At 39.7% G+C, this 143,666-nt stretch overlaps 2 protein-coding genes across 2 annotated transcripts; both read left to right on the top strand.

Moving 5' to 3' along the window:
• The first annotated feature begins 1,546 nt into the window (after window positions 1-1,546).
• LOC139727017 (stAR-related lipid transfer protein 5-like) lies at window positions 1,547-85,709 on the top strand. The gene is made up of 6 exons (XM_071637999.1): window positions 1,547-1,840; window positions 47,452-47,478; window positions 48,388-48,437; window positions 65,998-66,130; window positions 74,452-74,666; window positions 81,133-85,709. The coding sequence occupies exons 1-6, from the start codon at window positions 1,547-1,549 to the stop codon at window positions 81,296-81,298; spliced, it is 885 nt and encodes a 294-aa protein (XP_071494100.1). The 3' UTR covers window positions 81,299-85,709.
• An 11,487-nt stretch (window positions 85,710-97,196) lies between these two features.
• LOC139727016 (transient receptor potential cation channel subfamily M member-like 2) lies at window positions 97,197-137,203 on the top strand. The gene is made up of 24 exons (XM_071637998.1): window positions 97,197-97,470; window positions 101,132-101,258; window positions 103,127-103,307; window positions 104,066-104,226; window positions 106,024-106,228; window positions 106,691-106,835; window positions 107,872-108,062; window positions 119,384-119,484; window positions 119,926-120,060; window positions 120,384-120,440; window positions 121,340-121,517; window positions 122,052-122,277; window positions 122,724-122,949; window positions 123,595-123,693; window positions 124,442-124,566; window positions 125,586-125,736; window positions 126,449-126,577; window positions 128,574-128,819; window positions 131,251-131,425; window positions 132,230-132,377; window positions 132,846-133,030; window positions 133,922-134,063; window positions 135,044-135,116; window positions 136,090-137,203. The coding sequence occupies exons 1-24, from the start codon at window positions 97,289-97,291 to the stop codon at window positions 136,174-136,176; spliced, it is 3,675 nt and encodes a 1,224-aa protein (XP_071494099.1). The 5' UTR covers window positions 97,197-97,288; the 3' UTR covers window positions 136,177-137,203.
• The last annotated feature ends 6,463 nt before the right edge of the window (window positions 137,204-143,666 follow it).

A 143,666-nucleotide genomic window follows, 5' to 3' on the forward strand; every position in this document is an offset into this window, starting at 1 on the left:
CATATCATTTTCACTGAAAATTTGCTTGGAAACCTTTGAAAATTGCAAATTTCGACCCGCCTGAGACTATATGACAGCAGCAACAACGGAAGCAGACAAAGCGTTAACATGAAACAAAAAAAAAAATAGCATCAACATCATTTTCGTGATGAGCACCTTTTCTTGCGTCCATGCCAAGCGATGAAATCCCGCGCCAAATACGAGATAATTGAATGCCCAAAGAATGTCCTCGCCTTTTCGAGGAATCTCGAAATTTTGAAAGTGAAGTTTCAACGACATGATATAAGGAAGAAAATACAGTGACGTTGTTTCGCATGTTATACCTACGATGTTGCTACCAAGACTATAGGATACAATCCCCCCGAAGTTCGCGTGAACTGAACTAGACCAAACAAACCGCATTAATCACGTTGATGGGTAAATGTTATTTTGTCATTAGCGCATTCATAGAATCCCGTGGAGGATTCGTGACTATCTAAAACTTCTTCGTAGTATAATCATTGCATCATGTCATCTAATGAAAAGGATCCTGCGATGGCGTGACTGTTCGTGACATGTATATAACGCAATTACAGACTGATCTGATTATGCTCATCAGAGCCAATGCCGTTGCAAATAATGATTGTTTGGGAGCATTGGACAAGTCAGTGGTTCGCGATCCTCCAATGCATTCTGATATTCTGCCTTTCTTCCATTGATTTTGTCGTACAGGGTAATGCATCTTTTTCCTTTCTCTTTTTAAATCTTTTTATGACTTTGGAAAAATCACTGTGAAACTGCTTCTGGTTAATTAATTGAGTGATAAGATTTCAGGGGACTAGATTAAACTCCTGCTGTCTTTGTAAGACAAAAATCAAGGCAATATTTTCCTACACCGATCTCTGATAAAATCAGTGACATTTCTCATTCCAGCACGAGATCCGAGAGCCGTCAAAACAATACGCCCCGTCCTTAGCTGACCCCAGATCGAGCCGCAAAAATGTGACATTTGTCCCGAAGGACCCAGGTCGCCATGGCGACCGCTAACTCGATTAGCTTCCGTTTGTCCATGAGAGACGTCTGGTATTCATTCAGGGGTAAAACGCAAAGAGGGAGCTCTCAGGATATGTGCCAAAAATCTCGGGTCTCCTTTATCCTTAGCGGCCTGCGCTTTGTATAGTTCGAAGCTTATAGCTGCGGCCAGTTGTAGCGGGCATTTGACTGGCTCTCTCACGCCTTTCTCCAAAAGTTGTCCCGCCCCAGAGACATTGTACTTTCATTGGCGATATTCACGATTCACTGCGCGCGTGTAGGTAATCAAAAGCGTCTCTCTAATCTCTCCCTCTCTTTACACCAGCACCCAACGTAGGACTTCGGAATGTCCGCACTTTATTGAATCTCATCAGCGTCATCATTCCATGTTTACGTGATTACCACATACACCCACCTCGTGTGCGACAACTCCGCGCTCGCTACCTGCCGCTCTGTGATCCAACATTACGGCCAACCCACCCAAGGCGTTCCCAAATCGCGCTCGTATTAATCTTCATAAATTATGCTCGCCCGTATGTCTGCAGGAGCGCTGACTGGTCTGTGCCTCGCCGCAACGGGTATAGTACAACATCAGCGCCGTGAAAGCGACCAGACGAACAACCCGCAGCGCGCGACTCATAACTCTCAGTCAACACCTCGCTGCTCTGGAGAGAAGGCGCGTGGTAGTGATATCTCCGCGGCTCCATCGGGCGAAGGGAAGGGGACATCGGCAGGCCCAGCCATGGACTTCAACGAACAGGCCGACGAGGTCGCTAAAAGGGCGCTAGAGATTTATAACGACACCGACTGGAAAGTTGCACGCTCCACGGTAAGTTGAACCGACTCCTCGTTCCATCATAGGATTTCTCCGTTTAGATGTCATACTCCTTCACCCTTCTCCTGAAGTATAAACTATGTTACTGAGATAAGAGCTTGTACGGCCTTTTTAACTTCTCTCATCCATGAAACTTTGTTGACAACATGTGCGAGGCTATCAACACCGGATGATGGTGTTACGAATGGTATCAGGTTAGGTTGCCCTCTGAACTAACTTTGATACGCGTCGGTTTAGGTTACTATGCGATGAGGTATAGTCGTTTGAAGATCGTTCATGATGATGGTAATGCTGATGATGATGATATTGATGATAATGGGTGATGCTGTATGTGATCAAACGATAATTCTGCAATCACTCATCGCAATAATGATGATTATGACAATGATGAAGATGAGGAGCATGATGGTAACATAACGTCACGTTTTCAATTTTACCTTCATTATCATGATAAAACGATATTCAACAAACGAGAATACTGATAACGACTTAATCTGACTACTAAAGTAGTCGTCACGATCGCTGTTCCAATAATCAAGTCAAGCTATTTGCGTGCTGTATTGACATGTGGATGTTCGCGCTCTCGCACATGAGTATGATGTCTAGAGATGGCAGACCAGTGAAACGATAACAGAGCGACAACGTGACAAGTTAGTAATCTGGTGTCGTCTGCAAAATGTATTACCTTGTGATAAGGGCTTACTTTATATCAGGGGGTATCTCAGTTAGGAGACAGCAAGACGGTGTGGGAGTGTATTGGAGAGAGTAAGCGTTTCTTCGTGATGTGGGTGCATGTGCTGATTATTGCGACGTTGCAAAGGAATACTTTAGTCAAGGGCTATAAAGGTAAGAGTTCTCCACTTGTGATTATACACAAACGAATGTGAGAAAGTTGTTGTCCGTGTATAGGCCTAATGAAATGGTGTGATTTAACGCGTTGTGAATATTTAGTCAGTATTGGTGATAAAGCAAGAAAAGAGCTTTGTTACTGTTCATTGAGGTAAATGTGAGTGCAATTTTTCTCGTCTGTGGTGGTTCCATAATAAACTTTGAACAAAGTCTTTGAGCTGCCGAAAAAGATTCGCCGATTTGTTGGTTTTCCAACGACAGCATGTTCATTTCTTCCTCATCATCTCGCTCTATGTCTGTCTGTTTGTCTATCTGCCTATCTCTATCTATCTATCCATCCATCTATCTATCTATCCCATCTATCTATCTATCTATCTATCTATCTATTATTTATTATCTATCTATCTATCTATTTATCTATCTATCTATCTATCTATCAATCTATATATCTATCTATCCATCTATTTATCTATATATCTATCTCTCCATCTATCTATTATCGATCTATCTATCTATTTATCTGTCTGTCTATCTGTCTGTCTATCTGTCTATCTATCTATTTATCTATATCTATCTATCCATCTATCTATATATCTATCTATCTATCCTTCTATTTATCTATCTATATGTCTATCTAGCTATTATCTATCTATCTATCTATCTATCTATCTATCTATCTATCTATCTATCTATCTATCTTTCTCTGATCACTCTGTCTCTACTTTCTCTATCTCGGCCCTCCCTTATCAACCTTGTTGGATGTCATTTACGATGTCACTCTCATCTCGTTTCTAAATTATGTCTGCGCATGTCCTTCAATTTCTCGCGCGCCTTTTCCGTGCGTTCTTCGTGATCGTGTTAATCGACGACAGAGGCTGATGAGCGTGACAAATGAGGGAATCACACCTTATCGTACAGGTCCTCTCGTGTGTGCCACAAGGTCGCATCTTGCGGATGATCCACTATAATTCTATAAGACGACGCGTGACTTTGTTCTTGTAAAGTGTCAAAAGAATTGTGTTACGTTGTTCCGGTTTGAAAAAATCAAAGCTTCATGCATGTTGTATTCCTACATTCTACCGGTGTCTATGAGTATGACATTATGTAAAGACTAAGCTATGAATAAAAGCTGCATAATAATGAAATTGACCATCAAATGCTTCAAAAGTGAAAATATATAACTTACTGCATTTACGATATTCTCAAAAGCAGTAGTGTTGCAATGAACCCATATCCGGTTTCAGCATAGGGATACTTTTTTTTTCTCATAGTTTAGCTTTATAGTTTGCCAGCAAGACTTTCAAAACATTTGTGTGCTGGAAAGTAGGCCTATCTGTAAAGACATGATTGTAGGCCTACATGTCAGTTTGCACTGCTCGACAGTAATTACCATGAGAATATTAAAACTTAAAGACAGTACTAGACGGCGTCTCTAATTATATTTTGCTTGTCTAAGGCTAGAATTCCATTTCCACAAATATTGTGTCCACAAAATAACAATCTTGGATCTAGCATTCACAGATGTGGTTCTGAATAGCAAGCCTTGCTCTCTTAGTATTATTTATCTTTTTTTTTTTGTTTACAGATTTGCGACATCTGCGCGGACTTGTTTCATTTTATGGTGTTTAAAAATACGACCCATTTATAACTGTCAATATTCTGATTCATCGCAAAACATAAAAACAACCTCTGTCACCAACAGATCTTGTCTGTCACTCAGAAACCGTTTCGATGCTAATTCGAACGAACTTTTAGAAAGGTTAGAACGACTGTCACGATACGAAACTGCTCGAAAGAGCTATCTTTGTTGACGTTCTGCAAACGTAAAAGAGTCACGTGAAAATAATTTGATTTGTTTACATCACTTTCCCTTCTGTAGTGCTGCATGGAATACTGCGGAGTATCGCGGGAGGGAGGGAGGGAGGAAGGGAGGTGGAGTGTGGAGGCAAGGGGGTACGAGAGAGAGACGAGAATTATAGGCCTAGAGATTACATTGATACAAGATGAGGCGTACAAATCACATAATTGCGTGATCTAGGAGAAAATGACTCACTTCAAATTCTCGTCGAGCGAGGGTTTGAGGTCTCCCCTTTGAAGGCCGGTGTAATTATGCTCTTTCAGATTAGTTGACACAGAGAGCAGCGCGGGGTTGGATTTCATTTTGGTCGGCATTAATTGTCGCATTAGTGAGAACAAACTCATCGTTAATGACTGTGATTGATAATAAATTATAATCCTCTTTACATCGTTTGCCAGGGAAAAAAAAAACTTAACAGGTAAATTAAGTGCAGAAATTATATCTAGCTCGGGTCGCTGATAAAAGTACATTGTAGAAATGCAATTTTTAAAACTGATTTTGCTTTTAACAAGACTGCACACCGCGGAAAAACTAAAAACTTTTGTAATCGCCTAACTTAAATTAGCTACATATAATACACTGGCATGACTCATAATATCAATTTAGTTGGAGACTTACAGACAAACAAACAAACAAACAAACAAACAGACGTATCGAGGCATCAGAAAGGTATTAAAGCCAGCAAATACCTGAATCATGACGTATCCTGTCGGCCAGACATCTTTAATCTTGTGGAGAGATTATTCACATCTCAAAATATATCGGTTATATATTTCTACCATTTGCAATGCTGTGAATATGATAATTTATGCATGCACAAGCATTTTGCGGGAGAGCATCGAAAATGTTCTAAAAAAAAAAAACAGAGGCTAGGTTAATCGTCGCTCGCATCGCACTAGAGATGAAGGCTACACGGGAGAATACATGGGAAGGGTGTTATGATTATCCTCCAGGGGTGTTCTATTCCAACAAACACGGGTATAGTTATGATAATCAATTGACGTCTGCAGGCGCTATATGGATGTGTCAATTTGTGAGGGGAGCAATTCCAAACGAGCTGTGAAAATCGTTTTCCACAACCATCGTCTCGCTGATAACATCGGGATGAATACGGGCTATTTTTTGCGCAGACGTTTATAAAGGAGTTAGCCAAGAACAAACAAGTAATGAAATCAATCTTCCTGGAAGTACAAATTGCATTGCCAACGCTAATGCGTGTTTCCTATCAAGCTGAAATTAAAGAGGGAAAAAAAGAATGAAACAATAGGAGCATGAAGAATGACGTTTCTTGCAGCAGTCCATGGACAGATACATTCGAAATTATTGGAACATGACACAATCTAGTCTGCACAAAATTTGGCCGTGGTTTCGCAGGAATCAGAGAACTGGCAGTATACGTCATCAAATACATTATTCCTCATATCCCTGCATTGTACCTCTGAGATAGGAGATCGCAGCTATAATATGACGAGTTTAGCTTGCTTCAGATCTGCGCGCATCGTGGTCGTTTGACCCAGAGCAAGTTTGCTCAGATGCTAACAACACACACACAGCCATCGCATTGTCCGGGGAAGCCCCTATTATCAATTGGCAACGACCGGCGATCACGTGTTTCCGAACAATAAAGAAAAGAATAATATAAGAAACAAAAAACAACAACAAAAACGACAAGGCGGAGAACAGGCAGGGTTAGAGAACTCGACGGGTTTTGTTCTCCTGAAATATACGCCTCTTACAAATCATCTGGCTTTTCACGGTTGAACTTCTCATTTATCAGAGAAGTCCCTTCCATGGATGTATGTCCAGGTTCTAGGCCGCAATTAAAGCGCAATCCTCACTTATAATTTATGGGATGACTGAATCTATTGATGAGAAAGGCACAATGGAGCTTTTCATAGAGGCAACTAGGGCCGAAGTGTTCACGAGAGAGCGCGCGACGCCTCGTGGCAGATTTGGCGGCATTTTGCCAGAGTGGCACGCGCGTTTGTCAGCAGACAATCAAACACTCATCGCCTTGGGTTCGTGCCGGAGTGATTTCACTCGTTGTATACAAATAATGATATTGAAAAAGAGATAATTAATTTCCAGGTTTCTGCTGATGGGATGAAGCGAGTAAAAGCAGTCCGTGGATAAAAGGACAAACATCCTTTCAAACCTGTGGTACGCACTGCAGCAGATACCAGCTGGCTAGATAAGGATGAGTGGATGACAGGCGTAACCAAAAATGTTGGGGTGCGCGGTTTTCCCTCCCACAATGATTAGTATTAACCCTTAATTAGGTCACTACTTGTTTAGATAAGACATTTCTTTTTACCCAAAATGACATGATTTAGAAGGGAAAGAAAACGGGTCTCTGTCTCAACGTGTATCATGGGTATCACGGGTATCATGGGTATCATGGGTATCACGTGTATCATGGGTTTCGACTACAATTGTATGTTCATCGAGGTTTTCTGTCTGTGTACCATATCGGGCAGCTCCTTTGTTGCTGTTTTTTTTTTACTTGTAATCATTATTGGATGTAAGTGTGTGTGTGTGTGTGTGTGTGTGTGTGTGTGTGTGTGTGTGTGTTTTTAGTGTGTGTGAATGTCAAACTTAAGGATGACGTCCCGGAAATTAGTTTATCGATGTTGCAAGTCTATCGATGTCTTGGTGCCGAAGTCAACCGCTTTGTTAAAAAAAAAATCTGATATTGTATCTTCGCTCATAATGTCGTAAGCATTCACATATACTGTATATATACACAGAATCTTGATCGAAAATTTTAAGTTTCTACTGTTTAACCCGTTAGCAGTTTGAATCGCAAATTGATACTGACTATTGTCTAGCGAAAATGCATCTTTAGATGAATATCAGCATGATTTCTAACTCCATAAATTCTACTTCTTTTCTGAAGTATGGCATACAACTGTGACACTTTAGTAGTTTATAAGTATCGTTTATTTTATCCATTATGATGAATCTCCAATTTATAACTTCGTAGCAGGTTTCGCAAAACCTAGAAGTTTGTACCATAATTATTATTCAATCAAGATATATAGTAAAGCTAAACGAATTTTATTCAAGGCTCTCTGCGTGGAAATATTTCATCTCCAAGGTCATGTATTATTGCATGAAAAATGCAAGTAAACACATAAGTCATAAAATCAAACATAAGTCAGGTATTAGCCAATCAGAATTGAGTATTCAGAGACGAATGTTTGATTTTCTGGCTTACGTTCGATCTCAACTGTTATACAACAGGGACCAAGTGCTACTCAGGAAAATGAAATTCTTCTACCATCGATTAAAGACATGCATCATGGATGTAATAATTTGGTCACATAAAAATATTCATACGGAAAGAGAATCCTTCCCGTATACGTAGCGCTACTGCTTGTTTCATTTCCATCCAAGAAGATGGCTGGATAGCCCATATTCAGCTGCAATAGCTGGTCTTCCATGGGATCTAGTTGGATGTCGGGTTAGACCACCCTGCACTTTGCGATGAAAATGAAGTGGGATCTTTTGCGTGCATGAGTTGTGACTCTCTCACACACGGGACCTCCACTTTATGTCATATCTGAGGGACAGAGTGTTTTGCCTCATACTATATAGGGGACGGTATGATTACACATAACATTGCTCAGTGAGACCCGGGAATCGAACCTGGGTCCTTTGGATCGTGAGGCAGACGGCCGTCGCGCTATCGACTGAGCGAACTCACCGCCCTTGTACGTATACGTCACGCTGTTGCAAGTTCTGTCAAAATCAGATATCTGCATGTGTTTACTTATCCCATTGTCTCATTTCCCACTGTAATGGGAAGTGTGGCGGCTTGCTTTGTAAGTGATAGCCGTGCGGAAAAGTGAGTAAGCGCATCACATATGATATGGCAAAATATGAGTTGGTCGGCTGACCGCGAAAGACGTCTTTGGGTAATCGTCCAGGATATGACGTATTTCGTGACGTCGTGACGAGAAACGATCGCGTCACATGTCACGTTGATTTTCAAGTGATGCAAGAAGGTTTGTCAGTATAACAAGTTTTTGTCTGTATGTGTGTGTGTATGTTGTTGACTGCTACATAATTAGGTCTACATAATATACGGGAATTGACACCAAGGTCCATAGGGCAACGTCCTCAGAATACACGAGGATAGTCCTCGGTGTTCTTACATTGAGTTTTCTTTATCATAATACAAGATGCATGCGATGAGCACATTAGGTTATTATATAGAGGGACGGAATACTTTCGTACTCAGGAGTGCAAAAGTATGAATGGATATGTTTCGTAATGCAGTGATTCTATGACATCATGGTGTATACTCTTAGCCGTTGTCCTGTGCAATAACAATACAATAGTTAGCATAGGGGGGGGGGGGGGCTTCTCTCAATATCTTGTGATGCACCTGACCACAGTATCAGATCACTAAACGCAGACCAGAGTACATACCAAGTCACAGAACACTGGGGTTGTGGTGGATTGGTTTCGAAGCGATGATGTGGAAAATGATCTTACTTGCCAACGGCTGTCGGGGTATTCAACCCCCAACTTCGCCCTCATTCTCCGGCTTGCTGACGTTTACAGCCACGTCCAAGAGTTCCCAGAGCAGTTAAGTGATTTGACATGAAATATAAAAAATGCCCGCCATCTTAATCATTATAAATGTTGGTCGTGCGATTTCCATCATCTCCAGCCGAGTAGTCATTTGCTTCTTCCTCCCATGAAATTACATCAATCGCGCGTTAAAATGTTTCAGAATTCTTGCTAGTCTTAGGTGTTCGCCACATTTACGCAAAACGTACCAGTTTCGTCACAAACAGGAACCTCTCGTTTGTTGTAACGTCGTTAGCAGGGAGAGACATCATTTGAATGGATACTCCGAAGTGCGGTCTCGAAGTCAAGACTAGTTCGGTCTTCTTCGATAATGAATGATATCTCCATAAACGCGTGTAATCTTGTAATTGGTCTGGTAGATCTTTGCGGAACGATTTGCTTGTTCCTTTGCATCTGTCTGGAGCGTCGCTTCATCAAAGGCGTCTGCAAAAGCCATCCATCTCCCCGGATCGCGAAAGAGTGCAGCGCTCTCGTCCATCCGTACGAACCTCCCGGAGCAAGCCAAGACGGATGGCATGGATTCTGGGCTGGGAGTGCGACGCTCCAAACACGTCGATGGTTTCCCAGGGATGACAAGATGCAAGTCTAGAAAGAAAAAAAGTACGAAAACCCCGCTTGGCAAAGACAGCATTGTATGCATTTTTAAAGAAACCGGTCTTATTTCTGAAAATCTTTAAGAAGCCATTAAAACACATCTGCAAAATGCGAGCACGGTATAACCAAATCTATGCTCGTATTTTAAGAATCAAATAAGTACGATGTTCTCATGAATGGCTTATTCGGCTTATTGCTCATCGTGGTTTTAAAAAGTACGAAGACATCACTTAGCACAAACAGCATAATGTTTATGAAGTTTTTAAGAAACCGCTATTATTCGTCTTTGAAATTATCCAAAAACACATTTGCAAAATATGAACACGGTAATAACCAAATCTCAAACGGAAGAACTTATACTGATCATAATATTTCAAGAGCCAAATAAGTGAGATATTCTCGTGATTGCCTTATTTGGCTTACTCGTCATGGTTTTTCCACGGGAGTTAGTTATCTGGCTAAAAGTTCACGGTCAATAAGACATGATTCAGATGGTTTTGTCGTTGGTGGGCAATTACGTCATGTATCTTCGTTGCCAAATAGAAATCTGCTGTGCAAAATGATGATGATGATGATGACGATAATAATGATAATGATAATAATCATAATCATAATCATAGTGATAATAATGATAATGATGATGATGATGATGATAATAATAATAATGATAATAATAATAATAATAATGATAATAATAATAATAATGATAATAAAGTGAATCAAATATATACCATAAGTGTAGAATGTAGCGGTGATTTATCTTGTGTTTGTAATAGTAGATCCCCTTTCGGGGTTGTGTTTTGTAAAAAGACATAAATGTGTATGTGTGTTTGTGGGGGGGGGGGGGGGAGCCGGGGGAAGATTATGGCAGGCCCCAGTCCCCCTGGCCCTTGCAGTAAAAGACCAATAACACAATTTGCCTCTTCTCATCATGGTGAGGGTGGATTGAAAAAAACTTATGAATCAAAGAATTAAAAAAAAAATTGATGAAGTATCGGATTTTACTTGAACATTTTACATGAATGCCGGTTGAATAAGAGCACTACTAATGTAAATACATGTCTTGATAAGTAAATCATACTTTTAGGTTACTGGAAGAGAACTGTTTCCCCTATTTTACTTGATGATTATAAATTCCAGTGACTTGCTTTTTTATAATGCCCTGTTTGTTTTGAAGTGATATCGAAGGACCGGGTGTCCGAGAATGTTCCGCAATTGGGAGCTGCACGTGTTCTGACCAGGGAAATGGACGGAGTACCACAATGAACCATGAATGCCCGCCTACCTTACATCGACGCCGTTTGAAATGAAAACATGTTATGCCGTTATACGCATTCAGATTGTGCCAATGAACCAACATAAATATTAATCATTAATGCTTATCATTAATTTACCCTTATTAAAGTTATAATCGCATTTCGTGCACTGTCTTTGAAATGATTAATGTTATGGCAGTGTAGAAGGAGATCATCATCCTCAAACAATTCGGTGATATCAGACTTATTCAACTTTATTGTGACTTGATTTGCCGCATTAACGTCTATTTTCGGCTCTCGGGATGTCGAAATCTATAGAAAATAAACGTAAAAAACTAGACCACAGCATACGATTTCTCATCCGCTCATCCGCTCTAAGCAGAGAAGCGACATTGTGGATTTGATGGCAGAATTTCCTTTGGTTTGGAAGAACATTCAAACGTGTGTTGTTGGTCGTCTGCCTTGACCTAAAGTATAAAATGTCGCTGCTAAGTTTATTTGTGTTTTTCAGTCGCGGAACAGAACACAATGGATTAATTTAAGACGAGGGCCTTCGCCCAATCTCCGTCAGAACCCATCTGTGGCTGAAAATTGATATCAAAACAAAAAATGTCAAATTGCAACTTCACCTATATACTTGTGCGTTTTGCAGAAATGATGAGAACATAGTTCGAATCGACTCCCCTCCCTTACTCTTCATTCTTGGGCCTCCTTGTCGCCGTAATGTCTAAACTCGATCTTGCGCTGTCCGAGAAAGGAAGCCACTGTTCTGACATATTTTGCCTCCCAAGTCCATGGAAATCGTCGTTTTGAGCCACAAAATGCCATCTATCACCCACCCCAGCGGTATTTTGTTTACAACGGAATTCTGCTGCTTCTAATTTACGTCCAGCTTGCTGCAAACAAAATCGACATTACAAAAACAACAACAAAAACAACAAACAAACAAACAAGCAAATAAAATCGATAGAAGACGCCACCTTCTTGTCATGCTTGTCTTCTCACTTCAATCCTTTCGAGACCCATCTCTGCCCATCACTGCCCATGATTTTGTTTCTTTTTTTTAACAGTTTGTGAATATCTCCGCTTGGTCTTTACTTGTTGCTCCTGTTGTTGTTATATGGTCGCTTACCTCTCTTCAGTAATCTCCTATAACGAAATGCGATTCATCTGGCGATCCGACAATCGCAGATGCTGACTCCTGCCATCCGGCATCGCCCTGTTCGGCCGTGCGTCAAACGCGGCGGTCTGTCTCGTCCACGGCACAACCGGGTCAGTGCCACCGACATCGATCTTTGGCGTCGCCTTGAAGGAAGGGTCAGCAGTGGAAGACTGGACAACGCATTTCTTTTTTTTTTTTCGCGAACAAAAGAACGGATTGCATGTAGTGTCATTAAAGGTGTACATGGAACTGTAGCGAATAATTGTGGATTATAAAACTATCTAGATTACTAGTAGGCCCTAATAAATTATTTAGCAAGATGCTTTCATCGTGGAAGAACTGCAGCAGTAAAAGTAGCCATATCAAGATGCCACTATGAAATCGCAGAAGCGAGTAAGACAAAGACGGATTTTTTGTTCCATGAATGTACTCCACATAGGCCTGAATATCTATACAGCTTTTTTCCCCGATCATAATGATGATGTCACGAGCTTGAAAACAATTTTAGTACAAGTGGTTTTAGGTAAATTTAGTGAGATAGGGGAGAATCCATCTTTTAATGTGTCATAATTTATGTCAGTGGTTCGGCATGAATAGGTAATCATGAAGACATAGAGACAAACGAATATTATTTTATGCATATTCTCTCTCTCTCTCTATTTATACATAATGATTGAAATGAATTATAATCACTATATAAATTTGTATATATATATATATATATATATATATATACAATGTATATATATATACATGCATAGATAGATATAATTATTCATTATATATCAGAGAGGGAGAGACAGAAAGAATTAGGAGGCATTATTATACGCGCGCGTGTATGAAGACAGGTGTGGTGACGAGAATCCGAATATGTCACAAACAGCCTATGTGATATGTTGCTCTGAATCTCTTTTTTCCCCCGGAAATGATCGAAATTAAAGAGAAGACGCAATCAAGACACATGCTACAAGCAGGCGTTGTCTTAATGATTTCAAAAGATGCCGCGAAGTTTGGCTTACATACACAAACCAAAAAAAAAAAAAAAACTGCAACAAAAACAGAAAAGAAGCGATGATTGTAACGTGATTCCTCTCCTCTATTACCGAGATGCAATCACGACGAATGGATTGTGAAGTGAGACTGCCTGCAGGTATAATTTTAGCAGGGAAACATCCTCAGAACATAATTTCGCTACATAATCAGATCAAGCCCTTCTCTCTTACATCCGGCCTTGAAAATCGGCGCTGACATTTCTAACGTTTCACGACGTTTTCCGTAACGCAAAATAATGAAGCGTTTATACTTAGTAGTTCTGTGCTGCATCGTAATCAAATCACTCGTGCCTGTTTCCGTGTCTCAGAGGTTTAGGGCGCGATGATTCGTAAGTCTCCCGTATATTAGTGGAGGCTGTGTTTTGCAAAATGTCTATGTTTTAATCTTCCTCGAAATTATGATATAAATATGCGCATTTTAAATCAAATTCATATCCGGGAGAATAATGACGAGGAATTGCTTCTCCATCGTATTATTTTGGAGTTTGACAATTACCTCTTAATTCACTTCTTACAGCTTGTATAAAATGATGATTGACAATGATGTAGGCCTACATAATTATCCTCTAAGCAATGTGATAAAATATTGATGCAGGGAGTTAGATAGGATAAAAACGCGTTCATTCTTCCGAAGGAACAATTTAGCCCTCCAGTTCATGTGTCGCCTAATAATAAATTATGATGAATAATCGTATTATATTTCATTAGTTATATCATATCATGTGACATAAAATGGGTTTCACATTTGAATTAATTTTCCGGTAAACACTTTTTGTCTGATGAAACAGTTTAAATCACGAAGATAGTGCGTTCTAAAAACTCTGTCTGCTTTTAAATCACTTAGATAACAATGACATTTACAGAGAACGATTTTATTTTCCCTTCTTCATTTTCTGAGCACGGGGTCCTGTGTACTCTGCAGCCCGACAGCGCTGTACTGTAGGTTTGTTCAGTGAGTGGTGTAGTGAGTCATCGCTTTACAGTAAGATGCCAAACTTACTGACAATTCCATTCCCCGGGCCCCAAATTCGGTTCGAAACGATTCTCGGTTGGTTTCACGCCTCTTGACAGGTGTTTGCTGTATGTCTTTAGCGTTTTGGTCCTGCCGTAAATTTATTGTTCGCTCAAAGTTTTGACTGTCATTATGTTACACTTGACAAGCCTAACTATACACATGATGTACGTGCTATCGCATCGATTTCAGCGAAGTTGATGCTATTTTTCTCATATATAATATACCCTCCAGGACCCTGTTTTATCAAAAGATATAATTGATTTTGAATTTCCCTAACACACAGGCTGCCATAGACTTAATGATAGAAATCAACTTTTTAATCAATTTTAACTCTTCATAAAACAGGGTCCAGGAGTAGTATTTTTCATTGATGTAGTGTGTTTTTCTGTGTATCCGTGTTATTTTGGGGAACAGGCAATATCCGTCACAATCTCACAAACAGATGATGTCGTAGCCTTACAACTCTACCGGTGGTCTGAATTGAGAATATTATGACACCGTACTTTTTTCATTTATTTTTTTATATGACGCGTATATCCATGCAACTTTCCTTTTCTTTCTTTCTTGTTTATGCCGGAGAATTACAACCGTGGAATTGATTAGCAAAAAGACGTATTTTTAAATATTTTTCTTAATTCTTTTATTTTTTCTTTATTTTTTTTTCATAATATTTCTTCATGCTTAGCTTGTTGGGAAAAAGAAATATTTTTGAGAACATCTGAAAATGTAAGCCAGGTAGATTGGTACGGTGACGACGTCGCCAAAATGTCAATAACGTGATCGGGGGTGAGAGATTTTGAAATGCATATCTATCTATCTATCTATCTATCTATCTATCTATCTATCTATCTCTCTTTCTCTCTCTCTCTCTCTATCTAACTATCTATCCAACTATCCATGCATCCATATATATATATATATATATATAGTTATCCATCTATCTGTTAAGCTCTATCTATCTATCTATCTATCTATCTATCTATCTATCCATCTAATTTGGAGGGGGTTACATTTGATTACAATTTTTCTGTTTATGTGATGTGGTTCTACCACGTAAGGCCAACGACTTGAAGATGGAGTTTGGTTCTTCTTTAAGGCAGGGCTCGACACTAACTGTGGCCCGGTGGCCCGGGGCCACCAAACAAAATTTCAGAAACGAAGAATTTGGTGGCCTGTTCGGGCCACCAAAAAAGGTCGGATGTTTGCCTTTGGGCCACCAAAAATAAAAGTTAGTGTGGAGCCCTGTTTAAGGTATTGTGGTGGAGTTTGGTTCCTCTTTAAGGGACAGCGGGGGAGGTGAGGGGGATGACGTGATGTGGGCAAACGTCTTCCTCAAATTCACGTCACAGACCACGATTCAGCCCTCATGTATAGGGGCTACTTTCTGAGCTTTTTTTTTTCAGTTGGAGCATGCTGTGTCCTTGCAGACTGATGGTTCCAAATCTGCGACTCTTTTCGTTTAAGACCACAAATCCTCAATCCTGGGGTCCTTGATTCGATTCCCCGCTGCAGCAGCAGTCGGGTGACCCAGGGCGAATCCCGAGGAGGAAGCTTAAAGGGATAGTATAGTTTTGATCGAGATGGGGCTTCAGGTATTTAACTTTTTTTTTGTGAGACATTGAGAAATCTCTTCTGAAATATGAAAGAGCATACAATATTCTAAGAGCAATTCAAAGTTTATTTCATGAAAATTGGGTTTGAAATGGCTGAGATTTCCAAAAACAAAGAAATCTTAATTAAAGGTGACACCCACCATTTATTAGGACAACTTTGTTTTACGTTACTGTATGATGAGTGTTTTGTGAAAATTAACTTACTTCACAATTTCATAACTGATGTGCTTAAAAAAATTACTCTTCTAGGCTAAAATTGGTCAAAAATTATCCTTTAATACTGTCGTCTTCAGACATCACTATTGAGTTTATTTAAAAATTGCTACTCAACTTTGCTGAATCACAGCTCGGTTCAAAGATTGAATTTGATAACCACATTTCAAAACAGTTGTGATTCGTTTTAATGTATGAATACCCGCAACTTGTGATTGTTCATATTACTCAGTAAAGGCCTACACGTAAAAGGAGAGTTGTAAATCGTGCTGACTTCTGAGCGTGTCCCAGAGCGCACTTTCACATCACATGTAATTCTTGGACACAACAATACAGCGGTGTGGCAAAGCCATGCCTGTCAGAACCATGCAATGCGACCTCATTAAAGCTCACACTACAGGTGGAAGCCGGTGGTAATTCTTCGACATGTACGAGGACAGTTTGTTTCGTCTATGAACGTTGTCGCATTATGTAACTCTGTCTGTCTGCCTGTCTGTCTGTCTCCCTTTCTCTTTCTTTCTCACACACACTGCAGCTGAAGGGTATTGGCAATGAGCCACAGACATCGGAAACATGCACTTCCGGGCTCTATGTTCACGACTAGTGAAGAGACGTGAATGTTATGTCGCTGGGTCGTGTGCATATTATGGCGGTATGGAGAAGCAGACCCCCCCCCCCCCCCCCCCCCAGCATGCGCGCGTACACACACACACACACACACACACACACGAACTCAAATGGCACACGCACACACATGCACATACAACGTACATTTTCATTTTAGCATGAAATTCCCTCGGGTGGAAGTGGAATCGATGTGGACCTTGTTAGCTTTAGAACACAATAGCTGATGGTGGCGTGACAAGTTTACACGAGAGTTCTAAACCCACGTCCCAGGTGTTTATGCTTTCTGAAATGTCTCCTGCCCCGTAATATTTGGGAAATGATTTTTGCCGTTTCTCCTCCCTTGCGGATATAGAGCATGAGACACACTGGTCCGTTGCACCCCGATGAAACGGAGGACTATTTTCTTCAAGGCACTCGTTCTGTCATACTGCAAATAGGATCTTTCCGAGGGGAGCCTCCCCGACGGGGCGAGTGCCATTGTAGGGTTCAAAGGTCAAAGACGGGAGGACCTCGATAGAAAGCAAGCGCGGGGGAAAGGTCGCTGCAAAGATATGCAGTCCAAGGTACGGTCACAACTCCAGATAAACAGTCACACAGGTTCGAGTCTAAAGGTCTTGCCAAGAGACTTCGGTGTCCCCAAAGATAAACGTACAGTCAAAGTGCATGCAATGAATAGAATTTTCATATTTACAGCAAGATAGATTCTCATATAAAAGTCCTACGTCCGGCCACAAGATATTGTGGACGGGCTTTCAGCAGATAACTTGATAAGTTACTGCAAATACGTGAATGAAGATGAAGAGTTTAATCGTGACATTGTGAATATCCAGCCACGATAAATTTGTGGTCCTGGCTTCAGTAATTCATTGACCTTCATTATGCCTTGATTGACAATGAACGAGGTCATTCATTAGGCCTATATCTTCAGAAATACGCGATAAAAAAAAACATGACACTTCGAGGCAAAAAGTTGATTTCCATCAGCATTTTCTCATCAGTGCCATCGGTCATCGGTAGAGTTACTAGAAAATAACAATAGAGAACTAATCGGAGGAACATAAAATATTGGCATATTTCTGCATCAAGAGAAGATGTAGGCCTACTGATTGGAAGGTTTGAGAGTTGCTTAATTGTGTCTTTGGATGTATATTAAGCGGTAGTTGCACCCAGAAAGCATTTATCCCTTTTCGTAGTGTGCTTTGAGTGCAGATTGACAAACTGAAAGAAAACCCAATAATAAAGGTCTTACGAATCTGTCACAGAGAGGGTTAATAATATTCATGAGCAGGCTACCACGAAACGGACAGCTTAACGCGTTCCTGTCGGAGAACGGGGCAATGCCGAGAAGTATTACGAGAGCATAATCACAGTTGCCCGTGGACTCGATCCAAGGGCCTGAGAATGGAGAGTCCGTGATCTTATTCACTGAGCTACGGACAAATGACATAACCTCAAATGCAAAATAATAATGTAACGATAGGGCCTACATCATTACAACGGAAAGCCCCATGCCAGTGTTAGCTTGTTCCTTGCCTTCCTGAAAACTGTACTCATAACAATGATGACGGTGCTCGAAAGTGACTAATATATGCCCCGTCTTAAGGCCATAAAACGCAGGTTAGTCTCCGAATAGTCTCCGGGTAGCCTCCGAGTTACTTAGGCCTAATTGTTACTTTGGATGGATGTTACGCGGCAGTTGCACCCGGGTAAAGATTGTATGCCATTGTGTGCTGCGTAAGAGTCAAGACGTTAAGCAATATCCAGATGGAATGGAGGCAGCCACAGACAAATAATCACACTGAAACAAGTCGTGAAGGTGTGGCCTATGTACATAATGAGGAATAGATGCGAAATGAATAATGTTTTCGGGAACTTCGAAAAGTGTTCTACTGCGAGTACTTGTGCTTGAAAGACAATCCTTGTAAAGGACATCCATTTTAAGAATGACACTCTGCATTGTAAAAGCGCACTCTCCTTGGAATTTTGTGTTACATTTTAGAACAGGAACAAAACCTTCGAAGTTTCGCCAGTCAGCATCCTACGCTTGAGAGATATTCTCATTTTCTCCCCGGTCCACAAGTCGCCCGAGTTTCCCATCCCCCCCCCCCCCATCTCCTCCCGAAAGTTTTCGACCGTGCATCTTGTCTAGAAATGGATTCGGTTCCTGAACCTTGCCCTGTCGAGCCAGTGCCGGACCGGAGGTTTATATTCCATTAACCTCTCAACCCACACACATTCATGTCTGTCCCCCGAGGTTGAATACATCTGTGCACCTTTGTCACTTCCAGGAGAAATCCACGTATTTTGAGTTATCCCATAAGTTAGCCAACCCAAGTTTGACCGTGTGTTATTCTTCCTTCCTTCCTTCCTCTCATTCTTCATTTTTTTTTTTTCATTCACAGACAAGAGACGGTGAAGTGACTTCTGTTGTTGTAAAGTCGTGAGGATTGCTTGTTTGAGAGAAAGAAAGAGAGAGATATATAAATATACATATATTTGTGTCTAATTTCTCGCCTCGGGAACATCCTCGGTTTTTGCCTTGGTTCACATGCATGGTCAGGCTGGCGGAAAATACAGAAGCTTGTCGAAATAGAGAAAGAGATGGAAATTTAACACCTGATTGTACCCTTGAGATAAACACATAAACAATTAGATAAATACACACACACACACACACAGAAATATAATGTCTGTATGTATTTATATATCCATATATTTATGTATATTTATGTATATATTTGTATATCTATATAATCATATGTTCATATATTTATACATTTTTATATAGGTAAATAAAAAATGCGTATGAGTGTGTTTGTGTATGTGTGTGTGTATGTGTATGTGTTTTTAAGCTGTTACACTTTGTGCCGTGATCAAGCGACAAGCGCACACAGGAAATTCAGCTGCGGGTAAAACACTTGTCTGGTGTATTATGTCACTTAGACACTTCCTAGACATATGCTCAACACTTGTGACGATGTCGCTATTTTTTTCTCTTGCTTGCCACAAGAAGGATGCACCGCTCATCCTTTTACTTGTTGGCATATGATATTTTTTTTCTGCCTTATGAACAATGTTTTCTAAGAAACAGCTGGTTTGTGAGCCGTGATTACTGTCTGCGGTATATCATTTGTCCGACTGCTAATAAAACAAGCAAGGTGGAACAATGCTCCCAGTAAAATTGTGGTGTATGGAGCGACATCGTTTGCGCGCCAAGCAAGGCTGCATGTCTCAGACGATTTTGTGGTGTAGTGAAAGACAAGATAACTTAACTCGCCAATCTTATTCAGAGATAAAATAATCAAATCTACGAGAGTCAAATTCGTTTTGCGGAACATTTGAATAAGATTTTATGTATGCTTGAAACGATATTCATCTGTTAAGGCGCTGCCAAAACTTTCACGACAACGCAATGTGAGCGTGACGTAAAACATCTTGAAGTGGATTGTATACAAGAATCAAAGCGAATGTATGCGGTTATGTTTCTTTCGATTGTGTATAAAATGCTTGATGATTGTATGTGCAAGTCCTTTAGAAATGTCAGTGTGCAAAAGAAGTAACACAATTAAGAGGTTGCTTTGTGACATTCACTTTCACGTCTATAGAAAATAACAACAACAACAACAAAGCTTCCCATCGGCATGTGACGTGGAGAGAATAAAAAGTATTATCTCTTGTACAGTATTTAAGATCAACGATCAGCGTAAAATTGTCCTCAGAAGATGTCATGGGGATTGAAAGTTTGATACACTGTTGTACCAGTCTCACGTGGTCGCATCTTGACTCGCTAATGATACCGCACTTACTAATTAGCGTTCTCCAAATCCGAGCGTTTGAAAGCTTAGTCACGTGACCTCGCGTCTGGTTTCCGTCTGGCGTTTTAATGACGGTATAACAGTTTAATTATGGCGTCATAGTCTGGCCACTTAAACCAACTTAATGACTTGGGGGGGGGGTGGATCAAGGTCAATAAGTATGTAACGACTTACATATTGGAAGTTACAAGGGATGTATTTTTAATTCCAGTGTTGTTGGGGTTTTTTTTTCAATCTGCTGAGTCAACAGTAGTCATCTGCATGCTAATATGTTATATTGATTACTAAAGTACAATGAAACCAATCCAGTTTAGAAGTCGATCATCAAGGGAACGTCTGGGCCATTCCAGGTGAGGTGCCGGATTGTGCATGGATGGTAAAGGATATTCTCATTATATGTATATAGGTGGATAATTGACTGATTGGATTTCGAACGCATTTACCTAAAGGATACGAGTCCCATGTTAACGGTCCATACAGTGTCTGATTTTATTGCAAACTATCGCGCTATTTCGTAATCTCAATTCGACTCCGACAGATATCTCGATATATCTCGATCAATTAGCTCATAGTTGTGTCTTTACTTGCAAAAAAAAAGGGGAAAAGTTATTTTGGTACTACAGATTAGGATGATTTGCCGTGTAAGAAATTAGCGGCTGTTTGGATAAGATAAAACGCACCTACTCGATACCGAAGGCACAGTATTATGTCACAAGCTCAAGCGCGTATAGTTTGAACGGAAAATAAATGCGGCTCATGCATTTAGTGAACCGAAACTCAACATCACAAGAAATTCGATACAAATTGAGCTTGATTTTTGTAAAAATAGCTGCTGTCTTTGCACGCCTTTTCGTGAACGCTGATTGATTGTCGTCTGCAGATGGCAGAATGGACTCGATGAATGTGTCTCATCTGTTGGAACACCTATAGCCTCTCACTCTGATATTTTCTTTCGTTCGTTCGATCTCAGCTGCTCCAAAAACTTACTTCTGACTTGAACAGTTTAACATAGACTATGGCAACATCTCGGATATTTTGAAATGCACAATATATCGAACGAACCGTCACATCAAGCTTCAGAGGTCTGTTTGACCATGTGCTTGAAACTGTCGTAACTCTAGACTTGGGTTTGCTGGCGTCAAAGCGGGTATCCAGAGCCAGTGACCCCAGCGAGCGACTCCCAATGCGCAAGATGACCCAAGGACGTTCTCGTATAGGTGACGTCTTCACTCGTCCTGGGGCTGGAATGTAGGGTGGTCGGAATACCAATACCCTTGACCGCGGGATCGAAATATCTGATGGTCCTAGGCCAGAGACGAATAGATGATAACAAAGTCATAAATCCAGTCAGTGTGATCTGCTCTGCTAAAGATCCGGGCAGTATTTACTTCTACCTGACCAGCGTATGCCACATGACTCTTGTTTTCTGTTTATATAATAATTGTGTTGTGTACACAACTATACACACACGCATATGTAGGGCCTACGTACGTATATATATATATATATATATATATATATATATATATATATACATATATATATATATATATATATATATATATATATATATATATATATATATAAACTGTAGATTTGTTTCGTGTAGGTCTTATGTCGGTACCTATAGATAGGCCTATGCATATTTGTGTTCGTGTCGAATCAGACAACAAGGCTATCCTGACTATCTTCCTTGGCACAAATTGTGATGATTATTACCATATGACAAGGTGACGTCTGCTTAACGTTACACACTCACATATAATGCAAAATAAACAAGAATTCCTTTACAATACTACTGTAAAACCATATGTCATGCCTTCACATAACAAAGGCGACAAAAAATGGAGAGAGTTTATTTGAATGAACCATTGATCTCATCTATCTGTTTCGAAGTAAAGTATACAATACTACGCGTTTCGTATATGAACAGTTTAGATTCAGGAATTTTGACATACGCAGAGAATATCTACATAATTATGCCGACCATTTGACTTCATTTCACCAGTTGGCGTCAATTAACTGTACTTGTCAAAAAAAGGTTCCAGTTTTACTGCCAGGAAAGTAAATCTGCCTTGCCCCGTTGTTACCAGGGCGTTGACACTTCCATAAACCTAGCAAAGTGTAGGATTACAGGTGACTCCGGGCCGCTACAAAGGGGACACCAACAAAGCGCGTTGGACCACGTTCAAATGGTGGAATGTCGCCTTTTGTATGCCGGCGGATGCGATTGCTGTTGACCATATGTAACTTGGGAATGAGGTTCCAAACGCCAAAAGCTCAAATCGAGAGAGAGAGAGAGAAAAAAAAGTAGTGTATTTTAAAGGGTATATCGCGTTCAAGTTTATCAAAAGTGTGTTCTCTTAGAAATAGCCATGAAAGACGTCTGTCAAAGTTTAATATGGTTTTGAATAAGAAATAGCTTGATTAATGCTCTGAAACGTTCAATCTATAGGGTATACATGAGAACCCCCCCCCCCCCCCCAGAAAAAAAGAGAGAAAACGGAACAAAAGAAAACGGAACAAAACGAAAGTCCTTCCGGAGGAGCTATCCAAAAGAATGTGTTCAAATAGGTTGAACCGCGCGCTTATGGTAATTTCATCTTCACCTCCACCATAACGTGCGTGATTTGGGCCATTTCATCAAGCGTTTTATCAGATACCTTTTCTGACAACCTGCTTTAAGCGCCTTAAATTCTTGCATCTGATTGGCTGAGAGCATATTTGTCAGAGGAAAAAATCTGACAAGACGCTTAAAATGCCCCCTGAGCGATAATCATAATATATGCAATTGTAAAATGTATGCATGTAGTGGTTAAAATGTGTGTGAAATTGCATCCTTAGGGGAACTTGGTATACCAAGTCAGTGATCCTAAAACGCATTAAAGATGGTCTCGCGTAAAATTAGCAAAGCGTAACTGAATTTACTTACTCCATTAAAGTCCGGAATGACCTTGAACCGAAAATATTTACTTATTCTAAATAATCAGATGACAGTTTCACCTGCAATCAATATCGATATTGATTATAAGTACGAGTACATAAAAAGTATGCAATAAGTATAACAACTGAGAATTTTGCACGTACTGTAGCAAGTGTAGTTTGCAGTCCAATGTTGAATGGAATGAAGAGTGATGTCTAAGAATTTGCGTTTCATCAGAAGCTTTAAAATGATACTGTTCAGTAAATCATCAAGGATCGATGAAAACCATTCAGATTACCACTTCTTCTAAAATACTAAGTATAGCTCCTCATTGTAAATCTTCTCAAACACAAAGTTTTGTACGTTTATTTAGTGCAAATATTAAGCATGGGTCTCAATCTTTCTTGTCATTGTTCGTCTTCACTCCTCAACCTTTACTCACGTTTATCACACATAGGCCCTGTTGCATAAAAATAGGCGATCTTAAAAGCATAAAAAGGAGAAAAATCAAACGTAAGTCCGGTATCAACCAATCATGATTGAGCATTTACAGACTTATGTTTGGTATTCTGCCTAATGTTTGATCTCAACTTCCATGCAACATAGGCCCTTGAGAAGTTTCACGAAATGTTGTTTGCCGCGTGTCTCCATGAATATTACGTGAACGCAAGTCTTATGAGGTCTTTGATATTACATGCTAAATATACGATATAGACAAGTAAAAGCGAAAATTATAGTTTAAAAAAAAGTTTCCAAAAATATTCACAAACATGATATTATGTTGAATTATTATGTTTAATGCATGAGGTATATTTTAACTGTCAAACGTACGCAACGATAACTGTTTCTTTCCGTCTCTCTCTTTTTCTCTGTCTCTCTCGCTCCCGTTTCTTTCCCCCTTACCTCTGTAAGTGCAATGCCTAATAGAAGGGAACACAATCTGAACTCACTTATGCGATTCCATTCGAATTTGCCAGTTTGATTAATTTCTTCATGTGGAGCAGACAGGATGTTTCGAATACTATCAAGGTTGGTCATTACGTAACCATACTTCCGTGACGATTTTCCAACTCGTAACAGGCAAAGGATGATTGAAGGGGCTTTTGCACTTTTTCCTCACCAATGAAGAAAGTGATAATGTTTGTAAGTGTGTGAGCGTGTGTGTGTGTGTGTGTGTGTGTGTGTGTGTGTGTGAGTGTGGGTGTTCAAACTGTATGGGCGTGATTGGGAAGCGATTGCAAATAATGCGAGGAGTATAGAATGAACTATCTATCAGCAATATATTATGATACGTCCTTGCACATAGTGGAAGTTGATTTAGAACTCATTTTAATCTATTGTCGACTGTATTAAATCGACATTCCTCTTCAAAGTTATGTCATGATCAGAAATATTCAACAGCTCATAATTACGTCAGATTGTGTGGGCCTTTCCAGGTACTCTCAGTAGAGGGAGACGTACGCTGTTTCACTTTTTCTCTCTTTCTTTCTTTTTGCAACGAAAAAGTGAGTCATCGGATTGTCAGCCTCAGGCTCAAGCAAGCCTAAATGTACTTTTTATACTCTCTAGCGTGACTCCTGTGTCATAAAAGTGAAACAAGATTGTCCATTTCAACACAAACAAAATAGGTAAACTTGACTGGAGAGATTTTCTGAAATACCAACATATTCCCATGCAATATCTTTTAACTTGATCGAGTCGGATATACTTGTACCTGTCGTAACGATAGGAAGTATTATCGCTCCTTGATAGGTTCGAACGGAAGTTATTTATCGTCTGTTGTGGAAGCGCCCTGCGTGGGAGGCGAAAGTTTACCCATGAATTTCGCGGTAAGTCTCACCTCCCTGGCGGTACATGTACCATGTAGTTCGTCTGGATGATTATGAAAACACAAAGTACATACTCGAACTGACCAATCCTGACCATTAGTCAGCTGGTATTTTTGGACCATCCATACGGTGGCGTTATGTCCATCAGACAGGAACACGAAAGTTTACAGTCATACGGGGAGCAGATAAAAATTCCACGAACAGTAATATTTATCGGTGATCGCCGCTCGCATGGCATTGCTTCACCGCCAGAAGGCCAGCTCTGTCATTGCCATGTGCTTATGCGTGTAATTCATTGCACTGCCCGTCCTACTTTATCTCACCTTTGTTTGTTGATGTCTGTCGTATGTGATCTGTCCTTCTATCCCGCTCCCATCACAACCATCTTCTTTCTTTAAAGGTCGAAATCCGGGACAAAATAAACGTTAATATTAAAAAAAAGAAGAAGTGAGATCTTACAGCACACCAATGAAAGTTTGATAAAAGTCGGACGAAAATTAAGGAAGGTATGAAATTGTGAAACGTCGCTAGTTTTCAACAGACAGGCCTTGAACAGTCAATATGAATATGCAAATAGTGAATTGATAATGTCATCCCCTCATAATTTGCCATACAGTATGTGTATGAAATCATGAAATTTGTAGTGATATTTTGATTGAACACAGTTATGCCCCGGTCTCAAATCCTGACATATTTGACTGCTCATTATTTTGAAATTATTCAACCAGGTTTTAGACCAGAAATGGAATTTTCGCCAGTATTTGGTACATTATCAATGGAAAATCTTGAGGTGATAACATCATCAGCTCACCAATTTACATAATTATATTGATATCAACTGCTCAAAATTTATTGTACAAAAATTAGCAAATCCTTGAAATTTTCATGACTTCCTTACTTTCAATTCGATTTTTATCAAATTTTCACTATAATTGCGCTTGCTGTATTTTATTGTTTCTTTTCAGACTCACTTTTAACTGGCCTGGAATTGTCATTCCTGTTTGTTAATGCTTTTTCCTGCTTCCATTAGTATGTGCATTCTCAGTCGTCTCGCCTCCAATTGATATGCGTGACAAAAGTCTGTTGCCTGAAGCGCAATAGGAAAGGCAACATCACTTGGTAAGACACCTTCAAATAAAAATGCCGCTGTTCTATTCTCTACCTTTATAAGTTTGTGCTTCCAGCAACGGCTTCATTTTACGATGATATGTTGTAGGATGGCTTTATGGCGCTTCTACAGAGTTCTGCTCACTATCATTCATTTGTAAACCGCGTGCCGCTGAAGATAGTTATGCAAAAAAAAAAAGAAGAAAAGAAAGACTGACGGTATATTTTGGTATATATGAAACATAGCCAGTTCATATGAAAGGTCACCATAATGAATGTACTCTAGTATATTAAAAGACATCAAGTAATAATATATACCGCCATTCATATAACCCCTACTATCACTTCTAGTTTTTGATGATTTAAAGGTGATTTAAGAATTTGTAAGGATAGTAATAATTATGTCTAATTTCTCAAGTTTTTTTTTATTAGTGCTGCAAAGTGAAATAAATGGATTGTAGTCAGAGTATACCTTCGTGTAAGCTCATGTGCCTCATACCAACAAGGTATTCACTGAGTTAGAAAATAGCTCAATGAATCTTTAAGAAAAAGGACAGCTTGCAACGACCATAGTACATCAGCAGTACGCGATCACTTTCATCTCAAATACATCACCCGAGGTGAAGAGCGAAATAGAACATAAATATGGCGATGATTTCAGACTTTTCAAGGCTCTGTACCATTCTCATATAAATTAGAAAGCATCGTTGCAATAATCACATTTGATTCGACTTTCGCAATAATCATGACACTTGACTTGCATTACTATCTTCTCTTCCAAAAATATTTATTCAGCATTTAAAATTCCCATACACGGAGCCAAAGAGTTACCACAACTCAACTCGTAGGGGCGGCGCTACATTTTTCAAAGTGAAGGGCCGACCTTATGGGAGCAGGGACTTCGACTTTGATGATGGGGGGGGGGGGGGGGCATTTTGCTTCCACTTGCTTACCAAAATTGGCTGACACGCAAATTAAAAAAGAAATGGTCTCACCCTATACTTTCTGCTAAAAAGTGGGGGCCCAAAAATGTAAGACCCTATGTCTTCTGCAAAAAAAAAAAAAGTGTGTGTGTGTGTGTGTGTGGGGGGGGGGGGGGGGCGCCCCCACCCCCACCCCTTGCACCGACCCTGATTCGTAGCGATGAAAAGAACGATACTATGGTGATTTTAGTAATAATGAATATTGACAACAACAACGACAACAACGATGATGGTGACGATAATCAAATGTAAAAATGTAAAAACAATGGTAGCATTTACAATGATATGATAATAGAAATAGTGACCAGTGACAAGGATACGAATGATTACAGTCCTGATACATGACAATGATGATAATAACAACAATTCCTAAAGAGGCTGCTGATGTATTCAGTCAGTCGCTGGTGTCAGGAACCCACTCATGCACTTGGGTGTACACGGACAAATTAAACTATTAGGACTAGCATGACTAGTGCCATGATAATAAAAGCACAGGGCAGGATTCGAACTCGGGACCTGCAGTTTGAAGGGCGAAAGCATTATCCAGTTTTCCAAAGGGCTAGGAAATATTTTGAAGAAGGACTGATGCTTTTATCAGACCACAAGGACTAGTATCCGTATGGCGCCTTCGCAAGACGTCATCACTATCTAAGGTAGATAGCGACTTACCGGTAATACTCTAAAGGAATTATGCAATGCAAATGTATGTTGACTTATGTTCATCCATGATACTAGTACGGTTAGCTAAATGTAGTGAAGGGAAACATGCAAGTTATGCTCGGACTCCACAAGGGAAGGGGCATTCCAATGTCTTGTTTAAATCATGATATTAGGCCTACTTTACCACTGATTGACAGTTACTGGCAGAATCTTGGTTTGGACGATTTTTTTTTTTGGGGGGGGGGAGGAGGGGGGGGGGGGGGGGGGGGGCGCAGTCAAGGTCTCTGAAGACAAACAGTTGGAAATGTCATAAAACATATGGCTCATGTTTAGATTGCATTTTGGCCGCATCAGTGATGATCTGGATATTCAGAATCGACACTACCATAGTCAACATGCATTTGCATTGCATAATTCTTAAAAGTCTTACCATATCTGTGTTGCGTTTCTTCCACGGGGAATAGAAAATTTACCGTTCTACATCACCTGTCCAAGAGGGATACGTTTAACTTACTCTCAAATTCACCCAGTCGAAGTATTTGAAATGTCTGTGGTTCAGTTTAAAGAAAGATAGAATCTTAAAATCTTGTCCTCTAGATCCCTTTATCGTGTTTATCAGTTGCTTAGTAGGTAAATAAAGATAAGACTATCACTATGTTTTCCTATAGGTACCTACTTACCTGAAGATACAGGTCGGTAAGCCTTTTGATAGAAACGAGACAGCATCGAGCTAGAATATCAGGGAATTGGAATGATGATCCAATGTACACCAGTATATTATTATTCTATGGCTAATGTATTTGTCGATAAACCGAAGTCAAATTATCAATCAATGCAGATGTAAGAGTCTTCAGTATTCAGTATTCAGAGAGAATGCATCTTAATCAATGTTAATGGCACGAAAGCATGGCGAGAGACAAAGTGGTCTTCGCATGCATTCATAATTGTGTCGGAAATCACATGACCTGCAGAGCAAGTGGGGCATGTATAAGAAGGGTCGTGGAAGAGATGGGGCATGTGTAATTGAGCGCAGCATTACCAGCAGTGGCGAGTCAAAAAGGATTATCCCTCAGCTCTCAAACTTTGCTCTTGAAAGCACGTTTGTTTATCTGTTTGTTCATTTTCCATCTGAGAAGATGGCTGGATAGCCCATATTCAGCTGCAATAGCTGGTCTTTCATGGGGTCCAGGTGGATGTGAGGCGGGACCACTTCACCGGGTTAAACACCCTGCTCTTTGCGATGAATGAATGAAGCGGGATCTTTTACGTGCATGAGTTGTGACTCTCTCACACACGGGACCCCATTTATGTCCTATCAAAAAAAAAAAAAAAAAAAAAAAAAAAAAAAAAAAAAAAAAAACCTAGAGTGTTTTGCCTCTTGCTAGAGGGGACGGTATGATTGCACACAACATTGGAGATGGAGTTAAAGATAAAAAGATATACAAGGCAGCATTCCATTCCGATTACCACATAGAGCACCTAGTAACTGATTTGAAAGTTCCACGAACTGTTTGTCATACTTATCGGTCTGTAGGATTTCATGTCGTGTGCTTTAGATGGTATTGTTTGAATAGGACATTCTTTCAGAGCGTTCAACTTCCCTTAAAATGTATGTTGATAGAACATCAGGCGCATACCAGGACTGGACGAGAATGAGGGCGGACTATTACGCTAAGCCGTCCCTCAGGCGTGCAATCTTGTGACGCACCCAGGACAAACAAGGCTTGCCTGTAGTACGTAGGTTTAGTAGAAAAGGGAAAGTATGTTTGGACACTTATCTTGAACATCTGATGTGAGAAGAATAAACATCATGATTTGTTTTTTAACCCAGCTGACGTGCTAAAACATGTGCTGTCTGCGTATGTTCGTAATGACATGTTGTTCGATGTTGAGGGGAAAAACCCACGAGGGCGTGAAAACCTTATCGTCCCACGTGAAGCAAGGTCAGGGGTTGGTCGCCTCTTGGTATGCCGACTTCATGTGCTCTGAACGGCTGCCGGGCGCCGCTGTCTTGTTGCGCTCCACAGTGGCGAAATTGCGTTCATGCAAATGCCAGTCTTGGCCGCAAATGATCTCCCGCCGAGCCGCAGCTCAGACGAGATTATGTAAACGTTGGGAAAGCCTGGCTGGTAACACGATCGCTTGCAGACTGCTACATCTGTCTGCTCTGGAGTGGGATGTTAAGCAAGGCTCCGGTATCGACCCGCCGCGTGGTGTGCGGACATGCACCGCTGCGCGCGCGATGTCAAGAGCTCGACATAATTCTTGGTGTGTCTGTCGTCTGCTCAGGAAACAAGCTCATATCCAGCCAGGCTGGTTGTGCAACGGTGAGACAATTGGCGGAGTCGCTGAGCGACACGCCTGCTTGGGTTGTCCACTACTCTTGGGTTACCACTCCATAACGACGAATATCGAATGAATTCACTCAGGGAGATGTGGAAGATTTTTTTGTCTGTGGTTAAAATTTCGACTTTTCTTCTTCTAGTTGCTTTTATCCTGCCTAATTTGTATAGAATCACGTATGTAGCTTGTATGGCAAGTGTTGAAAATTCAGATTAGGTCACCTCGCAGTTCATCACAGAAAAGCAAAGTGGAAACAAGATTGTGGATTACTTTCACTTGTCAGTACTTTTGAGGGTAGTTCCGAGCTTCCTTTGGGTAAATATAGATGCTCTTAAAGAAGGCTAACTCTGTCAGTCGTTTAACTGTGGCTTCACAGGCTGATCCTGCAAAAGATTATCAATACTAATGATATGACAATTTCCTGTCAAGATATTAAAAAGAGGAATTATGGCAATCCCATTCTTGCTGATATTTTGTGGCTGCGGAATATTGAATAGTGTATGTCATTTATAGGATTCCTAACAGCACATCTTCACCAACATTTCGTAGATATGAGGGAAGCTCCCTGAAAGGAAGTGATTTAATGACAAACGGGTTCATCCCACGAGGCCGACGCCCACGAGTCATATGGCCCGCGAGTTCGACATTGAAAAAAGGTCCATGAGTCATACAGTCCATGAGCTCGACACTGCTATAGGCAAATAAGGTCCATGAGTCCGACACTAGGCAAACAAGGCCCACGAGTGCGATAGTAGGAAAAAAAAAGGCCCAAGAGACTGACATTACATCACGTGGTTTAGTGTGTCGGTCTCGTGGGCTTTTTTTGCCTATAAAGTGTCGGACGCATGGGCCATAATTGCTTAGTGTCGAGCTCACTGGCTGTATGACTTGTGGGTGTAGAACTCGTGACGTGTACCCCATACACTCATCTCGATAAAGGTTGTAATCTATGTCTCAGCGAAATGATAAGAATAAAAACGCAAAAAAGTGTTTGAGATCAATCTTTTCAGGAGTATGTTCCACCACAAATTAGAATTTACGTTTTCGATACCATGGAGAGAAAGAATGCCTTAATTGTTGTTTTTTTTCTGAAGAGATTGTTCAGAAACTTTGATATGAGCGGTCATGAGATGAGGTCACGTGCTCCAGCAAAGTTGCTTGTCGACTTGGAGCAATGATTGAATATTATTGCGTTGTCAGTCCTGCAACCGTCACTTTCGATGCTACTTTTATCAGCATCGCAGACAATATAGATCAGAGACATTTGCCATCTTTTCTCTAGAGACAGTCGAAACTTTTTTTTCATCATTTTTCCCTATTCTAGAATGATTTACGAAGAAAAGAATGAGATGAGCTGGGTGAATTATACCTATAATACGCTTTATTCGCACTTATCAAAATGAAACATTAGGCTTCTCGGGTGCATCATAGGCCAGACTGTGACAGATATGTTGCATTTTTATAAGCTTTCAGTTACGGCTTGGTCGAAATTGTCTCGTCGTCTGCTCGCATTGTCGAGACTGAATACTTGATACAAAATCCTTCGGACGTTCCACTTCCACAAATGCCTGATGTTTGACTTTTCCATCGGCAGAGACTAAACACATCAAAATCAGCCGTACACAAAATCGGTCAGTAGACGCGAGTATCTCAGACTCCGGCGTTTGGAGGGGGGGGGGGGAGGGGAGGGGGGGGGATGCTGTGGCGGGAAAAGGGATGAGTGATGCGACTTTATTGATTTCGCGGGAGTTAACACGCCTTAATAGGAAACTGGCATTCTCCATCTTCCTTCTGCTCCTCCCCACCCTCTCCTATTGTGTTTGCTTTTTGTGATGAAGGAAGTTCGAAACTTACTCAAGATGATACGCTTCGGCAGGGAGATGCGTTTCCCCCCGCCTGGTCGCCGTCTGTTTTGGAAGCATCCCCAAGGATATGTGTTGTGTGACGTGGTTGGTCGACCTCGTAAGGGACGGTGTCGTGGAGCAGACGAAGGATCAATGTCAGACTCGCGGCGGGGCGCGAGACTCGGCGTGGCGGGCGGCGCAGACAATCGGCGCGGCGCGCAGGCGCGATCGAAGATATCGGCTGATAGGTGATCTCATGACGATCAACCCACTTTTTTTGTTCCTTTCAAGCTTTGTTTTACTTTGTTTGGTTTTACCGCCGTTTCATCCCCGACTAGTATGTATAGAGTCTTGAGAGGACATCCGCCCTCCAAAGCGGCATCTCGGGATACGGTCACTTACAGGAGGTTGGTTAAAACGTAAAGTATACCAACCAACCATGCCCAATGTTGCAGTTTCGAAAATGCTGCAGTTTTTTTGTACCCTTCCTGGAGTACATTAAGAAATCCGTCATTTTGACGAATCGTTCAACTTTTTCTCTTTTTTTACCGCTGTGTCCTGGTTTAAAAAAAGTAAGAAAAAATGGGTGAAAATAATTTCTAATGCTTTATGGAAGATTTTTTTTTTTTTTTTTTTGCAACAATGGGCTCAACAGTCCAGTAGCATCATAACATCAGCGCTCATCACACATTACGCAGATGATCTCAATGTCACATGCAGACAGCTGCACCGTGCTTTGCATTACCAGTCCACGGAAGACGTAAAATAAGTAATCATGGGACAAGTTAGTGGGGTCGAACTCCCTCCTGCTCTTCTCTTGGAACCATTCTGTCTTCAAACTTCCTCCATAATTATCGAATACGTCACGTAGGCCCTATACAAATTTGCACAAAAGAAAAACCACTCACAGAATAATACAATTGCCTGCACAAGAGTGACGTAATACCAGTTTCTCCGCGCGTTATGAAAAGTGCATTGAGACTATAATCCGAATTGGACATCCCGTCATAACATTGTCATAATATTCTCAACTGTCTGACATGGGACATTCATACATGCATGCGCGTGCGCTAATTTCATCTTGGATGAAACAAGCAATACGATTAGTTTTTTTTTTCCACATGTCCACTTTAAGTGGATTTGTGTATGTTTGCGCACGTCTTTTGTATGTCTTCGACATCCCATCGTTAATAAGCTCACGACTAAGCTCACCAAAGGAATGATTGCCAGGGATTCCTGGCATGTTTATTCATTTATTTTGTTCATTGATACATTTTCCTTACAGTGAAAGTCAAGATTGTGTTCCAGACATTTGAACCACAATAGTGTGTGGATGTCGCTAGCTTAGTCATGTCTTCATCGCACATCTCTGTGGCTGCATCTCTCATTGAACAGTCGATTATAGCGCTACTTCAGAACGCACAGATCTAGGATGTCAGTTAAATGGTTGACATATCGCAAAATCGTAAATTCTAAGTGGTTGCTCACACTTGGTAAAGCGTGCGAGCACGTTTAAGGAGGATGTAATGGAGATAGACAGGTTGATGACTAAAAAGCGAATGAGAAAGAGAGAGGGAGAGGGGGATGGCAAACAAGGGGAAAATCCTTGCGGGGGATAACCACAGATGTACTTAAGGGCCACGTGAACATAAGGGTGTGAGAAGAGGAGGGGGAGGGGGAGGAGGGGGAGGTGATGACAGTGAAGATTTGTTCAAAGCAGTCCCTAAGCATAGATCGTTACCTGTATAATCCCAAATCCCATCTTCCCTGAGATTTAATCATTAATTCAGTGACGTATAATTGCTTTTTACCCAGAGGGAATCGGACATGTTCGCGACTCGACCATCTTACACACCTTACAGATGTCCTTGAGATATTTTCGTGGGGTGTACGATCTTTTTCTTCTTTTTCTTCTACTTCTTCTTCTTCTTCTTCTACTTCTTCTTCTTCTTCTTCTTCTTCTTCTTCTTCTTCTTCCTCTTCTTCTTCTTCTTCCCATTCTTCTTCTTCTTCATTCTTATTTCCACCTTCCTTCCTGCCTCTTCCTCTACATTGATTTTCCTTGTTAAAAGTGAATGAAGACTGTCACAGTTGTATCATTGTCGCTAAGGCATAAAGACACAAGCGTAGTACAAGAGTATAATAAATCAGGCTCGCCCTGATGTGTCTCCATATCAAAGTTGCCGGGCGGGAAAAAATCACACCCAGGAATGAAACAGGGCCCAGGAATGTGCATTGAAGATCTTGATGCTGATTCTGACATAAACTCCCGTCGTTGCGTTTTAGGATGTACACTGAATATCGCCTTTGATTTAACATCACATACCAGAAAGTGTAGGGTACCTACGTGTTGCCAACAAGATCTTTTTGCTAATCAAATCATATATAAAATAATGAGATATTTCCGACCAGAAACAGACGAACATTACCAACAAGCACGAAATTGATCAGTACCTCATAATGTATTTCCTAGCGCGGCAACCAGGCTACCACTGGTTGCCCATCAGAAAATTCTGAAGTGAAATTTGTAGTCTTTCTTTTTGCCAGTTTACCCTCTTACGCCATATTTTATAAAAGCATACATTTGGCGTCACATTGTGAATGATTAATATCTCCTTCAAAAAAGTTTGATGAAAAAAAAATACACCTCGATCCTCCTCCGGGTTTAGCCCCTAGAGGGCGTCGCTTGATTGTTACTGTGATCCTTCTTGTTAAATGGCGAATATTCGCGCATGTTAATGTTGCATACTCATGTCAGAGGAGCTACATCGCCTTCCGCAATTATCTCTCACTCTGGTCTCTTAACCACACGAAACAATGTTCACATACATCCTGTTCGGGGACATTGTTAAAAAAAGAAAGAAACAACAACAAATCACACAAACTCCTCAGGGCAGAAATGCGGTCGTGGGCATACCGGTACTCAATAAATTGATTAAAAGTCGGGCCCTCGCCGATGCCTAATTACACTTTACTTAGCGTTCATCTCCGCCCAAAGTCGTCCTGAAAAGAGAACCAGAGAGACGAGAAGCATAGATAGATAAATAGATAGATAGATAGATAGATAGATAGATAGATAGATAGATAGAAAGATGGATAGATTAATAGTTGGATATATTATGTTTGTGCGTCTGTGTGCGTTTGTAGGTGTGTTGGAGAAAAAAGAAACAAAGACAGAAGAGGTAATGTGTGTCTTTGTGTCTGTCTGTCTGTCTGTGGCTGTGAAATAGACAGCAAGAGAGAGACGAGAAAGTTCTATTGAGGAGAGAAAGAGAAAGAGAGAGAGGCGGGGGGGGGGGGAGATAGCCGAGGCATCTTTCCTTCCGTTTCCTTTCCTGAACCGGAGATTCATCCTCGAGTTCGTTGCCCTTCAAAATGTTCTAATGTGCAGCGATCGGACTCAGATTATCGCGATGCATGTGCATAAGTCGATGACTGAATGTTCCCGGTGTGTATTTAAAAAAAAAAGATATTCTGAATGGATTGCCTTCCATGAAATTTCAAATCCATTGCTTTTAGATCGCCGAAGGGGGCATTTTGTTGAGGTGAACATTCGGAAATTTACCTATGTTTCCCCTTATTTGATTTGTAGTATTATCATTTTTATCATTTTTATGGGAAAACCACATTTGCAGATAAGCAAGTTTCCTTGTAACATAATGCAATTCCTTTAGAGTAGATGAAAGGATAATCAGAGCATGCTGCGCTTCACTTTTACTTATTGACCATTTTTAAAGAGGCAGGAAATTAGCTTCGAATGTGTTGAGTTTTGTAAGTTATCTTCGTGAAATCAACTCTCAAACGCACGTTCACTATGACGTTAATCTTCGTGAAATCGACTCTCAAACACACGTTAGAATCAAAACTTTCTCAGATATCACCGCTTGTATCTATTTGAATCAGTGGTTAACAGTTGATATGATAGCAAGGTATAATGTAACCGCTTCGATTGGCTCCTACACGATTGACCATCAGTCTCCCATAATTCCTTTCGGTTTACAGAACATTTGTCGCAGTTCCTTAAAATGTATTACAGTTTTGTTGAAATTTCTTAAACTTTGTTGAGTGGCATTGGAAAATCAAATCTAAACGAACCATCGCTTCTGCACAAGTGCGAGTTACTCTACCACTCGGCTTCTTTCGACTATGTTCTCCCCAAACCAAAACTTCCTTACAAGTTTTCACTTTGTCTGTCTGTGGTAGGCCATCGGAAGTATTTCGTATATTTTTATACTGCGTAGTTTGTTTTTGTATTTTTTTTTCTTCGGGAAGGGAGGAAAACGCGAGAGCATTGAACCTTCCCCGATGTGCCTGCCCCGCTGGCGGCTTGTTTTCCGCCATTCCCGCAGGTTGAGCAGGTTGACGGAGATCACTGACTGCTTTCAAGTGCACTGCGTTCAAAAGAGTGAAAGTGGTATAGGTGGGAGTATGCCCGAAGCGTAAAGCCACACGAAAGTGTTCCCGAAGTGCGGAGCGCCAAGCCTCGGAGAACAGTAAGCGGGCGTTGAACTTCGTGGGGAAGAAAAATGTCCATATTTTAAGTGACGTAACATCGCATTCATATATTTCTGCTCTTTTCTCTCGGCGACCCTTGTGATTTTTTTTTAGGAGGTCGTTCACTTTGGGTTAACTTCATGTCTGACTCTTATCCGATAAGAGGTAAATCGTGCCGCACGCACCAACGATTCCGGTGTGGCGATGGCCGCATGCATATATCGACTCCCGACGCCAATTTTGGAGCGATTTATTTTCGCTCTACCTGCACTTCCACACGAGCGCCCCAGGAAGGAAAAATACCTGACATAGTCAAAGCCACACCACAGCACGTCATGAAACCTTCTCAATCATGTTTAGCTTTGGCATATTTTGTGACTGCGCATGCGCGATAGTTAATGGTCGGTCATCCACCCAATGCGAGTAATGTGTTCATGTTACTTGCCGGTCTTATGTTACCTTGCGTGTGCTCTCAAATTGTTTACCGGTTTCTTCCTCAATATAAACGATTTCAGTAAAGGAAAATCATTTTTTTTTGGAATTCTGATAATACTGGATAAAAAGTCACGTCCAGGAGATGTTCAAAATTCCAAGGACGCTGAGAGATCTTTTAGTTAGTAATCATCCTTTATTATATCCTGTCTTATCAATCAATATCATTCATAATCATTCGTGTTGTTAACCTCAGTGCTGTAATAACGGTTATGAGATTATGATATGAAGTTATGATAGTGTTTCACAGAAAGAAAAAAAATATAGACAAAATGAGTGAGAGAGAGAGAGAGAGGGGGGGGGGGGGAGAGAGGGAGAGAGAGGTGGGGGAGAGGGAGGTCGGAAATCACCAACATTGTCTACAGCAAAGCACGCTTTAATTCCCACTCAGCCCGAACTACGACCACTACTACTGATCGTTGGTCGCCGCGCGGTGTCCGAAGGGTTTAATTGAATCTTGAATCATTGTGGTCTGTGTGTGTGTGTGTGTGTGTGTGTGTGTGTGTGTGTGTGTGTGTGTGTGTGTGTGTGTGTGTGTATGTATGTGTGCCGGAATTACAGCACAGGCAGGATTGACCACGGTTGATTGAAGGTTTCCTGATCGAACCCGACAGCGAACGCGCCAACTCCAGAGTGGGAGTCGTCTAAAATCTCACCACGGTGCCAGGGGGGCACACGACACCGATTACAGGTGTGTAACGCGAGAGATTTTCCCCGCTACCCGATCTCACATTACAAAAGCGCCGATGTTACTGACCTAAAGTCCTTGATTTTATACCAATCAAAAGCCGTTTTTTGTGGGAACAGAGTCAAATAGTGCCTTATGCTGGCGTATGAACAAATATCATGAGTGAGAGTATGTAGACGTATTGAAAAAAAAGCAAAGTAGCAAATATTGCAACCCCTCCTTCCCCCCCCCCCAAAAAAAAAAAAAAACAACAAGACACAACAAAACATGTAGGAATGAACTGATGATGTAGCAGCTCCTTTTCACAATATAAATTAATTAGGTCTAGTCCCTTGAAAACTTTTAGTTGAAAAAAAAAGTTTTGCCCTTGATCCATTCATTCAATTTCTTATCACTCATTCGGAATATCTCAAATGTGATCATTATTGTCAATATCATTTCACTGCTAAAGCAGAGATAGATGTAAAATTAAAAACCTGTTTTCAGTATTCGGGCGTTATTGATATCCCAGGAGTAACAACAAATTGACGGGCCGACACAATCTCCATATCTGTATCTTCTTCTTAAAAGCCTCGTCGATACATTTTAATCATCCAGAATACAGGACGTACTATTTTCTGCACATCATCGATTACATGATTTTGTTTTCCTTAATATCAGAACACTTAGAACATTAGAAATACATGCACCATTCTTCCCCACCAGAATGTGAGATGTTAATTTCTCTGGATTTTTTTTTTTTCTTGACATCATGAAGGTGTGTCATCTTCACTCTTTTGGATAAAGTTACTTTCTTTTTAAATCAACCTTAGCATAGAGCTTTCGTTTGCCCATTTTACTATATATGTCTGAAGGAATCACGATTGTATGAATTTTGTCAAACACACAACTTTTTACTCTCACGATGCGTTACAATCAATTGATTAAAGACTGAATGCACAACGAAGTGACACCAAGTTTCTACAACGCGACGAGTTGTGGTGTCGCTCTCAGTCTACAATACTCGGAAAATGTTACTTCAAGACTAAGATGTGATATGAGAGAATCAGTACAGTCCGTTTCCTGGAAGTTGGACTGTTCCATTGCATCAAGAGGAGATGACACGCTATCTGGGTGTGTTGCCTTCTTTTAGTCAAAGAATTAAAAATCCATCTTTTTCGTGTAAAACTTAATTATTTTTTTTTAACGAAAGGGTTCAGGTATGACATTAAACGAAATTCGGTGCATGCCGAATATATATTTTACCATCATTATCGATTGGAAGTTTCTAGAGATTTTGGGCTTGTAGCAGTCATGGCAGTATAGGGACTTTTACTCTTAACATCGGAATTTTCGAAGGAACACCTTGCAGAACAGAATGGGGATTATGAAATACCCCTCCTCCAGGAAATGCGGCTTGAAGGTATCAGCATCTAAACAAATATTATTGCCAAATATATATATATAAATATATATATATATATATATATATATATATATATATATAAGTATTGGAACAAGTTCACTCGGTTGACAGTAGGTTCATCCGTATTTATTGCTACTCGGAGTTTCATGCCACCTCCATGAGGCGCAATCATCAGGCCTGAGGATATCGAGCACTCCTCATAGAAGGATAGAATCACCAAGTGTATATATATATATATATATATATATATATATATATATATATATATATATGCCGTTTTCAGATTTGTGAAAATAGATGATGTCAAGGGCTCGACTGCGACTTCACTGAGCCAAAGTGAAGCAGAAACAACTGATGTCCGGTAGAACGAAGTTTTGGTATGGGGAGACAAAACACGCCTTAATATAGATTTTCAAGAAGACACGTCTTTAATTAAATTTGCAAACTGGACAGGAGCATCGTCTGCATTAACAGCACACATACACACACACACACACGTCATGCACACACACTACATGCGGACACAAATTGGCGCCAATCAATGCTCGTTTCTCCCATTCCAATCATATATTGCCATGGTAACTGAAGACGGCGGTTGACACAAGTAGGTCGTCTCCCGCGCGACCGCGACGCTGGACATTTCCGTCTCCATCCCCCTCTCTTTCTGTGTTAGTCAACCCCCCCCCCCCCCCCCCCCGGTCACTGGCCACTTCATTCTACACACAAGGGTCGACCTTGTTCCCGCCACCCATCATTCTAAGCTTCTCCTCAATCGTTCGGTCCCTGGAGGTCTAGCCAAAGACTTTAGTTTCAAGCCAATGTCTGGGATGTGGTGTGGTATAGAGAATGAATCTGGACTCTTTTTTGGGAAATCTCGTATTCGAGTCATGCTTTAGGGCTTGCAATCTAAATAGACAGGGTGTTTTAGCCATGGTGCCTCCATTCAACTGGCTGTAAAGATCAATTTCTGGCAATTATTAGCTTAAAAGCGACACATAGTTCTCAGAAGGACTCAAAATTCATCTTCCATGCACAATTTGAAATTTGCTTGCGATTTGTAAAAAAAGGATCTACCAAGAAATTTGTCTGTCTGACGCAAGTTGCCAGGGTAATAAGTTGTGTTGAAGTATTTTGAGATTAAAAGTGTAAAATGATAAACATTGGTGCACCATCTTTCCTTCCAGAAGAGCCCTCTCAGTTCGGTAGTGGGTATAGGCAGAACGCTAGGTAATGATCGCTCGTGCCCTTTCATCTCGAAAACAGAACCCAACATATTTATATAAGTCTTCTGTGTATAACTTACAGGTTCACGTAGCTGGCCATCTTTTAAGCTTAAGCTTTAACGAAATTATGAACACACCTTTTAATGTAACTGATGTACTACTCAACGTACCTATTCAACTTTTTGAACATTAAACTTTCTTTGTTACTTCATGTGTTAAAAAAAAGTAATGAAACTTCAGCGTTCAATACATTTACCCGATCTTGTATTATGGGTTTATCTTTGCTTTTTTTCCTTCGGTTTTTTTATTGCTCCGCCACGAAGTGTCGCCGGAGGCATTATTCTCTTTTAATTCAACATTTGTTTTTGCATGAAAAGTTATGGTGGTGTTAACATGGTATTATCACGGATCTTGCGGTGCAAACACGGAGGATGCCGTTCTTTACGCGGTGAACGGCGTTTTGAACACGGTCCATTTCAGACCGCCAAGACCGCAACAAAAATTAAACATGTTTAATTTTTCTGGCGGTTCCCCGCGGTTCTCTGGGTTTATGGCGGATGAGTGACGTATGACCAGGGTTTGTGTACGGTGTGAACACGGTCTTTGGCGGAGCACGGCGAATTGCCGAACCGCCATCTAAACCGGCGATGTGTGATCGCTCCTTTAGCAATCGTATTTCCCACCAAGCTGCGTGCTATTCTTTCTCGTGCGGAAGATCGCGGGATACTGCGATTTGTCGATTGCCGATAATCGATTACAGAAACATTACGTAGCAACCACGGTCGGATAATGTTCTCAGATTGCGATACTACCCATATACCTTTTTGACTAATATTTTGTAGTTGCCCAACTGTAATCGTGTTATCACAGCGTTATTTTACACATTTCTTAAGCACATGTGTGTCCATTTTAGAGCAAAAATCGACAGTTTCTGCAGGAAACTCTGTGGAATCTCTATTTTGCCTTTGATAATAATACCAGGGCCATCGGAGAGCGGTGCAGACACTCTATAGTGTTACTATACAGAGGCTGGCCTCTGTATCGTAAGACCGTTGTTATCGTATTTTCCTTAAATTAACAATTTAGGGATCCAGTAAAATATCATGAAGTCGGGACAATTACATCGTCAGGGCAACAATTTCCAATGTTTCTCTATTAGCCTGTACCATGTCATTTCACGTGAGTGTGAGTGCTGTCGCTGTGCATGTAAAGCCAATCACCAATGGCAGTCAAGTCGGATGGAACTAAACACAGAAGGCTCGACTGAAGTATCTCGGCATGGGACAATCCAGTGCTTTCAAAGCCCTGGAATTGGTTGAACTCTTTCTCTTTCCTATACACATGCACCGACGCGCCAAACTCCGTGTATATTCACACGTGAAAAGACCATTAAACCAGGAGGAGTTTAAATGGGTCAAGGTTAAGGAGAGAGACGAGCATGCTGCGGAGACTGTTTTTATACTGAGTACGCCTGGCGCTGTTTTTGTGCTACACACGCTCCTTTCCACACACAGGACTGCAGGATGTCAAAGAACGTCTCAGTGACACAGCCTTGTCAGGAGACTACTGGAAGACTCTTAAAGTTCGAATCATTCGTTAACTGTAGTGACATTCAACTCATTCCTCAAAGACACGATATTGATATGATATCATATACTTATACCGATGTCACTGTTATTAAGGTGTAATTTCGTGTACTGGAGTAAAATATCAGAGTTAAACAATAACTACAATAAACTGAAACTACCGACAAATAGGAGAAAACTTTATTCTTACGTTGCTCTTTCTGCCGTTAGCTCTTGTAGAATTGCTTCCCGAGCTTTCTCACATTTATTATGAAGGTATCAAGCGTCATTGCAGTATTGTTTCTCGGATCAATTTTATTCACTTCCTTGTTTAATTACCATGTAATGTACCAATCTACCACTTTAAAATCGATCAGTCAGCCGACCAATATGTCAGTCAGTCATACGTTCATGAGATGGATACTAAATGGGCACTCGCTCACTCTTGTCCCACTGACTGTATTCCTATCTAACGGAGATCGCTCTGTAACTACCCCAGACGTTTGGATATAATATGGAGGATTGGGGTAGGGGTGCGCTGTCACCCTTCTCCAACAAACATTACAACTTAAATGGTACTGAAGTACCTTCTTAAAGTACGAGTGCCCACTTAGTATCCATCTCATAAACGTATGCTTTCCACTGTTCGCCTCAAGACGCCAAGATACCATGCGTACCATGTTCAGACTTTGGTTCGTGGTTAGGAAAACTGAATAATGCTTTGCAGTAGCATTACATGGCACAGAAGAAAAAAAGAATACTTTTTACCGAAAAGAACTTATTATGGAATAGTTATATGAACTTAATAAGTGTGAGTATTGATACTGGTGGCAGTAGTGACAAAATTATTTTCATCATCACCAATTCCCTAGTGTGTATCTCTGTCTGTATCTGTACAGGTCTATGATGTCATGGATGTATCGGGGGGGGGGGGGAAACTTTGACAAAGTTTATTTAACGGAAGAGAAAAGTTCAGGACATTTGAAGTCTTATTTTTTTTCCCATTTTCCATCTGACAAGATGGCTTGATAATCCATAATATTGAGCTGTACTAGCTGATCTTCCATGGAGTCCAGTTGAGAGTACTTGGGGCGGACGACTTCACCGGGTTATGCATCCTATAATCTTCGTGATGATTGAATGTCCATTGAAGCGGGATCTTTTGCGTACGTGGGATGTGACTTTCTCGCACAAGGGATCTGCATTTTATGTCCTATCCGAGTGTTTTATCGCTGCCATAAAGACTATATTTTATCAGTACAAGTGAATTAATGTCAAAAGAAACAAACAGCGGCATCCACAACCATTGTCATGATTGAGAAACATTACTGAGAACAAAAATTTGCGCTCCCGCTGTCCCATGCTTAATTTTGAATGTAAGATTCTCGTTTACAGAGCTATACTGATGAAAAAAAAAATTCGATTAAAAAAAACTCAAGGTTATAAAGCCGCATCGCCATTTTGCTTACCATATCATAATTTTGCATACCATATCATAATTTTGCATACCATATCATAATTTTGCTTACCATAGCAGCAATAAACTCGCTTGTGTGCATGCAGTCAATGACACGTGGAAGGCAAACGGACACGGGAGCTCATGAAAGACTTCCGGGAGTGTATAGCAAGCGTTTCCGGTTTACGTGATTTAGTGACATGTTTGCCAACGAGAGAATTTCCTTCACGGCCTGTCAAATGGGGAATAAATCAAATGAAAACGTCATGTGTGATAAAAAAGGGGGAGGCTACGGGTTCGCTATACGTTTCTTTATTGATGGAATCTAATCAGGTTCGGATATTATGACTCGCGGCATTATGATAAGTGATATGTGTAACAGTATCAGTATATTACAATACTGAGCTATCGCTGTATATAAAGCCCTTTATAAAACTTTATCAACAATTGTTTTGTTATCGTATATAGAGCAATCATGGGACGGAACCAACTTTTTGCTTCGATTATTTTTGCGGATAATTTCAAAACAATTGAAGATATCGCATTTGATAAGGAATGGAGATCACCAGGAAAGAAGAGCCGTGATTGTTGGTGTTATCCTTCAAAAGTCAGTTGCGCTGCACTGTTACCAGGACCAAGATAAAAACAATATTGACAAAGAGTTTATGAAAATCATCAAATTCAGCAAAATGAAATATGACAACATTGAGCGGGAAGAGCTGAACATTCGCTTTGAAAAAGGATATTCTTTTCGTACGTGTATATATAGTTTCGATTTATTTTATAATCATCCAGATAATGGCTTGTATAAGCACAAAATTCATTGAGTGTTACATAACAACAGATTTAAAAAAAAAAAACTTTTACCTTAACTACTTTGTGTTCGATTTTGAACAGTAAACCTTGAAAATGTATTGGGAGTATAAAAAAATAATCCCAAATGCAATTTTATTTGTCTTCTTGTTTTTACCCCCTTGATGGCAAGTGTGAATTTTGATCTCCCTAATGCTTTGATGAATAACCCCCCAAAAACTTTTGAAAATCAATATCATCACCATGTGGCATGTGGCAACAGTAAATGAGAGCCGCAGGTCGTGTTCCTCCCCCCCCCCCACCCCCTCCCCCTCCTCGTTTCTCCGATAATGCATTCCTTCATCGCGTTGTCGTCTGCTCCGCTAAGGGATCTTCGCGCCACTGGCCCCAATTTGCGTGACTTTTCTCCGTCTCCACGGACGACTGGCCGTGCACCGCTGAACGGCGAAAGAACTTTCTCCACCGCCTACAGACAATCTACACGCTCAGAGTCAGTAAATGTGATCCATGGCTGCGCAGCCGACGACGAATATCTCCGCTGTCAGTCATCATGTTAAGGTGCATGCTTACCGTACTCCTACACTTCGATGCCTATTAGGCTTAAAGGTCCGTGTTAACCGAACAATATCAACATTGCCGGCTGCCTTCTATAACCAGTACACCGTAACACTCGCACAGTTTTCAGTGTTCCTTCGCGACAATACCCCTCATTGTAGATCGCGTAAAAAGGCAACACGGCCGAACTTTCGAGTATGGTATGCACTCTTGCTATTAGGCAAATGCTTTTTTATGGTATGGCGATGTAATGTTATACAAAAATTCAATGCGACTACTTTATCGAACCCAGACCTTCAAGCTAAACTAGCAACTGAAGTTACATTCCAAACTGAAGAGAGACATAAAAACAACCAAGCAAACATAACAATACACAAAACTTTTTTCATGTCTTCCTCCATTTCAGGTTTACTTCCGTTCATGAAATCGAATCATAGACATAAAGTAACAAGTTGGCATAGAGTCGTTATTTGGCTTTTAGCAAAAAAAACCATGTCAATATAAGCCCCAACTCGAAATATTCGACCTCCATTTTCACAGCAATTTCGTGTTAAGTGTGGCTTAAATCTACACTTAACACGAAAGTCAAGTGATGTAATTATAGCAAAGCACATTGTAACCAACGTGCGCACGTACACACGCATCATGTAACACATACTTAAGACACGCACACACACACACACACACACACACACATACACACGCACGCACACACACACACACACGCACACGCACACATACACACGCACGCACACACACACACACACACGCACACGCACACACGAACACAAACACATCAAAATGATAATCATAGAGCAATATTTTCCTACTTATGTTGGAAGTATTATGTATTCGTTTATGTGAGAGTGCATTGCGTGTGAGGTGTGTGCAGTATGTATTTGTAATGCGTTTATATGCATGTGTATGTGTGTGTGATGTGTACCGTTGATAAAAATTATAATAATGTGTGATGTGATGATAACTCTGTGTACATGAAAATTCGTGAAACGTGGACGTTTGGGGTTCTTAACTTCTGATTTATAGGGGTAAAAAACAATTTGTTTTCCTCAGTATTAATGTCCATTATGTATCTGTTGCCGCGGCGCCCATTTAGTGGCTTGGCACAATGACCTGTAAACAAATCATTGTGCAAACCATTCACCACCTTCGGTAGTTATACCTCGCCGAATGAAAGGTTCTTCTCACGATGAATACATACGCCAACACAGTGGTATTGGCTACACTACTTATTTACGTATATGGTAGACATAAATTCAGCTACAGTGACATTTGCTATAGCAAAGAATGGTTTATCTTCCTTAACCTTGCAAATCATGCAAATTGTCAAAGATAATTAAGACAAAATCAAGATATGTTGTCTGTCTGCTTATTATATCCTGCTGGCGCCAAAGTTGCTGACCTGCCTTTGTCATTAAATTTCATTACGCAAATCGTCTACTATCTGGCGATTGGCGCGGGAATATTTACTGAAAGAACACAACTAGTATAGCATTAAGCACGAACCTCGTGAAGTGGAGAATGCTCCTTTAAAAGGCGCACCTCCAGCCCACGAGCGACCGTGACCAGAACGAAACCTTGAGGCTCTGAAATTAGCCGTAACCCGCGGAAGCAAACACTGCTCGTTGTACCCTGATTAGTGACAAGTGTATTAGCAATGCTGACCTACAAATCTGACGCAACCACACCGACAGGATACACGTGTTTCTCTCTATGTCTCTCGGTTTTTGTTTCTTTTTTTTTATGTGTGTGTGTGTCCCCATGGAAAACTTTTGGCAAATATGATTCTAATCACTCGCCTTTACGATATAACCAACAAGCGTTGCTGTTAGGAATGCTGAGATTGTGAATCGAAGGGGCGCTTTCTTTGATGCTATCTATACAGCGGTGTGAATTATGCACAACGTTTCTGAAATAGCAACATGTTAATCCACCAACTTGTTTTGTTCACGTCACATGTTATTCTCGCCGTCGTTAACGGAGAACATATATATTGTGTTGGTAATGAATATGATGATCCAAGTCGCATTTGTGATTTTCTCGTCACTTTTTGAGATCTCCATTCCTATAACATGCGACGATAACAGAATAATAATAGTACTATATCATTTCATATAGTTGAATTCTAATCGCAGTCGATTGGTATCATTCCAACACACATTTAGTACTTTTAGTGCACATAGACCACAGCACTAATTTACTGGAGACAAGTTGTATTACAGATGATAAAACAATGATCAATGTCGCTGATTTGCATCCTAAATGACGGTCTTTATTATTAGTGCTGTTATACTGCTGCTATTACTTTGAATGGCGCCATTTTCATCAAGTGAATATTTCTAAGTGGCATTGGTCCAACTGTATTTATGAAGATCACAATGCATTTTAATCGTTCTCGTAAACTAGTGCGATCTGTGATTGTGCAGTGCCACTTCGTCGCCGTTTCGATAATAAATATGCGTGAAAGAATGAATTGTACGAACACGAATTTCCAAAATGAAAGAATATTCACTCGACGATTTTTCTTCACTTTCATTTTAATTTGCCTTTCAAGGAGGAAATCGCTATAGAGAATTTCCAGGTAACAGTTTTTACATCTGCCTGACACCACGCTATCATTTACTCCCAAATCAAAATCCGTTGAAGTATTTCGTTTATCTTTCAATCCTCTCCGTGTCGCATGTCTGTACTGGCGTGTGTTTAATGATTTTTGTTTTGTTTCTTTCCTTCCTTTAAAAAGATATCCCCGCTGAATGTATAATCATTTTCTGAACTATGATATCTGTCAGTGTAATGCACCCGGATTGACATGGATTATTTTGTCGTCTGCAATTTTGATTGTTGGCATCATCCGTGTGGATGTGTACAGTGTGTGACGCTTCGTTGGTTTCTCACTTCTCACTGTTTGTGTGGCTACAATAAACATTTCTTTTACGTTTTTGTGTAAAGACAGCGGGAAAATTAATAAAAAGATGAATAAAAGAAGAAGATGAAAAGGGCAGAAGAAAAAGATGTAGAAGAAACATGTAATGAAGAGAAAAGAGACAGAGAATTCGATTATGTTTACTCACTTATAATCTTTTCTTATGTATCCTATGTTGCGTTTTCTATCGTGTGAAGTTAAATGCACCTGTATTCGAGTCTTTTTACACAATCCATCCAATAGCCATAAAATGTTGTGTGTGTATACCTTCGTATTTCTGTATATATGAGTGAGAAAGCATGTTAATTACTTTATTGCATTTAACAGGCTTTCTGTACGTGTATACGTTTTAATGCGACTTTGCTACGAAACTTAATGTGCCACGCACAAAATGACACCACTGTGTTTCTGTGCTTTGCTCGTTTTCTGTTCTCACGTACTTTCAAAAACATGATTTGTTTTAACCTATTCGTATTTGCCCTTTACCCATTATGCTCATTTGATCTAAATTTATCGACATCGATCTATGTATACCTAACGTTCCTTTTTTGTATGATTTTCTTGCAGAAAGAAATCAAAGTGATGTACAAGAAGTCTTCCGAGTTTGATGGGCACATGTGAGTATTCTGCGAAACTTAGTAATTCAGAAGTATTCAAATTGACTATTCATAAGAGAATCATTCATGGATATTCATTACCAATGGAGCAGAGCTGCAAAGTCTCCCTAATTCTGCAGGAGTCTCCCTGAAAATGTCGAAATCTGTTCATGTCTGAATAAGAGAATATTAAAATCTCCCTGATTTGGGAATTATTTTCGCCCACTGAAATGCATGTAACACACAGATATCTCCCTGATTGCTGTGTGGAATCTCCCAATTCAATTCAATTCAATTCAATTTTATTTCCATTTCCATTGAATAAACAGAAAAAATATATACAATACATTTACAGAACAAATTTATAACAATTTTAAAGAAAACGTACAAGTGGTCACGAGTAACAACAGAATTTCGTTTCTAAGGTATATACCTAATACAAAGATTAGAATGGAAATGGAGGGTCCCACTTAAAAAGCAAAGCTTGTAGGGTATGGGACCCTCAAAAAATACGTACACAAAGTCAAAGAAACCAATGTCAACTGACATGAAATTAACGTAGGAAGGGGGAAAAAAAGAAGAAAAAGAAAAAAAAAGAAAGAAAAAGAACAAAAAAGGGGGAAATGAGACTATGGTACAACACACGCCATCGTGGACTCCCTGATTTGGATGTGGGAATGTTGGCAGGCCTGAATGGAGTTTCAAAGCAGCTATACTCGCTGCACATCTCGACTTTGATAGAATTGACTAACATCGACTTGAATTGAAAACGTAGTTTTCATGTGCATGCAAAACTGTCCATATTTGCTCTAAAATGTAGGCCTACCTACACATAAAAGCAATATGTGAAATAGCGATTTCAGTAACGTCATCAGGAAAAGGCGATCATGCGACATTTATTAGCCAAAAAGGTTCGCAGGAAGTACAACAGTACAACCCGAGGCCCGTTTCATAAAACTTGTCATCAGTGACAACTGCCACATTTCTATGACAAATTTGCTCTCAGCCAATCAGATGCAAGGATTTCAGTAGCTTGTCACATCTATGACAACTTGTCACTGATGACAAGTCTTATGAAACGGGCCCCCAGACTGTATTTGGTGCGTACTTAAAAAAAAAAAAAAAAAAAAAAAAATCAATTATCTATATTTGACAAATCAGGCAACAGCAGTACTCACTGATCTTTCGCGCTAGAGCTAGATGCATGGAGCTTGTTGGAAAACACGATTGCTAGGGCATGATCGATTGTCACGTAACGTTATACCTTACCGTCTACGTTAAATAAAAGTTCTACCTACCCTCAATGCGGAACTGGGAGGGCTCTTTTGGATTGGAAGTCGTGTGCCATGAACGAAATTATTCTACTTTCTCGCTCTCAAAACACGCCAAAAACAACTCATCATACTGGCAAATCGCATCAGGCTGGCAAGTTTCTCGGTAGACCTTTTTGATGTAATTGCAAGCGAATTTCGAATGATGCAAAATTAATTTTGAGCCCTTCTGAGAGCAAAGTTCGTTTTAGCTCAAAACGTTGTCTGCGGCCCCGAAAGTCACCAGTGCACGATTTCTTCCCCTAACCTCCCCTCCCCACCTCGACTATCCCCATAATATTTTGATAAATACTTACTCTGTTCGCGAATGTGCAATGCATCGCTCCTTCCTCGTCGTTGAGACAAATCATTCAACGGCAGTGAGCTAGACAATTGGCCACTTGCCCGACCCGTTTATGTGAAAAATGAAGACAAACATCAAGGTCATGAAAGTCATTTTAGGTCTCCTCGTTTGTCATCTAAATTGGCGAATTCCTCCAAATAACGGCGCGTGTGCGCTCTATGATATAATGGTTTTCATAAACATCCTGAAAGTGCTATCACCTCTGCTGATTAGAGCTGAGAGCCCTATGTTGGTCTTTCAGTTATATACAGAGTGTTTGTAACATTATTTGCATTGTATATGTATATTTATCTATCTATCTACATAAGTTATATAATACATAGACATATGTGAGTGTGTGTATGTGTGTCATAAAACAAAAAAGTGTGTGTGTGTGTGTGTGTGTGATAATTATGTGCGTGCGTGCGTGTGATGCGCACTTAGCTCCAATCAATGTACTTGTCGTGAGAAAACTCATGGTTTCTGTCAGAGCCATCAAATACTACATTTTCGACTGACGTCAAAAAAGCAGACGTTCTCTCACAACAATGTGGCGCCGCGGATAGGCCTACTTGTTTTCTTTTCATTCAAATGTTTGTATTCTTTTTTGTCAATGCCCAACGTCTCCGGCGCCGTCATCTGCCCGGGCTGCGCGATGATGGACGCATTTTGGACGCATCTGCGCAGTAAGAGAAACGCGTCGCATTTTGAGCCAAATTTCGTCCCCGTTCGCAGCCTCCTCGCCGTAACGGAGCTCATTTACCACATGACAGCAGCACAATAAAGCTGCGATTGATAACTAATTAATCTTGTAGACGCTGCAGACGGAATGCATCCGCCGTAAATGAGAGAGATTAATGTACCAGTGCGCGACCCAGACTGCAATTTATACCGAGCACTTGTAGGCACACATTATAGTGCAAACGTGCTTGTTTACCTGAGCGACACGGAGATTCAGCGGTTCGCGAGAGGGGGAAAGAAATAGAAAATGCGTCTCATTATTTCTAACCTTGAGACAAAACAGGGCTGCTTATGCATTGAATGGATGACAATTTCTCCGCAGACAGTAATTTTTTTTTCCGCTCATATTGAAAAGGAAAAATCAAAAGCGAAAGTCTCGTAAGCCTGATAATGAAAGTGTCAAGTTAAAATAGCTTTCATTTCGGCTATTAAATTTTATGCATTTGTCTATTTCTTTTTTTTTACTCCGATGAATCATGACGACGCAGTCTGGATTTTTTTTCCATCACGCGAGATGCTTTTACCCCCCCCCCCCAACATGTTTAAGTGTGTATCATGAATAATAGACGAACAGACCAAGTACAAAACAAAATCAAACAAAAAAGCATACAAAGAAACTCAAACATTATCATTAAAAACACATCCAGCAACCGTCAAAATGATATTTTCCGTGAGGCTTTGTGGCTGAATAACAAAACAGATCCATGATGTCCCGTTCATTGCTTTGTAACTGTATACTCAGTCGTGGCAAAAATATATATATATATATATCAAGAATTGTATGTACCAAAACCATGATGCCCATTTTTCTTTTTTCTTTTTTTTTTGTCTTTTAGACAGAACCAGTACAATATCAGATGATCAAAAATGTTCCGTTCAAATTGCCATTATCTTGGTGGACAGTGACTGCGCTGCTGGCGGAGCCTTCGTGCTAAGAACAGAAAAAAAGTATCCTCCCAGCGGCCTACACGTGTTACACGCATAGGCACACACACGTATGCGGCGCCATGCATGTATATAGGCACACACACACGTTTGTGGCGCCACTTCATACGTGTAAGGTGCAATGGGGCCGGCATTGCAGGACACCGGTTCCTTGACCTTGAAAGCTCTGGTCTCCCGCGGCTAGCGCGGCCAAGCGTGAGGCGATTTTGCGTATTGACCAGATTTGATTGCCTGCCTTGGAGCGAGCAGGAGAGCAGCTCAGCGTTTGCAATGTCTCTACAATGCTCCCAACGTATATACAGCTCCCGGCCCGTCTTCCTGAGAGGCACCAAATTGACCCTCATACATTACCAAATCTATTATTAGGAGATAGTATAACAATTTGATGTTTCACAGCACTTATTTACGCACGTCAGTCTACGTGGATGAATGAATGATTTGACAAATTCTACCGACTTAATCAAAGGATGAACAAAAAAAGACATGCCTTTCCCGTAAGTGATATTATACGACATCTTGCAAGAAATTGCACTATAGTTTGTACCGGGTATGTGGGTTTGACGGGAGCACATTATTTCATTTCATTTCATTTCTTTTATCCCCCCCCCCCCCCCCCCCACAGAAAAAGAAAGAAATAAGAATACACAGTCATGAGGCAAATGTTCTTGTATGAAACACAAAATATTTCAAATAATGTACTTCAGGTTACAAACTTCTAACACAGTCGTACAGAAATGATTAATGTTGTATCAAATAATAGTTGGTTGTATGCTGTTGGAAATCATAATAATAAATGATGAAGAACCTTCGAAAATATAAAACTCATTTCATCTTCGTGTCAACGAACCTTTACTCTGCTATGCGAGCTAATTACGTAATATGATCTCTTGTCTTCTTACTGCCGCCATATTTTTCAGTCTTTTGGTAGAGCTTGCGCGCTTCAACGTGCCGAGGAGCACCGCGCTTCAGCGCTGCCCTCCTCAGCCATTTCTCTTTCCATCGACACGCTCGTGAATAAACCAACTTTGTTTTTCGCGTGCTCGGCTCCTGATTCGATGCGGTTCGATGTATACGTCTGATGCGGCAGACTTCTTAGGTATGACTCAACCGTGGGTGTAATCAACAGTGAAATCTACCATCCCCCCCCCCCCCGACTCCAAGAGCTGGTAGGAACATTGACGGAGGTGATGAATGATGAGTATGATGAAAGAGCGTGATGAGTTGTTGCCAAGGAGATGAAGGAAAGAGAGGGAAAGATTCAAGAACCATAAGAAAATGTGCATAACGGCTTCGTGGGAGATATTTTCTAAGAGATTTCACACTTAAAGCTTGCTAGTGGAAAATTAAAACACGTAGACGAAAATGGCAGGTGGTTTGGAATTGGAAGCCCTTTAAGTGTCCCTTTGCGGCGCCTCTCAGCTCCTTTGAAGAATTAATTTGTCTTCTTTGCCTTGGTCCTCTTCCCCCCCCCCCCCCCCCCCGTGCCTCCAGTCCCCCTCTCTCTCTTTGTTTCATATTCTACATTTGTTATTGTCTGTTCGAAATTATGACGCTTCGAAGAATCATTAGCTGGCACAAGCCTGACAGATAGATAATCATGCACCTGTGTAAATATTCAACACTGGATGATAAACGCCACGAAACCCGAACCAAGAGCAATACAACCTGCTTTGCTGCTTTGTAAGATCGAATGAGCCAATAGTAGTGAAGTGGCACATCTAGGGATTATGTCAAAGCTCTGGTTATTCCATATTCATGCATTTATCGCAAAGGCGTGCTTTCATAGTATTAAATATAGAGAGACAAGAAACATTATTTTCTCCCAGTGAACAATGCTTTGCTGCACCAAGGCAGTAGCGAACGAATAAGGTTCGAGTCTTGTTAAGAAGGTAACCGTAAATTCTTCAGCCAAAAGTAAAGAGGAAATCCATCCCTGCAGAACGTTTCAAAAATGACAAAAATCGAATAAGAAATAAGGAATATAGTTATGACATTTTGAAATTCACATTTCTTCCGAAAACGTTTCTTGACCACGCAGTCCTTATGAATATTCAAATAGGCGATTTGATGATGTCATGCCCTCACAATTTTTCATGATTGTTATATTGTATGAAATTCGGAAAAGTTGGGATTTTTTAAAGCTAATTTAGGTAAAAGTATATTCCCATACCAAAATTAAACAGAGTTAACATTACTTGTTCTTTTTTATTTTTAGTGGCTTTAAGGCAAATTTTACATTTATACAGCGCAAATATGAATTTTTTACCATTTCTGTATATGAAATGATTAAGAAATTGTGAGAGCATGGAACCATCAACTTGCTCATTTGAATATTCATATTTTTTCCGAAAATTTTTAAAATTTCAAAACGTTCTAACTTCCTTATTTCTTATCTGATTTTGATCATTTTTGCACTGTTCTTCAGGGAACTTTTTTTCTGTTTTTATGAAATTGATAAAATTTTGAAGTGGATTTCTTCTCTAAAAGAGATATGCATTTTGGCGTCCTTATATGTGTGTGTGGCATCCATTAGAATTGACTTGTTTAACCTGTCCCCAAATTGCATGGATATTTTGATCAGAAAGAGAAGCAGTTGTTCCATAAAATACATGTATGTAAAGTTATGACGGGGGACTCGATCTCTTATAACACTTTCGGAATGGTAGCTGCATTTTAAAGGAGGTGGGAGAGTTGGAAGCTGCGTTATGCACATTTGATGCGAAATCCGTCGTCTATCATGTCTATGTGGAATTCAGATCCTGACTTTAAAGGAGACCTCCGGATGATTTTCAGCCTTTTAGATTTGAACAATTACTATAAATTATACGGAGTACAGAATTTCAAAATTCATAGTGATTGGGATGAGGAATAAATATGTTTTCAAAATTCATAACAAATTGCAATGAACAAGGATGATGACATGGGCAGCCTCATCATAAGGATGCGTGAGTTGGGGCTCAAGGAAGCAGAACAAAAGAAGAAGGCATGCATAGATTCTACACTAACTTGTTAAGCAAGCGGTATTGTAATTGAATTACACTGCTGCATTTTTTAAATATGTGAGGCTCCTATGTCATCAGCTTCGTTCAGTGTAATTTGTTTACAATATTTCAGAGTATTGGTTTCTCTGCTCAATGACCACAATAAATTCCACATATTTATACATGGAGCTGTCGATTTATGTACTATACATGATGTGAAATTATGAAAATCGTCTGGAATGCCCCTTTAAATGGCGACATTCAATGACATTGTTGGCACTCTAAGTCACAGCAGGACAGTGTCCAAGCCGGAACAGCTCTGCCTGTAGAGCAAATGATTGCTTTTATTAGCAGCTTACTATTATTACGACAGAGAATTACATCAAATGCAGCTTTAATGAAGACGAGTTCTCGTGCAATAAAAATCTCATTCTGGCCAAGAGCTGCTGGATCGACGGATTAAAGGTATCATCCCGGCCCAAGGACAGCTGGTCAGGACACTGGCACGCTGTAATTGCAATTAAAACAACATAACAAAAAAAATCTGTAGCTACCTGATGCAATGACTTGCGCGCTTCATAGTAATGCCATGCAGAACTTGAGTTGAGCGTCGCTTTATGTATGAGAATATCAGTATGTAGGCCTATATGTGTCCGTATCTCTCTCCTTATGCCGGTATAACGTAAAGTGTGAAGTTGCCTTGGCCACACACGTGATGGGCGCTGCATTGTGACGAAAGGATGAGCATTAGTTACATTAGTTCAATTTGAATGTTTCGACCTTTGACCGGTCTTCTTCAGGGATTTTGGAAATCAACATAACGAAAAGCAACCAATCGCAACAAAACTTGCTTTTTACACTTGTAAATTTTTGCTTAGTCCCGTACTAACGGTGGGGCTAGGGGGGGGGGGGGGCTTAGCCCCACCGTTGGTACGGGGCTATCCTTAGCCCACTTTCTGTTTACACTCGTATTTGCCAAAGTGGGCTAGCCCCACCGATAGTCCGGTACTATCTGGCCCTGCAAAATAGCAGGGTTAGCACCGCAATTGCGGTGCCAAGCAAGTGAGTGTAAACAGAACGAAAAAATAATCCTGGGCTAAGCGATGGAGACGAAGTCCGACCCTCACTGACCAATCAGAAACGAGGTAATCAAGTGCTGCCGGTGCGTGCGTGTACGTGTACAGTACACAGCGTAATCATGAATATTCATGTGGTTTGGAAAGTCCGGGGCTAAGAAATACGAGTGTAAAAAGGTCAGTTTTCTCCTTAGCCCCGGACAAGAGATAGTACGGGACTAATTGGCAAGTGTAAAAAGGTGAAAAATTTGGTACGGGACTAACGATAGTCCTGGGTCAGAGAAAGTCCGGGGTTAAGAAACACAAGTGTAAAAAGGGCTTTTGTCTACCAATAACTCAAGAACGGATGAAAAGATTTTCCACCAAACTTGTAGGGTGTGCTTATGATAAAGTAGGAAAAAAAACCCGATAAAATTTAGGGGTCATAAGGTCAGAGGTCAAAGGTCATAAGGTTCCTAAAGGACATGAAATAAGTTAATCTCCCAAAATACCTCTAGAACGGATGATCTGATTTTCATCAAACTTGCGGGGTGTGTTCATAATGAAGTAAGAAAAAGAAACGATAAAATTCGGGACCATGAGGTCAAAGGTGAAAGGTCATAGGGGTCATAAAGTTCATAGAATAAGCTCAGTCTCCCAATAACTCAAGAAAGGATGATTGGGTTTTTCACTAAGTTTGCAGGGTGTGTTCATAATGAAGTAAGGGCACAATTAAATTTGGGGTCATGAGGTCAAAGTCATAGGGTCACGTAGGACATGAATTAAGCGTAATCTCTCAAGAGTCCAACAATAGAAGATCAGATTTACACCAAACTTGCCTATACGAAATGTATTGTGTCTATAATCGTGTTGAAGATACTGCCTACAAAATGGCGATAATTTAATCATGGCTGCTTGGCGGAGGTTTGCTCTCTCTGAGTGTTCCTCTAGTTGTGTATACGTGTCCATATTTCTGTTTGTGAGTGCGTGAGGGTGTGTGTGTGTGTGTGTGTGTCAGTCTGTCTGTCTGCCTCTCTGTAGTGTCTGTCGGCGCACGTACATGCGTAAGTGTTTGTCATTAGTATGTACTTGTCTCCGTTTGGAGTTAATGCATTTCTTCTTTACGGGGTGATTTCAGCATGACAGTGCTGATGAATGTGCCCTCAAATATGTTTACCCCTCTCTCTAAGATAATGAAATAAAAACCAACTTAAAACAGATCCCCTTAATTACGTCGGGTTTAGCCGATTAGTGTACTTTTGCAGTGACAGTCAATAAACGCCCATGAACCGCAATGAACTAGTCCGATGGTACGAGAGGGACCTTGGAATATTCCCAAAAATATCGCTGCAGTATTAGGCAAGGTCGTTCAGTATAACCACGATGAAAGTTACAACGTTGGCTGCTTTTCAGATGCACAGATATCGCAAATAACGGAGGAATTAATCGGCAGGTATATACTGAAGTGAATAAGTATAATATAGAGACCTTCGCTGCTATAATTATCCCTCCCCTGTGCAGCAATAAGTTCATTTTGAAAGCCCGTTTGTCGTATTTCACACTCCAGTGATGACAAAAGGAAGTAAATAACACAATTACTAGAAATCTGAGTCACTAATGGCTAGTTGACTTGACAGACCAGTGGACGTCGTTTCTTATACTTGGGTGACATGTTTTGTGCAGAAACATACATTCTTCAGTGAGATATGTATGTAAGGCAAGATGTCCTTATATTGCACTGATAACCATGCACATAGTAGAAAAATCTCATTCATGAGAAATGGCACTCTAGTCACTTACCTTCTTCTGTCACGATTTTTTTAGGTATCCTGATATCATATTCCATGACATGCTGTAGAATACTCGGCAGCATGCCTATTTTTAATTTTGTTTTTGATCGAAGCGTACTACGGGGCATGAAACTATTGATGTTAAGTCAATCCTTATTACAAGATATGATAGTAATTATTCGTAAAACATGAAGATTTAGATGGGCATCAATGCATTGTGATCTCAATAATGAAACAATTGTTACGACCAAAATCACTCCGAGAATGATCGCACAAAAGAAACAATCAACTGATGTTCAGGCGGTTTATTAACAGTGATATTGTGGGTACAGACTCGTAATCGGTTTTCACATCAGTACAATAATGATCACTAGAAACAAATATAAGTCAGTAATGGAATCACTTACTCACTAAATCACGAAATCCCTACAGTTTCCTGGTAGTGTCCAAATACGATGCTTGATGCACAAATGAATGATCCGTGATGCACCGATGAATGATTCCTTCGACGTAAATCCAGAGGCACAGGTTACAATAGTCCGCGTTATAAATCCAGGGTATATGTCCACAATAGATCCACCGTATAATGTTCCCAGCGAAATGTGCAGAATCCAACGACCACGTCCAGTCGATGCGTTGAATGATGATTCACTTTATATTGTCCAGCTAGGAATCCAGCCCGTCACAGCTTTGCCGTAGCAATGTCCGTTGACATTAAAATATGGAGTCCAATGAAGGCACATTAATTCTCTGCAGGCAAAATGTCTCCCAGGCCAAGTATCTCCACAAACATAACAGGTCAGCAGGTAACACAGGACTGACTATAACAAGTCGCTTCAGAGCCAGAAGTGACGTAACTCTCAGAGCAGAGGTGTTGGGTACTCTGCCTACTGCAGAATTCCTCTGGCTTATATACTATCCATTCACCCCCTTCTAGCACATTCTATAACTCTCTCCAACCTACTAGCGAGTCCAAGTTCCAGGAAACCTGGATGACTCACTGCCTAACTATGTACAAAACATCATTACCAAGAATAACTACCAATCACATTGGGCTACAGAGACAGTGCCTCACTCAGCCAAATATGTTAGCACTTCCCAGAACATTCTGGAAATGGGTGAAATCATTCTAGACTGAGTGAGCTATAATGTTTTTCCTATTCCATGCATGTACTGTATAGCTACATTGTATACCACCTAAAAATTCTCCACTGATCTGGTCAGCCTGTATGTACTATATGTATACCACATAGAATGTTCTCCATTAATCTGGTCCACCTGTGTACATACACATTAAAACAACCATGCATACAGTACATCATACATGTACATAACTACTAGTGTGTACATTTGTGACACCATCCCCCATGGGAAAAAGAAAGCCTTGCCGTAGCAAGGGTTTCTTTTACCTTCACAATTTCTCATTATTATTTATAGTGAATGTGAGGTAAAATCCAAGTCAAGCTACAATAATCACATACTATCACATGTCTTTTGGATAGCTGTATTCATTCCACGTTCTCTTTTCATGGATACCATTTACAATGATATTGCTTGGATTCTCAGAGCTTATACAATCATATCGAACTGTTTTGCACACATTAATGAATATGCTAAACACATACACTGAAAATGATATGCGGTGAAAACTTTTCATCTTTGATACTCCCTTCATGTTACACTCTTGACAGAGCGTCGGCAATTACATTGTTTTTGCCTGCCACATGTTTGATTTTGAGTGCATATGGCTGCGTCATCATGCTCCATCTGAACAACCTGTTGTTCTTCATTTTGAACGGGTCTAAAAAGACCAAGGGGTTGTGGTCAGTATAGACCGTGATCTCCCCTTTGCTATTTGTCAAGTACACTTCGTATTGCTGGAGGGCAAGGATGAGACTGAGAGCCTCCTTCTCAATTGTGGAGTACTTCTTCTGGTATGTGTTCAATTTTTTGGAGAAGTAGCTAACTGGTCGTTCAGTGCCTTCTTCATCTTCTTGGAGCAAAACCGCTCCCACTCCTACATCGCTAGCATCTATTGCCACCTTGAATGGCTTTGCGAAGTCAGGAGCTGCCAAAACAGGCTCATTAGCAAGGACTGCGTTTAGTTTCTCGAAGGCTCTTTGACACTCAGCAGTCCAGGTGTACTTTGCCTTGCCCTTCAGCAGGTTTGTTAGGGGGGTGACTACAGTGCTGAAATTCGGTACAAATTTCCTGTAGAAACCAGCCATGCCCAGAAATCTGAGCAACTCCTTCTTGGATTGGGGGATGGGAAAGCCTAGTATAGCCTCTACCTTGGCTTCTCTTGGCAATACTTGTCCCTGACCGACTACATGCCCGAGATACACCACTTTGGCCTTCGCAAATTCACTCTTTGCCAGATTAATCACCAATCCGGCCTCCTTGAGTCGATCAAAAAGTTGCCGCAAGTGTGTAATGTGCTCCTCCCACGTGTCACTGTACACTAGGATGTCATCAATGTATACTACACAGTTGTCAAGTCCGGCAATGATTTGGTTTGTCAGCCGTTGGAAGGTGGCCGGAGCATTTTTCATGCCGAATGGCATTACTTTGCATTGGAACAAGCCATCTGGTGTAGCAAAGGCAGAAATCTCTCTGGCTTTGTCGGTCAAGGGCACTTGCCAGTATCCCTTTAGAAGGTCTATTTTACTGACATATGCAGAATTGCCGACCCTGTCAATGCAGTCTTCAAGTCTGGGAATGGGGAAAGAATCTGTTTTCGTCACGGCATTCACCTTTCGGTAATCTATACAGAATCTTTGAGACCCATCCAGTTTGGGCACCATGACGATTGGGGAGCTCCAACTGCTTTTACTAGGTTCTATTATGTCATTGTCTAGCATGTATTGAACCTCTTCCCTTACTTTTTGCAGTTTGCTTGGGTTTAGTCTGTAAGGGTTTTGCTTGATAGGGTCAACATCTCCTACATCAACATCATGTACAGCCAGAGGGGTGCAGCCTGGTTTGTCTTTACACAGTTCTTTGTACTCATGTAACAGACTAGTCACATCTTTCCTCTGATTTTCAGGTAGGTAGTTCAGTGCCTCATCTACTTTCCCTAACATCTCTGAGTTAGACAGCCTGGCACTAGAGGGCTCACTTCCATTCTCATCTTGAGCTTCTCCCTCTTCATCTACTTCTTCTACTACCACCTGAGCTACGCCTACCGGCTGACTAGCCTTTCTCTCATAGTACTCTTTCAGCATGTTTATGTGACACACCCTCTGATCTTTTCGTCTGTCTGGCGTACTGATCACATAGTTCACATCATTGAGTTTCTTTTTGACATAGTATGGGCCACTGAACTTGGCTTTCAGTGGTTCACCTTGTATGGGCAGCAGTACAAGAACTTTGTCACCTGGGTTGAAAGTTCGGGCTTTGGCATTTTTGTCTGCCTTTCTCTTCATAGAGTCTTGTGACACTTTCAAGTGTTCCCTAGCTACCTCACAAGCCTTTGAAAGCCTTTCACGAAATTTTGACACGTAGTCAAGTAGGTGGACCTCATCATCCTCCGTCATGAATTTCTCTTTGATGAGCTTCAGTGGGCCCCTGACTTCATGACCGTACACCAGCTCAAATGGGCTGAAACCCGTCGACTCATTTGGGGAGTCTCTCGTTGCAAACAGGAGGAAAGGGATGCCTTTATCCCAATCCTCGGGATACTCCTCACAGAATGCCCTAATCATTGTCTTTAGGGTCTGGTGGTAGCGCTCCAACGCACCTTGGGATTGGGGATGATAAGCTGACGACTTCAGCTGCTTCACACCCAAACGATACATCACCTCTTGAAATATGCCTGACATGAAATTTGACCCTTGGTCAGACTGCACTTCCTTGGGCAACCCATACCTAGTGAAAAACTGCACTAGAGCATCTACCACAGTCTTAGCGGTGATATTTCGCAATGGGATAGCCTCTGGAAACCGTGTAGACATATCCATGATTGTCAAGAGGTACTTATGACCCGACCTAGTCCTAGGCAAAGGTCCAACACAGTCAACTAGAACCCGACTGAATGGTTCTTCAAACGCAGGTATCGGAATCAATGGCGCCGGCTTCACTGAATGCTGCGGTTTACCAGCCACCTGACATGTGTGACAAGTCTTGCAAAACTCAGCCACATCCACATTCAACCCTGGCCAATAGAAATGCCTCATGATCCGATCCTTTGTCTTTCTGACGCCTAAATGGCCGCCAACAGGTAACTCGTGAGCAATCCTCAAGATCTCACCGCGGTAACTAGGAGGGACAACAACTTGACGGACCACCGTCCAATCCTCATCAGCTGGCCTATGGGGAGGTCTCCACTTCCTCATCAAAATGCCATCTTTGACATAATAGCACTCAGGGACCTTTTCAGCCTCAGCCTCAGAACACGCCGTCTGAGACAAGCCTTTCAACTCAGAGTCTGCCTGCTGTGCTTCAACCAAGGAAGACTTGCTAAACAGTCCATCACTGTTAGCCTCGGAGCCTAATACAGCAACCCCATCATTCAAATCCTTGAAAAAGGTTTCTGCCAACCAAACACCGGAATTCTCCTCCACATCAACGGAATCCGCATCATCTTGAACAGCTCTACGAGCCTGAGACCTAGTCACAACACAATCTGGGAAAATCCCAGGAAACTCCTCCTGCAACTGCTCAGTTTCAGCAACCACCACTGGTTTCTCCGAAACAACTGGAGACGCAACCACCTTGTCCCCAGCCAAGTCATTCCCCAACAGGAAATCAATGCCTGCCATGGGCAACTCGGGAACAACTCCAACAGTCACAGGACCAGAAACTAGGTCACACTTCAAATCCACTCTATACAGTGGCACTGACATATAACTGCCATCAACAGTCTGAATCAAGACTTTTGCATTCACTGCACTATCTGGTGGAAAAGTCATACCACCATCCACCATCAACGACTGAGAGGCCCCCGTATCCCGCAGGATGACTACTGGCTTACCTGCCTCACCAGAAGTACATGGGGTCACCTCACCATCAAACAAAAAGCTACGATAGCTCTCATCCACCTGCTTCAGCCTATCTTTGAATTTGGGAGACTGACTTTCAATGGCCTGTGTTTCACTGAACGGGACACTGTTTTCGGGTAGGACACTTTTTGACATGACAAATCCCAAGTCCTTCTTTGTTTTGTTTTGCAACTTCCAACACTGTGACTTTACATGCCCTGTCTTGTTACAGTGAAAACATTTGATGACATTTGCACTTGTACTGGACCCTTTGTCAGATTGAGGCTTTGGTGCCGATGAAGTTTCAGAACTCGGGCCTTTTTCAGGACCAGCATTCTTTGGATTGCTCGACTGATTTTTGTCTCTCTTATTTCCAGAGAAATTCCTGAAATGTGGTCTGTTGTCATTTCTGTGGGTCAGCTCATACTCATCAGCCATCAAGGCTGCTTTATGCAAATTTGTCACTTTGTGATCATCCAAATGTGACCTCACACTGAAAGCAACACTCTTTTTGAATTCTTCCAAGAGAACAACCTCACGTAGGTTATCAAAGTCCTGATCCACTATCAGGGATCTGTACCACCTATCAAACGTCATTTCTTTTTCACGAGCAAACTCAACATGTGTCTGGCCTGGTTTGCGGTACGAATTTCTGAACTTGTGTCTGTACGCCTCTGGCACCAACTCATAAGCATTCAACACTGCTTTCTTGACTGTAGCATAGTCACGTGATTGCTCTTCAGAGAGAGATGAGTACACATCAGCTGCTTTGCCGACAAACACACTTTGAAGGAGCAAGGGCCAAAATTCCTGTGGCCAGTTCAAACTGTTAGCCACCTTCTCAAATGACACAAAATATGCATCAACTCTGTTTTCTTCAAACTTTGGCACCAATCGAATGTTCTTGGCCAAATCAAATTCAGAGGGAGCCCTTTCACGATTTCCAACAGTCTGTGCATGAGTCAATTCCATCTCACGCAATTTCATTTGCTGCTCCATTTCGAATTTCTTCATTTCCATTTCTCTTTGTTTTTCCCTTTCCTTCATTTCCAGTTCTAGTCTCATCTTCTCTTTCTCCAGTTCTAATTCCCTTGCTCTTTCTCTCTCCTTTATTTCCAATTTAGCAAGCTCAAGCCGTGTCTGATCAGAAATTTGAGCTTGATCTGGAGTGTCAATTTCTTCTTTGAGCTCCATGTGACCAGCTACTAAGTCAAGAATCTCTGCCTTTCTTGCACCTTGTGGAACATCTACATTTAAATGCTGTGCAATAGCAGTCAAATCACATTTGCGTAACCTTTGCAAATCTTTGAGGGACAAATCTGTCCTCTGAACAAATGCCTGAACATCCATTGTACTGATTGACATTGTCACACTGTAATACACACAATATATAATTGAACAATCAATTCAACTGGTATTATGTCTGTACCAATATTCTAAGTTCCGGAACGTTCCAAATTCTAAATTTTGGCTTTAAATTCACTTCCCGGACAAGCCCCCAATTTTGTTACGACCAAAATCACTCCGAGAATGATCGCACAAAAGAAACAATCAACTGATGTTCAGGCGGTTTATTAACAGTGATATTGTGGGTACAGACTCGTAATCGGTTTTCACATCAGTACAATAATGATCACTAGAAACAAATATAAGTCAGTAATGGAATCACTTACTCACTAAATCACGAAATCCCTACAGTTTCCTGGTAGTGTCCAAATACGATGCTTGATGCACAAATGAATGATCCGTGATGCACCGATGAATGATTCCTTCGACGTAAATCCAGAGGCACAGGTTACAATAGTCCGCGTTATAAATCCAGGGTATATGTCCACAATAGATCCACCGTATGATGTTCCCAGCGAAATGTGCAGAATCCAACGACCACGTCCAGTCGATGCGTTGAATGATGATTCACTTTATATTGTCCAGCTAGGAATCCAGCCCGTCACAGCTTTGCCGTAGCAATGTCCGTTGACATTAAAATATGGAGTCCAATGAAGGCACATTAATTCTCTGCAGGCAAAATGTCTCCCAGGCCAAGTATCTCCACAAACATAACAGGTCAGCAGGTAACACAGGACTGACTATAACAAGTCGCTTCAGAGCCAGAAGTGACGTAACTCTCAGAGCAGAGGTGTTGGGTACTCTGCCTACTGCAGAATTCCTCTGGCTTATATACTATCCATTCACCCCCTTCTAGCACATTCTATAACTCTCTGCAACCTACTAGCGAGTCCAAGTTCCAGGAAACCTGGATGACTCACTGCCTAACTATGTACAAAACATCATTACCAAGAATAACTACCAATCACATTGGGCTACAGGGACAGTGCCTCACTCAGCCAAATATGTTAGCACTTCCCAGAACATTCTGGAAATGGGTGAAATCATTCTAGATTGAGTGAGCTATAATGTTTTTCCTATTCCATGCATGTACTGTATAGCTACATTGTATACCACCTAAAAAATTCTCCACTGATCTGGTCAGCCTGTATGTACTATATGTATACCACATAGAATGTTCTCCATTAATCTGGTCCACCTGTGTACATACACATTAAAACAACCATGCATACAGTACATCATACATGTACATAACTACTAGTGTGTACATTTGTGACACAATGATAATAATATGATAAATTTCGTATAATTGTTTTTCAATAAAGAAAATGTGTAATTTAATGACAATAATGTCTTTATTCTGGAGTAAAACAATAACCCTCTGGCTTTGATGGGTTTAAGTAGTACCCATTCTTTCACGCCCCCCCCCCCCCCCCCCCCCCCCAGGATATATTGTCGAGTGTAAGTGGTAACTGAAGTCTCGGAGACAGTGTTATAGTTTTAACCAAAGCATAAGGTGGAAATGCATACCTCAGTGACACTGTTTAATAAGCATAAATGATTACAGCTTAAATGATTTTGAATGAAAAGTTAATGTTCATCATCATTTCGTAAAGTATGTTTGTTGTATGAAGAGACTGCAATTATAATGATATGTATCTATTATGATAATGTACAGAAATAGAAAATTGAATTATATTCAGTTGTGTGTGTACATTTTCCATCATATTCATTAATTCACTCAGAATGTAAAATGAGAAATGCATATGACGCCGTATTGCACAAAGTGACATATTATCATCAAACAGCATGAAAATTAATGTATCTTTTAAGAGATGTTGCTTTGAAGAAGGGGGGAATGGAGTTGTCTCACATGGGTTTCTGATTCCTCAAACTCTGATACTCCGCCTATATTCCAATATGCCACGCCCATATTGCACGATACCTCCCTCCCTTCCCTCCCCCCCCCCCCCTCCCGCAATCCACCGACCCTATAATGTAGTGGTATGACTTGTTCATCGTAAATAGCACTGTCTTTATCGTCTCTTTCAATCTCTCCCTCTCTCTTTTTTCTCTTCCTTTGCCGCCAGTTACCGGGCAGAATGCACGATAGACGCTCCTCCGGAAAAGATCATCCACTACATTCTTCCATCGCCTAAGGGACTCCGAGGCGAGTGGGATAAGAACGTCAAGGAATCGCAAGTCCTTGAGACCATCAATGAGGTACAATTCTCTCCAAGTTCACTCCTGTATTATGTCTCTCCCTGTCGCCTTCCCCTCTCCCTCTCCCTCTCCCTCTCATCTCCCCTTCCTCCCTCTCCCTCTCTTTCTCTCTCTTGATCTCTTCATATTTAGCGATCGACATCCATTTTCCTGTTGCTCTCTCTGCTCTATTATATATATATATATATATATATATATATATATATATATATATAATATATATATATATATTTATATACAACATATCTAGCTTTAGCTATCTATTCATATATCCATCCATCCATCCATGTATCTATCTATCTATCTATCTATCTATCTGTTTGTCTGTCTGTCTGTCTATCTTTTTATGTATATATATAATATGTATGATATATATATATATATATATATATATATATATATATTAATATTTATATAAATATAATATGATATCTTTCTATTTCTTTCATCGATATATTCTCTGACGATCTGCACTCAATTTTCCCATCTTCCGACCTCATCACTCTTTACAGAAGCAATTCCATAACAGCAATTCCCGAATTATATAGTCATTTTTCAAAGGAAACCTTGGGGGTGACAAATCATATTTGGAAACATTATAGCCGATATGTTTTTAGGAAGATGCCTTTTTTTCAGTTCAGTGATGATACAGTCAAATCCATTTTTTTATGTACACCGGATAATACCAATGCCCTTTCATTTTCACACTTGGTCTGTAGATATTTTTTGGAAAAGAATCTTTACAGCGAGTTATTTTGTCAAATCGTCATATCTCTCTATTTGGCGTGCTGTACAATCTACAAATGGCTCTTGATTCATTTTTTTTTTTTCATATGCGTTTAGCTCTTAAACGATGGCTAGTGGGAATAGGGCGTTTTGGTGCATGGCCAAGTAATTAACTTTCACGTGTGAATGTCGCTTCACGACAGTGGGAAAGCAAGTTGAGATATCCTCTTAAAATCACGAAAACCCTGATTATAATGTATAGGATGTCAACCGGCAGAACGAAAGCATAGAGCGCTCAATGACACATATTACCTCGTGACCTTTATCCGAATGGGGACTCGGTGCATAGCGTACTAGTTTATGGCTTGTTTTCTCATCCTAGAAATACATATTTCTTTTTCGGGCAATTTATGAAGCACGGTCGTCGTGCCCATTTGAATGATAACGCAGCGCGCTCTCAGGGCCAGATGAGAAGTAGAGGCATGTTGCTATTTTTTTTCTTTTATTTTCCTCCGTGTGTGCCATCCTCACATCTAATCTCGGCCAGGGTCATTGTTAAAGTTTCATTTAGAGCCCAGTCAGTATGAAATGCGAGCCGCGCGTGAGTATACGCCATTTCCAAATGCAGTTTACCGACGCCAATATGAAGCCATGGGCCCAGGACTCTTAAGATGTAAAAGAATTTCAATGCTGGCACGTGTAGTACGATGTGCAAGACGATCGTAAAGTTCACCCTATTTGTTTCTTCCCATCCTAACTAACCCGACCCTCCAATAACTTTCTTTCCACTGAAGACCTCGACCTGGGAAATGTACACGGGTCTGTATCTTGGAATAGCTAGATCGTATAGTGTCCTTAAAGCATGCTCTGCAACAGACTAGTGCAGAGCGTAGACATACAACAAGAAAGTTATGACTATATGTGAAGATCACTTAGCCTTAAACGTTTCATTGTAAAGAAGCCCGAAATGACTATTTCGGTCACATGACGGTCATGACAGTCTTGTCCCTTGTCCCTGAAATGTTTACAACGTCCATTCTTCCCGATTGGCTTGCGCTTCACTATTCATTCTATTTCACATTACTGTATGAAGTCAAAGAGAGAAAATATATGGTTCCTGCACATCAGATTATTCTAAACTTCCCTCCATTTACAGATCTAGCAGGGATTGCTGTAAAAGGGTGTATTATCTTGCTGAATCCAGCGACAAAAATAACTGTGTCCGAATTCCTTTATTTGCAAACCAAATTAAGAAAGTGTCTGACGATGGAATGATCGCTTCATCTTTCGTGCAAAGTGAACGCGACTTTTTCTTAATAAGTGTATGAAAATCTTTGAAATCCATAATCTGTTTCAATGCGATTTGGATAAAAATGTCACTTCACTATTCTAGATGGAGAGAACTAAATCAGAATCATTTCCTTAAAATTCTTTTTAAAAAACGAGACAAAGGCAAATTAGAAGCTATCTGCGTGGATAGCAGCGTACCACAGACCTTCATTATCCTACCTCAATGCCAGACACTTCCGTCATCTACTTTAAAGTGGGAATAATTAGTGAACCTGTTTCGAAAAAAAAAACATTTTTGGTATTCTCAAAATGCTTAATGGTTTATGACTGGACGGGGTACATTTTTTAATATTTCGGTTGATAATATGAAATAGTTTGGTCACACCTGTCGTCCTATTGAGGGCTCAATCTTAGCTTTAAATGCGCGGGGGGGGGGGGGGGCGGTAATATTCTGTTCATTTATTCATGTATTCTGTTTTATTTTGTTCATATTTTGATACAAAACGAATACCATCCCTTCTCTTTCCTCGGATCTGGTCTTGTAATGTGACTACAAGGGGTTGCCGAATGCTTTCGTTTATTCGCCGTTTCACTCCGCGGTAAGGCTAACGCGTGCTGAAGTTGCGGCGAATTGAAAACCTTTTTTCGATAGTGTAGGCACAGCGGAAAGTAAATTCCGTGAAGGGATAACCGGGAAAATGTCGGGGTGAATTGATGTAGATGGAGTGCACTCTACCCCGTTCCAGCCAGAAATACTCATTTTCGCAAATCCCTTGTCGGATCTTGTCGTGGGAGGCATATACACCGTCTATCGCTGGCGAAGTTATATTTAGATGACTCTGCAAAGTGATTGTTCGACCAGTATTTGAGCAATATCATACTGTCTGTATTGCGTGTCCTGAACTACTCTGTGCAGTTGAACAGTAATGCACGGTTTGATAAATTGAATAAGCTAATGCCCACATTCGTGTTGGTATTCGCCAGATTGCAAATACATTGACAAACTGCCCTCCAACACTCTAATACTATTTTACTGCTAGTACATACGGCTGCTGCTACTTACTACTGCTACTACTACTACTACTACTACTACTACTACTACTACTACTACTACTACTACTACTACTACCAGTACTATACTACTACTATCCATACTACTGCATTATGTCTGCTTTTTCTTGTCAGGCATGTCAGATAAAACAATTCAGTAGAGTGAAGTAATTTTATTTCAAGATCAAAGTCTCTTTGTGCTCAAGTTGCCTATGATACGTGGAGTAAAAATAACTGAAGCTACACACAGACACTGCATGTACACAGATTCATTGAAACTACAATATAACACGAAGTGGGATTTCGGTTTCAACATAAAAGAAAAAAAACATTAAAAACATAAAAGAACGTAGCGGTAGTAACGTTGGAAGTGATGATAACGATGGCGATGTGATGGTGATAAAAAAGCGACCGAAAGTTTTACTTACTTTGAAGTAGGCCTACATAGGGCCTATACAGTACATAGTTTTGGCTCGTAATGTTTTGTCAGATTTGTTATATTCATGCACCAAGAGACAACAACAACATTAAATGAAATATGATTATTATGTCTACACCACTGTACATGATTTCTACACTCTTTGCTTTCATGGCAACGCTGAAATACGTAATGTCATTCCTGTGCTGCGTTATATAGGCCTATGTCGAAACACACCAACCATTGCCAACGGAAAGGGAACAGAAAATGGAAATGTAATAAAATGAAAAATATTCCCTCGTCGGTAACCACTCAGCTCGTCTCGTCGTTGCTCTTGCAACGACCCTTGTGTTCAGGAAGTTATTGCAAAATGGGATAATGCTAGTAAAATCTCATATCAAAACGATTGTGACACCCGTTGGCCTTTATTGGTATGAGTCGTCTTTTGTCTTTGGTTCTGTTATAGACTATCGCTTTCACCGCGATCTCATATATACTCTGATAAATGAGAGTTTGGCCGAAAACAACAACAGCGACAACATACGACAATCTCTGCGTCGATGGTTGGGAAGGAGCAGACGATCTTCATGCGGTTGCCATGGATACGGGGTGATAACTTGGCATTCACCTCGGTCCCCCAAAATAAAAGTGTGGCGTCCCTGCACTCTCGTACCCTCTTGACCAGCCGTGACATTTCATGTCGAGGCCTGCTGAAAGCATCCAGCCAATATTTTTGAATTAAATCAAAGGATTTTCGTAAGCATCGCCGCGCTTGTTGCTAATTTGGGACATCGGTGATATATCATACTCCTACCATTACACTCCATTCGCCAGACATCGATCGAAAGAGCAAGAAATAGGATAAACATTCTTCATATTTCCTCTCCGCTCTCCGTCTCTCCCCCTCTCCTCATCTCGCCCCCTCTCCCACCCCGTATCTCTCCTACTCCATCTGATTCACCCCCTTTTCTCTCTCACTCTCCCGCTCTTTCCTCCAACATGCTTCCTTTTCCTTTTATCTACTTTGCTATCTCCATCTCCGTGATGGTTTTTAGTTTCATCAATTTGGTAGATTACGGGATCTCGATCTAATCTAATTACGAGAAGGAAGGGGTAAAAAAATAGAAGAAGGCCCTGCTCTCCCTGGCATTCGTGCTTGGATTGGCAATCTGTATGTTTCCATGCTCAAGCCAACTTGCGTGCAGCGCCGTGGCCTTGGCTGCTAGACTGATCTAGTCTGCAGAGGTCGAGCTACAGCGGCGCGAGGGTGAGGTTAATTAAAAAAATACGAAATGTCCAACGACGGAGACGATATACCTATCTCCCCGTCTCCTTCTCTTCTCAGAGCACATGGCGCTTAATATCCCAGCACTGAACTTGTGAAGCTAACACGTCGAACCTGTCCTATTTGTGTCTGCAATGAGGTCAACATACGACTACAAAAAAAAAAGAAAACCTCACTCGCACTCCCATAGACGGGATGTGTCTTTTCAAAGTCGATCCGTCAGCACTGTAACTGATATGAGTTTGTGTGTTTTGTTGGGCTAGATTATTATTTCTGCGTTCAAACAAATGCAAATTGAAATTCAACCATCAAATGTACAAACAATTACAAATGCATTACAAAATCATAACAAAATATTACATGTAGAAAAATATAGAAATAGTATCATAAAATAAACATATTCAAAACATAAGATAAAAGATATGTAGTACATGTATGTCCCGTAAACGAGAGAAGACATTGAAAGCTGGAGACCGCCATTATGAGTAGTTACCATGGAAATGGATGAGGCCTCAAGAAGATGGCGGTGCAAAAAAAAGAGCAATTAATATTACGATTGTATACTTTAGTATGCGTTGCTCTGATTCAAAGAGTTGGGAACATTATGATTGTATTAATAGTGTAGCTTACGTCAGGGAGGTGATCACCTCCTTGCTTAAATGTAGCTGTTTAGGAGTACGTGCAGTTGAACAAGACGTTATGTTGTCTAGAAGATTATTCCAAATGTTCGGATAATAATGTTGTTCCTAAGAGATTTGGGAGGGAGTTGCTGATATTTGTTAAACTCTATTACCGTTTAAAGAGAGGCTGGATCTTATGCATTGCTATGTACTCTTCAGACAATGATCCTGAGAGGTGTTTTTTTTTTAAAGAAATGTATGAAATTCAGAGGTGCTACATGCAATTTCAAGATGGCGTAAGGACGATTTTTTTTTGGCCAGCAAACTTTCTCCATGACTAGCTTAGGGTTAAGTTCAAGCTCATGCTGGGAGGAGTGAGTTTGTTACCCTGCATTCCTTCAAGTCATATAATCCATCTCTATTTTTGTCAGTAACTAAAGATGGCTAGATAGTCCATATTCAGCTGCGCTAGCTGGTCTTCCATTGGGTCCAGTTGGATGTGTGGCGGGACCACTTCATTGGGTTAAACACCCTGCTCTTTGTGATGAACGAATGAAGCGGGGTCTTTTACGTGCATGATGAGTTGTGACTCTCTCACACACGAGATCTCCTGCTATATGAGGATCAGAGTGTTTTGACGCATACTAGTACTAGAGGGAACAGTATTGAGTATATTTAAACACAACATTGCTCAGTGGGATACGGGAATCGAAGCCGGGTCCTCTGGATCTGGAGGCAGACTCGCTACCGATTGAGCCAAATCACCGCCCTTATTAGTAGTAAAAGAAAGTCAAAGACAAATGGCAAGTCTAAGAGCATGTGAATGTGAGTAATTATTTAGCACCTCATCTCGAATGATACCTCGAGTTGGTGACAGCTTGTGGCCATCGGGCTCAGAGTTGAGCTAACGGGTTGAACGTCATGAGCGTGGTTTAGACTATCTTTTACCATGTCAGTTCGTAGTCATTCTGAAACTGGCATGACCACAAAAGAGGACAGCGGTGACAAACGTACTGTTATCTTACATTATGAGACTAAAAATATTCATTAATTTTCATTCACCAAGATATAGAAATATCAGGAGAACAAGTCAGTCAAATAACAGCAACTCAGTTGCCAGTGTGTACGAGCGTTATTATAAAGATACAAGCAGTTTTGCATCAGATGTTTTTAATCATTCTAGTCTCTTACCCACTCCTGTACCTGTTATAAGAGTAAGAAAAGGTAATAGGTATTTCCCCGCATTTCCTTTCCTTCTTTTTTTTTCTGACTTTCTCTCCTTTCCTCTACTTTGTTGTGCTTTGTGTGTGTGCTTTTTTGTTGTTGTTCATATTAATTTCATTGTCAACATGGACCTGATATATAATGAAACTCAAATAAAGAATATAGTAAAACCCCCAAAAAAGTGTGTGTGTGTGTGTGTGTGTGTGTGTACGTGTGTGCGTGTGAAATTACTAAAATCAGCTCAAAAGCGTGGGGAAGAGAGGATATGAAAGTCGGCAAAGCAGAAGAAAATTAGAGAGCAAATCTCCTGCAAAGGTCGTGATTAGGATGAAAATTGTACCCACTGAGACGCAAATTGTAATTTTGTGGTTCAAAAAAAATGAGTGACCGTCGGCTATAATCGCGGCGAGTGGATTGCTGGATTGGTGGCAGAATTTGTTGCAAAGGATGGCGTCTACACCTGGGACGCAATAATATCGAGGCATAAGTGGATGGTTGTAAAGTCAACGCTCTGAGCAAAACAGTGATGATGCGATGAAGTGGTTATCTCTTGCTAGGCGAGCCGGAGGGGAGGCGGGTGGAACGGGCGGAAAGTTTGGCGTAGCTTTCGCTAAACGAATTAGCACGAGTGATTACCGGATTTATCTCACGAGGAAGGCAAAATGAATGAATGAATGAATATAAATAAGCAAATAACGACTCGAAGATGAAGATGTTTGTACGACATACTTTCCTCAGAGTCATGTTTAAGCTCTAAAATGGCTTTTCTTTACCGAATAGTCTCGAAGCAGTCGGCCTGATATCGTTTGTGGGGGAAATGGATTAGGCAGACAAAAATTAGCTCACCAGCGTCTGGTTTGAGGATATCGGAAAAGCAAACCAGACATAGACACACACAACCATGAACACATTTATAGACAGACTAACAAACACACAGACATACAAACAAACAGACACACAGATACACGGATACGTAGACGCGTGGACACAAATTTTGATGACTGCACTTGTTTTGAACACATTCTAATATAATTACAAGAATACACGCGTCATATATTTCAAATTTGATTGCAAGAGTTTTACGATACATCTTTCACTACGTCGATATTATGGTAGTGATTGTCAGGAATATTTGTTATGGTAAATTAATATCGGATATAAAGAATATTTAGGAAGCCGTGGCTTGGTTCTCTGCGATGGGATTTTTTTTTTGTTCCCTTCAGTGGATAACAATTCGCTTTTCTCCAAGAGTTATCTTCGGGAATTGAGCATTCTATGAACATGGCAACCCGTCCCTAGCATTGGAATAAGGAATTGACATACGAACTTGTGCTGAAGTAAGAATAAGACTTTTTCCCCCTATGTACGCATAGTAACAATACCCATTTCGGGAATACCATTTTACCGTTCTAAGAAATTTGTATGAACTTTGACATGAGATGATGGTTCAGATAACCTTGATTCAGAAAGTCAAATTTCTTTATCAAATATGGCATTAACATCTTGAGGTGATATTTCTTTTGTCTACAGTTTTAGTCAGAATGACAGAATGCTATGCCTTGCATGGACAGTAAGTCGACGAGATTGTTTCAGATGATACGTGGCTGCCACAGCTGAGAAGTCATCAGTGTCAACACATGCAATGATTTTCTTTGATTCACTTAATACACTCCCTTTACCCCGCCCCCTCCTCCCCCCACCCCTCCAGAATCTCATCATAGCCCGGTCGGCGACGCACAGCGCTGCCATGGGTCTCATCTCGTCGCGCGACTTCGTTGATCTGATCACCGTTCGGCGGTATCCCAGCCAGGGCATCGTCGCCACCAGCTCCCGGAGCGTGGAGCGCAAGGACCGACCGCCATGCGACGGATATGTTCGCGGGATCAACTACCATGGGGGGACGTTCTGCTCGCCAGTCGAAGGGTAGGTGGCAATATGCCTGATTTTGATACTGTTGTGCGGTCTGTGTAGACCCGTGGTTTCCTCGCTCGCGTTCTTGGTTCAAGTCCCTACCTTGACTATGTGGCATAAACCAGGCATGGGATGTGTCGGCTCTTCTTCCGCAGCTATACGTGAGGACATTGTCCAGATGTTCTATTAGTATTATATTTGTTATTATCATTATTATTATTATTATTATTATTATTATTATTATTATTATTATTATTGTTGTTATTATTATTATTATTATTATAATTATTATTATTATTATTATAATTATCATTATTATTATTATTATTATTACTATTATTATTGTTATTATTATTGTTATTATTATTATTATATCATTATTATTATTATCATTATTACTATCATTATTATTATCAGCATTATCATCACCATCATCATCATCATCATCATCATCATCGTCATTATTATCATTATTATATGATTAAATATAATGGGATGAAAAGTTGAAGACCAAAAATTCACTTTATCTCTCCCCAGTCTTGCATTTCTCTTCACAATGGCTCACTCTGTCACCCGTGGGCTGCTTCCAGAACTCGATTATACCTTTTAATTTACTCAATATCCCGCGATAGAAACTTGTCTGTGACCCGAAATCGAACCATGGAGCAACTCACTAGTAACCGTGTACAACCAGACGATGATAATCGGAAAGGGAGCGGGCCGAGATCCTGTATGGAGTATATAACAGAAGCCATCATTGCATACCAGTGATTCTCGGCACTTTACAGTATGTCCTCCCAAAAATTACAATCGGATTTTGTCAGTGATAAATTCCGATATGAATAAACTGTCTGAATGCTATTTCAGGGTTTAGAATATAACTTCTTACCTATATTTAGCAGAAAAGCCCATTTAATATGGTTAAGTGGTAACAGGCTCAGAAATATGGATTGTTGTAAAGCATGTCATGGGCCTGTTTCCTCCAAGTTTAGCACTTGTATGTTCTTAGAACTGCGTATTAATGTGTGACACAATGGGCAGAACTTGGAAGGGGATTCCTGACATGCTCTACAAAGATCCTCTTTTTTCTTTGATCACTGAAGCAAATCAGATGGGATTTTCTGTAAGATGTGGGTAGTAAGTTATCGTTTCATACCCTGAAATTGTATTTGGATTGAATCACTGCATTTGAAGTTATCGTTGCGGCGGGTCCCGTTGTTGTTGTTGTTGTTTGTTGTTGTGTTTTTTGTGGGTTTTTTTTTTGTGTTTTTGTGGGTTTTTTTTTTTGGGGGGGGGAGGTCATGGGGGTGGGACATACGGTACAGGAAAGGTAGGGGCAAGAGACGAAGGGCGTATAGTGTCACCATGGAAACAGGATAGGAAAAAGGGGTAGAGCTGGACTACTAGTGGGTGATCTGATGCGTATGCTGCTGGCTCGTCCCACACGAGAAAAAAAAAGTGCGAAGCAAATAAGTAGAGCGAATCTGTGTAGTGGTGGCAGAGAAATGTTGAATTGTACGAAGACACCAACTTACGTCTACAATAATTATTACTTATCATGTCGGGGGAATAGTTGGATGAGAGAATTTAAAGTAGAAGTACTACTGAAAAAAAGACAGAAATAAAGCCACATATATATAGCTTAATCATTAATGACTTCAGACAATCTTGCAAGCTATTTGCGTATCTCAGGATAGTGGGTAGACTTTACAGCATGATTTTGTGTTTTGACTCATCAGCGAAAAAAAAAAATTCCTTACGTCCCTTCCACCGACAAGAACCTAAACATGGCAAAGTATTGAAATGAAGTGAGTAGAAAGAAATGTCTGACCTTGCGCTGGAAATCGCTTTCCTCCCCGCACTTTTTCCTGTCCTTGATATTTCTCCGAGAAGACATATGAATGTTTCTCATCATTTCTAGATCTGATTCAGTTTGACTCACCGCCAGGCCTTACGCCTGGGCAGGTACGGTATCTCGGCGATGACAAATCACAGCTTCCGTTAATCAAAGGGGGAAAAATGTCTCGTGAATAATTTATTAGCATTAAATCAGCAGCATAAATGCGACTAACAAGTGGAAAATTTGAATGAAAACCGATGCACAGCTTAATTAAAAAAGAAAGAAAGTAAAAAACAAAACAAAACAACAGGGAATCGTGTTTGGTTTAATACCTGTGGTAATCTGGTACAGCGTAATATGGAAGCTTCAAAATTAACTTCTATTTGGCCGGAAAGCCTGATTTGCGAACTCGTCTTGGCATGGCATGGATATAATTACCAAACAGTGTTCGAAACATTGGTTTCCCCGACACACTTTCGCCATCATTCCATTCAATTGACAACATGTTTTCAATTACGTCCCGGACACTCTGGAATGTGCAAATGTTCGTTTCAATTTCGTCTTTTGTCGATCGATTTTGAAACATTGTCATCAATTTCCTGCTCTGTCATCTGTCTTTGTCAGTTGCAATTTAAATTTGTTGGTAACAGTGGCTGAGTACGAGACAGCACAATCGATTTCGTCTATACCTAATATGTTGGGGATGGTTTTTGTCAAAGTTTCACTCAAAATAGTCCCCACATTTACGTCGTTTTATCTTACGCTATAAAAACTAATTTTCCTTTCACAGAACTCACTTATCTTAATACTCACAAAAATTAGTGACCAATTTGATAACAGCATTCATAACTTTTTTTTTCCGCAAACAACAACGGTAACATTCATAAATCGCTGAGCGGCAGAGAAGAATTTCAGTGTCCAAGTTCATCGTGTCACTGCTTGCAACCAGGGATAGCCTGGTGGTAGTGTCGCTGCCCGAAAAGGAATAGATGACAGGTTCGAGTCCCGTGGTTCATTTTCCGGACATGTTTGTTGAATTAATGATCAGCAGTTGCGATCTTACAAATTTCATTTGTATAGGGAGACAAATTAAAGAAAATTCACCTCTCCCTTGGTCCCTCTGCTTAACATTCTCTTGCTTTCATTAGTGCCTTGTCCGCCTTGGACTACTCTACATAACAATGTCGGAATTTTGGAGCTGGGGTCTTTGTTCCAAGTTCATCATTCTCTTGCTTCCAGTGGATGTTGACGCAGTAGAATACTTGATATCATATGTAAGTTTGATTCACATACATTAAAAAAAAAAGCCCGGGAATGAATGACAATTTGATAAAATTAGAAGGGGATTGGAATGCAGTAAGCTTTTCTGGACGAAATCGAATTAAGAATTGATGAAATTGAACGCAGAGGTGACGAAATGGGCGGGAAAACCTATATTTAAAGCCAGTCGGCATTGGAAGTATGTCTCTGTGCAAAGGAGGAGGAGCACACGTTTTCTCGAAAGAGCGTACAAAGAGTCAGTGTTAGTTCACGTCAGTCCAGTTGACAATGGTTCGGAAGAACAAAATCTAAGACTCTGGTTGTCCCATTTCATAGTTGCCGTGATCACCCAAAATTTTTGATAACCATGGCAACTGTGAAATGATTTGCAGTGTCATTCTATGTTCGTTTTCACTTTTAAGAACAGAGTGATATCACGCAAACAAGAGACAGACATTTTATTAAAAGCGGAAACAGCACTGGTCACATACACGTGTTTGCAGCTTTTTTTCTTCTTTTTTTTTCATCACGGTTAGCAAAGTCATAACGGCACCAGAGTGCTTTCACGAGAAGAATACAATATTTCATATATTTCTTTTCTTTTCTTTTTTTCGATTAGATTCAAGAAATAAAAATAGAATATTTTTGTGTGGGTAGGTGGAATAGTTGTGAGGCGATGTCACCATAAGCTCTTGTGATTCGCATCGGTGGGTGAATGCTAACCCTTTCTGTACGTGGTACTTTGGACATGAGGATTTCTTGACCAATCGGCATCAATAACACACAAATGGTTATGAAGGTGCTCTTAAAGCACAAGTGAAAATGCGACACTGCAATACACTTGTTTATTTTGCCTCCACTTTTAATGAGACCTATGCCTTGATTGAGTTTTAGATTGCCATCTATGAAGTCAACTTGAACACGAAGTGTCATTGCATTTGAACCAGTCGGGACTTGTATAGTCTTTACATATTTCCCTCCTTAATGCGCAGCGTCTCTCATGCTAGGGTAACCTTCATTGGGCTGTCTGTCTGTCTGTCTGTCTGTCTGTCTGTCTGTCTCAAGTCCGAAGAACATGCTCTAGGGGAGAAAGGAACGCTGCACTTACACGGGCTGCAACCAACCGCATTCATTGATGAAACAAGCGGACGGAGCATTTCGATTAAAAGTGAAGTTGTTTTAGGCGCACTGTAAATACATAGGCCTACTTTTATTTTGTCCTCTTTTTTGAGCTGACAATTTAAGTAGAGGAGATGCGGTTATTGTTGAAGTTATTTTCTTGTGATCAGGGTACTAGTTGTTTTGCTGAGAAAGAGATCGATGTTTTGATGTCATTTCTTTGCGCAGAATGATGCTGAGAAAAGACCCCTTTAAAGTTCAGAGTCAGCACACTTCCTTATTGCTGACATGTGGTTTACAGGCAGCGGAATTAGTAGGAGTATACGAGGGCGTACAAGGCTTGTCTCAGGCCAGCTTGAATCATCGTGGGTAGACGTCTCTCATCCCCTGATACAAATCAATCTGTCACATACGATTTGCCAGCCGATTGCCCGCCTTCGCGACCCAGCGAAATCCAGAGGAGAAACACAACTCTGCCGCTGTTTACAAGCGCATGCAGCCCGAAGTGAACACAAGATGGCGCACTTCCACTTCTCCTTTCCATTTTGCTTGCTTGTAAACGGACAAACTGTATGCGAATACATGTATATTAAATTTTTTACCTTTACCCATTGGAGACTACTGGTATCTACGCCAGCAAAGTAAACATAGTACCCCTGCCATACGTTATTGAACAGTCAAAACAATAATCTAACACGGTTTCTTTTAGATGTGTGCAATGAAAACGGAAAAAAAAAATGTTGCGCACCTCGATAATATGTGGCGGTTTGTGGCACAAAGTCGTAGGCATACCGTAATTCCATCGAGAAAGGGCTCACGATTATGAATGGGATTATTCATTGTGATAAAACAACCACCACCACCACCACAACAACAACAACAACAACAACAACAATATGGAAGAAGTAGCGTATTATTTCCGACCCAACTCACTGCGAATGACGTTTTACCAATGCAACCAACAAAGCATTACGGAATTAGAGAAAGGACTTTCGGAATTATGATATCTGTTTTATTCGGAAATTCGATTCATGTCAGTAGACCAAGTGTGCAGTAATTGGCGTAGCACTTGTCAAAAGGTCGTTTGTCATGTTTTCATTATCCTCAGACTAAATGTGCAATGGCCATTGTGGATCGATGCTGCCGTCCCACCATGACAGAAGGAAGTAACTCTGTGGAATGAGTTTCTTAGTAAATGAAGAAAAATGTCACTGTCTTATTAGTAAATAATTATGTATAGTTGCTTCCTTTTGATATGTCTATATTTCAGAAATTACGGGTCATGTGACCTTAATTTCTTCACCATCATGTAGAGCATACAGAAATACCTCAAATTAAAAAAAAAAATGATTTCGATAAAATTAAGAGTTGCTTCCTTTTGTCATGAGACGGCAGCATGATGCTCTATAATTCATATTTTGGTCATGTCCAATCTCAGTGAAGAAGCTAGTCTGGCTTCCAGACCCTCTGCCCATACTATTTCGCTATTCATGATATTGACGCCCTCAACGTCGAAAACTAGTATAGTTTAAGTTGATTTTGTCGTTTTGCCTTCGACAAAGGCGGCGACTTCGTCGCCGCGGAGTCCAGTTGGCAAAGGGTCTGGAAACGTCTGGAAACCAGACTATGAAGAAGCAAGTCTTAGTGCACCTTTTTTTCAGGGTGGTAAAAGATGGGGTTGGGTCTGTGACGTATCGATCCTGCACTTTGTAGATTAGATAAGTGTTTCCGCGAAAGTAATCGAAAGGTGCTGACGTGAAAAAGCGGTGAGCTACTAGATATACTCTAACACGGCAACACCACATATACACGGTCACGAAAAACAAAATTGAAAGAGAGGAGACGGTTACGTTATTGTCTTATGACATTGTGGCCAAACTATGTGCGGGAAAAAAAAAATAGTTTGTCCTGCCGTATAATGCAACATCATTAATTTACGGCTGCTGGAGTTGAACAAAGCACTGGTCAGCAGAAACAAATAGAAAAAACAAACAAACAAACAAACAAACAAACGCAGTCCTTTTATAATCATTACAGTGTATTGATAATGCTAAGAGCAACCAATTAAAAATGCTAGTCACATTGTGACACATTATTAACAAAAATGGACACACTGTTGCAATATGTTTGCGTTATCGTGATCATGATAATCATATTCTTTTTCATTTCGTTTGCATTTTGAATGATGATAGACCTGGTCAACCTATAACAGAATCCAATCAAATGTGTGTTTTGTGTATTTCCTATTTATTTTGCCAGGGAGACCAGTAAGACTCGTGTGATCAATATCGTACAGACGGATCTGTGTGGGATGCTACCCCAGTCTGTGGTCGAGTCTGCCCTCCCTAAAAATCTCATCGAGTTCTTCGTCGATCTCGACGCCGCGCTCAAGAACGACTACTTAACCAAGTTGTCGACCCCGTGAAGTCCCACCGCCCATGCTCTCCGCTCGGTATCCCCCCGCTGGCTGTGGCAAGCTGACCACCAAGGCAACGTTCATACTTAAACAGGTCAAAGTACTTTGCCGTCTCCAAGATCCCATGCAGTGCGACATCGTTATATCAATCAATAACTATTGTGGCCCTCTCGAAAATGTAAACGTATATACCTTACATGGAAGCACGTTTGTTCCAGAGGAGTGAACAACTGGAATTCGAACAAATTTTATTCAGAGATACACGTATTTCCAAATATGATTATGGAGCTCGTTCCGAACAGTTTCCATGTGAAAGTGTTATTTAACATGATTAAGAAAACAAAATTATGCAGAGCAACCAGCAAGCTGTAAACATTAATACTTCATGGTATCATGTCAGTATTCCCAAGATCACAAATGGAATTGATTGAAATCAATCAATACTAGTGCCAAACTTTTTTAGAACGAAGACAAGGACGTTTCTACTCACATGAAATTGAATTTGAATGACGAATTGTCGGAAAGCCAATAATTTCGCCTGCCAGAAAAATCTTTCGTTAACGGTGACACACTTTTTTTCTTAAATACAAAAAACAATAATCATATTGCTTACTCATTTCTAACAAATAAATTTCATGATTAAGCAGTGCTGTGTCGGGGGAAAAACAAGAAAAAACAAAAATCATCGTCATGTTTGTGTAGGATCATACGCGCTATAATGCTTGTGTAATTCAAACTTCTTACAAATGAAAGTCCTTTCGATGGCAAGAAATGGACAACTGAGGTCACGAGACCTATAGTAGTCACGTGATAGACTATACTTACTAGTAACGTCATTTTTTGGAGCGGCAACTTGTGGCTTGTTCGTGTGAACGTTCCTTGTAGTGTTCTATGCCCTAATTCTGCTTGTCACTATGCACAATTTCCGTGTGCTTTCTTTTTTTTTTTCGTTGGCCGTTGCAAATGTATATTTTTTTTTTGTTTACCATATTCTAGGTTAGCTTTCGTATTTAGATAAACCAACAACAGCAGACACAGTGTATAGAGTATAAATTATTCATCCACACTGTTAAACACAAATTGCGTTACGTGATATGGTGTAAAGTATGTTGTATTTCTCATCTTTCGTGGCATATGCTAACTGAAGTTATCGAGCAACCTCCTGTAATACGGTTTCCTAGTCATTGGAAATGTTATTTATTTATTTGCAAGCATTATAGTGCCATAAAATCTGAGAAGGCGTAGAACTTATTTTATTTCCTGTTAGCACTTAGTTAGTTTGATGCTCCTTACTTGTGTGTTACAATGGACGAGCCCGTCATACGTGGATTTGTACGCCTGGAGATGTCAGCCCTTAATTGTGTTACGACGAGCAGCATTTCTGTAATCAACAGCGCGAGGGCGATATTTTGTAAATAAACGACATTTGAGCCGTTTTTCTTTTGTATGTCTTTTAATAACCGTTACCACGATAGCTCCAAGCAGATGTGACGTTTGATTTCAAGTTGAAGTGTTACTAAAAACAGACGTCAAAGGCAGAGTCAGTGATAAGAGAGAATGAGCTGTAAGCCTGTGTTTTTTGATGTACTGAATGTGATTTAATGCTGCATGTACACACATTGTAATGGTATGGCGTCTGCGTGTCCACTTCGTGGTAAGTCACTCGATTTCGCTTTGATCAGGTTCGATTTGCACAAGAGTGTTAACTTTGAGCTTCCCTTCCATTAGTTCATACATTATCATCTCTCTCTATAAAAGCATTGTTAGATCTCACAACATTTTGAATAATAGCAATGTAGTCGTATTCATCCAGGGTATCCTCATGCAAATTGTCGGCTTTTTCCCAGTAAACCAATAAATATTGCCCTTGCATTGCAAGGTAACCCCGTGAAAATATTCATGACTGCAATAGGGTAAGACTTTGTTCTCAAATAATGAACCCGCAGGATTATATACACAAACTCGGTAAATTATGTGTAGGGACCAAAGTGATCCTCATTTGACCTCAATGACAGATTTGCCATGATCCGAAACCTCTATGAGAATTTTCTGCCTTGTTCTAATACGACTGAATGATCTAGATTCATTTCCAATAATCATAATCATAATTTACGTTTGCTTGTTCACACTGCTGACGTAATAATTGGCAAATCAATTCATAATATCCAGGGGTGACAGTAATATTTCTCATGTCCTTAAATCGTCACGGATAGCCTTAATTTTCAATAAGAGGGGTGATAGCTGAGCTGGTAACAAGTTCATCTACATCAATGAGTATTTGAAGAGAGATTCTACAAACAATAGCCAAATGGGGAAAAACTGACGGAAATTTGCCCCCTGGATAGAGATAAAACATACATTAGTAATTGTAACTACTATCATCAAAATAAACAACGTTTGATCGATGACAAGAACACCATGTTGTTTCCATGTCAGTGTATATGTCCAATTACTGGTGTTACAGTGCTGGTATATATTTGCGACTTGTTCTATTTTGTATTGATGAATGTGTCCCTACAAATACCATTCACCAGCAGCAAATGTTCAAGATACAAATATGCTTGCTTCGTGACTACCATATTCCATTTATTGGTAACTTGGTCCTACTGTTGGGGAAAAAAGCGGTGTTAGATATGACACATTGAAGTTGTAATATCGTGATAGATATACATAATTATACAACGAGCTGTCATGAGTGAATTTTGTGTGTCTGTTTGTTGGATAGATATGCGACGATCACTGTGTTGGCAAATGGAAACTGATGTATTCTTGTACGTTATATGCAAATTTAATGCAAAGCCTTATATTCAATGATGCACCTGATTCGAAATCGTGGAAATTGTGTCGAAGGTCAGTACGCTGGAAGTGGTGAAAATTCTAAAATAGGTTACAGTTGTGGGTCTTTCTTGATGTGAACAAAATAAGCCGTAAAATACCGTATAAATGTCTTACTCTAGTTTCTCTGTATATTTGTCTTGTTTGTTCTTCTCATGAACCAAAATTTTCAACCGTTTTGTAGCAACTCTCGTGTAGACAACGGGATCTTTACTAACGACTCACTTTTCCGCTTCGACCGTTTTACACAATGGTGAAGGGCGCCCCCTCTCTAAAATCGTCCACTCTGGTCCCACCCTGGCACGGATCACGTTTCTAACTACGGCGGGTGATGTTAACTGCTTATCACACGATCTGGTTGGGAAGAATCTAAGCAGATAGTTGCGTTGTATTCGATGTTTTTTGCGCGTATATACAGAAGAAGATTCCCACTTTAATAGCTCACTGGACCGGGATGACCTATGTATGGCCTATGCATTAAAGGTGTGGAAATATGTCCTGAAGACGACAGGTTATATGAATGGCTGTGGTGGTGAAGTGTAATGTCGATACAATGTACATGTACATGTACAAGCATGATTAGTGGGGAAAACCACAGGGCTGTATTTATACGTAAATACAGCTCTAAAATGGGAAAAACCCAAACAAACACGTCGGATATATTGTCTCGGGCTGAGCACGTGATCAGCAAAAATTGAGCTTTTTGTACATCTATTTTAGGTGAGATACAAGCCCAAGCCCCAGACGGTTTTGTAGGAATGGTAATCTGTAGCATAATAGGTGATGTTTTTTGTCTTTTTTTTTCGACTTAGTAATGTAAAGCACTAAATTTTATTTTATGAAAGTTGAAAGTTAAAAAAAGAGGAAATAAAAGAGTTCTCTACTTCCTTTTAGCTTCTTGTTAGGTTACTTTCTGTATTCGGCCCTCAAAAGCTTAGAGCATTATTATGAGTAGAGTCACGAATTTCTATGAAGAGAATCCCGTATATTTCATAACTTATAGCGTATCACCTATGCACAAACAAGCAAATGGGATTGATATACTAGTAGACGAGAATACACTACCCAATAAAAACTACTACTGCATACGGCACTGATATATTGATGATTAGAGCGCCACCAACGTGTGATCACACCTTTTCGTACAATAATTCTGTTGACCGCATCATTTCTAGTGGCTTCCCATGTCCTCTGGTGTATGATAGCCAGTAATAGTATATAATTATCCGCGTTTTTCAAAGACGCGAGATAAGTTTCTTCGGTTTGAATAACGTCAACTCGTAGCTCGTTGCATTATCGCATGATTATCCACATTCGATAGCGATATAATGTATAGCTTTCAAAGCCATTAGCGTCGAATTGCCCGCCATAAAACTCGTGAACATGTTACACTATGCTATCAGTATATGCTTACAAGTGTTATGCCGAATCAAGATAATATTATGTCAGACATATGTAAAACGTTGTGTATATATATATGAATCCACGAATTATTCGTATGGTCTCTTGTTGGTACGGAGCTGCATTAATATGGATGTGTTGACATTGTTTCGTGAACCACGATAATAAAACTATATTGTTGTTTCGCTGGGAACAAAGACTAACTGTGTAAACGGTGACTGCAATCTTGCCTTGTATTGTGTGTTATTATCCTCAAGTAGTGTATGTGACCATGCGGAAGAATGGGATCGAATTCTGTCAGGTCTATAGAAGCATTTACTTTTTCTTATTGGAGGGGGGGGGGGATCGGGGAGAATATTCACACTAATAACTTGATATCAGCCAACAGGATATACTGTTTTGCTAAGTGGGAGTGAAAGTTGGAGAGAACCTTGATGGCTTTGCCCGATTCTATGCCTACATGATTTCAAGTGCCATCTTAAAGGACTAGTTCACCTTCATATACATGTGGAATGAGTGAATGCAGCAATATTATTAACACACATCAGTGAAAGTTTGGGGAAAAGCGGACAATCCGTTCACAAATGAATTTATTTAGATATCTCCTCAGTCACTCCTGGATGAGAAGACTCTACTACAGTGCATGAAGTCACATGCGTACGACAATATAAGAAAATGTAAAGAGAAGTTCACATATTTTTAATTCTTTGAAAAAAAGGGGAGATTTCCTCGACATGGCTCTGACGTATCTTGAGGGTAATATTATTACTCATGCCTTCTCAAAGAGCGAAGTCAAGTGTCCTTTTATTATGGGAGAAAAGTGAAATATATGTTGAATTTCCTTTATGGTTTTCTTTATATCGTTGTACACATATGACGTCACAGGCTGTAGTAGTCTTCTCATCCAGCAGTGACTGAGCAGAAATTTCAAAAATTTATAAATTTAACGGGTTGTCCAAGTTTCCTCAAACCCTCACTGATGTGTTCACCTGATATTGCTGCATTCACTAAATCCACGTGTATAAGAAGGTGAACTTGTTCTTTAAATCAAATTGTGCGTTCTGCCGGTTGTTCGGTTGTCCATATTCACTCTTCCCATTTCATAGTGTTTGGGATATTAGTATATAGGATACAAATGTACCTGCATACAATTGTCATTTCTCTCATTATGAACGGTACAAATACTTCAGTTGTTCATAAATAGTGTGCCAGCCTAAACAAAAGGAACTAATGTGTGCATGAACATGCATGTGAAAAATGTGTGGGTGGGTACGTGCGTGTGTGCGCGTGTGCGCATGTGTGTAAGTATGAGGATTAGTATGAAGAATAGACCCGTTCAAGATATGCCTGGTTTTTTTTTTTGGGGGGGGGGGGGAGCAGAAAGGAAACAAAAGACAACTGACGAAAAATTTATATTCACAATCTCTTCTATTCAGAACTCTTAGGGTCACCCATTTTATCAAATTGCAACCGCAACCCGTTAGGTAAAAGTGTACATAGTCTCAAACCAACTTTAAAGGCATTATTTTCCATTTGCAGATAAACAAAGACCCAGCTTTAGCGCTTCAAAATAGTTCTAAAATGTGAGTTAGGGATAGAAACAACCAATGTGAAAATGTTAATCAGTATAATCAATGTTAAGTATTGCTAGATATACAAAATGTGATCAATAGTGATAATGAAATTGTTTCTAGAATAAACCGTCTCAGTTACGGTTTATTGAGGAAAATAATTATATCGCCTTATATTTTAGGCTTTATTACAAAATTTCTATATAGTGGGATGTTTTGTGATACAACTGACCTATACTTATCATGTTTCAAATGTGATAATTTGATCATTTTTTAAATCACTGCTCCCAATGGTAAACAATACCTTTCATGTTTTAGTGAATGTGGCTATCCATCTTTAGAAAGACTGGTGTAAGGTAGACAAGGTTAACGTTTTTAAGTAATGTGCAACAATAGAGATGTATTAGTTTAATACGCAGTGGAGGTTAACCTCTTCGTCTTCCTTACCCCTCCCACGGCAAACATGTACCTTGTTGAATGCAACTATTTATCCTGCAACTTCCGATGGCGAAATTCAGAGATTCCGTCACCTTTTCTAGAAAACTGCAATAATTATGTTTACACTTATTGTCATTATCCACATTTGCAAGTCATACTACTTCGTTCTATAGGAGAATACGCGTCATTGTTTATAACAACGTCTTTTTTCCCCCATATGTGGCCTTCCATGTTGGTTGTAATTACCATCACGGTTTTGTTTTTTCTTGTAACCATCAATGTCGTGACAATTCTTTCAGATGAAACTATTTTGATCAACATAATAATCATAATTGATACCAGCATATCTAATTTTACTGCAACACTTAACTTACAAAAGCTAAAAGATGACATCTGCTTATCACGCGATGTGATAAAACGCAACTCAGATATATATATTTGTTAAACACACAAACGTACGCACATTTACCCACGTTAATGCCATATGACGTAGGATGGAAAATAAAAATAAAAAAGAACCACAATCTTTTCACCTGTGTTTACGTTCATTTACTTCGCTAGAATGCGATGACTACCTATACATAATTAACAACAATTGCTTTCAAGGACTGATCACCCATCCGTCACCTCGGTAAATACAAGAAGGCTTATGAGAGAATAAGAGAAAGTGGTAGCAAGCAAAAAATAGGTCAACTTGATTACTGGCCAAAGGGCAAGCAGTGGGATGAGAATGTCTTTATTTTCACAATTTTGATACCATGGACTATAAAGGAAAATATAAAAATGGACATGGTATCTTCACGCTACTAGATCTTTAACCCCTATTGTAAAATTATTTTTAAGAAAACTTTCGAGAAACACTTTCTCGAATGCCAAACTCCAAAACGGCTTCACTAACCTTTGTCCGCGGTATGCAGTGGATGAATATGAATTAAGGTAGCTCAATGTACAGATCTGAGCAGGTAGACTTTATAGTTCAAAGTTCATTTCATTACATTCCGTGTCTAGATGCGATATCGCTCTACAGACCTGACAATCAACAAGCAAGAAGGTCATCACGATGAAAACAAGATGAATAGCTCCAAAATGTTTCGATGAAGACGATGGCGAGAGCGGAAAAAAAAAGGCTCAAGCGTCTTTTATTCACGACGGCACTACGACGGTAATGGGAGACCTCATTTTCAGGGGCTTTCGAACTTCCTCCTCATAGTCTGTGGATGGTATTCATTTTCACAATGCATATCGTACGTGGACTGTATTCTGTTTTACACGAGCACGATCATGTTTGTTTGCTTGTTTCATTTTCATCTGAGAAGATGGCTGGATAGCCCATATTCAGCTATGCTATTAAAAGCAGGCCTTCCATGGGGTCCAGTTGGATGTGTAAGGCGGGACCACTTCAAGGGGTAAAACACCCTGCTCTTTGCGACGAATAAATGAAGTGAGATCTTTTGTATCATATAGATGTTTAGCCATTCAAGCCTGTAAAAATATTACAGTAATAATAATCATAATCTGAGGCTGATAAGGGCGAATGTCACGACAAGATACACGTTATTTGGAGGCTGGACAGGCTTAATTTCTTTGCAATTTATGGGGTTACACGTATATTTCAGGTTAGATTCCAAAAACACGGGAAATTCTGGAAATTTCAATAATTATGACTGGAATGAAATGAGTTGGTCTACTCAAGGAGTTTTCACTCTTTTTTGTCTACTTGAGATACGGAACACGAAAGAGACTCAATCTTTCATGGGTTTCATATTATATCGTAATAAGCGCTAGATAAATATTTCATATTGTTATTATTATTATTATTATTATTATTATTATTATTATTATTATTATTATTATTGTCATTATCACTATTATTATTATCATCCCCATTATCATTATAATAATAATAATCATCATCATTATTATTATTATTATTATTATTATTGTCATCATTATTATTATCATTATTATTATTATTAGTATTGTTATTTTCTTATCATTTGCCGATTTTTTTTATTTTGAGCAGTTGTGTCTATGGATAATGAATTAGCTGTGAGGCTTATTGGGGATTTATACCTGGATGTCAATCGGTTCATTCCCTATGTGCTGTTTCTATTTTAAGTTGCTTTAACTCTCTCAACACCACAGACATCTAAGTACGTATATCGCACACTATTTCCATTGTGTACCATAGGGGGTTAATTCTCTGTCAGTTATATACCGTGGCTATATCTGTATATACCTTGCATTCCTCGCCTGAGTGTGTGTGTGTGTGTGTGCGCGTATGTGTGTGTGTGTGTGTGCGTGTGTGTTTACGTATGTGTGCAGTGTGCAGTGTGAGTGTGTGTGTGTGAGTGTGTGTGTGTGTTTGTATTTTTGTCTGTCTGTCTGTCTGTCTGTCTATATCAGTGCGTGTGTCAGCTCGTCCTTGAAAGAAGAGAGCGAGAGGCAAAACATATTCGTCATCAAACCAAAGTGTCTCGTGAGTCAAACTTTGCAAAGAAGTTTTCTCTGTTGCTCTTAGGCCTATATCTGGTCAAACACCGGTTGATTGGGGATTTCTGCAGTGAGCCAGTTAGCACGGCTTATCGATCAAAAATCACCAGTCCCAAACACGTGGATAAGCGTGAACAAAATCTTCAGTGAGCTGCAGCGCGATTTAATGTGGAATGAAAGATTTTTCCTTGCTTTAAAACTACGCATAAAAGATCATTTAAAAGCAAACCAGCGCGATGGAAGGCCCCTTTCCGGAAGTTGGGCAGCGCAAAGTTGGCATGGTGATTGATCGGCCTTCTTCTACCAGTTTAGTACAAACAACATGCACTCATAAACTCGTCTATAGATGTAATCAGTCTTCCCACCTCCCTGATGTAATGGAGTCACAATGCGAACTGATGAGTTCAGTTGTTTATATTGAGAGAGAGAGAGAGAGAGAGAAAGAGAGAGTTCTAATGGGATCAGCTTGTAGTGCGGGAAATCTTTGTGAATGCATGCATTTCACATACACAGTCAAACCTGTCCATAGCGGCCATCCATGCAAGTGAGACGATAAACGTGGCTGTTAATAGACAGATGGCCGCTAATGCAGTGTCGTTAACACGGCTTTATTAATCTCGGGGGCATTGTTTTTAGTGGCCGTATATGGCTGGTGACTGCTATAAACAGGTGGCCGCTAAAGCAGGTCATTTGACCGTATATATAAAGATCTGCCCGCTGGAAAAACAGGAAATGATATAATTGCATTAGCTGGTTGATTTCTGCTGATCTTAGGGGAAAATAAGGCAGATAAAAGGTCTATCCAGCATATACTTCTCAAAAATGACTTTCTGAATTCCACTCAATTCCTGAATAACCCCTTTAAAGACCTGGAAAATGCCATTGACATCGTATGCACACAGGTGGTCACAGTACTGATTGAGCCCGTCACACACTTTTCACAATGCCCCAGTGATTTTTGACACGCTATATTATAGTTATTAGTCAAATCAAGTGTTCTACATCAATTCATTCATATAAAGAGGTGTACAATCATTTCACTGTCAAAAATCTGAAAAAAAAGTTATACAATGTAGGGCCTACAGGAAGCCCCATGTTAAAACACAGAAATACAGGGCAAAATGATATAATGAATTATGATATACAGCATCAGCCTGACATAGAGACTATACAGTATATACAGCAAGAATTAAAAATACAGAACATGTGCAGTGTACATTAATGTACATATTACCAGATAAAAGTTTATCAAAATGACTTGAACGAACGAAGAGTATCCATGATGTCACTGCATTCATCATATTTTTTTTTCACTTCTTGCAATTACGACGTACAATGGCAAAGACAAAGAAAGCAGTACAGATCTAAGCGTGCATGTGTACTGTGGTGATTGTCATATGATATAGAAAGTTCGTCTCTCATCAAGTACAATGCAAATATCATACTTTTGGCTTCAATTAGCAGCACTGGTGCGAACATAAGGAGTTGAAAGCAATGAAGAGCAGGAAGTACATCCATACCTCTGAGACATAAATGAGGAAAACAATTAAAGACAAAGACATTATAAAAAAGTGTTATGTTTTACAGTGTGTCGTATTTTCTTATCATCATTATTATTTTTTTCTCTTTTTTTTTCATTTGACCAGGAAGGCGAGACGTCTCACCTCCCTGATTTAACGAAGCGAATCTATGAATAGCCATCAGTGGCAGAGCAATTACAACAGCTATTTGTATTTGTGTGCTCTGCTAACTTCCACTGTCTCCTTGACCTTGCGTGGGTATGAAATGAAAACCATACATACGGGTTATTCTTCCTGTAGCTTAGCCTCATTTGCGTCAAGAAGAGCTCAATATACAAGTCCACAACATGGAGTGACAATGGATGATGTATCTTTCTTCCTATCCGGAAATGAATTTCCGGGAATTAGTTACAGGGCTAGACTGTTTCGTATGATAGCAGTGTTTGTCGTGGAGCCTATAACCCACAGACATTGATCCACTACAGAACTTACTAATTTGAGAGTTCGCTTGTTTCATAATAGATGTAGGTCTACCTACTTGAGCTGCACACAATGCGGACAGTTCCGGAGTGTTGAATGTGGTGTTGAATTGTTCCCGTTTTTTACATTGCCAATAGTTTCGCGCTCTTATCAACCTGCTTTCGTTTTCAGGGACAAAAAATCGTCAACTCAACTCACACCCACACCACGAACAGCCTCAGTCCAGTACGAGTCGAGATGACACGCATGCCACCCGTGGCAAAAGCTAACCTCGCGATTCTTCACATTACAGGTCTCTGTACAACTATACACTTCCGTTTAAGTTTGAGAAATTCGTCATTGTTCGTCAAGTTCACGGCAGCGAAGTCTGTATGCTAACCGCTCTTTCATAGTTGTAGAGGTGTGAGTAACTGGGCGATATGGAAGTAACACCGTAGATCACTCCTCAAAGTTCTTCATGCGGCTTCTCAGCACCCCATGACCACAATCTGCAAGAGAGCTCAGAACGTAGTAGGCCTGCATTGCAGTGTACAGCAGCAGCGACAGGGCCTCGGCCAGGGGTGCATAGATTTTTCTTCCCTTTTTCTCCCGGGTAAAGTTCGACAGACAACATGCAGTTTATTACCAAGGCGGCGCAGACTATCCAAGGTAAACGGTTTTATATCTCTAGTACGTGCTGTCATCGATCGTATAAACCGGTGGGACTGTTCACATAATCGTATCTCACTCGCGGTGATCATGTATACTAGTAACCCAGTTCGTGACATAAAGCGCGATTGCTCGGTTTTCGTTATCAATTCAAAGTAAATAATGCTATTGTCCTCCCGCAAATACCTCTGTGTACTGATCATACCCATTAACCTTTACTTCCACCTCCCTGCTGTAACTCCGCAGCCACATTGTCAGTCTGCCTATCTGTGTATATCTATATCAATCTACCTATCTATTATAAACTTATATATATATATATATATATATATATATATATATACACAAACACACGTGTGTTGAGTGTGGGTATGTGGAGATGTGTAGTATGTCAACGTATTGATGTGTAGCGCTGACAATTTATGATCATTAGAATACGCGGTTGATTTGTTCGTGCAATGTAGGCCTATATTTAAAAGAGTTGCATAAAGACATGATGATCAATATAACAACTCTTACTTTCAGTTGCTATAACAGCAGCAGATGGCCTTTGAGATACATTACGCTGTATTAGCCTAGAATTATGCATTTTATCTTCGTATAATGGGTGATTAAGTGAGTGAGAAAGATCAACATTGTGAAATTATTGCGCAATATGAACATGTGCCTGTCTGCTCCGCGTTTGTTTATTGTTGCAAGTTTATAGTTGAAACGATATGAGGCATTGACGAAAAAAGTGAAGTACAATGTACACTTAATGTATTGCAAGGACTTTGTTAGTGTGTTGTGCTTGTTGTCTTTTCTTTCTTGAAAGAACGCATGAGTTTCCAAAGTTGCCAAATGGGCAAATTCCCACTGCCTGAAGCGATCGACGAAAGAGCTCTAAACGTCATCTTTAGAAGTAAGGCAAAGAAAGATGAGATATTCAATGAGCTGTTATGATGTGTTCGTATGGTCTACTCGAAATCGACATTTAGAGACGGTTAGATCAGTCGTGCTTGTTCACGATCGAAAAATACGCTTGACAGTAGTGTGGTGTAGAAGTTAACCAAACCATTTTAAGATTAATCTGAAAAGGAAGAGTGAAATCTTGTGATTAGCACAACAGTGTATATTTGATCAAATTTGATTTTAATAAATGTTGAAGGAATTATTGTTATCAGTTTATTAAAGAAAGATTCGCCAAATTTTGTAAAACAGTTCTCCAACAGTTTAGATGAATATGCAAATCACCTCCCAATTTTCCATTGATTGTGTAAAAAAAATGACGGAAATGTATTTTTTCTGCTACAGTACAAAAGTGTGAAGCATAATATTATTCCTGGCAGAATACATAGTGATCAGTATAGGATTTGTGACCGTAACAATTCCGTTTTAAATACCCCCCCCCCCAAAAAAAAAAAAACCCACAAACAAACAAACAAACAAAAAATGGAAATTTCAAGATTTCAACTATAATGGGAAGTTGTCTTGCCCAAATTAACCTGTCCAGTTGTAGAGGATCTTTGCTTCTCCTTTTTTCATTATCACTAAACGTATTATAACTTACTGCTGTCTGAGGTACCATTTGTAAACAAGCTCTACCGTTCTGCTTCTTTTGGCAATGACTAATGGTTCCTTTCTGTTTTGGGATTTTAATCGATTCTAAGGTCTTTAAACTATATACTGTATAAGGAATAATGACTCAAATAAATGTACCGACTTGTTTGCAAATAAAGTGACTTCCGGGCTCCAGAGTTTGCATGACTTATATCTTGATGACGGTAAATGATTGTTAACCTCACCTCGAACATCATGCATGCCGGGGTTTTTTTTCCGTTCCGATCCTTCAAAGAACTTGGGGAGATACCAGCTGTCACTTTCTTGCAGTATTTCGTATTCTTTTTGTAGCCAAAGATATCGCACTTTTTATGGAAAATGCTTTTCCCCAGATTGTGTTACTATTCGATATGTATTACGTGGCAGGAAACGTAGAAATACCATTTCCGCAAAAACAAACAAACAAAAAAGAAACAAAACACACCTTTTCAGGCCTCAGAATACTGAAATCCTGTTTACATGGTTGGCACCCCTGATTTTCCATACATGGTAAGATGTGATCCATGATCCGGATACAGGTCTCGGGTATCACGAGCATGCATAATCTTTACACTGTCTTCGTCAACAACACCAACAACAAAACAAATCAAAACGAAGGGATTAAACAACGACCCGCTTTTGAACAAATGTTGTTTAACGCTTAGCCTAACAACAATGAATTGATTTGTAACAGAGCACGCGGGAGCAGGTTCATTTAAGTTTTTCTCATTATCGTCTTCAATTGACCTTTAGTCTGTCAAAGTTTGACAAAGTTCGACAAAGTTTTTTTTTCGTTTTGTTTTTTTGTTTTTTGGTCATTTCGTATGTATAATTTAGTACGTGCTCTGCAAAACGCTGGTAGTGTCAACATGAAGTCACGTGAAAAAAGTCATCCATGTTCGCAAAGGAAAATGAAATGAAACGCTCAATACAAATGATTTTTTTTTTTCAGACCACACACTTTTTGTTAGGTGTCCACTAGTTTCTTTGTGCCAGAGTAGAGTCAACATTTTCAAACGCAACCTCTCCACTGTTAACCTCATTTCATGTAACGATCAAAATAAACCTCGAGTCACGGGTTTGGCACAAAAGAGGAGCATGTGACGTAGAGACATTTATATTGTGCATGTGATGCATTTCATTTGGTATCATAAACAGTCTAATGATTTGATATTTTATCGCCTTTCCATTGTTTCTGCTCTATTAAAAGCATCCTTCACTATCCCCGTAAAACTAAACAACGCCGGGTTGATGAGTGACATAATGCAGAAGTAATATACACAATTAATAGAAGGTGGGTCCCACCTTTTATTGGAATCGCTTTGTTTTGGATATCTCAGCCAGTTCAAAATCGATTTTCATGAAATACAAAGTCACTTTGAATTCCTCTTTGAATCATATCCTCTTCCATATTTCATAAAAGGTTTCTCATTATCTCAAAAACAATCATCAAAAACCTCAAGTCCCTTCTCCAAAACTGTACATCCCTTTAAAGGTTAGGGTTATGTTTGTGGATAGTATTATATGGCTAGACAAATTGTTGTATTGACCGACATGGACCGAGACGGGCAGCTTCGGCGGAAAATTTAAGCAATATTGTCTCAGGAGCAAATACATGTATCATAGAACCGTTTTTGACATACACATAAAGATTCTTGGTGTTTTGATGATATATCCAAACCTCTAGAAATGAATAACAGTGAATGCTGCTGTTTGTTATTTCATTGTCAGACAGACCCGACACCATAGGGCGGTTCGTTGATATCGGTTACTCGCGTGAATCTAGCAGGAAGTAGTAAATATCCGGTGTGGTAGAAGTAAAAACAAAAACACAAAAGCTAAAGAGATCGGATGGTTTAATGAAGGTCAACGGGGAATGATAAATGCACTGAAAGCAGTTACCTATCAGGGTGATTTTGATTGCAGCCAATATTATTTCGCACTCGAATTCGAGTGAAAAACAATCTCTTTTTTGAGGGGCATAGGCCCTATACTGCTCCGCGTCATGTGACCCCCTACGTTCTGAGATTAATTTTTTTAAGGGTTGTTTTTACATGATTTTTTTAAAAAGACTTGCAAACATGATTGTAGCCTCGTTCTCGTATGTCACGTTCTATTGGTTGCATCTCAGCGTTTTGCTGGTGACCATTATCGTCATTGCAAAACTCGTCTTCTCAGTTATGATCTTTAGACACACGTCGCTTCAAGACAGAAAATATATCGAGGTAAACAACTACACTGTACAATGCTACAACAGAGCCACAGAAGTAAAAACGAATGGTATTGGCTTATATTTCACAATGGTCGGATCTGTGCCAAATAATGATTATGTTTGTTTGCGTGAATGTTTGTGCTGCAGTCCGGGAGACACGCCCACATGTCCGTTTCCCGTCAAGGCATCATGCACATATACGTGTTACCGTGGTTTTTTATTTTTATTTTTATTTTGATTTTGATTTGATTTGATTTGATTTGATTTGATTTGATTTGATTTGACTTGTATTGATTTGATTTGACTTGACTTGATTTGATTTCCTGCAAGGATAAAGCACAAAGTCAATTGAAGAAAGTATATGTGAAGATTAGATTCTAACAGTGAAAATAGGTGCACGAAAGAGGTAAATGATTGACTTCATAATTATATAGAACGCCATTTTTCTCGGTGATAAAAAATGAAGATGAGCATGCAGGAGCCATCTTATTCAGATTAGACCTGTAAGATTTCACGTACCTGCGTTCAAGAAACATAAACAAATCTGTAATAAAGCATTTTGAGCAGATAATTATATGCTTTACAAGGATGTAAATGATCCAGAAAAATAAATTTGTTTTTACAGTGTTATTGTCTTTCGCACTGTACTTCTGTCCCATTCACACTGATCTCGGGCCAAACATTGATATGGTCTTCTTCTTGTCTCAATGAAATCATCTCAAACTGGGGGAAATTGCGAAGGAATATGACATAGCTCTCTCCTTTGCTTCATAAATTATGACAGACAGTAATACTTTCTGCGTATAATATCTTTGCCATCTCAATGCTAAAACAGAAAAGCTATATTGGGTATGTCGTTGTACGCAGACGTTCAAACTGCACAAATACGAGCATGTACCCTTTCTTTTTAAGTATTATTGTACTAAGATATGACGTAATTCTTCCTCTCCTAGATTCGTTCCAAGTGAGAAGAGGTCCTGCAAATCAAGATGAGCCCGAAAGAAGGTATTTTTATTCAACATTTTGTTACAGTATTATAAAGTGTCTGTAGTATAGAGTTTAACACCAAGTGTATAACTGCATGTATACGGTGATGTAGGTCTACGTACAATGTAAATGCTATCAGAAAATAAAGATTATTCCACGTGCTCATCTTGCTTCTTGCTGTCATTGGAAAACAAAAATGAAACAGTAATTGAATACAGCGTAACATACTGGTAATAGTGGAATAAAGGCAATGCACAGCAACTTCCTAAACCACGTAGACAAAGGATGCCTCTTCCGGAACCCACAGGATATACTTCTTGTCGATTAACGTGCTCTAACTACAACTTCCCGAATGTTGAAACGTATCATAATAATTCTCTCTATACCAATTTGCCATTCATATTTTGTTTGACAGCTTCCGGCTGATGTATAAGGGCCATTTATACTATTTTATGTGGCACTTTATTTTTCATCCCTTACGTTTATACAATTTCAGGGTCTAAATTAAAAAAAAAAAAAACAAGACAAAACATGTTGAGAGGTCCAGGTGTGAGATCCAAAGCTACACTGATATTGAATGTAATCTGATATTAAATTGTGAAATTTCCAGGGCAGTTTATCGTGAATGGCCATTTGGAGAGAAGGAAGGACGTAAACGGTAGTTTTAGTGCAGCGCTCTGCTAACAAGCCTGCGCTTGCTCCGAGCCCCTTGCTAAAAAGTGTTTTAAAGAGGACATCCACCCCAAAAATAAACTCTAAAAGAAAGAGATAGAATTCCAAAAATGACAACAATTGAAAAAAAAAATAAGGAAGATAAGACATTTTCAATTATTTATTCTTTCGGAAGATCATTTCTTGACCAATCCTTATGAATATGTAAATAAGGTTGTTGATGATGTCATACCCTCACAATTTTTCATATTTTGATACCGTGCGTAATGTGAAGCTCGGAAAATTTAGTTTTTTATTAATACAGGTTAAACCATATTCCCATGTCAGAGTTAACATTTGTCCTTCTTTTATTTTAGGTGGTTGTAAGGCAAGGTTTCATACAGCTGAAACAGGAAATTTCTGTCATTTCTGTATTTCCGAAAAATTTTGAAATTTCAGAATTTTATAACATCCTGATTCCTTACTCGATGTAGACATTTTTTTTCATTCTTCTTCTTGGGTTTTGTTTTCTCTTTTTCTTATGCAATTGATAAAATTCTAGACTTGATTTCTCGTTAACGTCATGATGTCAAGTTTGTAAAATTGTCTCTGTTTTAAAGGAGCGTGTCTTCTCTGACATGCATATGAATTAAGTAAATGCAAATTTATGTCTTTTTTGTTGATACAATGACAGTTTGTAGACAAATCGAATAAGGTTATGAATTTGTTAGTAAAAAAATCCATGTGCTGCTTCCTCTAGACTGGACCTCTTCACGATTTGTATTGAAAATGTTCGTACGACTGCTTCAGCAACTGTAAAAAGAATTTTTTCTAAAGTTTTGTGCATGCGAGGACATAAAAAGCACTTGTCTTTGCTTGTACCGATGTGTTGGCTCAGTGAGTAGAGCGGCTGCCCTCACAATCGGGAGGTCGTGGGTTCAAACCCCGGCCGCGTCATACCAAAAGACGTTAAAAGATGGGAGTTGCTGCAGCCTTGTTTGCCGTTCAACAGTTGAAAAGGTTAGAGCAACGTCGATCTGGCGCTGCTCAGTGGCTGCCGTGCCCACGATCAATTGGGCAAAATTAATTTCCATTCTTGGACAATAAAATTTGGAGTTTATATCCAAAATAATAATAATAATAATAATAATAATAATAATAATAATAATAATAATAATTATTATTATTATTATTATTATTATTATTATTATTATAAAGCAGGGGTTGAGAATGATTTTTCTCATTATCAAACTAGAGAATGTGTATTTCTCATAACAAATACTTTTAGTTTAAATTCTCTCCATACTTTTTCAATGTATTTGTACTATTTTGACATGATATCGTTGTAACGTTCCCATCTAAATACGGCGGCACCTGAGTGTTCAATGAAATCCTAAACCGGTAACTTTGAGCTTATTATCCTGTTTTCTTCAATTAAGCTCACAGGTGTGTTTGGAGAAATCGTTCAGTACTCATCGATATGTTGTGTTTGGTGGAAAAATCTTTGGATCTCCTGTCGTGACTCTCTCTTATTTTCTTTGTTCGTTTACTGGGAGAATGATAATTTACCACCCAGCTTCAAAATACTTCCTTTCCCTCTACATGATTGTGTAGTGCGATGAGATTGTAAAAGTTGCAGTAATTCATGCTTACTGCACTTTTAAAATCGCATCGTTCGTAATAATCCAACAAAACCAAGCAAAACATGTTTATGATGCGTTTCTATACATGTTATGATGTCATCTCATTTTCTAATCTCTTTGTGGTGGCGAGTAATAGTCACTATCCGGTGAAAACTTAGGATAATAGTGCGGAATTGTTCATATACGTGCACGCATGTATACGGTCTCGCATTGTATCTTGACTTTAAATGTGGTTCTTATATTGAGCAAGTCCAGGCACGTTCCTAAATTGGCAGTCGTGGTTATCATGCGGGAAGGAAAATGTGCATGGGACTTGGAGTTGATAACGTTGTAACCATGGCAATTTGGGCAATTTTACCCGTTTATTGTCGCATCCAAAGAAAGGAACGACATCCCCTCTTTTATCACAGCAGCTGTAAACTATATTTCTTTCCTAAACAATGCTAAATAGATGTTTATACGGATATTTACAGTTACTCATAATGTAGAAATGTTTCCTTGATTTATTCCTACTATGCTATTTGATTTTGTTTTTGTATTATTTTGTGTAAACGCTGTGAAAGCTTATAATATGGAGAGCATACCAAATACTTATCATTACTATCATTATCAATTCATTATTATCATTATCGAGTCCCGAGCGAGAACCAGATCGCTAATTGACACGACTGTACAAACGCAGCTTCTTCTTACATGACCAATGTCTACCATCGTTATATCATGTAAATATAGAAATGTCCCTCTCCACTCAATCTCATATAGGCCTGTACGTTGTTTTATAGAGTGATATCCAAAGAGAAAAAAAAAACATGCATTAAAACTTTTAAGATTTAAACTAAATATGGTAAAACAGGTTTTCATGAAACATATATCTGTCGCTATGATTGCTATTTGATAATTGCTGACCATTATTTCATTTTATTTCATCAATATCTGGCATATCTTGTTTTTCTTCTATAGATTAAAACTCACACTGACATCCGTGCAAAACAATCCAACGAGCATCATATACCCTTTTGTAATTGTTCTTTTCTATGTGAATTTTATTTTGCTTTGTATATTTTTTACTATAACGACTTTTGCGATAACCCGATTTGAACTAAGACTATTTCAAGAGTCTAATCATCTGCCAGTAGAATTTGTACAAGAAATTTTATATTTTTAGCGTGGCTATGCCTTTGACAAGCTTTTTCGATAAAACGACATGAATGCGACAGCGACACATTTATGCTAGTCCAAGACTGATATACATACCAGTTATTTCCAATATTATTGCCTATGTGCAAAAAAAAATTATGTTATTGAGCACGTGGATGTATCAGAAAGAATGCCTGATGAATAGATCTGTCTATTATATTTTTTTTCACTTTGTACCGTCAACGCAGTGGGCTCTACCGACTGCATTCGGTTGCCAACCCTTGCAAGCCGGAAGTCAACTTGGAAGAAAACTCAGGAAAGGTCAAAATGAGAGAACGTGACAATCCTAACATTCCACATCGCACTCCAGCTAAGGTGAGGATGACGTCAGGAAACCACTTTTCTGTCATTTGGTGCTCTTAAAGGGGACCTCCGGATGATTTCCAGACTTTTACATTTGAACAACTATAAATTAGTTACAGTATAGAGTTTCAGAATGTACGGTGATTCGGATGAGGAATAAGAATGTTTTCAGAATTTATAACAAATTGCAATAAACAAGGATGATGACGTGGCAGCCTCACCATAAGAATGCATGCCTTGGGGCCCAGGTAAGCAGAGCAAAAGAAGAAGGTATGTATATATATTCTACACAGATGAACTTGTTAAGCAAGCGGTATTGTAATGGAATTACATTGCTACATTTCTGAAATATGTGAGGCTCCTTTGTCGTCAACACTGTTCAGTGTAATTTGTTAAAGATTTTCAGAGTATGGGTTTCTCTGCTCAAGGACCACTATGAATTCCACGAATCTATACATAGAGCTGCCGATTTATGTACTACATGTAGTAGAATTATGAAAATCGTCTGGAATGCCCCTTTAATCTCTGTAATTTATCCCTCATATGTCTCACTTCTTCTCTTTAGTCCCCATCAAAAGCATAACGTACCCCGCTTTTTTGATTACTCATGTTGATATTTCTGTACTTTCATCCATATATTTGTGCGTATCTGTTATTGATTACGTTGAGGAGAAAAGAATAAACTTGAACTTGAGCTATATGACTTCTATATTTACATACTTTTCCAACTTTTCTTGAGGTATGGAGTAAAACATTTCCTTTTTTTGTAAGATCAATCTTAGCTCTTTGTACCTTCTTAGGTAATTATTTGCAAATTTGGTAATACAATATATTTTGGTAATGGAATCAAAGTCCTTCAGTGGAATCAAAATCCTCTGATCTCTCCCAATGTAAAATATCTTGTAGTGAAAACTCAGATGTACCAGTTTTGATAACAACATGACGATAGCTGCAAAATGACCCCAGGAATGAGTGCTCGTCACGAGTCCGACACTCACGAGTCATACAGCCCATACACGAGAGCGACACTACAGAAATAGGGCCCATGAGTCCGACACTAGAGGCAAACAAGGCCCACGGGTAGGAAACCATATAGTCATAGGGGGAAACAGGGCTCACGAGACCGACATTACATCGCGGAGCTTATGTACGCATCACAATGTCGGTCTCGTGGGCCTTTTTGCCTAGTGTCAGACTAGTGGGCCTTATTTGCCTACTGTCAGACTCATAGGTTGCATGACTCATGGACCTTTTCCAGTGTTGAGCCCGTGGGCCGTATGACTCGTGGGTGTCGGGCTCGAAGGATGCCCCCCCCCCCCCCAAGAGTTGAGGGGTTGAAGGGGACGGCCACAAATAAATTGTCTGAGTGATACGTAATAGGAAATAAGATAAAGAGTTAAGATAACTGAATTAAGATGAGGATTATACCTTATTGTAATTCAATTGATTTGATTGATAGGTAAATTATTGGGAGAAAGCTCAGCTTGATTATGAATGAGAGCCTGAAAAAGTAGATAAGTTTCACGGCCGAAAGAAAAGCTATAATATTGTGAAATGAAAGAATGACATAGCGTAAATAAATTGAAAGGACATATAAATGTGTGGATTAATAGACGAACGGATGAATGAAGATAATAGGGAATTTGTCTGCATGGTATAGCACAGTTTAAATAAGTACTTAATCAACAGATCCCCGCGAATATAGCTTCAGATTTGGTACATCAATTACAATGTATGTCAATTTTGTTCATATACATGTGTATATATATATATATATATACGACTGTCAAATTAACGGAGAAATTTACTTGCAGAATGCCTCCTGCAAACTGCCATTCAAGCCTTTCTTGTTATTGTATTTCTCTTTCGTTTCTGTGTAGTTCGTGAAAGTGGACGCTCAGACAAACGCAAGCACCATTGTGAATTTCATGAAGAGAACATGGAAAATCCGCAAGCCTCGTCTGTTGATCTCGGTGACGGGCGGCGCGGGCAACTTTCCCCTCAACGGTCCACTCCGCGACGCGTTCCGCCGGGGGCTCATCAAGGCCTCTCTGAGCACGAGTATGCACTATACACACTCCTCCTTTATCGGCTAGAATCTTAAAGCTTAAAAGTGCTTAGGCGACGACAAGGAGGCTGAAAGACAAGTTGATAAAACTAAACAAAGAATTCCTCTCGTCTGCTTATCTTAAACAAGTTAACATATGGCCACAGCTCACTCATCTTCTCCATTTTGCACTTTAAATTTCTATACACGAATTTGATAAGTTAGTGATACAGGATACGGGAATAAGCAGTTTTTGATGGAGGGGGGGGGGGGGATGGGTAGCGTGGTGATGTTCACCCTCGAAGACCAGTATTTAATAACTTAACATGAAAATTAATGGCATCTTTTTAATGATAATTAATTTTATAATATCTTTTGACTAAAACTCTCTTTTTTTTACTGCTTGTGACTGATTCCTCGGAAGGCAGGGAAAGAATTTTAGGAAACTTTATGTCAAGACACGAACCGCTTGATCAGTTCTTTAATTTGGAAAGCACCGAATTATTTGAATACCCCGCAACCCTGTAGAACAGAAAAAAACACACACACAATCCTGGCTTCACTTACGAAGTGAAATGTATACACTCAGACGAAAACGAGTTCACAAATTCACCTTTGGTGTATACCTTCCCTCAGTACAAACTGAAACTTTCTGAGACATTCCCCAGACTACCATACCTCACTGTCTTCTGCGATGACCCATGTCGACCTTGTTTTTGACCTTGTGCCCGATCGCTCAGATGCTCTGTTTTTTTCTCTATACCATGCGCAGATGCCTGGATCATATCCGGCGGCACGTACGCCGGTGTGATGAAGTACGTCGGGGAGGCTGTCCGAGACTTCGGTATAGACGCCGCGATGAAAGTGGTAGCCATAGGGATAGCTACTTGGGGCATTATCGACCACCGGCACGAACTACTGTCCCATCTGCAGGTTTGTGTTGGGTTCCTTGCCCGGGATCTCACGCGGTTCGAACTGACGCGCAATATCGAGTGTCACTCAAAGAGGTTTTACACCACCCCTATAAAATCTCTTTGGTGCCACTGTACTGGATATGCTAAGGGCATCACAGACCATATCCCAAGACCCTTACAATCCTTTTAAATTTACTTTCTGTGTATATTAATTGTATTCGCGTTCTGAATTTCATTAGTACACTACTACGAGGAAAGCTGACAGTTTTCAAGATTTTTGGCCTTCTGCAAGGCTTAATGACGGAACAATCATTTCCAACGTCACTGACATTCATAGGGAATTGTATTTCGTTGTTCATTTTCTTTTAATCCCATAATATTTGAATTTACTCTTGTGAACCAAATTACTCATGGTGTCATTTTCACAGGAAATACACAATGTGGAGCAAATAGTCATTCATTCTATGAATACGACATACATCAACAACATGAATTAGTGAAGGGATGTGTATCTGCAGTAAATTTGGATTATTATGCTGATGAATATCATGGCAGTATATAGAACATGAGAATCAAATTCTGTGATGCACACTTAGTTGAAATAAAGATCACCAAGGGGTTCGAACATGTATACGACAAACCATCTGAAACAATAATATTGCCTCGGGTGGATTTCTGACATAAGTTCAGACATAATATAGCTCTTAAGACAAGGGACACGATTTGAACCAACGGTCTGCACAGTCCGTTCCAATCCCACTAAGTAAGCTGCCCCCAGGAAAAGTAGTGGATACCGTCGCAGGGGCGGATCCAGGAATTCTGTAAAGGGAAGGAGACTTTTTGTCATTAAAGGGGGCGCACACCCCCCCCCCCCCGTTTTATGTCTTTCGGAACGCAACGTGCGAGAAAGCCGTCGTATTTATTGTGGGCAGATCAAGTTAACTTCATCGTCATAATAATGATGTTGAAGATAATAACTGTGATTATAAAATGGGTTCAAGAATGTAGCCAATTGGAAGCGCTGAAATGAGTTACGTGTGCGTGCATTAATTTTTACGATCATGCACGGCCTGACGTCACAATGTTTACACTAGCAGTGCGCACACAATCAGTTGTTACAAGTGCGTCACGCGCTACTATACGCGCTGTCAATCCTGTAAACAACTTCTAGTTCGGGCTGCCAGCCGGCCTTTCTTGTGCATAACATGTGGCGTACGTATACTCTTATACGTACAGTACTTATATGTGCGGGATTTCCGAGTGGGACGTCCGTAAATGTTTGGGTCGAACATCTTCGAACATTTTGACTTTTGAGCGAGTGCTACATGTAGCTGACTGGTATTGACCCACAAAGGTGCGTGAAAAATGCTGTTAGTTTTCGACCCATTTTATAAAACAAATGATGCACAGGATTATTTCGTGGCGTTAGTGAAGGTGCGGCGCACTCGAGAGTATTGACAATGGTGCAACATGCACGAGGCGCACGCACTCTATCCTGTACATCATTTGTATATAATTACTGTTATCATTTTCGATTGGCTGTCATTGATATTACTAAGCTGTTTATGGTACTTGTTATGAGTATAATTATTACTGTAATTATTATTATTGTTATTATTATTATCATGATGATTATCATTAATATTATTCATTGTTATCATTTTAAATGGGAATAATAAAAATAGTAATGATAATTATTATTAGTAGTAGTAGCAGTAGTAGTGATAGTAGTTGTATCATCATCATCATCATCATTATCATTATAATTGTCATTATTGTCATTTTCATCATCACTTTGAATCCGGGAAAAAAACAGAATCACTGCTCACCTGAAGAGCTAGACGGGGATGACGCCAAACTGAGCAGCTGCAACCCGTTTGACTACGAGGTGAAGAGCTCGCGATCCCTAGATCCCAACCACACCCACTTCATCCTGGTAGACAGCGGCAAGGAGGAGTTCGGTGGGGAAGTGGACCTACGGGGGCGTTTCATCGAGTATCTCGTCAAGCGCAGAGGCGTCAGTGAGTTGAACGCACGCTTTCGTTGCTTCCTTTCAAATTTTGGCGCAAATATTTTGCTTCTCACGTTGTTATCACTGACCTCATAACTTTGCACATGTGAATTTTATGAATGTAGCTACTGTGTGAAAGACGATGAAAATTTCATTTGTTGATTTACATATTCTATACCTTATGATACTTTCAGTGAAGCTGTAGAGTTAGTGTTTTGTCGAACTTACGATTACTGCCTTTAAGCTTTGAAAGGTCTTTATTTCCTGTAATACTCCAGATTATGATGGTCACGTGACTTGCTTCCTCCGCCTTTCTATCTCCCTCTCTCTCTCTCTCTCTCTCTCTCTCTCTATATATATATATATATATATATATATATTTATATATATATATAAATATATATATATATATATATATATATATATATATATATATATATAATATGATATATCTATCACGTGACTGATGCAGAGTTCCACGTGTGTGTGCTCCTCGAGGGAGGACCGAACTCACTTAAGACGGTGCAGAGTGCCCTGGATTCCAACACACCCGTTGTGGTTATCAGAGGGACAGGACGAATAGCCGACGTGCTGGCTAGTGCTTACGATGCGCTGATGTGAGTGCATGGACAGTTTTGCAGCATCTATAAGGAAGAAATTCTCTCATTACAGGGATGATAGGTGGAGACAAGGATTGGGCTTTTAACTTTTTGCGAGATACCAAGAAACCACTAATAAAATACTACAGAGCATACCAGTTTATTTTGATGAAAATCGGTTTCGGAATGACTGAGACATTAAAAAAACAGAGTAAAACAAAGCGATTGTAATAAAAGGTGGGACATTCTTAGGTTTTATCTTTTTTGGGTATCTCAACCATTTCAAAACCAATTTTCATCAATTTAATTTCGAATTCCTCTTGGAATCACATGCTTTTATCATATTCCATGAGTGGTTTTCTATTATCTCACCCAAAAGTGTTAGAAATCCGAAGTTGGGTCTCAGCCAAAACTATAGGCCTACGATCGGGATGTCACGAAGCTCTTCGTTATTTCTGTTGGTGTTTCGTAGTTTTCAACAAGCATTATCCGCATTTATCTCTTTTTTATGGTGTGGGGAGTAGTTTATGGTGCTATTCTTGTTATTATGCAATTCTTGTGAGTATGCAATCCATACCTTCTTTCCAAAGTGCGGTGCAGTGCACACTGTTCTCCTGATATCTACTGAACTGTGGGTCTGTGTGGGTACTCCTTGTGCTCTCTATGATATTCAGAAGCGTTCATTTATTATTACAAAATGTGAATTAATCTCCTAATTAGTCTCCACTTGAAAAAAAAAAATATCCGAAGAGGTACATGTGTCATTTTGACTTTCATTCACCTGATAAGGATAGTTCATTGAACACAATATGAAATGTGTGTACGAAGGATATTATAGCAAGAAAAAAAAAAAGAAACAACGCACACTTTGTCATGGTAACAAAAAAAAGAAGAAGTAATCGTAAGAATAGAAAAGCGTGTTCCACTAAAAAGCCAAGCTTGTAAGGCATGGAACACTGGAATGAAAACAACAGCAACACCAATATACCAATAAAATATATCAGTATTACATTCATCTATGTAGCATTGTACAATTAATCATTGATATATCAAGAAATGGCTCCGACTGGAAAGATCTGGCTAGGAACAGGATACGGCAGTCGGAGGGCATGCAGAGAGACATGGACGTAGAGGGCTTCATCACCATCATGGAGAAATGTCTGGATCGCAAGGAGGCCTTGACGTTTTGCAAGCTGGATGACAGCACCGATCTTCCTGGAGTGATTTTGAACGCCCTTCTCAGAGGTAATGTTGCCGCTGATGTATCAGCAAATCAGTAATGTGTCTGTGCATCTTGGTAATAGTGGATAGAGATGTGTAGTATTACGCAAAAGATTATGGGTTCAATTTCTGCCCGTTGTACATATTCAAGTTCAAGTTGCTTTATTTCATCTCCAACAAATCGAGGATACAAAGAAATGTTTGGGTATACGAATAATGTCACAAAATCAGTACAACAATACAATGAACATAATAACATGTAATAAAGACAGAAATAAATATTAACAGAGCTACAAATAAATGCTATATCATTATGGTTAACTCAGGAACAAATTTGTTGAAAATGAAGGCGACTGCTAAAAAAAAAAAAGCACTTGTAGTATGCAGTCCCCTAAAAAAAAGAAGAAAAAGTCAAATTTCAAAACTTGAGGAAAAAGAGACAAGGCAATTTGCCGAAGAGATTGAAAAAAAGATAGAATAGTACACACACATGGACACACACGTAGACGTACATTAACAATCAGTTAATCAGCTCTCATAAAGGAAGAAAAATAGATAGATAAAAAGATTAGTGAGAAAGGTGTGGCTATGAAGAGGCTGGAGTGGTCAGAAAAAGGGGGAAGGAAAAGGATATTTTGAACAAGATGTTGAAAATGTATCTTTCATACACCTCCCTGATCCAGGTGTTGAAAAGGAGTCCTTAGCATTTAGTCTAGCAGCCAGAAAGGGTCCCCGTGCACCCCCCTTAAAACAAAATTCTACGATATGTTCGGAGATCGTCAGAACCTGTATTTTCCGAATCCGGTTGTCGCCAGCGGAAAAAAAGGTTGCGCGCGCGTCTAATTTGCATATTTCTAAGATGGGCGCCGCCCGTTGCTAGGAGACGGATTATTTTTGAATAACTTTAGTTAGGAATAACAAATTACCATAAAAATGGTATCATTTTGAAGAGAATTAAATTTCCTACAAGCTGATACCCCATTTGATGGGATAGATAGATGTTGTCATGAAATATTAAGGAAGGAATTATGTTTTTTAGCATTTTTCTAAAAAGATAGGGAATTTGGTTATAATGTTCTTTTCCATACATTTAATATGCATTTACAAATAACATTTGAATTTTCCTATAATTATCCCCAAAACATAGCTATTATCATGTGAAAACGGCTTTCCAATACATCAATTCCTTTAAAAGTTACACGACATTAAAGGGGATATGGTTCAATAGGTTTTACAGCAATATTGAAGGGTTACAATGTCTCCGCGCGCAATTGCGTAGGTTCTGTATGTGGGGTTTGTTGTAGATCACTGCTATCTATTGATCAAATCTCATCGAAATCGGCGAAGAAAGAAAGAAAAATTACACTTTCTATTCCTTATATGAAATAAAAATGTTTTTTTTTTCTATTCTGTGTTACCAAACTCAATCCATTCAGCTTCCCATATGAACAGTTTCTTGTCTTTTTGGATTCCCTCCAAGAACGTGAAATTAATCACAACTTATCTGATATTAAAAAGTTAAAGAAAAAAAATTACGTGACAGTTTCCTCTTATTGTAAGATTAAAGTGAAAAAAAAGAAGAATCTTATGCTAAAAGCGCTAAGAAATAAAGAACTTGTTAAATGACCTTTCAGAGTTTAAAATGAAACATGGCTATCTTATTTTTTTATAACAAAATGAAGGGAAGTATCTGTGTAGTTCATGTCGGCCCATACTGGGTTACATCATAAATTCTTCAGAAATGGTCCCCGTGCATCCCCCCCCAAAAAAAAATCTACGATAGGTCAAAGGTCAAAGATCAAGTGAAATACATGCTCTCCTATTCATCCAATTAAACCTAGGTCAAGGAAGGTGACCATTCAACACATTTGTGACAAACATGCCATTATAATATTTTGCCAATTTTGTGAAAATGTAATCACACATTGTCCACATGTACTATAGACCTATTAGGAGAATCATGCATTATGGCGGAGGCATACCAGTCGTCATAGCGACATTTCTAGTTTAATATTACAACGAAGATTACGACTACTATTAGCAGTTGGTAATTAAGTGGTGTACGAAGACTAACTCAAACAATACATCATTATTTGAGTGGCTATAATGTACAATTGATAAAAACCCAATCAATCTGGTTTTTTTTTTCAGGTTATACAGTGCGTATCAAAAAAAGGTAATCCAACTTTGGCGGGCTACTACTTTACAATTGTCAGCTATGGAGAGCTCAATGTTTTAATTCTAATGATATCACAAACCATCGAAAGCTATGTTGCCGGCTGAAAGCAATAACAAATTTACTTATTGTATATTATAGAAAGAATGGCCACGCGAAAGTAACAAGATTAATGCTCTGTTACTGGGAATTTGAAAACAATAATGACATTGTTTCCATTCCTGTTGTGTCGTTGGTTGTTGGCGTGTTTCCTTTCAAAGAGTGAAAGTAGTAGTAGGTTAATAGATGTCGGCGTTAAAGCTTGTACAATATAACAATATTGGTCACAGTTTATTATTCCGAAGGTTCATTTTTTCCCCCAAAGGTTCATTATTCCGGAGATTCGTCATGATATAGATAAACGGGCCCAAATTAGTTATTGCTGAAAGCAATAACACATTTACTTCTTGTATATTATAGAAAGAAAGGCCACGCGAAAGCAACAAGATTAAATGCCCTGTTACTGGGAATTTGAAAACGATAATGCCATTGTTTCCATTCCTGTTGTGTCGTTGGTTGTTGGCGTGTTTCCTTTCAAAGAGTGAAAGTAGTAATATAGTAGGTTAATAGATGTCGGCGTTAAAGCTTGTACAATATAACAATAGTAGTTATAGTTTATTATTCCGAAGGTTCATTTTTTCCCCCAAAGGTTCGTTATTCCGGAGGTTCGTCATGATATAGATAAACGGGCCCCAATTTGTTATTGCTGAAAGCAATAACAAATTTACTTCTTGTATATCATAGAAAGAAAGGCCACGCGAAAGCAACAAGATTAAATGCCCTGTTACTGGGAATTTGAAAACGATAATGACATTGTTTCCATTCAAAATTCAAAATGGTCACCTTCCTTGACCTAGGTCTAATTGGATGAATAGGAGAGCATGTATTTGGGAATTTTAGGACTTTAACTTGACTTTGGCCCTTTCATAAGTTTATGCATTAAGTAATTTTCAAGGTATGGAGAAAAAGTGCAATTTTTGTATTGAGTAGAAAATTGTTACCATTTTCATCTGGCCTTTGACCCTAAAATTCATAAGAGAATCACTGTCAGGCAGAACATGCATAAATATGTACTAAGTTTCAAGATACCATGAGCCACTTCCGAGACATGGAGGAAGAAGCAAGTTCAGCACTTTCTCTTGATCCTTGATCTTTGACCTTTTTGGCAAAAAAAAAAGAAATTGCCAGAGAATCTCTATTTTGGGTTATACATGCATACACCAAGTTTAAGTCCTGCTGGCATTGCATAAATATGAGGAAATAGTAAAATTTTGAAGTGTTGCCCTTGACCTTTGACCCCATGAACCCCAAATTCCCTAGATAATCACTTCCAGTCAGTACATGCATAATATATACTATGTTCCATGAAGATCTCTCTCTCTAGTCACGTAGCATACAAATATGCAGGTGTGGTTCGGATGAGAGAACGCCATTGTCTGCGGTCAGCGGCAGCTCTGGTAGCCTCTGTAATGCTTGCTCCAGTCACCTGTTTGATGTCATCAAGCCAGCTTGCTGCGGGTCTTCCTCTTTTACGTTTTCCCTCAACCATTCCCTGGATGATTGTTTTCTGCAGGCAGTGATGTCTGGTAGCATGGCCAAAATATGTCAATTTTCTGGCCACAATATCAGCCCGTAGTTTCTTTTCCACTCCAAGCTCCTCTAGCACCCATGTATTTGTTCTTCTTTCTTTCCATGGTATCCTCAGTATCCTACGATAGCACCACATCTCAAACGAATCCAGTCTCTTCTTGTCTGCTGACTTCATTGTCCAGGATTCTGAGCCATATGATGCCACGGCAAAGGCTGTAGATCTTAGTAGCCGGACCTTGAGGGAGGAAGGGAGTTTACTTTTCCAGAGCTTTGTCATACTTTGTACCATATTCCGGGCCATTGCTAGTCTTCGTTTAATCTCCTGTGAGCAGTCCCCTTTGGTGTTTATGATGGAACCCAGGAACTCGAAGCTTTCCACCTCTTCAATGGCATCACCATCTAGAGAAAAGACACCATCTGCAAAACTCCGTTCTCCATCTACAACCATGATCTTAGTCTTTCTAGTATGCAGCATTAGCCCCCTCTCTTCACTTGCTATTTTTACTGCTCTGAGTAGATCCATCAATTCTCTTCTGTTGTTACAAACCAGGGTGGTGTCATCCGCATACCTGAGATTTGTTACCCGTTGGCCACCTATTGTCACTCCACCAAGGAAATCTCCCAGGGCATCTCTCATAATCCGTTCAGCATAGATGTTGAAAAGCTGGGGCGATAGTATGCATCCCTGTCTGACACCTCTACCAATCTTGAACCATTCTGTGTCACCTCTGCTTGTTCGTACTGTAGACTCTTGATCTTTATATAGCTTGCTAATGAGCTTCACTATATGGCTAGGAAAACTCATTTCTCTCATAGTGTTCCATAATTTTGCATGACAGACACAATCAAAGGCTTTGCTGTAATCTATAAAGCACAGGTAGAGTGGTACAGAGTGTCCTCGGCAATTCTCAATGATGTTTCTGATGTTGATGATATGGTCTCTCGTGCCTCTTCCTGCTCTAAAACCAGCCTGCTCTTCAGATATCTCATTTTCCATCTGCCGTTTCATTCTGTTGTTGATGATCTTGAGTAGTATTTTGCTGGCATGGCTTATCAAACTAATGGTGCGATGGTTTGAGCACTCCTTTACATTTCCTTTTTTAGGTATCGGGATAAAGACCGCTCTTCCCCAGTCCTCGGGCCATTCTACATTCCTCCAGATTCTGTCACATAGTTTCCACGTGATGTTTATGCCTTCCTCACCAGAGGCTTTCCATAACTCGCCTGGGATATCATCCCAGCCTGGTGATTTCCCGTTCCTAATTTCTCTCATTGCTTGGCGCACTTCCTCCAATAACGGGGGTGGTTCTAACTCTTGTTCCCCTAGGTTGCTGTTGGCAGAGTCTGCCTGGGTCTTCTGCTCGTAGAGCTCCTTGCAGTACTAGGCCCATCTGTTCTTTATGTCTGTGCTCTCTGTTAAGGTGGTACCATTTCTGTCATTGATGACATCTGACCTTGCTGATGGTTTTTGAGTCATTTTCTTTGACCAGAGCATACACCCTCTTAGAATCACTCCCTGCTCTTTCTATCTCCTCACATTTTCTCTCAACGAAGGCACGTTGATCAGCTCTAACTGCTTTTGACACTTCTTTGTGTTGTCTTCGCCACTCAGCCATATCCCCTCTCTTCCTCGCATCCTGTCTCTTGTCAGCAAGTCAGTTCTAATGTTGTTCTGGATAACCATGGTTGCTTCTTCTTCTTCTTCTTTGGGATGACCTCCTTAACTGTGCTTAACACTGCTTCTTTCATTCCTTCCCACAGTTCATTGGGAGACAGCTCTTCATCATCAATCTGAAGAAGTGCCTGAAATCTATTGCTCACACTAACAGTGTACTGTTCCGGTATGTTGTCTACATCAAACCTTAATGGTGGTGTCTCTTTCTTCTTTACTTTGAGCTTTAGTTTCAGCTGTGCAACCAGAAGCTGGTGGTCACTCCCACAGTCTGCACCTGGTCTTGTCCGAACACTGAGCAGTGAAGAGCGCCATCTTCTTTTAACGAGAATATAGTCAATCCGGTTTCTTACATTGTCCCCGGGGCTCTTCCATGTCCATAGTCTTCGGGGGTGCTGCTGGAAGAAAGTGTTTCCAACAATCAGGTCATTAGCTTGGCAGAAATCTTCCAAACTATCTCCACGTTCATTTCTTTCTCCCAATCCATATTTTCCGACGATCTTAGACTTGGTCACTGATTTGCCAATTTTTGCATTCCAGTCTCCCATTATCACAAGAACATCTTTGTTCGGAATCTTGTCAAGAGTATCTTGGAGCTGATCATAAGTCTTCCATGGCTTCATCAGATGCAGTAGATGTTGGCGCATAGACCTGGATGACGGAGATGTTAAATGGGTGACCTTCCAGTCTGAGAGTAATAATTCTTTTGCTTATTGGGTTGAAACCCAAGAAAGACTTAGCCGAGTTTTTGTCCAGGATGAAGCCTACTCCGTGTTCCCTCTTTCCGCCGTCTTTGCCTGAATACACAACTGTGTAGCCATCTTCGGTAGTGAAACGACCTTGGTTGAGCCACCAAGTCTCTGAAATACCAAGCACACTGATATTTTGTTCTCCCATTCGGGTTATGATGATCTCCATCTTGTCAGCATTCATTCCTTGAACATTCCATGTCCCTATAATTCTAGGTTTTCTCAGGTTTGTGCTGCTCCTTTCATGCACAGGATTATCGGCAGTATATTCTGCGTCCTTACAGCTGTGCCTAGTCGGTGCAACACGCTCCTCTTCCCCAGTAGCCATTGACGCATCATCTGGCCTGCGGGTCCCACCATCAGATGCCGGTTTTCCACAATGTTTACGAACTCTCATAAGAACTATCGTGGCCAAGAAAATGCAGTGGGTGGCCGGGTCCTTCTGCATTGCTGGATGGCCATCGTTGACTCTCCAGAGTCGATGCCCTTAAGATAGATCTTGTTTTTAGTTCCACCAGGGTGTCCAGCCACCCTCCTCACCATTCTCCAGTTGGAGACTGGTGGGTTTGCCGGTTTAGTCGCCGACAATCCGACCCTGAAACAGGTTGTACTGGGCTACAGGGTACCAGTAGCAGATCATCCTGACCTGACATGAAGATACCTTGAACAATATCCAAGATACAGAGAAAAAAAGTAAAATTTTAACATTTTCACTTGACCTTTTCACATTTGACCTTAACCTTATGACCCCAAACTTTTACCAGTGAATTTTAATTGGGTAATACCTGTATACACTAAGTTTCAAGAAAATATCTTTAGGCATTGCAGAGATATGAGGGAAATAGTGAAATTTTAAGCATTTGACCTCGACCTTTTGACTTTTGACCTTGAGCATGTGCACCCAAAAGTTGATAGGCAGAATTTCACCCCCAATACACATACATGCCAAATTTCAGGTTTTTTTTTTTTTTTTTTTTTTTTTTTTTTGTTACGCTGTCCACAAAATTCATTACGGACGGAGAGAAGGACGGACGGAAGGACGGACAACCCGAAAACATAATGCCTCCGGCACCACTTCTTGGCGGAGGCATACAAAAGAATCTAGATTACATAGGTGAAGTAATCTTGGAAGATATGTAAATATTGATATGTACGGTATTGAAACTGTCGTGTTGATTATCCTTATGGTACGTTTCCACTCTCGTGGCATTCACTAAGCTGGGTCCACTTTCTCGATTCGCCCGAAATCGTGGTCTTACTCGCGGACTAATCGTGCTGATCATCAGATAATCAAATCTTGATGTCAGTCAAAGACATTGTGTTGATCGTAGTAATTTTTCAAACAGTCCAATAATTCTTCTACGATCAACACGATTACCACCATAGACCTCAAGATGTGATAAGCCATGATAAGATCACCACGGTCACTCGTAGACTAAGAATCGATTTGTGGTAGATAGTATACATGTATTAGCATATCGAGACTCGCGACAATGGCAACCTAGTGAAAGTGTTTAACGTGCAATGTCAATAATCTTTTGGGTATCGATCATGCACATTTATAGTTACTCTATCTAAAAAGGACCGGCGGACGAGTAGGGCATGGATATCTGAAAACATTGGATGGTGTATTTAACTCATGCATGAGTTGTTATTCCAGCGGAACTTACATGCGCTCTATAAAGTGGATTGCACGTCAGATGCGCCTATAGCAGATACACTTCAAATCATTTTAGTAAATTTATCTAATTATAATAGATGTCTAATTTCTGTGGAAAACATGAAAATATTGTATTCGTTGTGGTTAAACATTTACACACTGAATATGTCTAATGTTTAACACATTAGTCATACACAAACATCCTTGAACACAAACACACACAACACAAAAGTATACAAACCTGCATAAATATAAACGTGATATATATATATATATATATATATGTATATATATATATATATATATATATTTATATATTTATATATAGATATAGATATATTATATATACATAGTTATAGTATATACATGCACACATACATACATACACGCATGCATGGTTAATGTTCCCTCAGACATTTCCCTCATGTTTTATAGATCCATGGTCTACTTAACCATAACATTTTTTTTCTCTCTCTCTCATTTTTGTATAATATTGATTATTAGTCACTCCTAACGGATTCAACAACCAAGTTTACGTTGTATTGCATTTAAATCAACCCATGTAATAAAGTTAAGTGCATGAAATCATTTTTTATAAAAAAAAACAGAATTTGAAAGCGACTGGATTTGACTTGCAACTATTCGTTTTTATCAATGCCATTCCTTGGTATTTGTAATCTATCTATTAGTTTCTTGGCAATAATAAACGTGTGAGCAATATGTTTAAAAACCATCAGGCGAACCACCAAAGAATGAGAACACGTATGTGCGATCTTATCTTAAAAAAATAAATTGATTTCCTGCTAGAGCATGGTGAGAAATATTTCGCTTGTGCGGTATACATGTAACTCTTATTTCGACATCTAAATAAAGCATTCGAGTTTGATGTTCCATGAATGCATTAATGGCGTATTGAATAAATTCACGAAATTCACGACTGAGCTCATTTCCCGTGCATGAATGCCTGTGTGTGATATTGGAGGTGTGAGTATGTGTGTGAAGATGATCAGAAGAATGAGAGTTGATGAAGAGAAGTTTGATTAATATCGATATGTTGGAAACCCCTATCCAGGTAAGCCCGTTTCGGCCGTCATGAAATTACACCTCTCGTAAGGCCTTTATTCTATTTGATGAAAAAAGACGTAAACTAAAAGTGAAGCTGAGTAGATCAAAGGTGATAGCGAATAAAAGATTTAATTTGCTTTCATATTCCACAAGATGTAATGATATTTAATCAATAATTTGGATGTAAGAAGTGATAGGGTCTCATACTTGCAATGATTATTATAGTATTACACGCGTTACGCAAGTGCGGCCGTCGACATTACCCTTAAATTTCTGTATAACCGTATTGAACCTTTTCCCTTTAATGTCGTGTAACTTTTAAAGGAATTGGTGTATTGAATAGCCGCTTTCACATAATAATACTTATTTATGGGGTTTAACTTAAGGAAAATTCCGATGTTATTTGTAAACAGAAATTAAATGTATGGGAAAAACATTACTGAAATCTGTATTTCTTGGGAAAAATGTAAAAAAAAAATCCTTCCTTAGTATTTCATAACAACAACTATTTATTACATAAAACGGGGTATCAACTTGTAGGAAATCTAATTCTCTTTAATATGATACCATTTTTATGGTAATTTGATATTCTTAACTAAAGTTATTCAAAAATAATCCGTATCCTAGCAACGGGCGGCGGCCATCTTAGAAGTATGCAAATTAGACGCACGCGCAACCCTTTTTCCGCTGGCGACAAGCAGATTCGCAAAATACAGGTTCTGACGATCTTCGAACACATTGTAGATTTTTTTTTGGGGGGGGGGGGTGCACGGGGATCATTTCTGAAGAATAGTAACCCAGTATGGGCCGACATGAACTACACAGATACTTCCCTTCATTTTGTTATGAAAAAGTAAGATAGCCATGTTTCATTTTAAACTCTGAAAGGCCATTTAACAAGTTCTTTATTTCTTAGGGCTTTTAGCATAAGATTTTTCTTTTTTTTTCACTTTAATCTTCCAATAAGAGGAAACTGTCACGTCAAATTTTTTTCTTTAACTTTTTAATATCAGATAAGTTGTGATTTTGGAGGGAATCCAAAAAGACAAGAAACTGTTCATATGGGAAGCTGAATGGATTGAGTTTGGTAACACAGAATAGAAAAAAAAAAACATTTTTATTTCATATAAGGAATAGAAAGTGTAATTTTTCTTTCTTTCTTCGCCGATTTCGATGAGATTTGATCAATAGATAGCAGTGATCTACAACAAACCCCAGATACAGAACCTACGCAATTGCGCGCGGAGACATTATAACCCTTAAAATAATATTGCTGTAAAACCTATTGAACCTTATCCCCTTTAATGTCGTGTAACTTTTAAAGGAATTGGTGTATTGGAAAGCCGTTTTCACATGATAATAGCTATGACTGGGGGATAATTTTAGGAAATTTCAAATGTTATTTGTAAATGCATATTAGATGTATGGAAAAGAACATTATAACCAAATTCCCTATCTTTTTAGAAAAATGCTAAAAAACATAATTCCTTCCTTAATATTTCATGACAACAACTATTTATCCCATCAAATGGGGTATCAGCTTGTAGGAAATTTAATTCTCTTCAAAATGATACCATTTTTATGGTAATTTGTTATTCCTAACTAAAGTTATTCAAAAATAATCCGTCTCCTAGCAACGGGCGGCGGCCATCTTAGAAATATGCAAATAAGACGCGCGCGCAACCTTTTTTTCCGCTGGCGACAACCGGATTCGGAAAATACAGGTTCTGACGATCTTCGAACATATCGTAGAATTTTGTTTTAGGGGGGGGTGCACGGGGACCCTTTCTGGCTGCTAGACTAATTGCCGAGGTAATGATTGTAAGGAGATTCTGCTGGAGTGGGAGAGGCCAGCATTGGTTAGCAAGACCTAATAGTCATTATTGCCATTAAAGGTGCATGGTCCCGGTGTTTTAGTCAAATTCGTACGTGGGCGCACGGCGCAAGATTCCAATAGAGACCTACGCTATCGACTCCTCTTTAGCGCTTACGCTTTGGCCCACTTCCCCGAGTCCGAAGAAGTCCGATCCACTGTAGTCAGTGGTCCGATCACAGTTCGGCTCATGATTCGGATGACAGGGATGACAGCTTAATCAAACTTCTTTTGTGATGTCATAATAACAAGCACATATGCACGCACCCTGGCATTACTACAGACTGCGCGATGCGCAGAGAAGACAACGAAGGCAACGTTACTTAGCAACACCTACGCACTTTACTCTTGATGACAGCTCAACTTCGGTAATCTTCGTATCAATGCTATCAGTGATCGGCAGTACAAGCGGCAGTATCATCAACAGCGCCCTCTACACTACCGTGACTATGCCCCTTTAAATCTTGCAGAAAGGATTAGATGCAGTCAGAGTTTCTGTCTTCTCTTTTCTCTTTTCTCAGCGGCGAATGTGAACAGGAGGGACCAGCTGAAGATTGCCATGATATGGAACAGAGCAGAGGTGGCAAGAGAAAAACTTTTCAGTCACGGAAAGCAGTGGGATGTAAGTATGCTGTCGTTGATGGCGTCACAGAGGGGTCTTATTGATTACAGAATGCAGCAAAAATAAGTTTTTCACCTATTTTGTGTGTTTTTATTTTAGATTTAAGTTTAGATTTAATAGTTCCAGCAGATTGTTGCTTATTTGCGATATATGCGGTCAGCAGTAACATTTAACAGTGAACATCATCAACTATGATACAATCCATGATACAATCTTAATGTCATAACATGAGAAAAAGAACTGAGGTAATGGAAAAGCGGCAAAAGCATGCCTGTAATTACTATTACTGTCAAAATCTACATCCACGTGGTGAATATTGTTTTAATACCCATTTCCTTTGATTTCTATCCTAATGTAATATCTCAATATCTCACTATTTCCGTTTCCTTTGAAATAGGTAATATATAATCTTTTCTTTACATGTTCATGTTTCTTTGACAGACCGAAGAGTTGAGGCCCTTCTTCCATGAGGCCATCTGCAACAACCAAGTGGAGTTCATCCAACTCTTCTTGGAGCAGGACTTGTCGGTTCAGAAGTATCTCACTCAGTACGAGCTCACAAGTCTCTACAACGATGTAAATATGACCTTTGATGCCGGTTGCAAAGAGCTGCAATTATTTGGGAGTTAATCACAATCCAGCAAGGTCTGGCGCACTTCATTTGCGTTCTTTTACTACAAGATCCAGATGATCCTTGCTAACTGAAAAGTTCGAAATTCTCGTCACGAGGTTTAACTTTAGCATTGCAGATTTACCGCTATCATGCTCTTTATTCTTGTCCTCTCCTTTTAAAGTGTTTTCCCCTTTCCTTCGAGAATCTATTCCTTAATCTGTATACTGTGAGTACTATTTCCCTTCACCAAGATAATAATTATCATCTTTTACTTTTTCACCCATAGCTGGATCCAAAGTCCTTTCTCTACCATCTTCTGCGCAAACATCGACCGAGCTCCAGGGTAAGATAATTCTGTGGTCTTAATGTAAGAACATTTCGGCCTCCCTGCCTGATCTTTGCCTGACCAACCAAGTTAATCATTTTTTATTTATAATATGGCAGCAACAGCTCGCATATTCACCTCGTACGCAACCATTTTATATATCAATTATTTATATATATATTTTTTGCTTAAACTGTTTAGGATGACAAATCGACACTAAATCATTTTACTCCACAAGCCATGAGAGAGATCAGCATTGATAGAAGAAAAGACTATTCGATACAATAACAATTAATATGATGAAAATTTTGCTGCTACCGCTACTGCTACCACCTACTATACTGTTACTATTCTCCTGCTCTCCTATACCTTAGCTATTACTAGTCGTACTTTTCATAATAGTGATGATGATGTCAGTAATAGTAATGATATCAATGATAGAAAAAGATGAAAATGAAGAAGGAAAAGTAAGAATAGAGAAGGGGAAAATAGTATTAAGGTAAATTGTATACTCATACGTAGGTTATATATGATTAAAGTTTAATATGATATAATATAATATAACATAATATAGTTTAATATGATATGATATATAATATGATATGATATAATACAATACAATATAATATAATGTAATATAATATAGTATAATGTAATATAATATAATATAATGTAATATAATATAATATAATATAATATAATATGATATAATATAACATGATGTATAATATAATTTGATATAATATAGTATAACATAATGCAATATAATAGGACTGAAGTTCAGTTAAGGGCACAGTGTTTAAGGTTTGCATTGCATGTATATTATTATTGCTAATCTGAATAACAATATTGATACCAGCAGAATGAAGTGGAAACCTTCCTCCGAACTTTCTTCGTTTTCTTTCCTCGCTGTACAGACAACCTTCACTTTGTCTGATGTCAGTAAGCTGATCAAAACTCACACGTTTAGCGACTACAAGTTGATCCATCAACAATACAATCGGAATCGATACCGTCCCGATTTCCTGACAGCCCCCAAACCAACTGAGGAGGAGGAGGCCGAAGGAGGGCGTTACACTTCCCCGTCCATGATGCGTAAGTGCCAGACGTTTTGAAGTAACCCCACAAAGAATGTTTCTCTCAACACGCCAATTAAAAGGCACTGGCTGAAAACGGATCATGGAAGATCATGTCATGGAAGATCATGGAACCATATCAATTATCCGTAACGTTTGGAATAACTGTTCCTCATCACTTTAGTCCATTTTGGGCCTCAAATAGCGGTCTCTGCCATGTAACTGAAATTGCTGCTTTTATGTCATTTCTTGAAAATATTTGGTTGGAGACACGAAGAAACTATTTTTTTTTTCGCTCAAGGCTTATTCCTTGTGGTGAAAAGCAAACAAACAAACAAGCGAACAAAATAAAAAAACTATTTAGAATATGTTGTACCAAGTCAATTAATTTTCTGTATCTTTTATACAGTTTGAGTGTCTTTTGCCTGCAATCGTCAGCATAAACTCCGCGTCACATGTCATGTATCTCCGTACATTAATATCTAAATTTGTACGAAATGTCTTTTTCTTATGTCCAAACTCAAATAAAGATAAACCTTTTTTTTAAACCTAGGTCGCTCTAACAGCGATGCGAAGATGATTGGCTTCTCTTTCCCGTACCAGGAACTGTTCCTCTACGCGATTCTTCAAGACCGCTTCGAACTGGCCACACTGTTCTGGGAAAGATGCAAGGAGCCCATAGCCGCCGCCCTGACGGCCACCAACATCCTGAAGAACATCGCCTTCTCAAACGACCGGTACTTCCCCGACGAGTGCGCAGACATGAAAAAGACCGCAGAGTGGGTTACATTATTATTACACTGTTAATCTCTCTACTTTCAGGTCTCCCCTTCTCTGTCCTTCGTAATATTGTCTTGTTAAGTCCTATGTTTAACGTAATGCATTCCATCCACTGCACATGTAAAATTATAGGTTGAAGTGACATTTTGTCGTTTTTCCTCCAGTTCCAATTAGAACTTCTATTTTTCTTATGTATCATGTTATCCCAGGTCGTTATCCGGGGAAGTGATGACATCATCAACTCTCTCATTTTGTCATTCGAATCAATTTATTGTTTGAGAATTGTTTTACAAAATTGAGGGAAGTTTTAAAAAATTTTCCTTATTCTTTATGATAAATTGTTCATTGTTGTACTGATTTAATGATTAGTCTATTTCTAAATCAATATATTTCTGGTCCAGATTTGTCCTTAAAGTGGTTGGTTCTCCATTTGTCTAATCCGCAGGAAGTTTGAGCAGATGGCAGTGCGCGTACTGGACGAGTGCCAGGACGAGAACGCGGCGACGACGGCCGAAGTGCTGACGGTGAATCGCCCCAACTGGGGGAAGGCTTCGTGCGTGAAGATCGGCTTCAGCGTGGAGAACCTGAAGTTCACTTCGCACACCAGCGTGCAGAACGTGCTCAACCGGATGTGGCTTGGGGAGATCTCGGCTACTGCTAGCTCATTTGTCGTGAGTGTTGTGTGATTATGGGCAGGTGCTGCATATATAGTGCTGTCGAAACAATTAATTTTGTCAGATCGCGGGAAAAATTCCTCCAGTAGAAGCTCCTCAGAGTGACCATCATATCAGGTATCAATGTTAATATGGAAACGCTCATTCTTCATTATGTTCTTGGTGTCCTTTTAGATAAAATGGATACTTCATTTTTCATCCCTCTTGCCTGGTATGGTAATAAAATGCGAAGACCATATCTGCATTGGCTATTAAGGAGAAACACACAACGCAATTACCATCTTAGGAAGTGCTGCAGATAATCCGTTTTATTGCAAAAATGCAAAGAAATTATTAGTCTATATGCCATCCAATTGGTAGAATGTATCCGTGTTTGCAAAGCGTTTTTCTAATTTCATAATAATATGTGTACAGGGGCGTATGCGAAGTGTGTGTGTGTCGCTGTGTGACGTGCTGTTGTCATAACCATGCAGTAGTTTAAAAAGTTCAAATTGTACGAAGTGAGGTAGATATCTCATTGATGTATATAAAGAGTGTGTTCGCTGCTGTGTGTTTCCATATCTCTCAGTCTTTCTTCTGAATATTTAGACACTATGAACGGTGACTTTTTTTTCTTTCTCTCTGTTTCACTTTAATTACTAGATCTGGCTGGCTCTTTTCTTTCCACCTGCGATATTCTTCGTTCAGTTCCGGCATGACGATAGGGAAGAACAGCATTACCAAGAGACAGAGTCTGATGATGTGAGGAAGAATTTTCAATGAATGCACGAGAAGAACAAACGTACCCCCTCAAAAACACAAACCAACAAAAAACTCGCTATTATAATCTTGAAGTGTGAAATGTAGGCATTGTGAGCATGGTAAAGAGATAAAACTGTTCCAAGCTGTAATGTTTTGAGGCCGTTGTCCAAGTCAAGCGATTTGCTGATCGATAACGGTCTCCTTCATCTGTATACTTAAATATTTGTCACGAAATATATGTATTATTCTCATGATTATATATTTGTTATGATAGCTCTTGTTTATATTTTCATGACTTGTGAATATTTTTGATATTGTCATACTGGTTTGTTTTTTTTTTATACAAGTGGAGAAATAAAACTTACTGAAACTGAAACTGAAACTGAAACTGAAACTGAAGCTGGTATCTATTGCAATACCATCAATTACAATGCAGGCAGAAAAAAAAACAACGTAGTAGGTGTCAAAAAGATGAGTCTCCTGTATTTCCCACGCTATTTAAATTGAGGAAATGAAAGTATAATGTTTCTGTATTTAAGCATAATTTACGCATATGTTTTGATGTTTTAACATTTATATCATCGTGTTATATCGCGGGTCCAAAGATGCATACAGTTTTCCCTATTGGGTATCTAAATCGGGGATGGGGATGGGGGTGGGGGCTAAGCATCCCCTGAGGTGTCAGATCCTGTGTTTGTTCCTAACAGTATGTGTATCTCTGCTATATATTCCGGCTGTGGGTGTATAGGATACGGAAAGCCAGGAAGGAGAGAGCGAAGCTCGGCCGCAGCAGAACCCCAGGGACTCGAAGCTTTCCCAAAGACGCTCCCTACTCAAGCAGAATTCCACAGATTGGGACGCTGGTGATATCTGGTGAGGAACCCTTAAAAGGTGGCATAGCCCTGATAAGCAAAATACTGTTGTGATAGCCTTCAATTTGTAGGACCCTGTTGTGATGGCCTTAATATCTTGACCAATTGTTGTGATTTCCCTATAAATTTGTAGAACGCTGCTGCGATGGCTTTAATTTGCGGAACCGAACTTTCTTTGTGATAGCTTTAACTGGCATAGCATACCCTGTCACCTCGAAGAGGGGTTGACGCACTTTCGGTTGACAAGTCATGACAACTCACGCTGACATCGAATTAATCGCAACAAACGTTGTTACGGTGTCAATATATGATTAGAAAGATCATACTTATTAGATTTTAATGTAGTGAGGTCTGATTAATAGCGCCCGGAAGTTATGAAAAAAATAGTATTATGGGTTTTAACTAACACCTTGAATGAACGCACCGGACAGATATGATATATACTTACGTGCTTCATATCACATGATACAAAAAATAGTGGTGATTCCCCAGCTTGTAGAGAGAAGACACGGACGTTCCGCATCTTTAATCTTTTATCTTGCAGTACATGTATTTGCGTCATACATTTTTTTTTTACTGACTGTATATTTTCACAATGGGATATGAAGAAGGAGAGTAATTGATTTAAGATAGTGTTACAAATTTAAATGCAAAACTTGTTCAGTCGCCGTGGTTGATATGAAGTATTGGGATGACATTCATGCCATGTTCCGCAGGCATGTTGTTTGCAGTTACATGTTCGTAGCCACGAAAACGGCACGATAAATATAAAGTGACATGCACGAGGCGCTATGTGATTACCCTTTCGGATGTTCTAGAATGCTTGTCAAGTTCATTTTAGACGCAGACAAGGATTCTTGGCTCTGTATGGACGAGTTGTTAGGTCCCTGCCTATACTGTCAACCCTGGCCCCGGGGCCAGGCACCAGTAGCACGATATGATAGGAATCTCCATCGGTGATATCTGTTAGGTTTGTTCTAGTTTCTATGTTTGTTTTTAAATGTTCCTTCATCGCGGTAGTGCGACGAACCCGGAAGAAAACGAACCGCTCGAGTCTGTGTCCGAGGAGGAGTCTGACACGACAATCAGAAGTCCAAGGAGAAAGCTGGGCTACTGTGCAAGAGTCTTTCACTTCTTCACTTCTCCCGTCGTCAAGTTCAATATGCATCTCGTGAGTATACGAATAATCATCTGATGTAAAGCCGAAATGAGTCTCATTATCTTGCCTGCTAATCAAAACGATGATGTAGTCTTCTTTATCCAAGGTACAGCCTCTTCTATGTTGCCACTGCTCTATATACCTGACTGGGTCCTGCCAATATAACTACCCTATCTTTGCCAGGTACCCGTTTATACACCTTGGTCGAGAGGGACATGGGTAAAAACATAATGTTCAAGGATGAAGGCACTTAACGGGATTCGAACTCGGCACCTCCTATTGAAAGTCAGACGTCTTATCCACCAAGAAATAGTGCAACCACTAAAGACTCTGATTTTTTTCTTTTATTATTTCTTTTAGTAATTATAAACTATTTATCTAGGATTTTTAGAGATCATTCATTGGCTATCGAGCAGAAGCTCGCTAGTCTAGTGGATATAACGCCTGTCTAGCAATCAGGAGGTCGTTGGTTCGAGTCCAGCCCGAGGACGTAACTACATGCCCATGATCTTTATCATGGCTACTGAACACACTGAAAATCGGTCTTTGTTTACATTGATGAAGGGCACTTTGTCAACCATTCACAAGCAAGACTCGACGTAAGGAAGACTAAATCAAATATGATAACTTGTTCTCAAATGTTATTTACGAATGTTGAACATAATGGTGATGTTCATATTGATGAGTGCTTTTGGATATTGTTATATCTTCTCTCTCTTTGTAGATTTCCTATTTCGCGTTCTTGGGTCTGTTCAGTTACATCATGCTGTGTGACTTCCATGAAACCATATCCATCCCTGAGATTGTGCTCGTTGTTTGGGTGGGAACCCTCTTCTTCGAGGAACTGAGACAGGTATTTTCACTTACTGATGATTAAAAGAAAAGTGTTTAGCAGAGATTAATATTCCCCTCCCTTGAACCAAAATATTAGCTACACGTTTATGCATTAAATATTTGTTAGTCCTTAATTGGCCCGTGCCTCGAGGCATTTACTTTTCATGCAAAACTGACATAAAATGATCTTTTGGTCTAAAATTCAATTTATATCGCACCCGACTTATCTTCCGTCTATAGAATTGTGAAACTTCCCTATCTGCCAATTCATCTCTGTTTTTATGCCTCCGCCACGAAGTGGTGCCGGAGGCATTATGTTTTCGGGTTGTCCGTCCGTCCGTCCGTCCGTCCGTCCGTCCGTCCGTCCTTCCGTCCGTCCGTCCGTCCGTCCGTCCGTCCGTCCGTCCGTCCTTCCGTCCGTCCGTCCGTCCGTCTTTCCGTCCGTCCGTAATGAATTTTGTGGACAAGGTAACTATCAAAAGCTGTTGAGGTATCCTAATGAAACTTGGCATGTATGTGTATTAGGGGGTGAAGTTGTGCCTATCAACTTTTGGGTGCACGTGCTCAAGGTCAAAGGTCAAAAGGTCAAGGTCAAATACATAAAATTTCACTATTTCCACCATATCTATGCGATGCCTGAAGATATTTTCTTGAAACTTAGTGCATACATGTATTACCCAATTTAGATTCTCTGGTGAAAGTTTGGGTCATGAGGTCAAAGGTCAAAGGTCAAAAGGTCGAGTAAAAGTATTAAAACTTCTTTTTTTTCTCTGTAAATTGGAAAATTGTTCAAGGTATCTTCATGGAACATAGTATATACATGTACTGACTGGCAGTGATTATCTAGAGAATGTAGGGTTCATGGGGTCAAAGGTCAGGGGTCAAAGGTCAAGTGCAACACTTCAAAATTGTACTATTTCCCTCATGTTCATGCAATGCCAGCAGGATTATTATTTTTTTTACACTTGGTGTATGCATGTGTAACCTAATAGAAATTCTCTGGAGAGTTTTTTTTTTCTTTTTTTTTTTTGCCTCAAAGGTCAAAAGGTCAAAGATCAAGTGAAAGTGCTGAACTATCATTTGTAACTTTTTCCTCCATATTTCGGAAGTGGCTCAATTTATCTTGAAACTTACTGCATATTTATGCATGTTCTACCTGAAAGTGATTATCTTATGAATTTTAGGGTCAAAGGCCAGATGAACATGGTAACAATTTACTATTCAGTACAGAAATTGCACTTTTTCTCCATACTGGTACCATGAAAATTACTCAATGCATAAATGTATGAATGGGTCAAAGTCAAGTTAAAGTCCTTAAATCCCCAAATACATGCTCTCCTATTCATCCAATTAAACCAAGGTCAAGGAAGGTGAACATTCAACACATTTGTGACAAACTTGTCATTTCAATATTTTGCCAGTTTTGTGAAAATGTAATCACACATTGTCCACATGTACTATCTAGACCTATTAGGAGAATCATGCATTATGGCGGAGGCATACCAGTCGCCATAGCGACATTTCTAGTTAGCATTTGTAAACCAATTCCATCAGTTTCAAACGCCTTACTCACTTACGATTTAGATACAGATACTCGAAAGAGCATGAAGAGTATGGTATCAGCAAAGTAAGCCCGTTCGTAATGAGCACATTTCCTAAATTACCATTCATTTTCTCATTCGGGTAGCCACTTCATCTTTTTTTTTTTGTAAAGCAAAATTATACATAGGCTTGCCTGTAACCATGCATTTACGAAATTCATGTCCATCTGTATCTGTATCTGTACCAATTGCCAAATACTAGGCTTTAATAAACACAATCAGATGGACACTGGATGTCCTGGCGAACGCAATATATAAGGAATACTAAAGTGAATAATCATTACATCACAAATGCTTACTAAGTGAATTTGAAAACCAACATGCTTGTTATCGCCAATCAGCTATTCTGAAGCTCCTGTGTAATCAAGTGGAACTACGAATCGGCTTATTTTTTTTGTCTGCGTTCTTTGACAGGTTGTGCAGGCAGACAACTTTACTTTCCAAGGAAAAGTTCAGATCTGGTTTGGAGACTTTTGGAATCGCATCGACACCTTGAACCTAGTCCTGTTCTCCTTGGGTTTCACCCTGCGCTTCTTTCCCAACCTCAACGCAGCTCGGATCGTGCTGTGCTGTGATCTTATGTTCTTCTTCGTCCGCATGCTCAACTCGTTTCTCGTCGTCAAAAGCCTAGGACCCAAGCTTCTGATGATCGGAAAAATGGTAAGAACCCAGATGTTCGACACTTCATGTTCAGTCCCCCCCCCCCCCCCCCCGAGAAAAAAGAAGATCAACAACGGAAACCTGGATGCAATCTGTATAGTCAGAACACTGGATTGTGGATGAAAGCTATTGATCTTGTATGGAGTGTGGAACCATTTGTGTAAAACTCCCCATTCTGTCTCTCGTTACAACGTGGCCGGTTTGTTTGTTGCCATAACATTCCTGGCGTCTTTGGGATGATATCTGTCCTGGCAGAGTTAAATAAAGTTTAATGTTTATCCTTACTTGTACGAACATCATCTTGATTGTCATAACCGGAGGAGCGCACGTTCGCAAGACGTAGTCAAGTTGTTTTGTTTTTTTAAAGGCTTTTTGTACCTGGAGTAATGACTTTTCGAAAAACATATCTCAGCATACAGCGCATTGTAATCATGTCGGGCGGTGCCTTGTTATTACAACATAATCAACACTCAAATTTCGATGCTACACGAAGATATCTTGTGAAAAAAGAAAATGACGTAAATGTAAATTTCGATCATTGGTCTTTAGTCTGAAAGCTGTTCCCAAACTTGTTAGTGGTTGCTGATGTCCATTCCCGGTACCAAAATTCTATTCGCCTCAGGGAAGATTTGCGCTTGTTGCGATTTGTCTTTGACTTTCTGGTTCGTTCACTCTTAAAACAGCCAAGTCAGAACTGACCCGGAACTGGGTCCGTTGGGGTCACACACCGTTCCGGGTCAGAAATGACAAGGAATGGGGTCAGATATGACCCATTCATAGTCATGAAGTGCGTCAGGGTGACCCCATTCGGGGTCTTCATGACCAAATCCCAAGTCATTTTTGACCCGGAACGGTGTGTGACCCCAACGAACCCAGTTCCGGGTCAGATCTGACTCGGATGTTTTAAGAGTGTTTGTTGTTGTTTTTTTTTTCGATGAACTCATTGAGTAAACGCTTAAAGGATTTATGCAATGTATAAGTCCATGCTAACTTGAGTTGAATTATATCAGATCATCACTTACGTGGCCAAAAGGATATCGAAAAATTATGTGCCATATAATCTATAATATTCTTGGACACTCCCACAAAAAAAAACAACCTTCCAAACCAAGATTCTGTCGATGACATCATCTGTCAATCACTGCTAAAGCGCTGAAATCATATTATGAACTATATCAGTAAATCTAGTCAACTGGACTTACTTGTAATTTGGAGTAGCCGCTTCATCAGGCCGACTGATTTTTGGCGACAATTGGTTGTTGACCCGTAACAGGGTCGGGGAATTTCGGAAAGCGCCGAGGAATCTTCCGAACTGCCGGGTTGTAGCAAGGATCCAGCTAGGTTGTGTCACAGTCCCCCTCCTCGGTTTAGGGATGGCTCCTCCCTTTTTACGTAGATAGACTCTTTGACTCCCCTCTCGAACAACCGTGCCTCCTGATCTAAGATGACCACGTCCTTGTTGTCAAAGGTGTGGTTACTGCTGTTCAGATGGGAGTATACGGCAGAGTCTCCACATCCAGACGAGTTAGTGCGTCTGCGCTGGTACATGCGTTTGACTATTAAGGTCTGCTTTGTCTCTCCTATGTACAGCTCTTCATACTCGTCATCCTTGCATTGGATAGCATAGACCACGTTGTTTTGTTGGTCCTTTGGAGTCTTTTCCTTTGGATGGACTAACTTCTATCTCGATGTGTTGGTAGGCTTGAAAGAGACAGGAATATGATGCTTCTGAAGATTCTACGGATTTTCTCTGAAAGTCCGGAAACATAGGGAACCGTCAGGTTTTCTCTTTCAAAGAGACAAAGTAGACCTTAGCCAAACGTATGTACCAGCACAGACGCACTAACTCGTCTGGATGTGGAGACTCTGCCGTATACTCCCATCTGAATAGCAGTAACCACACCTTTGACAACAAGGACGTGGTCATCTTAGATCGGGAGGCACGGTGGTTCGAGAGGGGAATCAAAGAGTCTATCTACGTAAAAAGGGAGGAGCCACCCTAAACCGAGGAGGGGGACTGCGAGACAACCTAGCCGGAGCCTACAACCCGGCACTTCGGAAGATTCCTCGGCGCTTTCCGAAATTCCTCGGCGCTTTCCGAAATTCCTCGACCCTGTTACGGGTCAACAACCAATTGTCGCCAAAGATCAGTCGGCCTGATGAAGCGTCCCGGAGAGGACGTGAAACGTCGCTACTCAAAATTACAAGTAAGTCCAGTTGACTACTGATTGATTATAGTTCATGAGATACTTTACCTGGATGACTGAGAACATTCACAGAGATATCATATTATTGTGATTAATTAAAGGAATTGGAATGCGCACCTTCCCCTAGACATAGCATAACTTGCATGTTTCCATACAATGTCTTCCCTTAGTCATTGCTGTTTATCATATTAACTGTTTCATTTGTTAACTTTGTTTTTCTCCAGATGGTGGATTTGTTGTTGTTCTGCAGTATATTGAGTGTGTTCCTCCTTTCGTACGGCATCGCCTCACAAGCCATTCTCTACCCTAACACCAGTGGAGTCCTGGAGGTCATTCGGGGTATCACCTACAGGGCCTACTTCCAGGTGTTTGGCGAGTTGTTTCTGGAAGTAATCGAGGGTAAGCTATAGCACTTCATTTTTCCGCAGCTTGTCACAACCATTCCAATGGTGCCTCTGCTTCTCAGGAACGAATAGCGTGCCATCTACATTAATGTATATTACATTTAATTAGAAGCATGCCGTAAGTCGATATCGCCACATTCAGATGTTTAGGTGTGGTTTTTACTTTCAGGTCAGCTTGAGATCCCAATTCGGAGTCGATGGACATTTCGTCTTGTTATTTCGTTAAGATTCGATGCCTTTGCCCCACTTTCGTTTTTCCGAGCTCACTGTATTAGTAATACATTTATCACTTTATTTTCTCGCAAAGCAGTTAACAAACCAAACTCCCCGTTTATATTTCCTCTTGCACTGTGGTATAGTGGATAAGACTCTTGGTTTTCACGCGCGGAGATCCCGGGTTCTTCCTGCCAAGTCACCAAAGAGAGTGCTTGTGTTCTTGGAGGAGATGTTTTAACACATGATGTTCCTGTTGACCCATGTGAATAAATGTATATCTGGGCATACTAGGGGTAATCGTAATGGCAAATACCAGGGCCCTGTGGTAGAGCAGTGGCAACACTGAAGAGATCCTGCGCATGGGTAAAGAAGACATCATTACTTTACTCTACAGCACGATATTGGAATGGACCTTGTAGATTCCAAGTTTGTTAAGTATTGCCCAGCTCATATTCTTCATTGTATTTGGGTATCTGTGTTTGTGTTTGTTTGTGAGAGTGTCTGTGTGTGTATCTATATTTGAGGGGATCTGCTGTACATTTTGGTAACCTCTTCGTGTTTGCGCTTATTGTGGACTGTATAGGCGATACTGACTGTTCGAATAACGCGACCCTGATAGCACAGGGTGAGATGCCTTGCCCGCAGAACTCTTGGATGGCAGTGATACTGCTTGGTGTGTACATGCTTGTCAGCAACGTGCTTCTCCTCAACCTTCTCATCGCCATGTTCAGGTATGCTATATTAACTATATGCCGCGTAAGATTCTAGCCACTTGATTGGTCGAACGGTCATCACGTGTTCGTGCAAACATAATCGTCTGCTATAATGATGAACTAAATCAAAGATTATGAACTATAGTTCCGTCGAAATGACGAACTTTCTGGATGACGAACCTTAGGAATGTTGAACTTTGGTACAACGAACTGTATGTAACCGAGCAAATTAGGCCCTGCATGAATATCCAAAACACTCCTGTTGGGTAAACAATGACTGTATTAAACGCATACTATATGTACAAAAAACCTACAGTATTTCCTTGTATTTCACTTCGTTACGAGCTTTGATAATTATTTGAAAATTTTGAAATACCATGTCAAAACAAAACATATCAAATCAAATCAAAATGTGGATGAAATGATATCATATCCATGATGTTACAGCTAAGACGTTTACTCATTACCTCGTTTCTCGACGAACAGTTATACATTCACGACTGTGCAGGAGAACACGGACGAAGTATGGAAATTCCACCGCTACGAGCTCATCAAGGAGTACATCGACAAGCCGTTCCTCGTACCCCCTTTCATCATCATCGCTCACGTGGTCCGTCTCATTCGTTGCCTCTGTTGCAAACCGTGTATTGGCGGACCCAAACAGGGTTCAGGTGAGAAAACGAAGTCACTTTCCGCATTGACAAAGACAGTGACTTCTCAGTAACGTATTCTTAAATTGCCCAGATTGTGGCTATACTGAATGAGATAAGGAGAATCCACAAGTTTTGATAGCATATATCAATAGATGAACTCGTTATATGAATCGAAGTGTGCAGCCGAGTCTGCGAATTGAAATATGTAGGGCCTACATGAGATCACATTGCAGTCGACAGTTATAGGTACAATCCTTTGAAATGCGTGCTTGTGCGTTTCTGTTGAGGTTAGACTTTGATAATTAGCACTGACCAAAGAGGTTACGTACTTTAATATTCATCCTCTTTGGCGCTGACCGATGTGAGAAAAATGTAATGTCGCTTTTTTAACGCAATACACATGGTTGTTATCCTTGGTTCCACATTATTCAAGCTTTAAAGACAGATGAAAAATTGAGTTTAAACCCTGCCTTAAAGCATTGCAGAAACTAACCATGCTAGCTTCCTGAGACTGGGTACACTGTAGATTCACCTCGTTTTTGTAGCAATAAAGTCACATCTAGGCCTACATCTATGGTGTCCATATATAGGCAGCTCGTAAGATACATTGCCGTGAACTGTCATAAAATGCGGGATCCCTGCAGAAACCATCTTGTTTATGCCTGAAAAATGAATTTACTGATAATGCAACCACAAAGATATATGAACGATATGAGTAATATCTGCGCTGATTGCATTATTTAGTTTTTGTGGATATTATATTACCGAGGGAATTAACACTTCTCTTACCAGCGGCAATCTTTTTTTGCAAACAATATGAGTGCCATTTTCAGATAGTGGGTGTGAAAGGGTTAAGCAATTAAGACTCTATAGTGATGGCAGGTTCTTGACTACCTGTTTGATTGCCAGACCGCACTGAAGGATCAGAGACCGCTATGACCGAACAGTCCCTTATGCACTGGGAGTATCTGCGACTCGAGACTTACATGGCGAAGCAGAGGACAGAGACGGTCAAGGACATCGGCAAACAGGTGCAGAACCTCGGCAAGAAGTAAGTCATCTCGTCACAGGGTACTAGTATGGGAGCACTGTGGCCTAGTGGATAGGACTCTTGAGTTTCAATCAGGGGGCCCCAAGTTCAAATCCTGTCAAGTGCCTTGCCTTGGCCTATACTTCCTTGGACAGTACGTATTTACCGATCATATGTCCCTCTCGATCCAGGTGTTTGGTTGGATACCTGGCAACTCAAGGATAATAATAATAATGATAATAATAACAATAATTATTGTTATTATCATTATTATTATTATTATTATTATTATCATTATCATTATTATTATTATGGCAGGGCCCTCTGGTAGAGCAGTGCAGACAACACTGAAGAGGCTACCTCGGATAAAGAAGGCTATATCATCATTATTGTATTAGTTATCCCTTTAACCATGTAGCATTGTTGTCTTTTACTTTCCTTTTTACGCGTTAAACCATGCTGACCAGTGAGGTAGCGTGTAAAACCATCCACCCGATCATCGCCCACACCCCAAAACCGAACAGAGTGAAGATTTCCTCTCAGCTTGTTGTCTTTCTTTGTTAATGACAGACAATGCTAAATTCCTCTGAAATGCCACATCATAGGCCAAATATTCCTTGCATGTGTATCTATCCCATATAAATTTCATTTTTGGGAATTCATTAATTTCTTCAGCTTGTTGTCTTTCTTTGTTAATGACAGACAATGCTAAATTCCTCTGAAATGCCACATCATAGGCCAAATATTCCTTGCATGTGTATCTATCCCATATAAATTTCATTTTTGGGAATTCATTAATTTCTTCGTAAACTAAATTGTAATGCTTACTTATTGTGAAACCGTAGTGAAGTGATTTGATAATGAGAAAATCATTCTATATCACTGAACCCAACTTCGCTATTATCTATTTTCATTGTTATACTCAACAGCATTAAAATGTGGACTTAGTCATGACATCGCATTTATTGCTTGGATGATTTGCTTTAAATTCACTTCTACAGAGTGGACAGAATTGAGAGTTCGATGAGTAGAACGCAGCTGATCGAGAAGAAGCTGGAGAGCGTTGAGCAGCGGGTAAGTTCCATGACTGTTTATTTCACAGTTTCACCAGAGATTACACCTTTATACTCCCACAGTGTGGAAAATTGTTAAAACACTGTACCACATTTTCACAGTGTCTTCCATTACTGACAGTGTATTTGTACTGCACAGTGCAGTTTTCTGAAAAGAGCAGTATACAAGTATGATATCTATAAACTGTGAAGCACCATGTGTGGCAACATATTTTAGGTTCTATGGTTTTATTGCACGCTTTCACCAGAAACTACGCCTTATATCCCACTGTGTGGAAATATCTTAAAGCACTCTGGCAAAGTTTCCTCAGTGTCTTCCGATACCCACAGTGTAATTATTGCAGTGCAGTTGTCTGAAAAGTGTAGCATGATATATGTGTAACACAATGTGACAACATACGTCCTTAATGTTATCACACCCTTTCAAGAGAATCGGGATACACCTTATATCCCACAGTGCTGAAATGTGATAAAACACTGTGATACATTTCCCAGAGTACTTTTATCTGGCGGTACTCTCAGTGTAGTGCAATTGTCAGAAGAGAGCAATGTAATATCTCATGTGTTGCACAGTGTGACAATGCACATACAATGATTGTATACACTGCACGAATGCGATCAAATCTAATGAGCTTCCCGTGTTATCCGCTCCCTGTTCGAACAGGGTAATTCGAAACTTTCTGTCAACTCTGAAAGCTCGCGCAGTCTGTAGGTTATACCAGAAGCATGTTGTGAAGAAGGCAACGGATCCAAATTAGAAATACGAGAAACGCCATAGAGATGTTTTCAAAAAGACTCACCTCTCCACCCCCAAAGTCCAGCTGCAAAGTGCACGAGTTTGCATTTTCTTGTTTATCTATCCGTAGTAATTTTTTTTTTTTTAATGGAATAGGAGACATGGTTTTAAAACTGAGTATGAGATAAAGATGAATTATATTGACCAGCGGTTGTGAAATATTGTTTTTGGTCCCCAGGTCCAGAACATGGAATCAAACCTGGAGAAGCAACTCGCAGACATCATCGACCTGATCAAGAAGTCACAGCAGCCAGACACGACATGAGGGGATTCTCGTCTTCTCCGCTTCGTTCAGTCAGGAGCAGAGGAACTCTTGAAGTAACCTTGGCTCCCTTTATAGATGCTCTTCTTGCCTTCTCCGCTTGCATTCCACGTGCGCTGCAACCCGCTGGAGGTGTGGTTGGCGCCATCTCGACTGGAAGATCCGCGTTGATGCTCCGCAGAGCTCCGATGTTGACTTTCGACGAACGGATGTCTTTCTCATCATTCTTATAAGTGTTATGTGTGTATAATGTTTGCGTAAGCGTATGTCTCCGATTGAAGGTGGTTTCACAGTTGATATGATAGAGGAAGGTAGAATTAGATTATGATATGCGAACGCCCTATGCACTTCTTGCAAATGCGTGATTTGATGGTGCTCCATCAGGAGAAGCGGGTGAGATTTGTGCTTCCTAAATCTGTGCCTGGGTAAAGATGCCAGCATTTTTGCCATCATTATGCCTTGCCAAATTGTAGGCATCATTTGGGATTGAATCCTTGCGTGTGCTATGACATGACGCTTACTTGTTTCAAAGCATTTAAATGACTTTTTGTTTGTGTGTGTACATGTCTGCTGTTTGTTGTTGTTGTTTTTTTTTTGGTGTGTATAGGTAGAACTCAGCTTTGCTTCAGAATTTTTATGAAGATATTGTGTACAAATAGCAACGTGGCATGTCAGCTTGTTCTTGTTCTTTTTATTCTTTTTATTTGCTGCAAAACTAAAAGACAATAATTATTACCAAAGATTAGGAAAAAATGAAATAGATGTCTTCCAAGATTATCTACCAAATTATATATGCAACGTTAGTAGCAAACAATGAAGGCGCAAAACAATAAAACAATGTCTACCGATTTTTACGTGGAAATTTGAGTCAGAATGCGTTCAGAAAAAAAAAACGTGTATGATCGAGGATTTCGTATAACAACCTCACAGAGGTGAAGATTTACGATTTACATAAATATTTACTTACATTAGTTTTCTATCGATATTTTTTCATGATCATTATGCGATCTCTTTGATGTTAATTTATACATTCAACAAGGTGCTTGGTGTGATTTACTTCAGTTTGTTATCCACAAAACACGATAGTTCGTCAATTGTGAGTTTCGAGAACCTATTTTTTTTTTTTTTACTGGGGGAGGGAATACAACACAGCTTGTCAAGTTGTAATTCTTTGCTGTACATGGTCACGTTGTGAAAAGGAAATCAAACGAAACAGTGTTGTTTCGTAATAACCATATAATGAAATATAATCAGACCGGGAAGCGGTAACTGCGTTAAATGCATCAGAGCAATGCAAAATGAGTGGAAGGAAATTAGATGATATGATATGAAATCAGAATAAGCCAGTTCGGAGTTCTACTTTGCGCATGAGCAGAAAATAAGGTTGTTTCTACCAACAGGCGTGCTGGGTTTTAAATTCACTCAGATAAGCGTCTTTGACAATGATTATTCATGTAAGCCTTATAAAGTGGTGCTTGCCGGTTCATCCACATGAGAGCAAGCCTTATATTTGGCAAGTGCATGAATAAAAAAAATAAAAGAGAAGTTTTATTTAACGCATTCAAAGCAGAGCAATGAAATATTTCTATGATTCCCCAAGCTTTGATTGATAGGCCACTGGTCTTCACAAGTTCATTCTGAGTTTGAACATGAATTCCATAAATTGCCACATCGGGCAAGCTTATGCATTATGTTACTTTGAAAACAAGTGAAGAGCCTAATGAGAAGAGAAGAAAGTTCATTTCATGTTTTACCAATATGCTCATGAAGTGTAAATCCGAACTTGCTTATTAAACAATGCACAAACTCTTTAAAGGGATCGTATAGTTTTGGTTGAGACCTAATTTCAGGTTTCTAACATTTTTGGTGAGATAATGAGAAACCTCTTATGAAATATGAAAGAACATGTAATTCCATGAGGAATTCAACGTTTATTTGATGAAAATTGGTTGTGAAATAGCTGAGATATCCAAAACAGAGCGATTCTAATAAGTGTGGGACCCACACACTTTATTACAATCGCTTTGTTTTACTTTGATTTTGGATGTTTCAGTCATTCCAAACCCGATTTTCATCAAATAAACTTTTAATTCCTCTTAAAATGGTATGCTCTGTACTATTTCATAAGTGTTTTCTTGGTATCTCGCAAAAAGTTAAAAGCCCAATTCTCATCTCCACCAATACTGTACCATCCCTTTAAAGTCTTAATAACGTGTTTCACGGACCGATTAAGATTTCGAAGGAACGAGTTGTTGGGCTTTTTTCTTTTGGTACAATTCCTTGTGACGATTATGATAATCAGTAATCATCGACTATATGAAATGAAGTGCACCTTTCTTTTTGTTTCATACCATTTGGGTTAGATGTGAATTGAGCAACTGTCCCATACTAAAACTTGGGAAATTTTTTATCAGCGTGTACAGTGCCCTTACATGTGTATTGAACGGCATAGCGAGATTATTGTAAGATTCTTTTGGGGGGGGGGGTTTTCTGTGATTTTGCTTCTTTAGATGAACACATTTCAATAATTAGCAATCATTCCAGTGTGGCTATATAGTCACGCATGTCATCCTATGTACATTTTGTACGTAGTCTATGAATTGTCAGCACTGTTTGATGAATTTTGTACGAGAAAAATATATATTCCTATAAAGTCATGTAGGCCTTCGTAATTAAGAATTACAGGAAAACAAATGTAATGGAATCTGTATGAAGTTGAAGGGACCCGGAGAAAAGAAAGAACATGAAATGAAGACAATCACCGATTCTGTCGACTTGTTGTGAGGGTGGGAAGGGGCTGAACCGTCATGACCTGGGGCGTGCGCAGGATATTTTCAAAGGGGTTGATAATGGTTATGGGACGCTGCACTATGATACTGGTGAAGGGTATTTTTTATTTCATTTGTTCCATTGTTTGCGAAGCTTATTAAAAGAGATGTTACAGTTGAAATCTGCTCGTAAAGTGTCTTTCATTGCTTATTTGTTTGAAAGCTTTTTACTCTTAGTACACGCATGTGTGATTTTTTCCCCTGCCTTTGACTGCATGAACTGCTGTATTCATTAATCCTACGTCACGTATACCTCATACCAATAATGACGAAGAAGAGGAGAAATGGTTATTATTTTCATGAATACAATTACAAATTACAAATGTATTCCAATTCGCCTATAGGTGTTTGAATCGTGGGTGTGTATATGTCTGTGTGTGTGCATGTGTGTATTATGTGACTGTGTGTATTTTGATCGTACAAGTGTTATGTATAATTCCTGAGGCACTTAATAAGCACTGTACAGAATTTTACGCTGAGACAAAGGACAAAAAGCAGCAGTATAGGTTCACCTACTTGTATGAGTTCTCCCGTTCACTTTGGCCTATGTCGTGTAGGTGGTATTTCCTCGAGATAATATTGCTTTTAAAAAATCACCTTGTTCGTTGTGAGACAACATAATGACTTCAGGTTATGCATGTACACTGCACTTCATTGGATAGAACATTGAAATCGATTTTATGTAACTTAATACGAATAATGTATTATGACACAAAATCCTTATGTACGTAGGATTCATTGTTGACATGTCCTCATTCTTCACAGTCAAACAAAAACCTTTTGCTTTGCTCCCACGACAAGCTTGTTAAAGGTAAGGGATACAGATATAGTCCATGAACAGTAAATTGCATGTCACACTTTGTCAAAGCAAACAAAACGAAGTTCAGGAACTCTGCAGGAATAATGATAATAGGCCCTAATGATAATGATAGTATAGTAATGATAATGATAATAATAATAATAATAATAATAATAATAATAAAATAATAATAATAAAGATACTACTACTACTACTACTACTACTACTACTAATAATAATATAGGTTTTCCCGGTCAATTTCATACTTTTGTCACTCAAATTCATTAATGTGCATTCAAATTCACGCAGCGCACGCACGCGATAATATTCGGGCATTCAAATTCAGAATCCGAGCGATCAATTTCATTTATGGGCATTCTATTTCGTTTTCGTGAAATCAAATTCACGATTGGGCATTCAATTTCAAAATGCGAGCACCAACTTTCCTACTCGTGCATTCAAATTCATGCGATAGTCACGTGATAGTCCCAAAGAGCTTGTTTGGAGCGTTCAAATTCATTTTTAGGCGATCAAGTTCCTACTTCGTGCAATCAATTTAACGAGGAAAATGGAGTAGACTTTTAAGAAAGAGAAAAGGGCCAACACAACCAATAAAGGCTTGCATATAGTGTAATTATGATTGTTTACAGGTTCTACATTGTTCTCTGTTCATGTATTCTTTGTTTTCCATCTCAATAAGTTTCAAATTGCAATGTCCAATCAGCAGTGCATCCAAACAACACAACGACTAGTAATCATATTTCTTGGTGATACTGCATGCTGACAACGCCCCAACAACAACCACATAATCATGATAATCACAATTCATCAATTTAAAGACAAACTGACACACAATGGTCTCACATAGTCCCCCAAAAGTAAATCAATAAGACAGCAATACACAACAAACAACACGTATAAAAAGTATCAGTTTCAATAGAGTCGAAATTGTTTTTTTTTTCCTCGAAAGTGTCAACCAACCCTCCGTATTATGCTCGTCTGTAGGCCTATACAGTGCCTAATTTTTGTTTGTTTGTTTCATTTTTCATCGAAGAAGATGGCTGGATAACCCATATTCAGCTGCAAATGCTGGTCTTCCATAATGTGGGGTCGAGTTTGATGTTCTGCTCTTTGCGATGAATAAATGAAGTGGGATCTTTTACGTGCATGAGTTGTGACTCTCTTTCACATGGGACCTCCATTTTATGTCCAATCCGAGGGACATGTGCGTGTATATTCATATTTGCTAAGCGCGAGTTCAAAATTGTCAATGAACAGGTGGACCTCTACTGCAAAATAAATAATCATCATAAACCCCAATATATTCAAAGCCAAATGAGAAACACATGCATACACGACCCCAAACTAACTAAATTCAGGACTTCATTTAAATTGAATGCAGTTATTTGGAACATGGTTGCCTATTCACGAATTTGAATGACCGACGAGATTCCGTCGCCAGCTTGACATGAATTTGACTGCTCATTGATGAAATGCGTGCTCCTCTCTTAAATTTGAATGCTCCGAAAGTGAATTTGAATGTTCCGATAGTGAATTTGAATGCTCCGATAGTGAATTTGAATGCTCCGATAGTGAATTTGAATGCTCGGATAGTGAATTCGAATGACCGGATTTTGAATTTGATTGCTGATTCAGTCCTGCGAGCGTGGAATGCGTAAAATCGAATGCTCGGAATAGGAACTTGAATGACAAAAGTATGACATTGACCGGGAAAACCTATAATAATAATGATTATAATAATATCAATGATGATAATAATAACATTGATATTATGATATAGGTTTTCCCGGCCAAGTTCGCATAGATAGCATGTTCGGGTTTAATTTGATGATCTCTTCATTCAAATTCATTTTGGAGCATTCACTTTTTCAATTCAAATTCGTAAAACAAGCACCATTTCGTTATTCGTTCATTCAATTTAGAATGATATGGCCACGTGATCACGTATAATACATAATGCTGCCCTCGTTCATTCGAATTCATTTTTGGGCATCCAATTTAACAACTATCGCAGTCAATTTAGCACACACATGTTTATGCTTTGGTTCTTTTACTATTTTTTTCATAGTTATTGTTTTGTAAGCGTCATTACACTTCATATTTTCGTATTCATTTTATAGATTTTGGCAACAGTTTTCTTCTTCTTTTTTCAATGTGCTTATTGAGTCTCCCAGCCCGAAGATAGTGCATGTGGCAGCAACTTATCTGGCCGTTGAGCGCTTTATTCCGAGTGTGTCGGCCAGTTCCGGGAAGTCAAGGTTATGATCATCAAATGTTCCTATAATTCTTTCTCTGTCTTCTTGAGATATACGTATGTATCTAACTTGTGCTGTCATGACTGTAAGAAGATGAAGTTAATCTGTAGTATTGGTACATGTAGGCCTATATATTGGTACATGTAGGCCTATATGTATGAAAGAAAAGGGGCGTCACAGAACAACAAAACTATATCGGGTCAAAAAAAGGATACTTTTACTGCTTAACAGTGTGTGGATGAAACAAAAGTCACATAGAAATGCACGCGTTTAAACGTTCTCACCTTTTCAAAAAAAGAAATAACATGACGTTAATTTGAATGACAATGTTTGGAATTTGACTGCCCATTGGCGAAATTGAATGACTCAAATACCCTTCTCGGCGAGTGGTGGCGAATTTGAATGAACGTAGAGTACCAGCCAATTTGAATGCCCTTTTTACGAATTCGAAAGCCACATGTGCAACTTTTGATAGATCGGAATGCTAAATTGAACTCAAAAGTTGCAATTTTGAAAGACAGACTGTGCAATAACGAGGGGTTTTGCTAAATTGAATGAACCTTCTATCAAATGGACTGACAAAAGTGCGAAATTGGCCGGGAAAACCTATAACAATAATATTACTCGTTGTTAGTTGTCAGGAAGCCAACTGGATAAGACGACTTCGCATCATCCAATATTCAGAATGAAAAGACTGACATACATTTTGACTTTTCTTCATTACCTCATATACAAATTTCACTCTCATGTGACACATTTTATGGGAGGGGGAGGGAAGGGGAGGAAGGGTAAGAGTTGAAAAATGCCTCCCCCATGCATCTTTGTCCTTAACAGGTTGACCACCCATGAGCTTAGGGATCATCACTGGCCTTACTTAACCTTTTGTGTGTGTGTGTGTGTGTGTGTGTGTGTGTGTCTGCTCACTGTATTGCTTTAATCACCTCTCCTTACCTGATTGATTCCTTGCTTCGGAATCACTACCCATATACCCTTTTGGCCTTTCATTGACCCGTGTCCTTACCTCTTTCAATCGTGCAGCACATGCATATTATGTTATTACATCCGTTCTGTTTAGTCCATATAATTGTATGCCTACTTGTATGTTTGTCATGTTGCCTCTGAAGAAGATTCGAAATATCAACCCCCTTTTGACTCCTTTTTACTCAACTGGCTTGCCATGTTTCAATGAGTAGATTTCAGCAGCTTCTCTCCCCCCCCCTCCCCCCTCCCCCTTCATGAAGCAATTTGAAACGAGCTTACATTATTTTGATCCTTTCTTAGTGTCGGTGGAATTCTTCACACTGTTTCCTGGACAAAAAGCACATGTGGGACAAAGAAATGTATGGAAACAGAAAGAAAATGAGAGAGCAGTGAATGCTGCGGCTGAAAAATGGTTTTAATTCGTCAATTCCCTGCAGGCTCTAAACATCAATCATTCCAGTCCAACAAACAAACAAACAAACAAACAAACAAACAAAAAAGAGGACATTACAACACTGCATCAATGATCTTTACCTGCAAGGCGTATCCGGGCAATTACCCCCAGAGGGCAATTACCCCCCGGCTAAATACTGGTTAGTGGTAAGCTTA

Source organism: Diadema antillarum, unplaced genomic scaffold (genome assembly GCF_040938485.1).
Source record: "Diadema antillarum isolate AM-2024a unplaced genomic scaffold, OU_Dant_1.0 seq00000111_RagTag, whole genome shotgun sequence".
Classification (NCBI taxonomy): Eukaryota; Metazoa; Echinodermata; class Echinoidea; order Diadematoida; family Diadematidae; genus Diadema; species Diadema antillarum.

What these genes read in the sequence shown, in the direction of transcription:
- LOC139727016 (XM_071637998.1), top strand. Translation starts at nt 97,289, where the DNA reads ATGCTAAAACAGAAAAGCTATATTGGGTATGTCGTTGTACGCAGACGT. An exon ending in AGTGCTTACGATGCGCTGAT is followed by an intron (nt 106,836 to 107,871) that starts GTGAGTGCATGG and finishes TGATATATCAAG; the next exon opens with AAATGGCTCCGACTGGAAAG. An exon ending in TCAAGTTCAATATGCATCTC is followed by an intron (nt 125,737 to 126,448) that starts GTGAGTATACGA and finishes CTCTCTTTGTAG; the next exon opens with ATTTCCTATTTCGCGTTCTT.
- LOC139727017 (XM_071637999.1), top strand. Translation starts at nt 1,547, where the DNA reads ATGTCTGCAGGAGCGCTGACTGGTCTGTGCCTCGCCGCAACGGGTATA. An exon ending in GGAAAGTTGCACGCTCCACG is followed by an intron (nt 1,841 to 47,451) that starts GTAAGTTGAACC and finishes TTGCCTTTCAAG; the next exon opens with GAGGAAATCGCTATAGAGAA. An exon ending in TCCGAGTTTGATGGGCACAT is followed by an intron (nt 48,438 to 65,997) that starts GTGAGTATTCTG and finishes CTTTGCCGCCAG; the next exon opens with TTACCGGGCAGAATGCACGA.